Below are 144,179 nucleotides of genomic sequence, written 5' to 3' on the forward strand. Positions count from 1 at the left end.
ACAAACACTGGAGTACTGCAGAACCTCTGCACCTTGTTCCCATCCCCACCCTGACCCACTGAGCCAACCAGAGGGTTTGGTTGAAGTGCTGCCCCTTGCTACTTATAGAGTCAGAAAAACACACAGGGTGTTCTTCATTACAATGACAGTGTTGATTAAAGGGTGCTGGTCAAATTCCATCTCTACCATTTATTCTGTCCCCTTGAAACAATGCTGACATGCTCTCAAAAATGAGGAAGATTGCTTTGGATTGATGTGCACTGTCTCTTTCACACCACCGGCAAGCAGACTTCAGATGACAGTAATGTAATATTGAATTGAAGTTTATATATCAGCTCGTTTGTAAAAGGGGTTGGAGATGTCCAGGTAAAAAGTATCGTATACTTAAAGAAGTAAAGCTATCTCTGTGCCTACATAACAGAGTAAATACTGGAGGGTGAAAAAGGGGGGGAAAAAAGTCTGTAAATATTTAATCAACTTTCTAAACAAATGTTCCACGTTTTTTGCTCTTTTATGCTTGCTTTTTCTGTCTATTTATGATATCAGGTTTTATTAGCTCAAATGTTTGTAGAAGGTAGAAATACACAATGTTGCATATTGAAGGGGGAAAAAAAAAAGTGCTTTCTCCCCTAATTCTGCAAGAAACAGGGGTATATTACTACACTGGTCAATCACAAAATAGAAGCCACTTCATGAGTCTTAAGTAAACTAAGCTGGTGATGTAAGAACATTCTCAAACGTACTGGAAATATCAGTACATCAAAAGATAGTTATCTTTATAATCTTCAAACAACTTAGAATGACGATTAACCTAATTTAGTTAAAGTTGGGGTTTTGGCCAGTCACAACACTCTTCTGGCTGTTACCAAGATGATAATTTTGCAGAGGGAAGAAGTATCTTCAAAATTATTCTCTTTATGAATGTTTTGTCTTTTAAACCTGTGTGGTTCAGGGACTTCTGAAATTAAAAAGGAATGATTTGACTGCCTGAATAGTTTGTTTCTTGTGTGGGTAGAACTTTGCCTAGTGTATATGCTACATCCAGCAGCCTCGTAGCTACACTCTTGGCAGGGGTTTTTACTTTTTTTTTTTTCTCTTGAATTCCAGTAGCATAAAACTCTTTCTGCCGTGTACAGAACACTTTTGTAAATTTGCACTGCATTTAGCAATTGTTTTGATAACTATTACTGCATTTATAAACTGCATTTAGCAAAACCAAACTCTATTTGCTATGAGTGATTCATTTGTCTGGTTTGTTAGTGTTCACCAAATTTCTCCCCATCTCTGTCTTCCTACCTACTTCTTTCACCTTGGTTAACCTAAATTATGTGGGAGACATCTGCTGCTGAATTACTGCCTGTGGGCTCACCATCATTTCCAAATTATTACTGTACACATCAAACATCGTCCCTAATATAGAAACTTGTCAGACCCTCCCCTTATCCTTTTGCAGTAATGAAAACTGATCACTGATGGAAATTGATCCCTTCCTGGTTTTTCTGTAATAACAACTCTTTGACTTGTCACTGGTGACTACTTAATTTCTTAACAGTTGCTGTCAAAGGTCTTTCAAAGTCTAAATAAATGTTATCAACATATTTTTCTTCATCCTCTGAGCATTTTATTGACACACTCAAAGAATTCCAGCAAGCTTCCCCAGCTCAACTTTCCACTGCAAAGGCCTATTATGGTCTTCTAGATTCATTTTATTTCACTGATCTAGTTTTTTGCAAGGTCTGAATGTAAGGTTTATGGCTGGAATATTCCTAAATGGTCTCTCAAACGATATAAGAATTCCTATAAAAATGAGAGAAAAATAAAGAAAAATAAAACCTTTTAAAATAAAAGTTTAAAAGGAAAATTTGGGTGAGTTGCCCTAAAAATGTTTATTTTGATTCTGAATTTTAAAATAATCATACTATCTTGTTTTTGTTAAAACAAACTTTTTTGGTATTACTGCTGTTCGTCTTCATCTAGTCTAGTTTTACAGAGACGGATATGAAATTATGGCTGATTACCCCTCTTAAGTAACACGCCTAAAGTAGACATTTTAACTTAAATATAGGCTTGGTATCAAGAAGCCATCAGCACAGAAAATTGAACAGTGGGAACTTTTAAGAAAAGACCCAAATTAGCTACTATTATGCCACTGCGTGTGCTTCTCATGTGCCTGCACCTTGAATACTGTGTGCAGTTTTGTTTCTCTGACCTCAGAAAGGATATATTTGAACTGAGAAAGGTTCAGGAAAAGGTCACAAGGATGATCAAAGGTGTGGGACAGCTTCCCAACTAGGAATCACTAAACAGAATAGGCTGGAAATGAAATGACGGAGTGGGGATATGACAGAGGTCCATAAATCACAGGTGTCACGGAAAGAACAAGTTGGGAACAATGAGAACAGTGTCCCTTCCAGGGCAGGAACCAGGGGCATAACGTGAAATGAGAAGGTGGCAGGTTCAAAACAAGGAAAAGGCAGTGGTTCTGCACACAGCATGCTATTAAGCTCTGGAGTACTTTGCCTTGGGATGTTGTGGATAACAGCAGTTTCAGAAAGCAGCCGGATACATTCACAAAATAAACATTCACCACAGACTTCTGCAATTTACAGATGCAACTTTCAGCTCATGAGATTTTTAAGCCCTGAATTGCTGGCTGGCAGGAAAGCACACCAGGCAAGTACTATGCTTTGAGCAATAAGCTTTGTTCTACTCTTGCCCAGGCAGCCACGGCTCCCTAACATTAGAGACAGCACCCTAGGTTAGGTGGGTGCCCTGTCTGACCAACACAGCTATTCTCATGTTCCTATTTTCTACCTTTAGCTGAAAGCTACTTTTACTGTCAGATTTTTGCTAATACCTCAACCATTTCATATTCAAGTTACTGGCAAACCCTCTTCTTTTGTCAATGGCAGCTTGCTTTAGTCTCTTTTCTGCCAACATTTCTGTCCTTCATCTTTGACTTCCAACCATCATCTTTCAACTTCATCTTCACTTTCAACCACCAATAAGGTGACTTCAACTCATATGGAAGCATGCATGATGACAACAGTTTCTTCTGTTTGCACTGCAGTGTACAGAAGGTGTTTAAAAAGTGGATAAACTAATCCATAGAATACCTGATTCCCCATGTTTTGGGCACTTAATCAGACATGTTGGAGCAGAATGGCCAAAAGATAGGTTGGGCCGTATTAGACTCATAAGTTTGAAGCAAAAAAGAAATGTGTCAATTAATAATAATAATAATAATAATCCCATTCTACTGATGTCCTGTATATATACCCATACGCTAATTCAAGATCTATATTGGATTATCTTGTCCTCCAAGGTAAATAAAAGTAATTAAAAAAAAAAAAACTTCCTGAAGACAAAATTTCAACGGTTATGGAGGAAATGGGGAAATATATTTGATTATCAAGATGAACTACAGTATTTTTTAGCTCATCTGACTGTAACTGCAAATTCAGGGCCTCTGCCTTGAACATTTTGTCTTGGTTACTTACATGCAAACATTCCCCTTTTTATGGTATTTTTATTTATTTATATACACTGAAAGCATAATCACTAATGCAGCAACATCCAACAACAATCCTGGCTGTTTAATTTTGACAGGGTCAAGCTAAAAACCCTTATACTTACTTATTAATATTCAGCCTAAAAAGGGTCAGTTATAAATAATAATTACCCTAGATTCATCCCAAATTTTAAATTTTCATCTTCAAAATACTCACAAAATAGATCTTTTATGCTAGGAAGAGATCTTTCATGAAGAATTGGCTCTGCTTGGAAATGAACAGGGTAATGTGGCCTGCTTGACATGAAGAACTAAATTTTCTGGGTTTCATTCCTGGAACTGTCACCAAACCATTGTATAATTCAGTCAGTGGGATGGTAGGCATTTTTTCAATTAACAAAGGTTTTCTTCTATCAAAAAATGTGAATTTTTTAAACATAGAGTTTTGATGTTTGTGGGTTTTGAACAATCCCAACTGATTTTTTTGTGCATTTATTAAAAGCTTTGACATTTGATACTTTAAAAGCAGGAGAAAACTCACAATCCTCTCTCTGTTATCTTTAAGTTTGTGCTGAAAAGAAAAATGTCATTAAAAAAAAGAAAGCACAATATTTTTGTATTTCTATAAACTCAACAGAGCAAAACTGATGAGAGAACAGAGAGGTCAAATGATGTGTTTGTGTGTTTTTTTTTTTTCCACTTAAATAGGCAAAGGACTGAATGTAAATCTATCTCACTTCACCCACCACACAGCACCTTACAGCAGAAACTCAGACGAGAGCCCTTCCCCTGGCTCTATGCCCATTTCACTGGGACCTGCTCATGGTCCAGCACTGCAGGATCCTATGGAGCACCACATCACCCTGAGCATTCCTTACTAATGATCTTGGTGCTGGTTTAGGCACAGCAGTTGTTTTTGGGGCAAATGAGTTCCCTGCTCCAGGTCACCAGGTGACCAAGCAGCAGTTTGTGCTGGCCAGAAGCTGTGGTCCCTCTTCCAGATGGGAACAAGTATCTGAAAGTCGAAAGTCAAGCCCAGTTCTTTCAGATACTGTTGGTTAAGTCACAGACCCTTTTTCTGGGAAGGCTGAGCTGGGCTTCCTGGCTCCTGCCAGCTTGGTCCTGGCCCCGGGGGTGCCAGCAGCCATGCACAGGGGACCAACAGCCCCCAGCAGGGCTCCCCATGTGAGTGCCTTGCTTTTTTGGGAAACAGGTCTGCAGGTCAGAGGGACTTCCCACCTTCACATCGCTTGCCAGCCTGACTCTAGGCAAAAAAGGCAGTGAGTAAAAGCAAATCCATTTTTCCATGAGAGCACAGTTAATGCTGGCATCTGTAAACGCTTTGTCTGCATGCGCTAGATGTGCTAGCATGCTGTATGTCAGGAACGGTTATGCTATAATCTGATGAAATTATGCATAATGTTACGAGCATCCAGAAAGGAAATAGCAATGTTTACAAATAGAAGAGATGAGGTTTCATCAGAAATAAAATATGTGGGTCTGAGGTCTTACTTCATTCAACATACAAGGTGTGTATATTACACTGCTTGGATGTAATACACTTAATGGAGAAAGGAAATAAAATTCAGCCAAAACTCAATTTAGCTGCCTGATATAGAGGGTACATGCGTGAAAATGCACAGTGTGCCTCATCTTTGCCTGTACATGATAACGCTTGCCTACAAGGTTGTTACAGGAAAGTTTTGATCCAATTTGATTTAATACAATGCATTAGTGACACTTTCCTACAGCTGCAACAGTGAAACGGATGCATAAGTTCATTCCACACACCAGGGCTGTTCACACAGAGCCACGTCCCCCAGACACGGGTATGCATGGCTTCCTGTATGTAGGAGATTATTCAAGAAAATACATGTAAGCACATGGAAGAACGGCGCCTAAACTTTGTATGTGGAATCTAGCCAGTGCATTAGTACTGCTGGACACTGATACTTGTTATTATTTATTGGTTCTCCTTTCTCATTCTTATTCTCTAATAGCCTTATTTACTTTTCACAGTGGTCCACCGTTTCATAGAACAGTGTGTCTTTTCCGAAAGAAATCACGTGTTAAATCTTTTTGTTTCTTTTCAGCATTGTACCACTATCTTTAAAATTTTCAAATAAAAGCATGACTGGAAAAAAAGAAAAAGACAGTTAAATTACATCCACATGGATACTAATAAGTAGTCTCTAAGGTCTTAGCCAGTTGCCTAACCAAAACACAAAGCATATGGGAAAAAAAGGGGGACTAAAATTGAAAAGCAGTGATTCTGTACTTTGATTGTTTAGTCTGCGTGGTTGAAGAGACATGAGTGTAGGGATAAGAGAGCAGGAGTTGGAAGTCTAGTGCAATTACTTGGATGTGTAATGATGTTAAAGGGCCCCCATCTGCACGTGTAAGCAAATACTCTATACATTTAGGTCTTTGCTCTTCTAAAAATATTCATTTTTGTTTTTTCCATATCCACACATCTAGAAGGTACAGGACCTGGTCCACTGGCATTGCACCCAGCACTATGTGTACCAGACTGAACAGCCTTACTCCTAAAAGCTTCACGAAGAGCTTGGAGCTGCTCAGAGCTTATAATCTCTGCAGGGCCCAAGGGTAAGGAGCAGAACGTGGCATGCAAAATGACCTGCATGAAGTGGAAATAGCTTCAAGACTCCTTCTGCCTGATTGAGACAGTTTGCAGTTCTCTTCCAAGCAACATCACGTTTCTTTGCTCTAGGGCAGTTTTTGGTATGTTGATGAAAAGACAACAGCTTTCTCTGTCGTTGTCCCACTCCCAGAATAAGCTTTCAAATCTGAGCTACCTTACCTAAGGGGAAGGAAGCACTGAAAAATTATGGTGTAGCATAAAATGATCTGATTCCCAGAGGACAGACAGACCTCCATGCACTGCACTGCTTCATCTGTACATCGGGCAGCCAGTCCTTACCAACAGCACCGTGAAAGCACGGCAATGACAGTGGTTTGCCCTGGTAGATCATCAAATGATTGCCACAGATGGGTAAATATACCTTCCAGTCAATGAGAAACTTAAATAAACAAAGCTGGTTCTGTCCAAGAAGCAGTGATGTCTTGTAGACCTGTAGATCTGAGATGCTGTGCATCTCAGAGGGTACCAAGACCTACATGTATTTCTAAGACCTGGGAGAAGTTGTTTTGATTATTTTTAAAATGTCCGCTAATTTTGGATGCCTTGGATGGAGTCATCTTTTTTCCATGTAAGTAAAAAAAGTGGTTTGTGTTTTTTTTTCTGATTCCCTGATTCCTTGCTTTAGTCCCAGGCCTCTTCACTAGGTTCATAGAAGGGCATTTTCTGGTAGGTAAGGCAAACCTTTTCTCTTGCCTTTCACAGAAACATAGAGACCTAGCTCAGACAGCTCAAAAAATCACAACCTAGTAAGGGAAAAAAAAAAAAAAAAAAATTACCACAGAGAACACTATGTGAGCTTAACAACTGCAATTCAAGAGAAGCATTTGCTTAAGTACAATACATCTTTCAGCTTCAGTTTCTCAATGTATGTGATGAGATTACTTGAGTTGAAATAATTATAAAAACTTATGTGGGCTAATGTTCACTGAATGCAGACACAGGCTGCAAAAGTTCCTTACAATGCCAGGACCTTTCCAAACAGCTGGTTTATTTTAGTTTTACAAAACCATGATGCTTAATCTTGTGACACAATCTACAGTTTAGACATAAAAGGATTTGGTATATATATGTGTGTGTGTGTGTACGTGTATGTATATTATATATACAAACACATATATGAACAGACACATACTTATGACAATTTAAGCATTTTTACACTAGCATTCATATGCAGGAGAGAAATAGTAACAGAAGAATATAATATACTTGTTATGATAAACTGCACCCCACTCTATTTAGAGTTTCTTCAGCTGCAACTGTTTACCAAGTGTCCTTCATCAGCAGATAAATATTTCTTTGTAAAAAGCTTATAAAACTTTTCTTGTTAGCACATCTCTCTAAGTGTTAACTGTCACCATATCTCCGAGGGTGTTACTTCCCTATATCATTATAATAAAATGGAGTTTGCCTATGAGTGTTTTGAATTGTCTCTGCTCTGCCCAAGTGTCTGAGACTGTTTAGCTGAATCGTGGTTTCTTTGACTTCAGCTGCGAGTGACGGGGCTGTTAATCAAAAGCTTCTGTGATGCAAGGGGTCAGGCCAGAGCAGGGGCTCCTCTGTGCCACGGTCACAGCCCCTCTCTTCGTGAGAGAAGAAGGACCCTAAACTCCTAAAACCTAATGGTGAGGTACAACAGAAGACTGGAGGTATGAAAGCAGAGGACCAGAAGGAGGGCTCCATACACTCCTAAAGTCTGTGTGTTTTAAAATGTAGTCTTTGTCATTTGACTGAAAAAAAAAAAAAAAAAAAAAAAAAAAAAAAAAAAAAGGAAAGAAAAGAAAAGAAAAGAAAAGAAAAAGAAAAAAAAAAGAAAAAAAAAAGCGCACCTTTTTTCATTGTTGTAATAGTGGCAAATTGCCCTGAAAGTTAGACTGTGGAAACATGCCTCCATCCCCACTAATATTATTCAAACCTTCTTGAAGACAAGACACAAAATATACATTAAATCTTAGGCCTTTGAAAATGAACACTTAAAGCCAGTTCTGACCCAAAACAGCTCTTACCCAACATCAAGGTGGCATAAAAGTGGGTTAGAGAACCCCAGCTGTTTACTTAACATAAAGGATTAAAATGCTCATATCTTTTCTTAACAGACGTTTTTCATTCTGTGTCAAATGTGACCCATTTTAAATGCAGCCCACCACAACTTATGCTTAAGCTTGAACCACTGCCACTTCTATAGTTGAAGTGACCGCTCTTTTGAATATGCAAACACCAGTGAAACAAGAGAGAAAGCTGAGAAAGCTTTCTGTTGCAAACAAAACCCCCAAGAATATTTCTTTGCTATTCCATCATAGTAGGCATGATGAAAAATTTCTGCAACAGCCTCAGGGAACATCTCCTCCTTTACTTTCCTTTTAGTGGGAATAAATCTCCTGCTTTACTTGCAAATTATTTTAGAAGCATTTAATTTGTGGTAGTATACATTTTTCATGAGCACACCTTTCAAAGTGAGATTCTGAAAAGTTTTGCAACAAATTTAAGCATGCCTTAAGCCAAGGCCCACAGAAAATTAAATGAGATAACCAGCATAATGCTAGTTTATGGCTGAGCTAGTACTGGAACTTGAGAGTCCTGCTTCTTGAGTTCTCTGATGTTAGATTGTATTGATTTGGAAAGATAGACATCTTGGACTCCCAGAGGAAAGTGCTCCAGACAAAATAAATCACTGTCAGAAGTGGGTGAGATTCCACTGAAGCTACGCCAGGGGTGAGTTGAGCAATTCGTCTTCAAAGAAGTTTGTTGCATCTTATCTCCAGGAAGATATTAATGATATTAATGGCACATTTACGCAATGTAAGTTTCAACATGCAAATTATCTTTATTAAGACATTTCTTTCAGTTGTTTGCACTTGCTTTCAAACAGAACTATAAAGGACTTGTAACTAGCCCTACAACCTATCCCACTTCTGTTGAAACCAAAGGTGAAACTCCCACTGACTACAACAGGAAGCTACAGAACTATAAACCTGGACAAAACCTGGAACTATGGACTTGGTGTGCTTGGAAATCAAATGAGCAAATAAAGCGATAAATATTTTCATTGTGATCATCAGGGTTGGTAAAAAGCAGGCTAATTGCTGTCCTTAATTGAAAGACATCTGTGCAGCTTTGTTCTTGGGATACAAGTTATCCTGCCGATCATGCCGTAAAGCATTCCTGGTGATTGCACCTAGGACATTTCACTAGTGAATAAGGAATATATAGCTCCTCAGAGCAAACTTTTCTACTGTCAAGGTGCCCAAAATCAAGTAGAAGCAAGCAGAAGAAAATCTGGGGATCTCGTAAGTAGCTACAGACTCATGTCAGGCAGGAATGAGATGAGTAATAACAGTTTGGTAATGGTTGACCGTGAAAGCATGTGAACAATCAAATTGCACTTCACCATAGTGTTTGATTTCCCAATCTTGATGTTGAAGAGAAGAGAGAGACAGTGAGCGGCGGAGCATGTTGCAGAGGGCCCTTTACACCCAGCCACCCCCACTTCTCTTCCCTCTACTTCTCGGAGGCGTTAGCTCCTAGGCTACTGTGGCTGGTGGATCCTGTTGTGGTTGCACCCTTAGAAGATTTAGTAGACATGCTGCAGATTATATTCGTAATATACGGGGATAAAAATACAAATACACAATAGCTCCAAAGAGGCACTCTTGTTTTGCACTCTGGGAGTGAGAAGTTAGTGCCTATCCACTGCTTGGGTCTCTCTGTACTCCCCAAGGGAAAATGAAAATCCACGGGGCATATCTGGCACATAGGCCTTAGTTTCACCCAAGAAATTATGGAATTTGTATGAATTTCACCCACTCCTCTTCCTGCCAAACAGCTCCCTTCATTGCAGCCAGTTTGCCCCCATTTCAAACAACTGAGCTCAGAAGAAAATTCTGCTACCCACTCACATATCAATGCAGAGACATTGATATGGCCAACACCCTGATCCCATTAGCTTCCTCCAGCTCTGGAAGAGTAAAAGCAAAAGCGAAAAAGCTGCCTGATCCTGGATTCGTAATGGAGACAATCTACACGAAACACTCCTTTGAAAATATCTCACCAAGTTTACGACATTTGCATTAGGAGCAGAGAGTTTTGTGTGTAGACTTCTTCACTTAAGAAAATTACTACCAAATGTACTTCTTCTTTCTCTAACATGATGGGGAACAGTTCAGTAATTAAAGAGCAGGCTGAAGGGGATATTTTTAGTAACTCGATAGCTTTAAGATCGCTGGAGTGAGCCAGGAGTGAGCCGCACACAAGTGCAGTTACAATTGGAGGATCTGTGATTATTCCCATGGGAAAAACAGTTCCCCAGGTCGCCTGTGCAGGGGGTGTTTATTTGCATGCGTGTGTTTGACAGAGGAAGAACAGTGCGGGGGTCAGCATTCCTCACCTTGTCTGTGGGCCACATCTTTGCTCTGTTTTCCTCCCCGAGCATCACACACATTGCACAGCCCCTTATTGCACAAGGCAACAGAGGTGTGAATATGTCTGTTTTGCCAGGTATTTTCTATAATCCCCCACAGCTGCGTGTTCCTTGATGCTGGGAGGCAAGTGCAAGGGGGATGGGGCTGGGAGGAGGGTTGGAGAAGATGCTGCTGGAGCCCCCCGGGGGTTGCATCCTCCACATGCCAGGACACAGGTGGCATGATTGGGTAGGGAGAGCCAGCCAGAGCACAGCCTGTTTTTTGCCTGTAGGGTGTCCGGGGTGATGCACCAGCTTTCCATGCTGATGACTCAGGGCGCAGGCTGCCACGAGGATCCCCACACTCCCATCCTTCTCTAGGATGCCAAGTCCTTTATCCCTTCTGCACTGCGATTAATTCCTTCCATGGCAGGAACAGAAAGTAACTCAAAGTGCTTTTCTATGCAAGCTAAATGCAACATTGTCCAGACCAAAAAAAGGGCAGGAACAGAGGTAGAAGGCATCCTCCAGACACAGAGACCGTGCAGCTCTTCTGCACAGTTGTCTCTAATATAGAAAAAGTGGGCACAGCAGCTCTCTGTTACTCCAGAGGGTTACTCACTAGCTATTTTCTGGAGCCTAAATAGCTTTGGCCCCAGAAAACAGAGGAATGTTTTACACCACCCCAGCCATTGTCATCGGCTCTTACACTCCCACTTCTGGTACCAAGTACAGAAACGGAAGAGCAAAGAAATCAGCCAGAGACATCAGTCAGTGTCTCTCTTTTCCTTCTTCTCTTCTGTTTTTATTACCTACAACTGTAATTTAGCCGACTGCTCTCCAAGAAGCTGCTGGTAATATTTTCTCGGCAGATAAGCAGTTTTCCTGCAAAATCTGGCAGCTCTTAAGTAGCCCAGAGAACACCTTGCAGCTGCAGACAGGCTTGTGAAAGGAGACTGCCATTTAATTCAGGCAGTCAGCAAGCTGGCTGGCTGCTTACAGACTTGAAGAGCATGCACTTGGATAATGCACTATCCAGATGTTTCAAAGACTTTATATATATATATATAATAGACATTTTAGACATATGTAAGTATTAAATATATTCATATGCCACCCATGCAAGTATGTATATAACATAGCTTTTACATGCGTAAATAGATGGAAATGATAGAAGGAATTCAAAACTTACTGCAGTTGATTGGGAATACCCTGAGAAAATGTATATACCTCACTGAAAGCCATATTAATGCCTTTTTATCTGTGCGTGAACTCCCACTCAAAGTAATACTTCATACTGTATATGCATTGCTTTCAGTCTACGAAGTTATCCTCAGACTTGTACACTTTTTCCATGGCTGGAGAAACGGAGGCCCTGGGAAACCAAACAACTCGCAAGAGCGTTGCACAACCAGCCAGGGCAGAGGCTTGCCCCTGGCATGCCAGCTGCCTAGGCTAGAAATTGTAACTCCCCAAGACTTCTAGTTGCTTACATTTTTTTCCTCCTCCTTATTTTCAAATGACTTGGGAAAACTTGCTTCTGTGTTGGTTTTTTTCAGAGCCAACTGAGCCCTCGGTGGCCACGACGACACCTTGATCAAGTCACAGTCTGACAGTGCATTGAGGTGGTATTCCTTTGCTGCAAGATGCTGCTTAGCCCCACCTCGGGGGAAGCATTTTCAAAACGTGCTTGTGCTTCAACATACAAGCGGTTTTCAGAGCCAAGATCCTGAGGATAAAATTCTGCCTAAAACCTGAACAAAACTCAGCTTTGTAATGAGCAAAGAAAAAACACCTGCACATCTTTGAGATAGCAGCAGAATGTGATACCCGTGATGCGAAATCAAGCTTGAAACTGGCTGCAGTAATACCACACTGAGAAATAAACAGCCTCAGCGTGAGAATAAGACTGGATGCCTCCTGGTCGAAGGGCCACAAGAAAAACCCAGTGGCTGTGTGAAACAGTGTCATACTTGAGACTCATCTTTGGCTGTTTGTGTGTCTAAAACATGTTACAATATACTTATCACTAAACACCAACACTGAATGAAACTGTGAAAGCAAATTTCCCACTTGTTCCCTTAAGGCAACACTCAGGGCCCATGGGACAAGGAGAAGCAGCTGTGGTGGGAAAGAGCATGATGAACCAGCCATCTGATGGCACTCACATGGAGCCAGCACTGCCACGGAGGAGAGCACGCAACAGGGAAGCAAAGACAGAGTTTCCTACTTTCCTTCTCCTTCTGGGATAAACCTTAGTGCCCAGCTGCTAACAGCCTTCTCCTCTCTGAAGAATGGCTCCCTTTGTAACGGGGCTGCTTGGAGCAGGTTCGGGTTCTCACTCCTTCCCTCTCCCATTTGCATTTTCTCTGCTGTGGTTTGTCAAGTGGAAGGAAGGCCACGGGCAGTGCTCTGCAAGGGACAAAAATCACATTTCCCAAAGGATCTTATATTAACCCGAAGAATCAATGGTCCCAAAGGGACTACAGGAAGAATATAAACTAAGAAAGTAACTCCCAGGTGCTTTATAGGAGCTACTTGTTATTTGAGAGTCTCATGTAAGCTTGGCAGGCTGCATTAATCCATTTTTCAGTTTGAAAATAATATCTGCTTCTTTGGGTAGTTTATAAAAAATTGCCAGAACTTCCATTTTCTCTAAGAAATTAATCAAAATCAAAGTCTAATTTTACTCTGAGAAAATATAAGCAGTGTTGAACAACACTCTACTTGTGTTTAAATTTTTCCAGAAGCCTTCTTTTGTCTTCAGAAATGGAAACAGTCGCTGCTCCAATCAATTGCACAACTCTGCAGAGCAAGAAGATATATGGAGAGCGTTTTTGCCCAGACTGTAACAAATTTTCAATGGGTTGGTCTGGCTGTTGCTTTTTTTTTTTTTTTCCTTTTAAGAAACAACATCAGAAAGCCGCTGTGAAAACAATGGAGCACATAAACAATGTGTATGAAGGCATTTTTACCAAGCTGGTTTTCATGGCATTTGAATGCCACAACTGAATGAAATCAGCAGTACTGGGAAGGGTGAGGATGGCTGCTAGCGTGTACACGGGATTAAGAAATATCTTCGCTCCCCCTTTTTCTTGCTTCCAGATTAACACCGCCAGCATACAAGCTTTAGCCGTTGCAGCTGGCACTTCCAGCAGCCTCCTCTAGGGCCTGATCCAGCTCTCATTACAGTCTATGGAAAGACCCCTACTGGGTTCACTGGGAGCTGGAGCTGGCCCCAAAGCTCTGGTTGCAGGAAGAGCCCTACAAAATTGCTCGTGCTCGTAGTGAAGTAATTCTAAACGGAGAAGTTGCGCTTTGGCTTTGAGCAATCCAATCACAAGCACGTTTCAAATGCCAGGAACAAGTGAAGATGTGAAGAGAAGAGCATGTTTTATGGAAAGCCGTTCGCTTTGCTCGGGTGCTTTGCTTTTTTCTTTGATTCTTTTGTCTGACATTGCCTGAGCTCTGCAGGGTCTGCTCTTCCTGTTCTTTTATACCCTTGTTCCCAACTACTTCTCAGACTACTCTAGGAAAACTGAAAAAAATGCCTCAGATAACCACATTTTTGTGCAAACAGTGATCTCTCAACCAAGCCTCTTGTAGCAGATGGGCTCTGTGTGGTGTGCATATGCACGTGTGCATGTCTCTGCATGTATCTGAAAAAAAAAAAAAAAAAGAGAGAGAGAGAGAGAGAGAGAGAGTAAAAAAGCCTGCCTATCTTGACAATGGCCACAAGACCTTTTTTTTTCACTGTTTGTTCTATATTTTCCATGCCTGTTCCTAGGTAGCAGACCTTCAGCATGTGCATTGTGTCTTACAAGACTAAAACAAAAGCATTTCCAAAATACACTTCTCAGAGCAGTTGCCTGCCTAAACAGAGAAGAACAATAGAGGACAGACCTCGGAGGCAACCTGCACCACCTCACAGACCAGTCTCACTCTCAGAACCACGCTTTGCAGGTGAGCATCACCACAGGTACAGGTCTAAGCAACTAAACCAGACTCAGCATCCCTTAAAATAACCATGAAAGTTCCACTGTCCTCAGTGGCTACACTGAAGACGAAGCCTCCATTGGGGGAAGATGAAACACTCTGCACAACTCTGTGAGCCAAACGTCTTGAAAATACTGCCAAAGTCTCTGACAATTCCTTCTGTTAACAAAGAATGAGAAAATAATACTAATAATAATTTTAAAAAGTCTGGTTACAGCTTTTATTCTAACAATATAAAAATGACAGAGGCAGGAACTGAGAAGCTGAAATACCCCACAAACTACAGATTTTTCAGACCAGTGTAAATGGAGAAACAAATTGATTGACATTTGTTTTACACTGTAAAACAATTTAACTTCTCCCTCAAATGGCCAAACCCCAAGCAAGAAGTCATACAATGCGTATTTCTGTGCATCAAACAGGCTCTAAGCTGGTCTCACGGGTTCTAACTTCAGCTGGGCATGTAGCAAAACCACTCTTCAAATCTTCACTTAATTCTTGACGAATTTGACACGGACAATTCACAAATAGAAATCTGACAGACTTTTGATTCCTCATGAATTAGTCACTCCACTCCTTTCCAATAATTCTTTACATCCTACTTCTTTGCCTTATTCAAAAGAACATACTGTTTTTTTAAAAAACACAATTTAGCCATTAGCAAATCACAGTTGTGGCACTGCCAAAGCATTACTGAGGGGAAAGGAACTACCCCATCCCATTCTTCTCCACAGCATAAAGTGCCCCATATGCTCGCGGCCTCCGTTCTTTCCCATCGTGTCTCTGTTTTAAATGTCTTTCACCACAAGACTGGCATTGGCTGCCAGCCAGCAAGCCCGCACCCTAGCTAGACGAGTGCCGTGCTGATACGCCTAGGTCTTTGAAGTGTCACGCAACAAGCCCAACAAGTTAGTTTTCTTCCTATTTTAATACTTTTGCAGAGGGGCCCAGCCACAAAGTACATTTCCCATTAGGTTATTTTTCAGAGCGGCTACTTTCCATGCAAGATTCTGCTGACTTCCTTTTTAAAACACTTTCCCCCCCCTCCATGATATTTTTGAAAACATGGACGAAATGCCTTTGTAAATGATTTTACTTTATATCGACATTAAGCACATACCCTGCCCCAGGAGCCCAAGTTCAGAAAGTCATGGTTGGATTGGTTAATATAATTTTTAATGGGCGTGGATGTGACATGCTGCTTAGATCAAAGTGCGGAGAGCTGTTATTTGTCACCGCTTCCCGTTACAGCAACAGTAAATTCAGAACAGGGGCACAGTAATGAAACAAGTAGGACGAAACTGGGCGTATTTTCAAATAAATATTGTGCATCGGTCTGAAAAATCCCACGTCCTTAAAATAATGCAAAATAAAAAAGGCGAGTAAAAGACAAAGTATAGTCTCTGTTGTTTTTGGAAAGTTCTACCGTGTCTGAGTCCACTGGGTATTGATTTCATTTTATTTCATTACCACATCTGAAGCTGCGCTGATAGTAAATCACAAGCGGAGCCTAATTTACAAAGTTGGCCGGTGAAGCAATAAAGTCATTCCCCTTTCTGCTTATGAAAAGCTGTTAGAGATGCTGCTGATGTGGGGCTCACTTCCCAGGGGACGAGCTGTGCACTTTTGGGATAACTGACTTTTTGCAGACAATTCCCAGTCTTATCCTTTTGCACATAATTTTGTTGTTTGATTCAAAGATGGCAGAGTAGATGGTGTCTACAGGAAAGAAGAAAAAAAAATTCTCCCTTGGGATGTTGCTACTTCCATACAATTACACGTCAAAACTGCTAGTCTTTCATTAGTGTTCCCAGTGACCCCTTACACCTTGGGTCTGCATTTCTGTTATCCCCTGACTCGCTGCTTCCTCAGGAGAGGTTGTAGGTTGGACACGTGGAGGGGGCAACAACAGGAGTATCTGCCAGGCTCTAAAGGGACACACACTCACTAACCAGTAGTAGTGGGTGGGTTACATTAATAGAGCCTTCCTACACACCGTGTCTGTACTCTGGCCAAACAAGAGAGACTCTTCCAGCTGGCTGTGTCTCACCAGGCAGGACCCCCTCGCAGCAGTGTGCTGCTCAGGGCAGCTCACTCAGCTCACTTTCTCACTTGCTTTGTTTTTCACACATCCTTGTATCCCTTAGGGGAGGCAACGTACCTCAAGTAGGTCAGGGGTCCCCAAGACTCATAAACTCTGATGTCCGTACTGTATGTAAGTGAAGGTTGTTTTTTTCCTTGCTCATTTGGCCTATTTCCCCTTACAGAGCCTGCAGGTAAAGAAAACCTACTTCGGTGTCTTTGCTACTGTCAGATTGTTACAGGTGGTGAAATTAAGATTTTTGCCCTAGATTAATCTTGATCCCCTCCTAAAAACAGCCAAGTGGAGTACACAAGTCTTCCCAGACAGCTTTTCTGGGTATACAGCATTGAATCATTGAATCACAGAATATCCTGAGTTGGAAGGGACCCACAAGGATCATCGAGTCCAGCTCCTGGCTCCACAAAGGACCACCCAAAAATCAGACCACATCTAAGCACCTTGTCCAAATGCTTCTTGAACTCCGGCAAGCTTAGTGCTGTACCATGTCCCTGGAGAGCCTGTCCCAGTGCCTGACCACCCTCTGGGTGCAGAACCTTTCCCTAACCCCAGCCTGACCCTCCCCTGTCCCAGCTCCATGCCATTCCCTCGGGTCCTGTTGCTGTCCCCAGAGAGCAGAGCTCAGCGCCTCGTGAGGGAGCTGCAGGCCACCATGAGGCTTCCCCTCAGCCTGCTCTGCCCGGGGCTGAGCACACCAAGGGACCTCAGCTGCTCCTCATACGTCTTCCCCTTCAGACCCTTCACCATCTTTGTAGTCCTCCTTTGGACACTCTCTAGTTGTTTTATGTCCTTCTGACATTGTGTCACCCAAAACTGCACACAGCACTCGAGGTGAGGCAGCACCAGCACAGTGCAGAGCAGGACAGTCCTTTCCCTCAACCAGATAGCAATGCTGTGCCTGATGCACCCTAGGACATGGTCAGCCCTCCTGGCTGCCAGGGCACACTGCTGGCTCATGTTCAGCTTGCTGTCAACCAGAACCCCCAGATCCCTTTCTATGGGGCTGCTCTCCAGCCCCTCATCCCCCTTTTTGTACATCTGTCCAGGGTTGCCCCGTCCCAGGTGCAGAATCCAGCACTTGCTCTTGTTGAACTTCATATTGTTGGTGATTGCCCAGCCTCCAATTTGTTAAGATCTCTCTGCAAGGCCTCTCTGCCCCTGAGTGAGTCAACAGCTCCTCCACATTTAATATCATCTGCAAACTTACTCAGTATACCGTGAAGTCCTACATTGAAGTCATTTATGAAAACATTGAAGAGAACTAAAATGGAGCGCTGTGGAACCCCACTAGAGACTGTCTGCCAGCCTGAAGTAACCCCGTTTACTATAACCCTTTGATTCACCTCCCTCCACACACACAGCTGACAAACATCTCTGTGGCAGCTAGACAAAAGGGTTGAAGCTGAGCAAATAACATTGGGTAAGGGCATTTTTATGGCCGTACCCCATGTTACTTGTTCCTGTTCATGTGCACCTGCTTCTTGAAGGAAGTAGCTCTTTGTGCATCTGTCTCCAGGTCACTGAGAGGATATCCAAATACTACTGGTTTGTAGAGACCGCCACCAAGTGCTCTGGAAACCATTCTTTCTGTCCTGAAAAACACTTGTTTGAAAGAAAAAGTTTAACCCTGAGAATCCAAAGCACCGGAGCTCGAATTCTGACTCACCACTTACTTGTTTCTGTTTCCTCCCTATACAAATGAGGAAGATTAAATTTATTCTTATTTCTCAAGGGAGTTGGAAGGAGCCATTATTGTTTGTATTTCTTTGTAAGCATGCAGTGTGTAAACACTTTAGCTTAAACTGAGTTCAAAACTCTGATCTGTTGATTTTCTCCAATTTGTTACACATTCTTTGCCATGGGACCCTATGGCTGAGCCCACAAGTCCAAAGAAAAGCCAGCAAGCTTGATGTCCCTGAGCAGAGGACGTTATAAAAGAAAGCCCCGTGCTCAAACCCAGTCCCATGAGTCATTCGCGTGTACAACTCTAAGCACACGCATTGAGCGCTTGCACGACCAGGGCCTAAGCTCAGCCTAAAAATCAAAACTAATCAACAACAGACAGGGGGAAAGGCGTGCAGAGGAGCGCAGCACCAAAGAAGGCAACCTAGGCGCCCACCCTTGGCTTTTAACACGGAGCCATGCAGCCACACGAAGGTGCACCCTCACGGTGGGGTGCCCACCAGCAAGGGGCACTGGGGGTGCCGTACCTGCCCGCAGCCTCCCTGGGGTCACCTTGGCACCCCCGGCAGCGACCCACGCACCCTCCCGGCGGAGGATTTGGGGTTTTTAGGAGTGGGGGGGTGTCAGTCCTCCCCTTCCCTCAACGGGAGGACCCCTCCGGGGGGTGCCGGGCGGAGCGGGGCCGCCCCCTGCAGCCCTCCCTGGCCGCGCTGTCCCCACCTCCCGCCCCCTCCTCCTCCTCCTCCTCCTCCTCCTCCTCCTCCTCCTTCTCCTCCTCCTCCTCCTCCTCCTCCCGCTGGAAGGGGAAATATGAAGCGGGGCCGCCGCCGCGCTCCGCGGAGACTTGCCGGCGGCTCGGAGCGGAGCGGAGCGGCTGGGAGCGGAGCGGGAGCCCCCGAGCAGCGGGCAGCGGGGGGCGGCAGCCCCGAGGAGAGGGTCCCGCCGGCCGCCTGCCCCCTAGCGCCGGCCATGGGCTGCCCGCCGCGGCGCTGAGCCGCGGGTCCCGGAGCGGAGCGGAGATGTACGGCAGGCTCATGCGGTGCCTGCTCCCAGCCCTGCTGCTGCACGGTGAGCGCGGGGCATCCCCCTCGGGGAAAGCCGTCGGGGTGGTGCGGGTGGGAGCCGGCGGAAAGCTGCGGGACGGGGCTGCTGCCGGGCATCTCCCGCGGGGATGCTGCGGGGCATCGCCGGGGAGCCGCGGGCTGCAGCAGTTTTGGCACTACCTAGGGTCGTGCCCGAGTGGAAGAGAGCCCGGGTGCCTCTGCGGGCAGTCCTGCTCTGAAACTCTCTCAGCTTAGCCCCGGGGTGAAATTTCTCTGAAGCTGCACAGTAGGCAAAATGTTAGCCCTTGGCATATGGGACTTGACTGTGCTGCGTTCAGCTCGTACGTTCATACCAAGACAACTTTAGGTGACAACGCGTTTGCCCAGAATCCCGGCGTTCTTCAAGAGCAACTTCAATTAGCTGCAACTGTTTAATTAGCTGCTGAGGTATGTCCAACATTTGGCAGCCAGATTTGAAAAGTCCGGGTAGAGATCTTGTTGTCAAAGAGTGACTCAAGCTACTCAGCTACAGCATCGTTTGGAAGCATGTTCCTAATTCAGGAGTGCTTTGCAGCATCCAGCCGCCTTCTGCTAAATTTTGCAGGACCTCAAGCTTACTTGTAAAAAGAGGAATTTAGCTGTTACGATGCAAGCAACCTACATGGATTCAATGTGAGGTCTGTGAGGGGGGGTAGGGGTTTCAAAGCTATTCCTGGGATTGATTTTGTGGAGCAGGGATTGTCTCTCTCCCTGTTTGTACAAGTGCTAAGCACACAGATGGTATTCAATAAATAATAAAGAGCATGGACTTCTGATTGTGTATTTTGTTTTGAGAGACAAAGAGCAAGAGACCTCGTTCCCCAGGAGGGGGTTTTATACCCTTCTCACAGCTCAGCTATGAAATCTAGAGAGTGCATAAACATGTTTAGTTAAGCCAGACCTGCTGGGACACCAAAGGTGTTCCTTAAAACTCTGTGAACTGAGACGTAAAAGTGGAAATGGGAGGTTTGAAGTTAGAGGGTAAGGAGAGGAGGTGTAATTACAGGGTTGGACTCCCTGGCTCATCTGCTTGGAATTACAGAGCAGTGCTGAACCCTGGCTGGAGCGGGAAACAAATCAGGGCCGATGATCAGATCAAAACAGCAGCTGCCAAAAGAGGATGAAGTAGGAAAATTGTCCATTTTTTCCATCTGCAGTTATATTTCACCTAATAACGTATACCTACATTCTTGTAGAACGAAGCAGCTCGGTGTGTAAACATACACACCTCACTAATGTAGCAGTGCACAGCCTGGATCTGAGCTTCCAGCATGGGGAAACTGCTGCCCTCTTAAAAGCTTGAAAACTCACATTATGCATTTGAAGTGCTGCCAGTCAATATGTGTTTACCCTGTTAGCTTTAACTTGGCCTAGAGCTTTTCTCTGTGTGCCACAGAGTCAACAGGAGCATCCTTCGGACAGCGGCTAGCCTGAACTGGTAATACATAAGAATAACCAGCAATCCCAGGGGATCGTAGTGCTAAGCCTCTTCACATCATGTGATGTTGTCTTAAACTCTTCTATTGTACACGGCAAATTAAGGGTTAAAAGTGAGTGAGAGGGTGTGTGTGTATTTAGGGTTTAAAGCTTTATAATGCAAGTTAAAATGTCCAGTAAGACTAAAGCTTATGCCTTCATTATGTTAAGAATTGCCCAATTTAACGTTGCTGAATTACAATTTGGAAAAACTTGTATTCCTTAGTCAAAATAAAACCTGTACAATGTCAAAAGAGGTTTGCAGCTGGAAGTTGTCCATTATCACTGTTTTCTTTGCTTAGACAAAAAGCCACAGAAGTTTCAGATGTCAGATGCTAAGATCGTTCAGCTCCAAAAAACCTGATTAATAAGAGCCACCTCCAAGTGGGTTCAAAACAAATTTGGCTAATTTATTTTGTAAATGTAAACTTTACAAATACAAATGCTAAGAAGAAACTTTAGTGTATTTCTGATTATGTTACCACTGAATTAGAAACCCTAACTAAAACAATTTGTTGATAACGTCATGGAAATAGTCCTAATAAAGATGATGAAGACAGGACTGCTGGGCGTTTCAGAGCAAAACTGTTTACGCTTTTAAAAGTTCTCTGGCAATATTGCTTAAATTAGTTGCAAAGTGCTTAATTTCAGAACCCGTTCAGGAAAACAATAAGTAAATATATAAGGATGTAAATACCCACGTCTGTAAAATGGACAAGAACTGAGCTCCATGCTAAAGGCGTACAAGATCTGTTCCCTCAGTAACGTACTTCAGATGGGAATCTGGAAGACAACGAAGAGGAAAAAAGGGAAAGACACGCCGCTTGCAGTAAGCCTTCTAGAGTTAGCAGGGAGAGCTGGAAAACAGGCAGAGTTTTATTCACAGTTTCATCACTGTAAATTCGATTTCACCCATCTCCGTGGCTTGTCTGTGGGCTTACAGTGGTACGGAGTGGTGGTTGTGAGCAGCAGGGGTGATTTTGGCACTCTGCAGCGTGTCTGGAGGATCCAGGCTGGTAGGTGGTGGAGCCCCAGAGTCGCATACAGCATGCTGAAGGCAAATAGGCTCAGCTCTTTGAAGCAACAGTAGTGTCTTATAATCTATGCAGTGCTTTAGGTAGGGCTGGTGGAGGGTGGGATTACCCATAATAAGCTTGTTTAGCGCTGTCTGTACTCGGACAAAAGTCCCATCGGTGTTGAAGGGAGTCCCACCTGAACAAACACCCGTGCTTTGTACGGAGGATGGAGCCGGGGTGTGCAGCCCGCGCGGCAGAGTGCTGCAGATGTCTGTGATGGAGACCAGATGTCGGCTTCAAAGGGGGCAAGACCAAACTACTGTCGATATTGAATTGCACTTACGGCCCAGAGCTGCACCCGCCGCGCTCCCGCGGCCCCGCGTGGAGGTGGGCTTTAACCCTTGGTGGCTGCAGAAGGAAGCAGTGATCTGAGATAATGGCCAAACCTAAACCTAGCAGAGTTTCTCAGCTCTGCAATTGCTTGGCACTTGGTCCTCTGGTCTCTCCCAAACAGGGCCACGGAGCAAGGACAGGGCTGTAAGATGATGGAGGGTCTAAGCCTGGGCCAGCCAGCCTTGGAGGAGTTTCCTTTTTGCTCTCCCATCTAAAGATACTTTATCTGTCTTTGGGATCTTCCACACTGTGAAATGCTTACTTCCCTCCATAAGGCTACAAGTCTCTTTTGAAGCCATGCCCAAAAACTCTGCACGCACAAGAACGGCAGCAGATACCTGTGAAAGGAAATCATTGTCCCGTCCGCTTTTACGACTATGAAATTCAGGTTTCCTTTCCCGGCCCCTTTGTTCATGGTAGCTAATTTAGGTCCCGATCCTGCGAGGAGTGTTTGAAGTTTCGAGCACAGGGAAAACACTGGTAAACACAGACAGCGGCTTGGTAACGGGACATTGTATTCTCCACTGCAATTACACAAGTTTGCACTGCAGCTGAAGGCCTGTCATGGGCGTTATCTAGCACGCTCCCACATCAAGAAAGAGCGTAATCCAAATGTGTATTTATTTAATTGTGCAGGGCAACTGCCCAGATAAGGAGAGCTATAAACCTAAGCCGGCCAATTATTCATCTGTGGTAAAGTTTTTTAAGTTTCAAGCAAGTTCAAACTTGAGCAGGGCTTGCTGCAGAAACGCGGCACAAATGTTCAGATGTCTCCGTCGGAGGTGAAGCCATCACGTATTGCGAACTTGGACTGCCACTCAAGATTGTTTTAGTTTATAACAAAATGGTATTCTTCTGGATCTACGTTGCTGTAAATGGAAGAAAAAGCGGTTCCTATTAAGCAATCCCAAGCTAAATCCAGTTCTGAGTCCTACTTTCTGGTAACTTTTATTCTCCTGTTCAGCCAAGGGTGAACCTGCCAAAAGCCTAGGAGCTTTGAGCCTGCATTTTGCAGCACTACATTTGACCACATTTGAAGCCATGGTTTAGATTCTGGTAGAGGTGTTTGTTAATTAAACTGATTAAATCTAACCAGTTTAACATTTAAGATTATTCGAGTTATACTTTTGCAACCAGGAATAGCTAAGAGAATTGGCCGGGGTGTTTAGGTATGAATTAAAAGATGAGAATTTGTGTTCAAGCACAACAGTACTTATCATTATCTGTGCTGCAATTGTTCATTATTTGCATACTATTTTTCAGAAAACCGAGCAATTTAGTGTAGCAGCTCACAGTTTATTTTCAGAAATGTTGGCGGGGAGCTCTTACAGAGCTACTTTTGAAACACATTTGGGTAACGGGCTGCCAGCAGATTGCCCTTTTAAGATTCATATTTCACTCGCAGCTATGTGCAGAAATCTTTGAAGAACTTGAAAGTAACCTATCTTCCCTTGCAATTATTTTTATCTAGAGTGGTTGTTCCCACATCAGATAGAGGTTTATGGGTGAACCCCGGAGCCTGAACCCTCTTCCTTATCAGCACCTGGTACAGTGCGTGCTGCCAGCTGTGCCTTACTGGCCTGGCAGCTGAGCACAGCTCCGCTTTCCCATTCAGATGGATGTTGGGTCTGCCCTCTAACGCATGATTTGTGAGGCCCTGGAAGGGGATTCCCAGCTAGAATACGGAGCTGTAGCACCTCCTGTGCTGTCTTCCATGAAAACTTTGATGCTAAAGCTGTATTGTGATCTACACTACTTGGGCTTGATTATGAAATGAAGACAGATATCGATGCATCAAAAATGTGTTTGTTTTTCTTTGTTTTGTTTTTCTGGCTGGTATTTTTGACAAGTTCTGGAATTTTCCTTTTCCTTTTGGGCTCACTCCTTTGACTAAACAGCCATCATGGGGAGGGAGATAAAATCTTATGGCCTATGGTCATAGTGTAGTTAAGTTGGTGTTAACCAGAGGCTTCACAGAAGTACTGCTATTAGCCTTATGCAAAGAATGTTTTTTGTTTGAAGGTTGTCAAGCTTTTGAGTGATAACATGATGGATTTTTTTTTATCAAATGTGTAAGATTCCTTCATATCGCAAACACAAAAAATAGATAAATAAAGCAAGTCAGACCTTGAGTCTGAAATACATGGCTTGTCCTGGAGGTGCTGGTGCCTACCATCTGTCTGTGCAGTAGAGAATAGCAGAGCTGGATCCCTTTGAATGAAAGCAGTGGCTCCAAGTATGTTGCAACTGTGTCTAGGCTCCGATGTGGGCTTTTAAGAGCCATGAAATTCTTTTGCCAGTTCTGTGAAAGCACGTTTTAACCTTGAGCCTTCCAGCAGCATCCCACTTAACATCGCCAAATGGACCTTTTAAAATGAGTGCCATCAGCCCCCTGAGAGCCTGGTTTTGCAGAACACTTCACTGTGCACAGCCAAAGGGGGGCAGGGGACACTGTGCTGCTTCGGATTACCTGCTCTGTGGAAAAGCACAGGGAGATGGTGTTCAGCTTAATGCCCCATGTAGGAAGCACATCGCCAGTCTTTGCAGGGGATCTTCAGGTGATTCAAGGGAAGTTATGGCACCTCTGTATGGCAGCCATGTATGCAGGCATATGTAGGTGCATACAAAAATGTTGAAATGATTATTCAGTGAGGGTGGAGACTGTGCTAAATTAAGTATTTCCTTGCTCTTGCAACACAAACATTGTGAAGTGTAGTGAGCAAGGTAAGGGTCCCATCAATGCCTTTTAATCATACACCATAATTCCCATCCTGATAGTCATGTCCAATCTATGTGATGCTGCCTAGCACGCATCTTCTACATCTCTTCCTCAGTCTCTGACGTGTTCCTTGTGTCCTTGTGCCTGTCTTGATCACCTAAATTTGTTCCTGTCCTCATTTGTCGCAGTTTGATGGATGGAGTCCTGTGCAAATACTCTCTCTTCAGGTACAAATCTCGGTGGCTGATGATGCAAATCTTCCTTGCATCTGCTGGGTACAGTTTGTTGCTTGCAAGTTGCAAAACAGAACTACATCCACTTGTACATCCAGGGAGAGTTGGGACCCAACTGGCTTTTAAGCAATATCAAAAAGATGCTGTATAATGTCACATAAAGTTTGTCTCCTTTTCAAAAACCCCTTCTTTTCATTATTTCCTCCAGGGAATAATCGGCAATGTATAACATAGTTACTGCATTTTCTCCTTTGATATGCACACATAAAAGATGGTATCCTCCTATAAAAGGATTTTTGCTTGGAGAAATTAAATGTTCAATTATGTTAAAAGGGATAAATCGTTCATTTTCAAGTGCATCTGTATTCATGAGTCATATGACATGAATTAGGAAAAACAACTGCCCAAAAGCAAATTGCATAACAAATATGCCTTGGAAATAGTTACTTGAACCATTTCAAAACCTTCTCTTGATGGCAGATTTCAAGTGCTTAACAAATCAAGTCAGAAATGTAAATCTTCAAAGGTTTTTTCAGGGTGAGATAATTTCTTTGCAGGAGACATCCTGACAGCTGTGTTTCTGTTGAAACAGTTAGTACTGATGGCTCCAGCATTGAGCGGGTACCTTGCAGGAAGCGTCCCTGCTGACACAAAAGAGGCTCAGCACCCATGAAGAGGAGCTTCCACTTCATTTCAGAGTGACGTGCTGAAGTAACGTGGGCTTTTTGAGTGTGTGGAGCTGTAGAGGTGGAGAAGGGTATTGGAAGGGCAGGTCTCTGTCACTAGCTGTGATTCATAACAACAAAAATAAGTCTACTCGTAAGTTCACACGGACCTGGCTGAACTTGCTCTTCTGGCAGTGTAAGGGCCTGTGACATCAACCCCATAGCCACGAGGTTTCAGATAAACCCGATAAGCCCGAGCTTTTGAGGGAGCCGAGTACTGTTCCAGGTGAGCTGGGCTGCAGACCAGGCATAGCAGAGGGCTGTGCAGAGATGCTGGCTTAAGGCCAGGAGGCGATGTGCATGAAGGACCGAACCGGTCTAGCAAATCCTGCCTCTCAAAAGATCGTTAGCTCCAGCAGAGCATCGCCCTGGCATGGCCATACCACCTCTGAAATGGCACTGCTGTTTCTGGCTGCAGAACAACGGTTGTTTGGTGCTCACCTAAGTGAGACTGATCAGCAATGCAGAAACACCTGAGAAGACTGACTTTCAGCAAGGGAGAGGTATTGACCCTCTGAAAGTCAGGCTCCTTTAAGGGCATCTCCGACGGCATGCTCAAATATCAAAGCATCTCTCATGTTTATTACCCTTTAGAAAGTAAGGCCATAAATTCTCATTTGGATGGAAGAACTGTTTGTAACCTGCAACAAAGCTACCAGTTTTTCTAGTAGACTTTGTGAGGCTGTATTCATTACTCTCATTAAACCTTGAGATCATTCAGTGATGAGTACCGTTTACATTCGCGTATTTATAGTATTGTTTCTGGTCATTCTTTATCTACTGGATAACTTCTTGCCTTTGTTTAGCTTAGGAATTGCTCTTTGAAAACAGTTGACATGTATGTATATTTTTGGCAATGGCGTTTTCCCAGGTATTACCCCAAGTTTCTTCCAGCAGATGTAGGACCTACTGAACATAATGAGTCATTGACGTTGTTTTCTTTTAGCAGTAGGAAATGGCAAAGGTTTGAAATGGTGTCTATCTAAAAATGAATAATGCTGATTTTCCTACAAGTTCTTTAGCAATACCACGCACTGTTGGACTGATCCACAGCCACAAGACTACCCTGAACAACAGACCTCGCATTTAGAGGCTGCTCTTGATGCTTAATCTTTAGATGTCTGGCCTGGGGAACACAGAGTAGGGTCTGCCTTAGGTGGCTGTGGCGCTGCATAGGGTGTGCAAGCAGAGGTTGTGCCACACACAACCAGAAGCAACCCGTTCCTGAGCCAAACCAGGGAAGAGAGCGACAAAAAAGAGGGGGCAGATCCTAGCCCCTGTCCCTGGGAGCACGTGTTACCAAGTTTTCCCTCTCCCAAAATGAAAAACCGGGTTTCCAGGGCACACAACCAGCCCCTCCAGTCCATCCCGTACTCTTTTTCTAGCCCAGCGGTTCTTAAATTCCTTTTGGCAAAGTAATACGGTTTTCAACGTGTTATGTAAGGTTCATGTTTTTCACCTCTTAACCTCTAGATGTGTGTTTTTCTTTTGATCCGTGTTTTCCAACATATCTAAGAGCACTCGATGCCTAAAAGAGTAAAGGCACATTCCTTCTGAAGCTACATATTCATTTTGTCCAATTAATATTGTGTAGAAAGATCGTTGGTGGGTTTTGTATGTATACATTACTAGAAACCAAAATTACTGTGTGCTGGAGATAAAATTAGCTTTTGAAATTCCTTTTCCCTTTTCAAATAAAAATAGCAGGATCTGCCTTTAATTGACCACCTCAGTCATCACAGAGGCTTCCTGTGTGCAGAGGCTTTGCTTTTAGTATCTGTTTTCCCTTGGCTTTAAAGAGCAGTCTTTATTTGCAAGTTTATTATAGAAGCATTCAAATTAGAGGTGGGCTGAAACCGCAAAGTTGACGTCCGGATCTGGATGCAACCTTCTGAAAGCTACAAGGCCCAGGTTTTTGATTGTCCTGACCAGAGGCTAAAGAGGTGTCTGTAAAAGTCAGGTTCGGTCACGTCTCTGGGTCTAGAAATGCAATACTTTGGCTCAAGCCCTTTTCTCCAGTATGTTTCATAAAGCTAGACTACTTAGTTGATTGTTCATGGACTGATATGAAGGAAGAGCATCCCATATTTAGTTATTTTCCAGATGAGACAAGGAATGTAAACAGTGCTTTCCTAGGCACAAAACGGTGTGAACAAGTGTCTTTCAATGCAAGATGTTCATAACCTCCTTTATGATGTTGGAAGAGATCTCACCAGGGTCTCTTGATGATTTTTATTTTTCTATTGCAGGGCTGGGAGAAGGTTCTGCTCTTCTTCATCCGGACAGCAGGTCCCACCCTCGGTCCTTGGAGAAGAGTGCATGGAGGGCTTTCAAGGAGTCACAGTGTCACCACATGCTGAAACACCTGCACAATGGAGCCCGGATCACTGTGCAAATGCCTCCCAATATTGAGGGACATTGGGTATCCACTGGGTAAGGAAAGATCAAACAAGATGCTTGAGTGATGTATGTGGAAGAGAAAAGGGGAAGGAAGCAGAGAGGAAGTATGAATGTTCCCACTTCAACCAGCAGGGGAAATACTTCCCTTAATATGGTGATGCTCCAAATTCCAGATGCTTTATATATGTTTATGCATAAAAGGAGAAGGAGCTGCGTTATGTACATAGGAATAGCATGCTATAAAGCTGTCTTGATGAATCAATTTGTGGTCTGGATTTTAAACAGCATGCTGTGAAGTATCTTTAAATCTCTTTTCAAATAAGAAAGAGACCATTGAGTTGCCAAAATGGATGCTTATTCAAACATAGCATTATACTATCTTTGACTACATGCATTAGATCCATCAAATGGATCCTTGTTTTCAGAGCATTTGTCTAGCACAAGTTTTATTAGCAAAGAAATTAAGAAACTGTATTTCACCACTTCTGTTCTTCTCTATACATGATGACTTTTAATTCAGAGTGCTATTTTTCTTTCCATGTCTCAGCAGGCAATATTCACCCACTAATTTGAAGTGACTTATAGTAGGAAAGTCTGGGGATTTTTAACAGGAAGAAGTGTATTTATGTTAAACAGTGTGGATGACAAAGAAGGGGGACAAGTCTGAAGGTATAAAAGGATTTTCTAGAGGAAGTGGAATTTAGCTTCTATTTACACCTTCAGGAAAAAAAATAAAGTAAAAACACTCCATTAAGCAACCTCAATACTACATGGTCCATATTGAAGCCAAGTAGAAGTTTTGCATTAACTGCCACCCCTGTTGAAACTTTGAGTGCAAAAGCTGAGGACAAGATCCTGCAGGTCCTTTGCAGACCAGAGCTGGCGGTGCACCACTGAGAAGCCTGTACAGCAGCTGTAGAAACCTGTTCTTTGCACTGTTCTGTGGATATTTGGCATTTTGCTTTCTGATGTTATCAGCCCTTTTGCTAAATCTACCATGCAAAAGAGAAGAATAGATGTTTAATATGCTGCTACTTTTTTCAGAGAATTGAGTCATGCGGCAGTACTTAGACAAAAAAAGAAAAGCAAAATATGACTCAAGGTATTTAAACCAACAGAGCCCTTAGGTAGATACAATCTCCATGAAGAAATATATTGATAATAGCATAATAGTAGAGGGAATGGTTGGCAAATTGGCAGGTGTATATACCTGGTTCCGATTTCCCTCCCATTCATGCCAGAGTTACATGAGCACCCAGGTATCTCTGTAGACCCATGCAGTGTTGCTCACTCTTGTTACCTGAAGTGTACATGATGTGCAGCCTTGTTAAAATTTTGTTTCCATCACTCTCTATCTTCCCACAGCTGCGAAGTTAGAGCAGGCCCCGAGTTCATCACAAGATCATACAGATTCTACCACAATAACACATTTAAAGCCTATCAGTTCTATTATGGTGGCAATCGCTGCACAAACCCTATCTACACGTTAGTTATACGTGGCAAAATTCGACTTCGCCAAGCATCCTGGATCATCCGGGGGGGTACCGAGGCTGACTATCAGCTACGCAACATACAGATCATATGCCACAATGAAGCAATAGCCAAAAAATTAAGTGAGTTGGTGAACCACACGTGTCCTGGATTTATACCAGAAGATAGTCCCTGGGAGCAGGATGTGAGCTATGATTTGCTGAGAGAAGAGAACGGTTGTGAATGCACCAAAGCTCTGAATTTTGCCATGCATGAACTCCAGCTGATCCGTGTGGAGAAGCAATATCTGCATCACAACTTAGATCACCTTGTGGAGGAGCTATTTCTCGGAGACATTCATACCGATGCTACCCAGAGGAGGTACTACCGACCCTCTAGTTACCAACCTCCTCTTCAAAATGCCAAGGTACGTGTGTGTATAAATGCCATCTTTTTAAGATACCAGTGACAAAGCCTGCATTATTCAGCTCTTCTGAATCAGAGTACTAGTGTAATCTAAAATGCAGATGTGGTTCTAAAATAAGAGATGGATGGTGGCCTTACAGGTGATGTAGTCAATTATAAAAAGATCACAGAACATATATCATGTGAATAGAAACTCTTCTGTGCTTCATGAGACTGCATCAAATGTGTGAAAAGTAGTCTGATGAGCTAAGTTCAACAAAGGCCACTCTGAGTCTGGAGAAGGAATCAAAGACATGTATGCAGAGGTGAGAGTTGTTGGCTGGGACTATTGTTGTGGGCTAGCAGCAGAGAAGAAAGAAAGTTTGATACAGCACTGAAAAAAGGCAAGAGAAAGAGGCATCAGTGGATGCTTGTTTAGTTGCAGGAGCGTCAGGGAGAGAGGAAGTCAAATTGTATCAACATCTGGAAGTTAGGTGATCCATAACCTGGAGAGAAAAAGAGGAAATTGGAAGGTAGAGACATGAAAGGGACAGCGTGAAGGGAAAAAAAACCTGACAGATTTTGCAGGTCATGAATCCAGAAGCACGCACACACGTTAATGAAATGAAAAACAGGTGCATTTTGAATGGGTCTCTAATTTCATTGATAATTCAGTTTTCAAAGGGGCCTCAGAGTGCCCTTAGCTTCACTGAGAACTGATCAACCCATAGTAAGTCAAATAAAAATCAAGCAGGAAGAGTAGACATTGATGGCCAGAAGCAGGAGGTCTGTCTGTACATCTTTACAGGTGATGTTTCAAAGGAATGCAGCAATTGGAACCACATTGCAGGCTGCAGTTGCTATCAGTATGTTCCAGCTAGGTACTGCTGCAGGATCACTTCCAGCTAATGGGTTATCAGAATTTTTTATCATCTCACTGCAACTGATTCAAACATCAGGCACAGCTTATCAGCAGTAGCAGGAAACATAACAGGGGAAGTGAGAGTTTAGATGAGAAAACCTTGGCTTTCCCTTTCATTCAAAACTGCTCTGTCTGCCCTGTGTTGTGTCTTCCTCCTCTGAACTTCAGTAGTTCAGGACTTTACTTGAAACATTTTAATATCCTGGTCTGGTGATAATTTTAATCTGCAGTATGCATATCTATGCATATCTATGGATATCTGCATATCTATGCCTCTATACAAACGCTGCTGTCATTTCTGTTATTCTTACGCTCTTTTCAAGTGACCGGGGACAAGTGTGTTTCTTCTTTATAAACATACATCTTCCCAAACTGGAGGGTTTCAGCAGCAGTAGACGAACCACAGCACATTCCTCATCAAAAATGTTGGATTTGGCAGTTTACATTTTATTTAATTAATTCAAACAAGTGCATCTACTTTCTCTTTGCTCATTTGGGAGAGAAGGTTCTTTACTAAATCTCTTCCTTGAAAGAAATCTGTAGGGTCAAATTATCTGACACCAGCTGTGTGAACTAATATGTTATATTAGTTCAACAAATACGGGAGATCTTTTTCTGACCACCTGTACAGAGACCACATGTATAGAGACAAAACTACTGATTTAATCCATCCCAGCTGATTATATTTTCAGGTCTATTTGGTCAAGTCTAGTTATCTTATTATGGGCTGATAGATGACATAGTAAATGCCTAATGTATTTAATGCCAAATGCGTTTCCACCTGGTAGTAATTTCATTACAGTCAGAATGATCAGGTGTGCTGTTGACCAGCTTTCTGAAAATAAGACTTTTGCCCAAGTCCGATGTAATTTTAGGACAGGCTAGTCACAATTTTCCTGCCTGTCTCTTGTACTACTATAGCATCACTTTTTTGCCTCTCAAATATAATGCCTCTGAAATGTAATGCTCCAATTAAAAGGATTAAATCTTGCATAAAGAGGTTTCTTTCTCGAGCCAGGTTAAAAAACAAAAAACAAAACTTAAAGACCTTACAGTTATCTGAGAGCAGTGAAACTCTCACTTAAAATTACAAAGCCCGTTATCTTAGGCATAATATGATGTAGCTTGTATTCTGATGTATCATCCAGCTGTGGCACCATGGAGGGCACCTGTCTGAGCCACCCTGTATGCATTTAGCCCACAGTCCCACGTGGCATGGTGGGCAGGTCCTGTCCTGAGCTATGCATGCTCTGAAATGAGTGAAAACCTACAATGTGGATCTCATACTGTATGTTTACAAGAACTGGGGGAGTAGGAAGGCAGACAAGCCAATAAGTTATCCATTGGTATTCATGAAGTACAGTGCTTCCAAATAATACTTTTGGTAGCCAGATCTTGGCAGAGGCTGAATCTTGAGGCTGAATTTCTGTCACTGGAATGCCATTCACACGAGTACTATTGGCTACAGAAAGTGCTGTTACTATAGAAAGCACAAGTTAACTCTGAGTACACCAAAATACATACAAATTCCAGCTCTCCGTGATGAAACCCCTGTAGCCTCACAAATGGAGCTGCCAGGTCGTAACTTTCAGACCAGTGCTCGACACCCATTTTGTCCAGTTACGAGTTCTGGCAAGTTACTTTACCTCTGTTTCTCCTCAAATGTTTGCCTGCACAGCCTTTTTGGCTCCTACAATGTATGCATGTGTACATACAGTGTCTGGTTTACAGGGACACCAATTCTCAGCTGGAGCCCTCAACTGCAGAAGATGGGAAGGTAGAACTCAAATTTTAAGTGTGCGGCAGCCTAGGTTCTCTTCGTATTTTTGGTGAATTAATCTTGTTCAGATTTGATGTGAGATTTGTTTTATCTTGAGAGAAGTTGGGCTTGCTGATAGAAGTTTTCAGCGTAGCACAATTAATAGTACCCCTGAAAAATGAACCTTAGCGTTAGCTCCCTTGAAAGACTTTGTGGGTTTTGATTTGTTCTTAGCCATGAAGTTCTGTCTGCTAACAGGTTCTCAACCTGGCTGTATGACTTGGTGTTTGCTGAATGGAGGAAGAATAGTAACAGAGATGCATTTTTTTTCAAGCTCAGGCAAACATACCACTGAAAGGTTATAACCCTTCTTCTTTGAACTCCTTTCCTTCTCTAATTGTTGCTCCACTGGGACCCAGCTGAAAATGAGTTTAAATGCTAAATTGAGTTTAAAACTACAAGTCACAGACTCCTCTGGAAACTGGACACCATGAATAAATAGAAACGTTAAATCAACTTGTTTTTTTAAGGTTTCTACAGTCATACCAAGAGGCTGGGGAGGCCAGGAAATTGCTTCTGAAGTGAATCAGGTGTATTGTGTGGAATCTTTCATTTAAGGCTTTTTTCATTTCCTTTTTATTTATTTTTATTTTATACTTATAAAGGCCTGCCTAAAATAAGTTAAGAGGATTCAGATTTTGAGTTAAATTTATAGTTAAGCCGTATATAGAAGAAAGTTCCACCCAGCTCAAGAGTTTACACAGCCTGTAAGTTGGATGTGGTAGCCACGTTCATTACTTATGTGGTTGAAATGAATGGTAATTAAAAGCAAATGATTGCTGGATATGCTAGGAATGCCAAAGCCACATGATCAGGACTTTAAACAAATAGAATTGGACCTTCTCCAAACTCCTGCAGTGATTTCACCACAGGATGGTAAATCAAAAGGGCTGTCCAAAAACCAGACAGCTTTATACCGAGCTACAAATCTGAATAATTTCACAGATTACCATATCTCAAGTGTTCATATAAAACCAGGGAGCTTTTAAAAATATCTCATATGTCATCTCTTAAAGCTTTACAAATGTTCGTAGATAAGAGCATACCTTAAACAAATTCCTCTTGTAAAATACATGGAAGTTCTTAAGTGCAGCTGTTTAACAGGTCACTGTATAGATTTATCTTAGCAGTCCTCTAGCTTTGCTCAAGGTATGAATTAGGACTTGCTGATGATGTGGGTTGAATGTGTCTTTGATGTGTCTTGATGTAGAGAGTTTAGAAAGGGATTCAAGCTAGTGCATGTTGAACTTCTTTACCCAGCGGGAAAGAGCATGCTGATGGAAAGGGCAGGATGGTGGAATTGCTTGGACGGCATCATCTGTATTGTACAAAAAATACTGATTAGGACAATACCAAGGAGCCTGGCTGACCAGTCATAAAAACACACCTGATTTGCAAATCTATAGGGGAACTTGCAGCATGAAGGAAGGCTTGAATGCAGTATTCGCTCGCTGTGCATAAGGACAGAAGATGTTTTCCGAGACATCTGCTCTGTCTAAAAACACAGGAAATGTTTACAACAGCAATACTAGGACACTGGTTTCACATCTAATTGCCTCAGAAATACCATTTTGTAAACAAAGAACTCCTTGTGCTATTTTATCATCTGACTGAGTAACAGGAAAGATCAGTCCACAGCTGTGATGACAGGTCATTCAAGTTAGATCTTTTATTAGGAATAAGGCTGGAGTGATCTGGAACATCACAAGAATCCTAAAACATGCTAGAGTAACTTTCCTTTTGTCTTTGCCATGTTCAAACGTTTGCTGGCCACACATTTTCATTAAAATTTTCCCAGGGAAAAGCAATCCCAAATTGTCAATCCTCTCTGACAAGTTTATTCACCGTTGGAAGCTGACTTTCAGCACCACTCGGTGTTTGCAGCTGGAGCTGATTCCACGTATGGAGGCTGGTGCTTGGGTTTTGGTTTAGCCAGGAGGTAAAAGAACAAAGTGCACAAGGTTTTCTAAGCTTTTGAAAATGTGGGTGTTCATCTCTTTGAAACTCAGTTACTTCATCTGTAGGGGGAATGCTGAGTACTGGAGGTGCTCACAAGGAAATGCAAGCAGAAGTTAATAAATAGATCTTAAACATGTGAAGTGCCTCAGAGAAATACGCAAAATATTATCTCAATCAAAAAGCATAATTTTGGAGGACAAAACTCCTCTGTTTGCCAGAGCAGTGCTACTAGACTTCCAGATTAAGCCAACACATGAAGGGTTTCTTTTGTTCATTATTACTGGCAAAAGACTCTTGATTAGGGAAATTATGAGGGCAGCAAAGAAAGAAGATTGAGAAGACTGTTCAAACAGGTTAATTCCAGGTTTATGAACAACAACAATGTGTATGATGCACTTCAAAGATAAGAGAAGCAAACAGCTCCTAGCCAAACCTTCAAAAGCTGTGTTGGTTTTAAAACCATATTCATCTTCACTGATCACCATTTCTTCTGCAATTACAGTAAAAGTCTGCTCCAACACAAATACAGTACCCCAGATCAGAGTTAACTATTTAGTTTAGCAAAATAAAAGAAGGGTCTTCAGATCAATGCAGCAAATATATCTAAACTACTGACACCTTCCTTCTCATTGGCATCGAACCACAATTACTTCATCTTTTGTAAGCGGGAATGGAGGACTCATTGCCAATATTGCTATGCAGTAGCATAGTAGGAGTATAAGTAGGCTTACATAGGTTGCTTTTTAAAGGCATTATAGAGACATAAGGCAGCTTTATTTTTTAATATTCTGCTCCTGAAGATGGACCATCAAACTGTTGCTTCATATTTTCCAGGATTTTTTTTTTACTTACCAAAATATTCATGTCACTATAAATGTAGTATCATTTTAGTTGGATAGAGGACATGCAAGTAAATTCATCTGAGAAAAAGGCCATGATTTATCTATGTTCCCATCTTTGGTGCAGGCTAAAGGAGTTTGTATGATAAGGGAACAAGCAGAAGACTCTTGTATTTCATTTCGGTCCTGTTTATTTCAGTTTTATGCAGGGTTGTGCAATGGAATCGACGTGATAGATCAGACAGTTGTGTAATGGTAGTGCCTTCAGATTCCTTCGCTATCTTTCTCTTCCTGGGAGTAGTTAATAAAAACCATTCCTCAATATCTTAAAATATATGGTACATATTTGTAGATAAATCTGAACGTACCTCCACCCTCCTTACTGCGTGCAGCTCCTCTGTTCTCCACCAAAAGAAATCCCAAACTGACAACCCTGCAAAGGAGTTACCGCTCTCCCCAGCATTTCATTTGCTTCAAGATTTTTTAATTAAAGTTCTAAATCTTTGTTATTCTTCATTCCCTTTGGCAAGCTGAATTACAACTCTGTCAACCATGCTTTTCAACTCCCCAGAGCCAGCCTAATGCATGTTAGCCAACTTAGCTTCATATGAGGTCATGGAAAGCCTGCAAATTATCACTTTTGTGGTAGAGGGAGATTGTAGCCGTTTGTTAAAGTGTTGTCTTGGTCTGCAGTTATCTGGAGCAGTGGAAGAGTGGAGCTTGATACTACCCTGAGCAATTCATAAAAGTGTTCTTTGGGTGGACTCGGTCCTTGGCAGCGTGAGGCAAAGCATCTAACATTTTCTGTTTACTTGGATGCATTTCCTTGAGCTGACACCTTCTCCCAGCTGATGTTCTCCAGAGGTTTGCCTTTGTACTTGTCCTGGGAGCATGCAGTTATTGATACCAAAACCTGGCACCTGGCTTCTTGGGCGGTGAGGCTGAAGGCACTCTGACCATGCAGGCCTCGTCCTGGGCCTATCTAGCCCAGCCCATGACACACACAGCGTTCAGGTGGGAGTTGGGGGTCACTGCTAAGCATGTCTTTTCTTTCCCCTCTTCCTCAATGCTTTCTCTCTTGGTCAGAATCTGCCCTAAGAGGGGAGTCCCCGACACAAGAGCAAGACAAACTTGTGAATAACCAGAGCCTGGGCTGCTTCGTGTTGCTTAGGAGCATCTTCCCTTGGTGGCAGGTCTTCTGCTAGCCCTTGCCACGCACAATACAGTACAGATGCAATCTGTCCTCCTCTTTCAGCCATGAATAATACCCACTTCTTGCCATGAAACCAATGCAAATCAATGCTAGCCAAAGGTGGGTTTATGCCAGCTGAGAACCTGGTTCTTCCAAACAGGCTTTCCATGTTACACCTGCAGAGGCGCAGGTAAAACAGACGTAACAGCTTAAGAATGTTGTAGAAATATTTTTAATGTCAGTATACGACTTGATAAGGCAAGATATTGCTACAAAAATGTGAAATATGTGACTTCACTGGGTATTGTAACGGAGCAGTGGTGACAGCAGCCCAGGAGGAGGGAACAGACCCAGCTGGCAATAATATTGGGAAAGGGAGGGATGGGTGTACTTAAAGTAGCCACATGGAATATCTGAGTTTGAATAAAAACTGAAAGTTGAAAGGCCTGAGCCCCAAGAGAGAGATTACAGAAAGAAGCAACTGCTCTGCCAGGAGTTTAAGGGTTGGGTTTTCGTTTGATACTGGCATTACTGGGAGGAAAGAGGAGAGCGAGGAGGGAGTCCAAAGGCAGCAGAGCTGACTGCAAAGAGCATGCACTTTTCTGTGTTTCTGAGTCAGAGCTGATGCTTGAATTTCCTAACCAGCTTATGGGATAGGAAGGATGTGCAGCAGCTCCAGATAAAAAGAGAAGGTGAGATGATTTCCCAAATTACTCTGGGAAAATAATGTGTAATTTCATGTCAGTTTCAAGACCTTGCAGATATGAAACAAACTGCTGCTGAGAAAACTCCTAAGAAAGCCCCTAAAATGCTTTTCTGCTAGGAATGCATGGCATCTCTCAGACTCTTAAGTAGTCACCATCCCTGGGGGTGTTTAAGGAAAGATTGGACGTGGTGCTTGGGGACATGGTTTAGTGGGTGGCATTGGTGGTAGGGGGATGGTTGGACGAGATGATCTTGGTGGTCTTTTCCATCCTTAACGATTCAATGATAGCAAAATATCAGAAACAGTCTTCTACGGGGGAAAACTTGGGAAAAGCTGATCAGCTGGCTCTGCTTCAGGCAAATACCATTTATCTTTTTTAATTGAGATACAGACTCATTTTCAGCATATAAAAATGGATAGAGTAAATAGTTTTGAGCAGTATTTTCAAAGTATCTGTATTTTCAACCTCCTCTTTACTAATTGTGCTTGTTTGTTTTGTCCCTAAATACAACTTGCAGTATATCCTGCAGGTCCTCTCTTTGATATTAAGCAATGATTTCAGCTTCTGGTTTAACCATAAGGAAAGAGTAGATTTCCTATACATTTTGGAAAGGGTTTGGCCCATAGATTTCTTGGGCAACAACAGCAACAAACTACAAAGTTGTTCAAAGAAAACTAGAACACCTTCCAAAAAGATCTTTCTACGTGTTATTCTAAGCCCATTTTACCATTGCTGAGAGAACATCCCAGTTGCGCGATAGTTTTTTTGTCCTGGGCCATAACAAACACTATGAATTGATTAGAGGAGAATTAGCTCTAGGCAGCCACAGAATCCAATAGAACTTAAGCACAAAAATAAAATGTGCTGAGACGATTTGTGTTTCCGACTATCCACAGCAATTGGGAAGAAGATCAAGCAACCTCATCCTTGTTTGCTTTTTTATTAGAAACCTCTCTGCTTGGCTTCCAGAGCAGTCTGGCCCTGTTACCATTTCAGCTGAGGCAGCAGGAGGGAGGGAAAAGGAAAAATGTTCATGGAAATTTTCAGATCACAAACTATTTTCTCCCCAAGTATACAAGAACTGTTTCCAGCCAGAGATTCAGGCTTATTGCAACCCTTGTGGCCTCATGGATTAATTCACAAGTTGGCTTCAGAGAAGCACCCAGGAGGGTGAGGAGCTGGGCCAGCACGGATTCAGCATTGCAGAGCTTCAACAAGGCTCCCTTCCCCTCATCTCCATGGGAAGGGATCTTGCAGACACCGAGCAGAGGCCATCCCTGGGGCTGTTCCTTTCCACAAGACCCCCGTATTAAAAATACTGCACTGTACACCTAAAATATTTGAAACATGAAACAGATGTGCATCCTGTCCACTGATCATTTTATTGCTTTTTAGTTTATGTCACGCTCAAATTAGCTTTTTATTAGAGAGTACTTAATTGTGTTTGGACTCAAATGTCTTCTGCCTCTGTTCTGTATTTTCTTTGAATGTCTGTTTTTAGAAAATAATCTTTCCTAAGACAAATGGAAAGGGAGTGATTTGCAAGGCCTTAGCCAGTGCAATTAAGAACCAAAAGCAGCTGACCTGAAAAAGCAACAGTGAAAAATACATTCAGTTGTTAAACATGAATTACTCCATAATTAAGTCCAATTGACTCACAATAAAACTAGATCTTTCTCATGTACATTACTTGAACAAAAATTGTACTGACGGGTTTTACATGTGGCACATTCTTCCACTAAAGAGTTCATAACTCTGTGAAAGATAATATCAGAGTGAAAAGTGTAGGCTTAAATTCAAGCACTAATCTAAGAGAAGCAATGCATTCAGGGTATGGCATTAAGAGATGCCTGAGCCACTTTGGTATCTCACTGCTTTGAAAGGGATACTCCTGCTTCCCTCATAACTTCCCCAGCTTCTCCCTGTCCTACTTCCTTTTTATTGCAGCAAGTGCCCATTCACCACAGCCACTTCATCCAGGTGTTAGGCAGCTGTAACACTTGTCTGCCCCATGGCAGGACAGCGATACTGGAGAAACAGGTATTTATTTCATGGACACCTGGCCTGGTTCACTGTCCATGCAAGGACAACAGCAGATTTTGTGGTTATGTGAAACCAAACCCTTTCCAAAGAAAAAGACTGATATCCTCTAAAGAGAGCTAGAGGTTCAACAGACCCCCTTCATTAGTCCCAAACAAGCTTGCAGATGATGAGCATTTATTGTAGACAAGAGGAAGGAAGACACTGGACTTCTGTCAGATTGTGCATGAAAGTTTGCTCAATGAATAGAGCTACGTGCAAATATATTTATTTATCAATCTATCATATACAGGCCCATTACATTTCTGTCTGTTTTCCGACAGCTCACAGTCTTTATTTAACCTTCTACCAGTCGTGCATCAAACAGAAAAGCTGTAATTGTCTGTTTCTGTGAACTGAGATTAAGTCCATGGGAAGGTCACACAAGAAGCCTGTAGCAAAATAGAAAGACAGGCCGGATCTTGACTTCTCTCTTGACCATAAGAAAGCCCAAATTGAAACTCGCAGTCTCAGAAAACACCCCATTTTTACAGTCCTTGTGTATTATCTGTGCTTTCGGTGTTCAGGGGAACTACATATTTTGCACCAGTCTCTGCTGTTAGTTACAATGGCACAAATCTGCTAACTTCACCAGTCTCAGTTTATTTACTCAATTAAAAATACTTTGTATTTTCATTAACATACCAATGGCCCTTGTACTTGCTTGCAGATGCTGGAAAATGAATTTTAAAAATAGTCAACAAGCTCCACAATGGGAAAGAATGACATCTTCTTCTGTAGTATGCTGACACACGGTCCCCAGAAGACCATTTGGTTTTGGGTGGAAAGCCCCTCTGGAGGTCAGCAGGTCTCACCTCCTCCTCAGAGCAGCTCTGTTGGCCAACACTGGTTCAGGTCACCCTGGGCTATATCATTTATAGTTATTTTGCAGACAGACCATTACTCTACAGCCTGGTGAAGCTGGCAGCGGACTCATTGGTTTCACTGACTTTTGATGTCAATGTGATCTGTAGGGGAGGGAAATATAAACCCTATTCAATATGTGTAAAAGGGATGCATTGCCTGAGGTGTGTTGGTTCTCAGAAGCTACCTATGGTTGTAATAGCAGACAGACTGAGGGCACAGATGAAGAATGTGTAAATGTGCTTCCTAAAGAGTGCCCTGAGCTGAAGATAGCAAATAGAGAAATGATGACTCTGTAGTAGCACATGTGGGCTTTAAAATATTAGTGATGAATTTGAGAATTTATGTAATGGGATGAGCTCAGAGACATCACAGAGAAGAGGACTGGAAAGGGGCATGAAGGAAAAGCGTTCATGCTATATAAATTCCTCTCCCCAGTGGCTGTGTGGGAGTTTCAGCTCTTAGCTCAGTTCACTCTGAAACTCCTCACAGCTTGAACAAAGTAGGTGACACAAGGAACCCACCCTGTTCATCCCCCTGTCTCCAGGAGGGATCAGGTATCCTCAACAGATGATGGAAAAGGCTGGCTTTGGAGTCTTTGCCTCTTGCAGAAGTGATTAGCACATGGTGGGCAGCACATGGTGGGCAGCTCCATCCATGCATCACAAAATGGCCTCACCCCTCAGGGACATGGCTGGAAGCTGGGCCATGTGGATCCCAGAGGTTTGGTGCTCAACAAAGTGGTTCTTCTGTGGGCCTTCATCAGGCCTGACAGACACCACAGACCTCATTCCTGGTGGAAAGAGCCATAAAGCTTTCATTGTGTTCAGTGACAGTAGGCCGTGTCTGCTGCCTGGAGCACCTCGGGCTCTGTGCAAGCTCACTTACGTCCCCATATCCATGGTGCTGTCAGCAGAGCTGTGTGCCTGACGCAGAGAAGAAAATTGGCAGAGGCTACAGTTAAGACTCCTCTAGATACACAAAGGGTACGCTTCATGACCTTGTGTTAAGGCTCAGGAAAGCTGAAAAGGTGTAAAATAGCAGGTTGCTGTTCTCCCAGGCCACTGCCCAAAGAAATGAGGGTTTCTCTTTGCCTCCTTGCAGAACCACGACCGCACGTGCATCGCGTGCAGGATCATCTACCGCTCGGACGAGCACCACCCTCCCATCCTGCCCCCCAAGGCGGACCTGACCATCGGGCTGCACGGCGAGTGGGTGAGCCAGCGCTGCGAGGTGCGGCCGGAGGTGCTCTTCCTCACGCGGCACTTCATCTTCCACGACAACAACAACACCTGGGAAGGCCACTACTACCACTACTCCGACCCCATCTGCAAACACCCCACCTTCACCATCTACGCCAAGGGACGCTACAGCCGAGGAGTGCACTCGTCCAAAGTGATGGGCGGAACGGAGTTTGTGTTCAAAGGTAGGGTTGCTCAAGGTGGTTTGATTGCTAACGAGTTCATTTCATCATTTGCAGAATTTACTCCTTTCTTGGGTGGTTTTAGGCCTTCTGTGATTGCCCAGGCAATGCATGATGTTTTACACCACTGAAGCAATGCTCATTTGAAGCAAAATAGAGAGATCTTCAGTGCAACACAAGAAAATAAGTCTTCACATCGCTAAGTCTTGGAGCCTAGTGGACAGACTTCAAACATCTAAGCAAAGTGCCCAAGATTAGATCCATGTCCTAAGGCTCCTCCGGCATAGAGGGGAAAAAAAAAAAAAAAAAAAAAAAAAAGTGACTTCAGAAGGCATTTCAGGTCATAAGTGGTATAAATCATTTTTTGGCAAAGACAGATACAGTAGCATATGTCTTTTCATCAGCTTCCAAGGGGGCCTAGAGCAAGTAGTGATGTCCCTGAAGACAGCTCTGATTAATCCCACCGCAGTGAATACTGGATGTATCTAACAGCCCCCTCGAGTACACCAGGAAGCAGCGCTCAGCGGTGACGCTACCCAGGTCCCTGTGGCTGAAAAGCCTTTTCATACAAACAGCCCCACAGCAGCCTACTTAGAAAGAGCTCGGTGGTTTTAACCACTCGCACAAACAAACATCTCCAAAACACGACGTCCCTCCACGGCGCCAGCCCCAGCGGAGCCTGTGGAAACCCCGAGCATACTGTAGGCTCTTACCCTCCTAATTTCAGTTGCCATATGAAAAGCATATAGCTTCTTGTACATCTCCAATTTAGGAAAATATCTAACTATGAGAAATGTTTTACTAATCTAGGATTTTCATAGGAGGCAGGAGATATCCCTGCCTGTCAGAGCTCTTGTTCTTTCTAGCTGTATGCAGCATGTTCCAGCTTAGCTCCTAGGATAAAATCCAGTTTTTGCTTGAATTTCTGTTTGATAACCTGCCAATTTACCTCACAGAGCAAGGTCACTAATTTTGTTCTTTTAAAACTTTTCGGTTCACTCTCTATAGATTACTTTTTATACCAACTAGAGCAAATAACAAGAGCTGTTGAGCTTTTGAGTCAAATATCTGCTTGTAAAACTTCAGAATAAATATTTGAGTATAAAGTATAAAAATCTAAGTATAAAAAGACACATACATTATTAACATCCTGTGCAAGAATTTGTGAGTTTGGTGTGTTGGGAGGCATGAGGGTTTGTAATTTACTTGTGTTTTGGTCAGCACCAATCTATTCTGAAACCCTTTTCTTGATATACAGTACCAAAAGCACACCAAGAACTATCTCTATTCAGCTTCCACAGGCTCTTTCAATTTGGCTTTTCTCAACTTTTTAAACTCATCTGAAAAATAAAACTCTACATGCTCTAAACCCTTATGAAAAGTAGCATACCTACAAAAGGTATAGAGGTAATTTTGAAGTGAAGAAGTTGCAACATTTTTTGTGTTTGATACTGCAAGCCGCAGTCACCATTTAGATAACAAGAAGTCTCTCTAGTTCAGAAATACTTAATACAAAATACTACAGGCAATATATAAAGATTGTAGTATTTTACAAATTTTACAATTGGAAATTATTATTTCACTAGCTTTATGAGGCAGCATATGTTTTAAAATGATAAAAATAGGTTCTAAATAGCCCTACTTATGGATAAATATGGATGTTAATAAAATATGAGCAGAGTTTTATTGTTTCCTCTTTTATGTATCTCAACCAGGCTTTATCTGGAAAGGATTGCCTGGAATTTATGTAAAGCTCTGCTCAGTCTCTGACTGAGATATGCGGCCATCAGGTTTTCTTCAACTGAATGTGTGTGTGTGTGTGTGTGTTCAGTACCCGAAGCAGTTATATCAAAAGTGTAAAATGATGCAAATAGATTTCCTGGCCACACCTACAGTATAAGAAAATTGATTTAAGAAAGAACAAAGAGATTCAGAGCTGCTGTAATTCCCATTGGTTAGATCAAAAGACATCCTTAAGCAAATTCAGGAAGCATCAGCACCTACACAAGGGACGTATTTAAAATAACCTTGTCCCCATAGCCGCTAAACCCATTTGGCAACATGCCTCGCTTGAACCTTTGTGACATTGCTAGCAGCAGAGATAAGATACAGAAGTAAAAGAGTCAGTTTCAAAAGCATTTTCCAATTTTCTTCCCTCACTGATATTACTGTGCGTTTTTCATCAAATGCTATGGTCCTGCCTGCAAAGGACATGGTGCTGCCCCATATGGGCAGATTGAAGGCTGAACCCCTATTTCAGTGATGATTTCTTGGGTATACCCCAAGCAGCATGTCGCCTTTGCCCCTCTGCTAATACCCCCTCTTCCTCGCTTGCAGTAAACCACATGAAGGTGACACCCATGGACGTATCCACAGCCTCTCTGCTCAACGTCTTCAACGGGAACGAGTGTGGGGCGCAGGGCTCCTGGCAAGTTGGGGTCCAGCAAGACGTCACCCACACCAATGGCTGCATCGCGCTCGGCATCCGCCTGCCGCACACCGAGTACGAAATCTTCAAGATGGAACAGGACGCCAGGGGCAGGTACTTGCTCTACAACGGTCAGAGGCCCAGCGACGGGTCCAGCCCTGATCGACCAGAAAAGAGAGCCACGTCCTACCAGATGCCTTTAATTCAGTGCGCTTCGTCCGTGCCCAGATCTGAGGAGTCACCAGAGGAAAATAAAATACGTCTGTATAGCAGCAGGGCACTGGCAAAACATCCCAGCGCCCCAGCTCTTGCTTTGGTGTTGTTTATTTGTACTGTGACATATTGGGACATTCTCAGCTAGAAGTGAAAAAAAAAGAACTATTTTTCATGACTACAAAGCCAGGATTCCATAAGACTGAGGGTTGTTTTTCTTCAGAAAGAAAGGGACGTTTATTTTCTTGATGCACTTGAATGCCTGAGAACTGTTGTTCTTTTCCTTTTTTCCCCCCCTCCTCGAATCACAAACAGCACTCGTTTGATGTTTCTTGTGCTTTGAACTTCATCCAGTCTGATCCCTGGCCTGACATGACTGCACAAAAGTAATTGCACTTTAGGACTGCAGACTTCTGGGGGGGGAGGGATAGGGTCTCCTTTTTATTATTATTTTTTTTTAAACTGCTAGGGTGAACATTACAATCCTGCTTCAGTCGTCTCCGCCGTTTTACCATTGTGGTACTTTCTCAGCCCAACACTCAGTTTCTCATCAGAATTTAACTCTGGGGAACAACTCGGTGTAGTGTTAATACTGTGACAGTGGCTTCCCCCTCTGACTTCAGGACTCGGGTGTAGATATGTATATAAGAAGAAAACCTACAAGGATTTATCTAGCCCTTATCTCACAGCTCAACAGAAACAGCAGATCAACAGCCCTCCATTGAGACAGTGGTAAATGGTTGATATCTTCAAGTAAAAAAAAAATATTCCAAATAATTTAAACTATTTTTACAACTACTAAGTTGTAATTCCTTTTACAACTTTTTTTTTTTTACAACTATTTTACAACTTCCTTTTACAACTATTAAGTTGTAAAACTAACCAGTGGCTTAACATTTTCTCATTGATTTCGTTAGCTATGTAGTTGCTTCAGGACCTCCCTCTAAATCGAGTAAATAGTTACAACCAAGCCCCCCTAAAGCCAGACAGAAAAAAGCATTTTTTTTCTGTCAGATACACAAAGCCCAGGTAAATTGCTGATGGAAGCCTGAAATGGCTTGTTCTGTTCCCGTGTTCATGAGGCCTCGTGTACTCCACGTGCAGTAGTTATAGCTTGGATGTTGTAACACTGCCGCCTCCTCCCTTTTCTCCTTGCTGGAGGATCCAAACACACAGCGTGGTTTCACCAAGGTTGCACCCACACTGGTATGGGGAGACACTGCTGGGAAAGTGGGAGAGGCAGAGCCCTCAGAGAGCTTCCCTCAACAACACCTGCTCTGGAAACCCTCGGATTTTCTCCCTCTGGCAAATACCTTCTTGTGTACACACTGACATGGATGGAAGCAGAGAGAGCAGGGGAGATATTTAAGGCCAGCAAGGAGGTACAGCTCATGGATGAACCATGCTCCCAAGTTTTAATGGGGAGGAAGCTGAGGGCACAGCTCAGCCTTGAGGCCTTTACTGATATACACACGTGCTCTGGCTCACATGGGGAACCTGTGAGAGCAACACAAGGAGTAAGGTCACTGTGTTTCATCAGCAGTAGCTTCTAGCTGCCCCGTCCCGTGCTACAGGAGGAAGAACCCTCCAATGTGTCATTTCTAGCATCATAGGAAAAGCCCATCTTGAATACAGCTCTTTCAGCTTTGCACAGGTGAGCGCCCATACCGTGTGCTACAGCAAAAGCATGCTTTGAAATAACAGCGATAGCATGGACCTTCCTAGCAAAGCAAGCAGGAAAAAGCCATCCAAGTAGCAAATGGCTGTACTCAGGCTCCCTACCTCCTCAACGTTTGTGCCTTCTTGACAGCTTGCTCCAAGCTGGTTTCAGCCTTTGACAGGAATTCCCTGAGTGATAAAGAAATCAGTTCACCTGTTTTCGAGACAGCCAGAGGAAGAGGGGGAAGGAACAACCACAGGCTCTCACTACCACATCACACCTTTCACATTTTTTCCCCAGACATGAAATGTCACAGAAAACCCGTAAATAGCTCAAGAGGCAGAACAGAGCTCAGGGTGACTCAGTAGCCAGCAGACAAAGCACTCATCCATTCACCTGGTACCAGATCCTCCTTCAGCTCACTGGGAGGAGCTGAAAGCCAGCTCACCATGACAAACCAAGCCCTGAGAACAACAGCTGCTCTGCTCAGCATTTCTTAATAGTTTCCTGCTCCACACCATCAAACCTTGAAGAGTTCTGGATGGTTGTTAGCATAGAGGCATCAGGAGCACAGCTTTAACCAGAAGGTCCAGAAAGGGATGTGAAGTCTCTGAAAGAGAACCTCAAAACCAGATAGGAGTTTGATTTTCTCCAGCTAGACCTCAAGTTTTCTATTCAGCAAATGTACACCAGCATGTTTCCAAATAAGTTGTTGAGGTATTACAGGATTTCAGACAAGTTCCTTCAAATAGTAGCTTAGTCTCCAACTTCTGTTTAAGACATAGGTGCATGAGTGAGCCCGTGTTAGTTTCTATTTATAAGGATGTGTATGGTGTGATGTCCCTTAGACCACAGAAGACAAGCTTCTTTCACCACATTAGGTGATCTCATCTCCGGAAAAATATAGATGGCTGGGAGCTGTTAGACCCTCACACCCCTCCCTACGCAAGGCCCACACAAACACGAGTCCCAGCTGAAATCTGCCCGTCCTTGAAACGCAGGACTGAACCCAACAGCAAGAGCCACTCCGCAGCACGATGCTCCACATTCACCAGGGCAAGGAGCCGCAATTTATGACTGTGTTGTGGCTCCTCCGTAAACTGCTTAACGTCAGAAGTATTACAACAGTTTCAAGAGAAAGACCTGTCCAGTTCTTACCTCAAAAAAGCACATCCAAACCTAAACCTCCAGTTAAATCCTTATTATGAATCACTGACTTGCACCAACCTAGCTTTGCCAAGACATAGGGCTACACTAAATGCAAACGTGACACAACATAAAAACCAAACAAGTGCCTTTTCTTCCCTATCACCCAGAGATGGTTATAAAGGAAGTGCTAGAAAGAGACCTTTGTGATGCATTACCCCCCCCCCAAAAAAAAAAAAAAAAAAAAAAAATCTGCTTCTGGTTTATTTTGGCTCTGGTATATTATGGTTCTTCTGGTTTATTTGTATTGTTGACTTGAAACATAATTTTATGATTTTATGATCTGGGTTTTTAGCATATGCTGCAGCACCAGCTTCCCTCCTTGTGCCTACATATTTTCCCTTTATTTTCCTATTAGCCACTAGAAGCCAAGTTGGACACAGATAAGTCAGCCTTTGGAGTGCATGTGTTATTTGTCAACCCACGTGCCCTGCAAGGGTTCTCCTACGTTACAGGCCCAGGATTAGGAGCTGGGCTCCCTTGATCTCTTCATCTCATCAGGCGCTAAGTTTACTGTTGCGTGGCCCCACACACATCTGTGACAATATACTCCATTCATTTTGTTTCTCCTGCCTGACCTCGTGTGCTGGCAGCCCTGACTGCTGAAGGAGCTAAGCCACAAGTGGCTTAGCAGTGGAAGACCTACAAGCTGAGCTGTTTGTCCCATACCAAAGCTCAGAAGCATTAATGAGGGAAACAATTAATTTGGGCATCTTCAGTAACTGCCAGGGTTGCCAAAACAGGTGAAAGGTTTCCACTTGTCACCCCTGTAATATTCTGGTGGAGGAGCCACCTGCCAGAAGAAATGGTAATCTGAGGAATCTCTTGGGCAACTTTGCTTTTTAATACATGCTGTCAAAAAAAAAAAAAAAAAAAAAAAAAAAAGGATCAGAAAGCTGTAACAGTTGTTCCTGCTCTGTTTCTATACCGTTTACATACTGTGCCTGCTGCCCTGGGTTAGAATGTCATTTGTAAGACCAGAGGTCCATGTTTTAAGATGCAGTGTCTGTCTTGCTTGAGTTGGAGTGTGCTTGCTTAAAGTGCAGGATTTAAAAAGAAAGAAAAGAAAATCTCTTTATTTTTGTAAAGCTATTGAAGATATTTTTCTTCTCAACTAGATGTTCCAGATTAAACTGCCGGGGAAGTTTAAGCACTTGTTGAACTATTGATTAAAATAAAAAAAACTATCTAAAAAAAAAAAAAAAAAAAAAAGAATTTCTTTGCACCCTACACATTAGTTTCCTGTTGACTCACCACCTGTATAGAGTGATGCACGTCTCAAAGTGATAACCAAAATCCCTGTTGAGGGACTTGTTCACAGAAAAGCTCGTTTCTTACCACCTGTAAGAAAATATCATTTACTTGGGAACACATCGCTAGAAAAAGCTCTGCTGAATGCAGCAGGGGTGATTTGGGCTTCGCAGCACATCTTTAGGTTCTCTGAAGAAAACGAGCCGCAACGCAGGCTGGAAGCACACCACAAGCAACGCTGGTGTTGGCTTGCAAGGTTAGCACGGTCGGAGCAGCTGCGTGTCAGTACAAAGGGTGTGGTTTCCACAGAAAGAAAATATTTTTTCATAAATGAACTGTAATCAGATGAAACGGCATTGCTATTCTGCTATTGCATCTCACTTGCTCTAAGGGTACAGCCTGGGGGAGGGAGCAGGGAGCAGAAAGGACGCTTTTCTTACAGAAACCCAAAATGAACTGAGAATGCAAAGCAAGCCACAGGGTAACAAAAGCATCTTTCTTCAATGCTGTGCAGTTTCATTACTCCCTCGCTCGCACAAAGAGAAGAGGCGAAATGAAGTCAATGAGACTTCCACCACCAGCTTCAAAAGCTTTGCATTAGATCGATTTCTGAGTTTTCAGAAGTGACTCAGGATTTTTGGAAACGTGACAGCAGATCTCTGCAAGATGAGCTTGATTTTCAGGAAGCATGCCCTAAATTACAAGGCACTCCAAATGCAGTAGCCACAGTCTGAAAGAAGTGGCCACCCTTTCCACACAAAGCTGTGGGCATGGATGAATTCAGGCATAAGTATATTCTACGTGGCATAATTCACCCCTCCTGACACAAAAAGGAAGGCTAGGTAATAAAAACCAGCACCACTAACTCTGAATTTTATTGTTAAATTTTCCTTTTTATTCCTCTTAGAAGGATTTTCCAAGATGTTTTTCATGCTAATCTTCTCTCTAGCACTATCAGTGTTGATTTTTCTAATTATTATTTCCTGCCACCAATAAATAATAGTAAGGAAATGAAAAAAATCTCTACTCAGAAATGAATACGGTTGTGAGGAATCAAACCACGTGTGCCTTCAGCAGCTAAAGCAGCAGTGCTGTTGGCCTGAGCAATTATCCAAACTCCTTCTCCCCAGCCTTTGGTCTTTGCAAGTCTGCTCCAGACCAGTCCCTCAGATGGACTCCAGCTATGGAGGTACCAAGCCAAGCCAATAATGAATTAATTTGCTCTACCAGCGACGGGAACTGCCTGTGCTCACCGCCTCAGAGCAGGCAGACGCTGCTCCTACCAACCCTTTCCCAATGGAAATGCATTGGTACTTTCCAAGACAGTCCATTGGAAAATGAGAAATGGAACTGCCCAAGATTGTACTGCCTTCACATGAAGAAAAAGGTTGCACTTGGAGTTGTTAGGATTGAGATCTGGTCAAACTGTGCTGCTAACTCTGCAACTCCATCCACAGAAAAAGCACGGGCTCAGGCCATCTTCTGGCCAGGGGACAGAAGCTGCCTAGACAGACAGCCACCTGATGGATTTCCTTAATTAAATGTCCAACTACCAGCTCACATTTCTCTTAGCACCCTACAGAAGACTGAAGATCCTGAATATGATGAAGACAACAAACACATTACCTGTATTAACTGTAAGACACTGCTGCAAACAACCACACCACACGACACTGGTGTGCCAGGGGCTTTAGGGACGATCATGAAGGAGGCAGCCTCCACTTTTTTCAGGAGTAGCTAGGGATAAGAAAACATTGCCATCTGGTGGCAGCAACTTGCTGAGCATTCATTCTGCCAATTTTCCCGAAAAAAACGACCCGCCCACTGCAGAGACCTTAGCAGCGGCACGCCGTGATTGATGGGCGAGGAGGCAGAGAAGCAGTTAAACGAAAATAATTGCAAGGTGTCAAAATACTCGAGGGCAGTCACTTTTAAAGCACAGTCACGTAAGGCTGGCACTGGAGTGGCACCAGCCTTCATGGGATCTCGGAAGTTAAACTTTCAAGAGTTACAGAGTGCCAAAATGAAGCTTTGCCCCTGCAACCGTCCGCGTGCCTGGTGCTATATGATCAGGGCAAGAAACTCATTGAACCTACATGACACAAAGTAAAGGAAACCCTTCTCTGCAATCCATATGGGACAGCGGGGAAATGCTTGCATGTTTTAAGCTGCACCAACCATTTCTGCACGTTTTGTTTTAAATAAATGCTAAGAGGAAAATACCATCACTAAATTGCAAATACTGCCTCAACGTATCCCCATCTATCCAAAAATGTATATAAGACAACTGTAAAATGAATGTGTATATATATACATATATATATACACACACACAATTCACATGTACATTACTCCTGGAATTACCAAAAATTTTAATGACTAATATCACACACTCACTAGAACTACTTTAAGAGCTACATAAACTCACAAATACACTATATATGCTAAAAAATTACACTGAATTTTAACAGATGCTCCATTTGAAACCTTAAACTATTATTGGCCTACCCAATTTATTATAAAAGCAAGTGCTTTAATGTCCGTGATTCCAAGCAGGGCAAGGAGATAGCCATGACTGTAACAAATGCATAGCTACGTGAAGGGGAACATAGAGGAGACTGCAAAACTGGGAGAATTTCCCAGAGAATAAGAACAGCTTTTGCATTGACAATTGATATCTCAGCCTTCCACAAAACCATTAGCAAACACTTCTGGATGTTCGAAGTCCACCTTGCTCATCCTCTCATGTAAGCCTCCCGTTTCTCCTTGTAGGTCTCAAAGTGCATTTGGGAAGGGGACAAAGTAGCTCCCATTTGGCAAGAAGGAAGTGTTTCCCCACCCAGCTGCCCTTAAAACTAATAATTGTGAATTAGCTCAAAAAAATTAGAAACTGTTAAAAGAAGGAAAATGCATCCATAGCAATAACTGAGGCAGCTACAAAGCTGGTACAATGACAGAGTCCCACAGCGACCCAGACTGCTGTAACCACCAGTTTGCACAGTAGCAAGCAGGCATCCTGAAAGGTGTGTGTACACCTATGTAAACACGTCCACAAACACGCACCAGGGTATTGAATAACCACAATACCCATGCTAACAGGTTAACACAGCGTGCTAACACAGTTAATGTTGTGTGGGACTCACCTAACACGCTGCACATGCGCAGCACCCGGAGAGCTCAGCTCGCCACCGCGCTCATCGCAGGAGCCAAGGAGCTGGAGAGGTCCCTGTGTGTACACTGTGAGCTGTGTTGTGAAAAATTGTTACCTGGGATTAGCTGCTTCATTTCTATTCTCTTGTTCCACAAATGCAACTCCTGCATAGCTCTAGAAGTGGACTCTCAAACACTCTCTCTTGCAGTACACTCCTCTCCCACCCACACTGCTCCCAAGTGCTGGGCTGCAGCCGCCGAGGATCTGTGCCTGTGCTGACAGCCTGGCAAGCACACAAGCACTAACTGGCTTTTCAGCTCACTGTGCAGGCTTGCCCTTGATGGGAGCACCAAACTCAAGGTCTTTCACCTCAGCTCTAATTGCCCTGTAATCAGAGATCGCTGGTATCTGTGCAACATCAAGCTATCCAACGCATCTTGAATTAGATTTCAGGTTCGCGCAGGAAGCAGCAGCCCAAAGATGCTTCAATCACATAAACTTTGTCTCTTTAAGGAACAAGTTTCTCCGCAAATGCTCTGACCTTCCTTTGCCATTGTAATCTGGTTCCTGTGGAGGCAGGATGAGGAGATAATTTTCCCTTATCAGAAAAGCAATCTGTTCTGATTTTCTCAAAGCTGGGACGTGAAATAAAGAGGCCATAAGGCTGAAGTATTTCAAGGTATTATGGAAGAAACTGAAGTCTGAAAGCAGTGCCATCAAGCTGAAGCAATCCCAGGCATGAATACAATAAGAATCTCTCTCCTAGAGTTCTCCTGTTTACAAGACTCATCGCTGCTTTAGGCTTAACAGCCTTAGGATGGCAAGAAATCCCTGGAGATCACTGATCCTGAAGAACACCACAGGAGTTTCCAGCAAATGTTTGGGGGGAACATTAGCTGCTGTATGAGCTTTCACCTTCTACAAACCACTAACTTAATCAAAGCTGCACTCTAGCAGCTCAGATTAGATCTCCAGAGAGCTTACTTGACCTAGGGTTCAAGATTTTTCTATGGACTTCCCTCCTGAGCCTTTCCAAAGCACTGTTCTGTAACTAAACTGTCCCATATGATGATTTAAAGCAACATCTCTCAAGCATCAAGAAACAAAGCATCATATTTATAAATCAAGGCAATCACTAGATTATCGACATCGCTACTCTTTAAACCAGCCTTCTGAGGAAGTGCCTCCAAAACCCATGGTTGCACAGTTTGGGCTATCAACATGGCAATGGAGAAATGTTTTGTCACTCCCCTGGGTAGGTAGAGCAACACATACCACCACCACCGTGGTTGTTGTATAGGTTTAGGAGTGTTTGTTTTCTTTTCCTTGGAAAGTACAAACAGTTCTAGCTCCACAAATACCTGTTCTACACAAACACTTCCATGTTCTAATGCTGCCAACACAATGTGCCCAAGTGATTTGGGTGTTTTCGTTGGTGACAGTGTTTTTTCTGTTGTTTTGGGGTTTGCTTTGGTGGTTTTTGGATTGTTGTTTTTTCCTGACTAACGCCTTTTCGTAGAGTTTGGGCTGTAATTCGGGTGAACACAACCCACTGGTTAACACCTAACAACCACTCTCTAAGCAATGTAAAACAGCATTTTGGAAACCCAGGGGAAAAAAAAAAATAGTACAAGAACCAAGATGGAGAGGATGCTAGAGAACAGCGGCTGCACCCAAATTGTCTCTTCCCAGTCATTTGTCCCAATGCTTGTGCCTCGGTTTCCCAATTCCTCCACCCAGGATAAGCCATCCTTACAAGGCAGACAGAGACTCATGAAGGCTGCTGTTACCAACAACTCTGAGAACTGGAAAGGCACTGATCACCAGTGAGTATCTCTGAATTCACCTAAGCACTTAAACCTGCATGAACATCAGTAGAAAGATACATTTTAAAGAACATCCTGAAAGTTATTTCAAGACTATAACTTTTTTTTTCTTTTTGGAAAACCTGGATGATATTCAGGCTAAGAAAAAAAAAAAAGCAGTGTGACGTTTATTATACACAAGTTTAGAAGGTAAGAATTAATGACTATTTCTGTCACCTTTCAATTAATTTTTCGTTTATTTCAAGTGTCTGAGCTCAGCCTTCTTAGCTATAATCATAGCTGTCTGTCTCATGCTGCTGTGCCTGGATACTGTAACACCCTTTAAAACTTTTCTGAAGGGAAGGGAGGGGATGAACAGCATTCCACTGCTGCCAGCAACAGAAGTAGCTACTGTATAAACAGGGATTCAATACCTAATGGTAGCGTTATCAGCGTTACATAAACTGGTACGAAGCTTTAGATAAAACAGCACTCTAACGTGGTGGGAGATGCTTATACAATTGAAATGAAACACCATTTGCCCAAGATGAAAAATCTGATTTCATCCAAATCACTTCCCAAATCTGGTTTACTGCACAAACACACAAACCCCCATCACAGCAAGAGAGGAAGAAGTACTTGTATCTAGCAGCACTGAGAAAGTAGATAAAAGACAAAAGTCATGTTGCTTTTGTACAAGACCTCATTTCTACTTCGCCATTTGTCATTTAAAGGCAAAAAAAAAAAAAAATGAAACAACAACACTATCGCTGCCTATGCAAATCTCTTAGCAAATTTTCTTAAACACGCACACCCTGCACCCAAGACCAAAAGCACAGCAGACCAACTCCAGTGATATGCTTGGTTACACTACTTGAGAGCCCTGGAAAAGAAGTTCAGACAGGAAAGAAAGAGATCAGTCTCGTTTGTCATTAGTTTCAACCCTTCCAACAGGAGCCCAATCCCTTGAAAAGACAGACTTCTGTACTGAACACCCCATCTCGGCCAACATTTAAGCATGCCACCAGAGTAACGCTGCCAGTCTCTGGGGGCAGCAGCCATCTGTGCTACCAAGGAGCTTCCAGCACACGGCCCCGTAAAGGCACTCACCAGGAACCAGCACAGAAAGCAAAGCAGTGAAGTACAACGTTCACAGAAACATGGCTAAAAAGGCAAAGTGCAGAAGTTTATCCCACCTGTAAACACGAAGAGCAGGACATTTTAATATTAGTGTTTATCAGGGCTGCTCTGTAACACAGAGGTCTCATTCCATCTTTTGCCAGAGTTTGCCCTGGAAAGTCTGTTCAACCATAAACGTTTGGGACTCCAGACTGGAAAAGAAAAACTCTTTGACATGATTATTGTAAATGTGACAGGTCATCAGCATCCCCAGTGCTGGGTGGATTCAAGCACCTGCTCTTCTCTCCAGCAGCAAATCTTCATCCAAGCCAGCTCCCTGCTACTTACTAGCAGTACCAAGCAGCAGGGCAGTTACACAACCTTCAGGGACCTAGATACACCTATTCAGCATCCTGAAGTCTACAGAACATAAATATTTGGGAGAAGTTTCAAAATTTAAAAAAAAAAAAAAGGACACTATTACATTTTCAATGGTTTATTAACACTTCAGCTTTTAATATCTTTGAGGAAGGCCTGAAAAATAAGCTTCACTTATTGACTTTGTCTTTTCCCCCTTTGGCAAGATGTCATCTTCCACCTCCTCCCTCCACCCCTTCTCCTCCCGAGAGGATAATGAACTTTCAAGCTAGTGTTTGGTTGCTTCTCATATATAAATCGGTTTCAATCATAGCAGCAGAGACATGCAAGCCTGGACAACAGTTTGTCAACAGCTTTTCAAGAATGAGTAGAACAGCACAAATAAATTGTGCGTTGATGCAAATAACTTTTTAAAATGAACTTCATATACATATATGGATTTTTAAATGTGGGTTAAATTTGGTGTCCAGAATTACTACAGAAGCTATATTTTCTATTTAACAAGGCTTTTTTTTTTTTTTTCTCACCTGAACCATCACACTACCCTTTTGTAAAGTGATATATTCAGAAAAACTTTTAAAGTAACGCTTTGATACTGTATACTTGTTCCATCTTGTCCTTTTGAGAAAGCAAAATGGGACTTGTGATGCATATTTAACTGAAGTTACACATGTAGCCTCACATGACTTCATGGGCATTGCCATCTGATCTTATCACTAGGAGCAGCGGAGGCTGTATTTCCCCATGCTTACATACACAAGTAAGCAGGCAGACAAAGCAAGAAGTTCTAACCATTTCAGGAACAAAGACAAACAATTTAATCCATATTACATAATTCACTGAATACAGTTGATCTCATCCAAAGTGACTCCTGAGAGCAAAAAAGTTGTAGCATTACATTTTATATACAGCTATGAAGGGATTACTGGAAACCAAGACAGTCTCCTTATACCATTAGTAAGCACACTGCTGCACACTTTCACTTTGAAGACATCACTCAAACCATGACCAATTTTTACAACCACCCATTCAGTATTTATGGAGAGAATTTATTTCAATCCAATTTTATCTGATTTTTTTCCTTTTCACTGCGGCCAGACATCAAAACCTGAGTCGGCCACATTGAGCAATTACTCCTTTTTCTATCTTCAAGTCCTGAAAGTGCTAGCTACCCTTGAAAGCCTCTGTACAATATGCTGTAAACATTTTAAGATCTTCCAGGGGATTTTTTTTCCTTCAGTGCAGGATTAACTGCTCTGTCTCAAGCAAACTACATCCTGCACACTTATTGCCTTCATTATTTTCCACGTAATCACTTTGGAACAGGCTATGGAAGTTTGATGCATTAATGTTCTGTTCGAGAAAAAATTGGGAGAATTACACCATTCTGAACCAGCGGAACCAAAATAATCAAGACCTTAACAGAACGTTTCCAGTCACTGGGATGGAAGGCAACTTGAATGCAGACACTGGAACAAGTAATTGGAAACACCTGTGCTCGCATGCTTAAGTGAAAATAAGCAGTTTTTTGTATTTTCTTCATCTTCCTTGCACATATGCAAAATTTTATAAAAAGTTTATCACAGAGAACAATAACAGAACATGATGTAATTATAGTTTTCTTAAAAAAAAAATCACTAGAAATCAAAGGCAACCAAGATAATGTACATCTTCTCTAGAACATTTTTCTCATCTACACAACGTGTGCATATACCAAGGTCTAACACACTTAGCTGCACCACATCAAGTCAAGCTGTCCAAAAGCATACACAATTTCGCTTACAGGAGTATATCCCTTCCATAATTTTTCAGTTTACAAGTAATTCCCTGTATTGGATTAAGCTTAGTCAAAAGTACAGATAATATTTTGTTCCATTACTACTGTTTGTTTTTATGATATTCAGAGATGAGGCAAGACATGAGATTAAGTGCAGGGAAGCATTTTAGACCCCCAAAAACGCATTCATTGAAACTTAGCTATATATATGGTTAACACAGGTAGGTCTGCCAAGAGTTGCATAAAAATGACTTTCATTTTCAACACGTGAGCAACTAAGACTCACTCAGCAAATATCAACTCTTCCGCATCATGGAATTCATTATGGGTGTCTCAATCATCCAAATCACTTTTTGAGCATCGGCTAAAATGGAACTACAAACCATAATTTGGTATATGTGAATTAAGTACCTTTATGGAAATCAAAGGAGAAAAATGTTGACTCTTGGAAGACACCCAAAAGATCCAACGATGGAACAAAAGGTTGATTATTACACTTCCGCACAATGCAAGCTAATTCTTAATATATCGAAAACATTCAAGTCTGGTATTTGTACCTGCTGGATATCCAAATTATTCTGTCCCAAAACGAGTTTGACAATTATCCCCTCTATAGCTGAAAGCAGCCAGAAAACAGTTCATTTTTTTTAAACAAACAGAATGGAACCCCCTTTTTTTTTTTTTTCCTCCAAGCTTCAATAACAACAGTCTAAGCCAGAGACTTATGCAAATAAACTTCAAAATAGCCATTTGTTACAAGCAGCAAATTGCCATGAACAATGAACTTGTTAGGAATCCCTTCTAAAAGTACGACACACACAAACAGGCTACCCAGCAGAAAATCTGTTAACAATTTTATTTCTTTTGTAATGTTAAATATTATGGGACAGGATTGTAAGGATGAAGAACTCTCAACAATGCCTCATGAGGGATAAGAAAGAAATTCTGCCATGATATTAGCAAAGTAATGTAAGGAGAAAATTTACACAGTAAGAGGCACCATTTCCCCCAGAATACCTCTTGTCATATTCCTGAATGAGTGGGATTAGCAATCTAATAAATCATTTTTTCAAGAGGTAACAGCAACAGATAAAATTTTTAAGGATTATTAAAATAACATTTACAAGACTCTGAACAATTTTTGAACTCTTATTAAAACCACAGAAAGAAAGAACAATTCTTTATTTATGAATTTTCATAAAGGACTGACTGTGCAACTGACACTTGCTATTGATGACTTAATGTACAATTTTGTCCAGTAGCCGAACAGTTTGTCTTTTTAGATTGTGTTTTCTAACCGTGCGAGATCATTAAAGGCAAAGCCTGTTATGATGCTGTACACAAAAATGGTCACTTGGGCCATACTACCAATGAAGTGGTAGGTAAACAAATCTTTTTTTTCTGGCCAAGAAAAAAAAAAAAAAGAAGCTGCATTTTGCATGCATGCTTCTCTCACTCATTCTTTCTACAAGATGAATTTCCCTAGAAAGAATCCAATGAAAATGGCTGCAATTACAACAAGAAGTGATGGAAGAGAATTAGAGCCATTATCTCTGAGAGCCAAAGCTGTGGGTGATCCAGATTTATCCGAGTGTGCTACCTTTCTGAGCCTCAAGCCTTCATCCTGAAAGGGGGAGAAAAACAAAAACACAGATGGAAGAAAATTATGAAGACATCTTCTTTACAATTACATAAAACCTAACTCAAAAGCCAAATCTACTGGTGAACATTTCTATAAAGAAAATAATTTGAAAAATAATATTACATCATACCAAAAGCCAGGATCTGAACACAGCAAACCAGAACATTTTGAATAAGGATAGGCAATCCAGTGCTTTGCTTAAGATTCTGAAATTCTTGCTAGTCACACTGAAGAATCCATCTTTTGCTTACTATGTAAGAATTAAACAGCAGTAATTCCTTATTGTTAAGGAGAATCATCTTCTCTTTGTCTTATTTTTCCAAATAGTCCCATATCAGCAGAGTTACAGGTGTAGAAACATCATTATTTATGAGTCCTTTAAAAGGCTACTGCTGCCAATGAATTTTTTAGATACCCAAAAGCAAACAGACAGAATAGTCATGTAAGAACCACTTATCAATTAGTTACAGATTATTGAAAGGGCACCTTTCCATAAAGGTACTAGAAAGTATTGTTTGCTTACCTCCTCTGGCCAACCAATTGTCCTTGTTCACTAACAATGTGCAACAGAGTTACCATTTTGGATCTCATTTACTCATTCTTAAGAATGAATAATAATATGCTTTTATTTAAAACTCATTATTAAATCTAAATTAAGAGATACAGAAAGTTAACTTAAAACCACCTTCAATGGGCCTATATTTACTGCATTTCTTTGAAGAAAATGGTGTAGCTTCCGTATCTCATCCATGACAATCCCAAAGACCCAACGACTGAGAAGTATAAAATACACAGTGAACAGGACAGTAAAATTACATTGCGAATCAATCTTGACATCCCAACAATTGCAGCTACTTTCTGCAACATGCATTTCTAAGCCTAATCACAAGCCAGACTTTTCATTCAAGAAGAGCGAAGCCACTTCAATGCAAACATGGAAGCAGAACTTACTCTCAGGTGCCGATTTTCTTCCGACAGCTTCATAACCTCTGCTTGAAGTCGTTTGCACTCCTCCACTAGCTTCCTTGTTTCAGTATCGTTAAGTGAAACACTATGTGGTTTTGGCATCGGTCCATCCTGCTTAGATGCATTCTGTACTGGAGCGGGTTTGCTTGCATCTATATCATTCTACAAATATTAAGAACGACTTGAGAATTTTACTTATCTAGAGAAAAATTACCCACAGCTTAAAATTGGAACAACCCAGCTATTAATATAGTTCTATTGAGTTTATACTTAAAATGATCTGAATAAAAGACTTCTTTTACTGGTTCAATTCCAGTTAGCACAAGTATTGGAAAGCAAGACGAGACTGAACTTTTTACATCTGGTACTAAATGCCACTGGGACAAAAACATATACTTCAGCTGCTTCACACCGACCCAGTAAGCATGCAAAAGATGGCGTAGGATACATCACGCAGCATTTGAACTTGACAGAAAAAAAATAAGCAGAAAAGGACATGCAGGAACAGCACAAAGCTGCACTGAGGTTCAGATTACACACTGGGAAAAACTTCTTTACTGTGAAGGTGGTCAAACACTGACACAGGCTTGTTATCAACGTGGTTGATGCCCTGTGCCTGTCAGTGATCAAGAGCCATGTGGACAATGCCCTCAGTAATATGCTTTAACTTTTGGTTAGTCCTAAGTGCTCAAGCAGTTGGCCTACATGATGCTTGAAGAATTAGTCCAGTTGGAAGGACCTATCTTATTCAAAAAGGAAACAATTAAAGCTGCAATAGTAAGAAGCAGAACAAAGTAGAAAGAAAACAGGTTGTATTACAACTAACATAATGTATGGCTGAGATATTTTGCATTTTGAGAGCCTCTTACTAGAGAGAAATTCAAGTTTTGTGCAAACATGGGATCAAAGTTTCAGAGCATCTCTGCAATACGCAATACTAATTTTGGACACAAGTAAAGAGTAGCACAAAAAGCTGCCAGAAAGCCATAAATAAACATAAAAATATAGTTCCCACTGCTCTGCTCAAGGCAGACAGTGATCTTCAGTAGTCAGTAACAATTGAATGGATTCAACTGTATAGCTCAGGTTACCATTCACAAAAAAAAACTACCATTCCCATGGCAGTACATTCAAGCTTCTCTATTTTCACTTGATTGGCTATACAGCTACATCACTTAGAGCACCACTGCACTGCATGTGGAGCAGCCCACTCTGAATATAACAGAAAACCTATTAAAAAGTAACATATCTATGTACAAACAAAACAACTTTAAAAAAAATCTGATTTCCAAGATTCTCTTTAGTTCCTATACAAACAGCAATTATTCGGGCTACAGCATCTACTTTCATTTTACACCTTTTGCAATGCAAAATGCCAAATCGTGCTATTCTACACAGGTAATCCTAACTAGATTTAGAAAGACCAGCATACTTGTATCATGAGTAAACAGAGAAAGATGTATCGCTTTCTTCTCTGGCTCACTAGCTAAACTGAACTCCTTTAGTAGTACTGAAACATCAATAGAGACCTAAGACTTATCTCCCTGGAGCAAACCTCCTTTGCTGCCTGACCTCAGTGACTGGTTCCTTCATGTCTATCTTCTGGCTATGACTCGTAGGCATCTGAAGAAAGAGGTTGCTGACTGAAGTACTTGCATCCTGAGGTGGTATGTGAGCCTTGCCCTCAGGTCTTGGCACATTTCTCATTGCAAGACTTAACTGAGTGACTAAATCAACTCCTTAAGCATTAGGTTTTGCAACCCCATGCTGCTACTCAGAAAAATATAAAGATTAGGTACAGTCAACACTATAAATGCATTAAAGAAAAATATAAAAGGGAGTTAGCTCTGTAAGAACGCATTACATTTCTCTCACATTTATTGTAAAACTAAAAGCAAGTGTGATTTTCTTATATCTAGAATGTAATTTAGTAAGAGGGTAAGAAACACAGAAGGTAGCCAGCTAAGTACCTTGATAATTAATGCTTAAAATTTACAGTTTTAGCATTTCACATACACAGGCAGCTTACAGCTGAATAAAAGCCTGCATCTCAAATTAATCTTTACCAAAAAAAAAGACCATTATACTGACCATACTACCCTCACATTACACTCCAAAAACTGTATTAGAAGAATGGTTGCAAAGACAACTATTAGCCAGCCAGCAGACTTCATGAAGATCCTTTATGCATACAAATTATGAGATTTTACATGCATGGATTCATGCTACTTCCACCCAACACACCTTACAGACTGCACAGTTAAAACAGAAAAGCCAAAGCCACAAATTGAATAAGGTTGTTTATAGACATCCTGCATTAGCACTCTAATTCACAATGCTAAAAGCAGCACCAAAAAAAAATAAAAGGTAAATAAGGAAGAATGTACAGTATTAAGATTCAGTAATCAGAAGAATGAGGGTAAAATGTGTAACGTGTAAGAATTTCAGCCATATTCCACAAAGCTTCAGGACAACAGACAGTTAACTATTATTCCAAACACCAGGCAGCATAAAAACAGACATCTTCAGTCCATATACAATGAAATTGTCATCTCCTACACAAATGGAATTGATTTTGTTTGAAGTCAGAAGCATGAAAGAGCTAATGGGATTTTTTAATTTTTTGGTCTGATTACCTGTCTGTACCACTACCTTAAAAGATGCATTTAGGATTCCCAGCACATGTATTAATTTCTAATCAGTACTTCCTTTTCTCATTCAGCTGAATTAGAAAGAGAATTTTTAAAACTGAAAAGCACTTCATACTTTAAAAAGCAAATGATCCAATTTGCTTTTCCCTGTATGTGGTACTGAAGACTCTGCTTTTATCTGACAGCATTATAATGCTAAAGCAAATCAGTAATATGAATAATGAAAGGACAATATTTTTTGGCAATGGTTCAAACTATTTGAAATGAAGCTAGCATGGCAATTATAAGGTAAAGGACAACGCTGACTTGTTTGTGCTGCAACACAGAAGCCATGCATACTGCATATCAGTATTCATACTGAACTAAAATATAAATCACCCCATACAGCATTATGCATATCGACAACAGTGTAATTTGGAGTTGTTTCTCTCCATAATCTCCAAACTAGTAGTAGAAGCAGTAAATAAAAACTGTGTATTAAAAATAATTTTGTCAAATGTTTAAATCTGCCTTCTACTTGAAGATTCATCTCAGCTGATTCTCAGACACCAGAGTTTAGACTTACCTCAACTTACTTCAGCCTTCTAGATAACCTGTACCTAAAACTAGTTTCCGTAAAAGGCAGAAAGACAGGGAAGGCAAACCTAGAGGTACAAATTCTAAGCATGTACCTTTGCCATGTGCTAGAAGTAGGGAGCTCAGCTGCATGAACTGATAGCATAGCACATATGAATGGCTACAAGAGGCAGCCATTACACAATGTTTTCATGTGAATATCAGGGCCCCGTGAAAACACGTGCCTGAGAAGTTATATACCAAACACCTCTCCCATCCATTTAACCAAGTTTAAACTCTAAACATCCACTTAACCATCAAATCAAATAGATTTTAAAAAGTTCAAAACAAATTTCTGTAAGATCATAAGTCAGTGTATGACAGTTTCTTACTCTTTTCTTACTTACCAGTTTATCATTTTCGTTGGGCATTTCAAACACACATCTCAATTTGGAGTCCATTAGCTCATCGGGCTTTGCTTCTTTCCACTAAAACAATTAATATAGTTACTTAATGAGCCAGTCGTGCAAAGATACAAATAGTTCAAAACCTTGTTCTTAGAACTTCCCTATAGCCCTACAAAGCTGAATGCTGTTCTTGCCCTAGCTGCAATTTTCAGACTTGCAACTTTCAACTTTCAGACAGAACAACAGTTCTGTCCACTTTAGATTACTCTGTAAGTAACGAGAGGCAGAGATGGTTTAACTTAAGTCTGGAAATGGAATCGAGTGAACTGAATGCCAGGATGGATCCAGAAGTTTGTAGGGCACAACAGGTGGGACAGCAGAGTGGTTTCCTTAACACAATCAGGAAAAAAAAAGTACCACCTGAGTTGGCCTAAGAACAAAGCCATACCGCTGCTTGGTAAATGTTCTCATGTCCTATTTCAGAAGCATCAATTTTAAACAAAAGAATGAAAGACACATTTATTGATTCTATACTTAACTCCAGAGTAAATTCCTTTTTATTTTTTTTTCCTCCAGTGGCTATAATTGTGCAGTAACTTGTAACTACAATTACTGATTTTCTGCAAGATTTGTTTCTCAGTATTCTATACTTTTAACAACCAAGAAAGCTGTTATTTTCAAGGTATTTCTAAAGTGGATTTTTATATCCTCCCCAAATAGTTACGCTTCACTTACCACACATAACCAAGAGCTACCAGCACATATTAAGTAAACCAGACCAACAAGAGAGATGTTATCTTTGTAGCTACACATCTCAAAAGCTTAACAAAAATTTTTCCGTTTCCAGTGGAAAGAGATGCCATAATAATCTTTGCCTTCACATGTAAGGGAAGAGAGCCTAAGCTGTCGGAGGTCTAGTGAATTTCAGTAATTTATAAAATATGGATAAAAAGTTTTGTTTGCCCTCCTCTACCTTGAGTGAACACTGAACCACATGATTAACCATATGAACTTGGGGGTCCTTAGAACAGTTTCTAGAGACAGAAGCCCTGCATCATACCCCTGGACCCTAATAAAAATGCTAATAGGAACCCACGTATACCCTGAAGGGCATGTTCTGACTGAAGACTTCTCTTCCTTGTAATGTCAGAGAAAGGTGTCCTTATTTCTGAACTACAATGCACAAACTTAATTCTCTTCTTCCTGGATCTTTTGTCAGACCAGTCCAACCCAAGAATTGAACCTACAACCTGTTCTATTAAAAAATAAAATCTATCGTTTGTGCTGTGTTTAGCCACTTGGTATCTCATAGAGAGACAGTGTAGTCTTGCAAATGTTTCAATTTTTTAGGATACTATTCAACTTTTTAGACCTAATGTGTCTATTTCATACAACTTCAGGCTTGCTGCTTCCATATACTGGATTCCCTCATATAAAACCTGTTTCTTCAGTTCCAATAAACTGCTTATCACATACAACATGACCATGCTTTAGCACTGACGTGACTTTAGCTTTGATATAGTACTACTTCTATTCAATCAGTAACTAGACAGGTTCCAAGAACTGAGCTTGTATTTAATATTAAAAACCCTGAATCACTTACGGAAGACGTTTCTCCAAAAAAATAATTTAAAAAACGTGATTCACTTAAGACTAAATTTTTAAATAAATAAGCAAATGCAAACTACAACAGTTATTCTACCCCTGTTTTACTTACCACTGCCTCCATATCTGAAATATTTGATGGTGCGTAGATCGTTTGTACCATAAACTTGTGTTTACTCTTCTCATTTGGGTCATAGTCAAAAGGTTGCAGCATTACTATACAAAAGAATAAAAAAGAAATCCGTGATCCTCCAGCTAATCACTGTAATAAACATGCCATATGCTTTCGGTTCGTTTCTCAGTGAACAGACACTGAAAGTTAAAACATGAAGGCAATGTTGAAAATAGTGCAGATGTAAGATGTTTCCTTTCATTACTTGCTACGGTGTACAACCATTAAAAACCTTAAGTTTTTCAGAGTCTAGAATAGCTTAAAAAATTACTTCTGCAATTACTATAACTAGAAGACATTTAATATACAAGTGAGAACAAACATATCCTGACTCTTCTGTGGAATAGATAAATTTTGTGATTAAGTAAATGCAAACATAGAAGAACGATGGTATACATTGTGACATTTACTCAGGGGAAAGGAAAAAAAAAAAAAAAAAAAACTTACATTAGACAGACCACCAGTAGGGCAAGCTCAACTGACTAAATCGTATTAATCTAAGCTGGGAGCAAGACTACTAAAATACTTAACTCAAACCACAATTACTACAGGAGGTAAAGCTGCCTAGGGCTTTAATAATGCATCATTAGAACACTTTCAAATTCAGCTCTTGTAAGATTTATAGTGATTACTTACGGAATAACTACGTAACATATTTTATTCAGGTTTTGACATTGTTAAACTTAAGTCCAGCCTAACAGCTAATGTTTGCCCAAAAGCACTCCAAAATCCAGCTATGGATTTGAATTCTACAGCAGGTTTTGTTCCTCCACTACATTTTATGAGTGGACAAAGAGGGATGGGATTCAAAATCATGTTTGATGTAAAAGCAGTTTTAAGTGACACATTAAATACATAATACCCTCTTTGTATTTTATCTGATGCGTTTTATCCCCGCACTGTCAGCCTTCAACATACTCTAATGCAGATTTTAAAAAACTTCCTGAATGAAACCAGATGCTTCTGACACAATATAGTTTGTGCTACAAGTACCAGAACTAGAATATGCAAGCAGTAGAGGGTACTTTTGTGATAAGACAGTTTCTGAATGAGAAGTCTTTTTACTGCACTCTTAGCTTTCCAAATTTGATAATTCAACCGGTCAAGTTGAACTCATGTTTTCAAAGTTATTATTTTGAAGTGTACATAAATTGGAAAAATGAATTACATCAGTAACAGTTCTCATTATCTCCATTATTACTACAACACTACAATATTTTTAAAAGAACACTTCAATTACAGAAGCACAGCACCTTCATCCATCCAAACTGTATAAAGCCATCAGGAGGTTGAGGTGTTTGTTGTTGTTGCTGTTTTAAAAACAGCCCAGAGTGGTTGTCAGCTCATTCTAGCATCATTATTTTGTGTGTGATTTCTTTAGTTCGAAGTGACTGAAAAGAAAACACCTATAATACCGTCCAGGAGAGTAAAGCAGGGGCATAGTATAAGGATTTGCAGAAATACCTGAATACACAAGGGTTGATAATAGTAGTGCTGGAGGACTAACTGAAATAGACAGAAGGATACATAACCAGCAGAGTCTACCTCCATCCTACTTCCATGGAATAGACCGTAAAACAAAGGGTCACTTTAGCCTCCTTGCTCACATTTCATCCTGGAGACAATTAGTTGACTCACTCCTGATGGGAGTCCCGGATAACAGAAGTTATATACACGCATACACACGTGTACACACTTGCAACTCTATCAGAGAACAAGGACTCAGAGTAAACTGTAGAGATAAATTATTTGACTTGTCTCCCACAGGAAGTGGATTCCACTTTAGAGCATCATTATATAAAAAGAAAAGAGAAACTTGAGCAATTTCAGATAAAGATTAAAAATGTGAATTACATTTATGGAGTCCTATCACCAGGAATCTGTACAGCCACCTATTTTACAGCAATGAAGAAACTAAAGCAGAAATATTTATTTAGCTAGGAAAACACACTGTACGCTCTGAATGAGTTTCCCATGTAATTCTAAAAAAGTTCCGTCTGTAGACTTCAATATTTTTTTTACAATGCCCAACAATTCAGTTTTATTTTCCTCAATTCGGAATCTTCACTGGATGTATAGCTCAACATCCCCGCTTTCACACAGTGCAAGTTCTTCACAATAGAACTGAACTGCATTAGCTTATAAACTGGTAAGTACAGTATCAAAATGATTAACTCGGCCTCTCCAAATTCACTGGTACTTATGAAAAAGTTACTACTAAATTTAATTATACTGCAACCTAATTCTAGAGCTTATATACTAGTTACATGTTGCAGATGTTTGCTGCAGAATAGTTATCCAATGTTTTTCCTCCTCTAATGCTGCATACGGTATAATCAAATGATAATTAAATAATCTAGCATTCTATCTAGCAATCTGAATCAGATACATTCCACAAATAAAGCCCATATAGGAACTGCAGTATTTAACATGCTTTCAAACGATCCCACTTGCAAAGGCTTTGAAGTCAGGTTTCTTTAATCGTTGGCCTCACTTAGGTCCAGAATATAAATGATCTAACTAAAGGCTTCTTCCAAACATGGATGCTACAGCAATTTATCTCTAAGAATTGTTCCACCAACAGACCACAGAAAGAATGCAGTACTTTAGTTTCCCTACGCCAAGAGAACAGATGGAATAGCTTGAAAGACAGCAGAACCAGCTTTCCATCATCTGAGATCTTCCTCCTGTGCTGGCAGAATCCTTGGGTAACTAGTTAAATAACTTGGTGTTCTTTGACTACTAGGTAACAGCTGAAAATTTGATTGAATTGAAAAGCAGCAGAGAAAAAGATCAATGAATTCAAAGAGACATTCAAGCTATGTTAGGCTTTAAGTAATCATGGCAAACTCCATGAATATATGAAGCCACTGTTTTCAGCATATTCTCAGAACCCACGAGCTGTCGACATTATCAATTCTAAGAGTATTGCAAACAGGTATGAAAGCAAGACTCTTGTTAGTAAGCCTAAGTTTTCTACACAGAAGGGCTTGATCTCCACAAAAACGATCTTAAATGGGTCTGAAACTCAGAAGGAAGAACAGTAACACGTAACAGTAACAGTTGCAAAGAAAGAAAAATAACATTCTATAGTCTGGAAAGAAAAACCACCAGCAAACAATTAATATAGATGACACAGAAATAAATAGTTAATTTAGGTCACCAAGGTGAAGGGAAAGACATCCAAATCAACAGTAAAAAAGAGGTTCTACCAAATCCGTATTTTTGAAAAAAATATATAATGTGGTTAAAAAATAGTACCTTCTGTTTCACAATAGGATGATATACAAAATGTCTGTGGACTTCCTTAAAATGTCTATTAAATCACATCTCCAATAATGTACTTTAAAACTCCCTTGACCCTGAATTATCTGATGCATTATCTGGACTAGAGGCAGCTAACACTGTCAACATTCAGTTCTGAACAGAGTTTCAGCCATGGTATCCTACATTGATTTCCCTCTGCACAACAATGTGAGAGAAATCTATTTTTAATGATATGAACAATGAGTCAGCACTGAAAACATTCAGTAGAGAGATACAAGAGATAACAAAGTGGGTCAATAGAAAAAGTATCTGCGTACTTGGCTTACCAAGTAATTCAAAAGGAATTATATGCCCAAAACCAACAATTTGGGGAAGAAAACTTAAATTCTGAAAAGCATCTGTAATGACACATCTACATCTTGGAGTCTCTGTAGCTGAAAAACCGCATGAGATTCCATTAACACAGAAAAAACACTAACAAAGAGCCACTGTGGATGCAAAGTGGAAAATCACCCAGCTTTGATACTCTAATACATAGTTAACACAAATGTCTGTGAGTCAATGTTGAAAAGGAAAATAAGCTAAGCTTTTGATTACAGGAATCTCTAAACAATTATCTCAATAAAATGATCTTTTGTCCACAAGACTCTGAACTGTCCCTGGCAAGCAATACTGGAGTTTTAAAAGGTCACATTCTACAGATCATATTGGATTAGAAAACTGGTGTCTCTCCTAAAAGGAAAGTTACTCTAAGGTTTTAATCCATCAACTTTGAAGTTTTCCTGAGTTATTTCTTGCAGCTTTTGAACATATCACCTAAAGCTAGTTCTTCAAATTCTTTTAAACTTCCCAGAGGGCTTAAGGGTATGAATATGAAAAGCTCTGAAGATTGCTCCTTGTTTCCCTTTGCTTTGCTATAGCTTTTCAGGGCTACTATGAGAATCATCAGCTTTCTAGGCTTAGAAGCTTATGGCTGTGTCACCCTTGATCTCTACAACCTATGAGACTACATCCATGTTGGGAAATATGATGGTTCCACAGAAAAGTAAGAGTTTCTCTCCTCTTACAGTCATAGGTTTGAGAATTCCCTTATTCAGATGATTCTTAACTCAAAAAGATTAGGAGAACAACCTACCAAAATAATTTACCAAGTCAGAAGAACAATACCTACTCTTTTCCCACTTTCTTGAGAATGTCTACTCCCATCATTCCTGACATCTGGTCTTTTTGCCACAGTACTGTCCAGTATAGGATTAGATTATTATATATCCAGCTCTCAAAATTCTGTTGATTGTCAGAATGAAGTATGTAAGCCAAACCTAGACGGAGTTTCACGGGGGGTGGAAATATTGTGTGGCTTCAAGGCTCACACTGCTGAGCATTAAAGATCCTTTTTTAATCCACATCCCAAAAACAGATTAAGAAGTGTCTCTAGAGTGAAACGTGATAGATTTGTCAAACCTAAGGGCTACAAAAGCTCTATCTAATATAACAGAAAATTTCCTTAAAAGAATTGATGGATTTCCACTTAGCACGTAGTACTTAACACACTCATAACTCTTCTATTACGACGAGTTATGACACAATAGAGTTCAGACAATAGGGACCTGTACTATTGCAAACAACTATTCCACGGTTGTGGATGGATTTATTTTTTTTAAACGCAATGAACTGTCAAATGTTGAACTTTAAACACATCAGAGCAGCCAAGCAATGTCCCACTTCACAATGGGAACATGAATACAGTTGTCTGAAGGTACTGTTAATGTCACTGCCCATTTCCAACTTTCCTTCCTCTTTAACACAGCAATAGCTGCAGGTAAACATGATAAACGACAAACAAATATTTTTGTACAGAGGTTTTTCATGCTTTAAAACATATAACCTACAACGATGTATATCTGCTTTTACCTGAAACAATTACAGATGATCCTGGGTCAATAATTCCACTGTTTGGCCTCACACAGTATCGACGAGGCGCTGTGGTCTTCACTTTGAAGCATACTTTTCTATCTGATGGATTTCGTAGCTTAAGATTTGTAGTTACTACGTCTGTAAAGGGACCTGGAAAAAAAAAAGTCATTTTTGTTGTAAATATTCGTGTATCTCTGGAAGACAAGCCTGTTTATACAGTACAAATTACTCTTAAAATATAATTTAATGGCAACAGGCAGGTTAAATCATACATCTGCTAAGCACATATACCGTTACGTGCAAAGCATATTCCATCACCTTAGTTATAACAATATACATTAACGCAATGAACAAGTAAGTAGTATGACATATTCAAGCTGCTGGCGCAAGGAGTTCATATATACATATAAAGAGAGAGGCATTTTTACGACTTAAACACAGACGTCATTATGCTAATTTTACCAAAGCTTTCCTAACACTGCACGTAACCAGTGGGTAATGATCAGATGTGCAAGTAAATCTTGCTGGATTTTTCTCTAGGAATAGAAGCAATATGTACTTTGGAATTCTTTCAAGTGTTTATTACAGAAAGGAAACACTGTGATAATGAAATATATGAACTGCTCTTGAGATTTCAGCTTATGTTGGGCTTTGAGGTCCTACAGCCTTGACAGAAACATCACCCTCATCTTTTAAATTCAAAACAGGCAGAGAAGATGATACTCTGTTTATGTATATATTCCAACTCATCCACCAAAAAGAAACTTCAGTTGCCATATTCACCTATCTAATGCAGTATATTCTCTAAACTGTGCCTATGTTAAACCATCAAGATAGAAACTGACTCTAGGGCTGGATTGGACGACAGAGGCTTAATTTCAATGTCAAGCTGTAAAAGCTCTTCTTCCAGAAGAGATCACCTCCAAGTGATATCATACGGTAACAGCAAAAAAGGTTCACAGCGTTCTCAGCTATGTTAATCTCCTTTATGTCATCTGAAAGCCAGAACACACAGGCTCTATAAGAATGAACTTAGAAAATGGAACTGCATATGAACATGAAGTTAATTCAATAATACTTCATGTGTACATGAATTTTAAAGAAGCCTATTTTTCTTTAGACATTACAAATCAAATTACTACAAAATGCTTTTCACCATTATTGGAATAGCAACAACTACTTTTCCATTTAAAAAAGAAAGAGAGCAAACTTTAGATTATACAGGGTTGAAAACATACACGACCTGAGCAGGAAGGTAGGAATCCACCAACTGCGTAAGATAAAGGAAGTCAGAAAGTCAGGTCTCTTCTGGGACTTCTGTGGAATAATGTCTCCAGGACTCCTCTGAAGCCAACGGCACTATCACTAGCATGTTATTACACTAGAGGGCTCACTATCTGAGCAATGTCTTGATTTCTGTAACCCTCTTTCAGCCTGAATCCTTGATGTTGAGAGAGTGCTGAACACAGCCTTGACTTGAAACAATGAAATACAAATCGATAGAGGACAAACTGGGATTACTGAGAACAAGAATAGTCAGGTGGAGGTGAAGACACGTGTGAGCCAGTTTAAATTCAACAAGACTTCATTGGTGAGAAAATAGGAACTGGTACTACTTGTCTGAAAATGTCATTTCTAATCTGGCTTTATACGGTAGAGGAAGGTAATCAGCCTTTTAATCCACTGAAACTTGGCACAGGTCCCATGAGGAAGATTTACAAAACTACTTCAAAGTTTCCTGCCACTTGTCCCTTGTCGGCTCTTGCAGGATCCAGTTGCATTTACTTAGAGAGTTCAACCTAAAAATAACTCCCATAACCCACACCAGAAGCTGAACTAAAATCAGGTATCTGAATAACCCTCTAAGTCTGAGGCTGCTGATACACTCAGAAAAAAGACTGAACGCTTATTTTTTGAGCCATACAAACATTTTTAATAACTTAATTCCCGGTATTTTACTTAGAGCCACCTAGGCAGTGCCTCTGCAGTGCCCAGCAGCATAGGAAACCTTGAATTGGGCTTTCAGTCTTTTTTTTTCCCCTTTTGTTTTTGTTTGTCTATAATTGCAACTCTAGACAACCTGAGGTGCTCTGCTGTGCAATCTCCTCAACCACTGCTACAAGAAAAAATCAGGTCTAAGAAAAAAAGGCTCAGTTCAGAGGCTCATTTTGAAAGACACAGTCACCAAGTGGAGGAGGTCTACTACTCAAATAGCTTATCTCGAGACACAGAAACAGAGAATTTAGGAACTCGAGATCAACTTGTTTAAACTTATAAAAAAAATAAAAGATGTTCCAAGACATGAAAGGCCCCCTCACGCCTTCCTTCTCAGAGCCTGCATAATAAAGGCAAGATAGGAGTCAAAGCATTGTTAGGATTATTCTAATACTTCCTGGCAGTTCTAACACCACGGATGAAAAAAAGCCTGCTTTTGTTCTCCAGGTACAGACATGTAATGACCTCCTCTGCATTTCCCCAGCACTTCCCAAAAAGCAGCCTTCATCTCAGGAAGGTTTTTCAGCATCAGACACTTCTTCCAGAGTGGACTGAGATCTTTTCTCAAAGCCTTGGGCACCCTTTTGGCAGCCTTACCTTTCACCTGCTTTCCAAAAGCTTGAAAGGTGGCAAGCTGCACAAAACCTCTCCAGACTCCCAACCATCAGAATTAATAAATAGCTCCCAACAAACTGGTGTACAGAGGGACAACAAAAGGAAAATAAGACTGAATGGCACTGGTCCGGCAGTGCCCAGCTGTTCTGGTAGTTCAGTGACAGCACTGATCTTGAGCACGGGTAGGCAGGCATAGACTTTTCTGACACAAGGACAGGAAATCAGGGAAGAAAAGAAAATGATTAGCATTGTGAGGAGAAGCATGTTCTAAATTAGAATGACATATCCTTAAAAAAAAAAAAAAAAAAAAAAAAAAAGGCATGCAAGAGCAGAAAGGGATTCTGAAGTTCCCATTCACAGAGACATACGTGACCCCCCTACCCTTGAAAGAGTGGGGAAATAAAAGTCTAGCTGGCACCTACAGCCTGAGCACAAAATCTTAAATCATCAAATTTCCTTGAGAAAAACTAGAAGAGTGGGGCAAGAAAAAAACAGGAGTGAGAAACACTGGGCCATACCACACAGACTACATCTGAAGAAGCTGTAGAAAAGAACACAGAGGCTAAGGTAGGAGGTAGGTACAGACATTGGGGGCATGCACTGAAATGGACAAGAGCACGCCAACTTCATCTCAGGAAACACAGGTACATTACCATATTATTACACACAAAAAAGTATCTCACTCGCCACTTGTGACACCCAGTCTAAACCTGGGTTGGTTTTATTTAAGCACTTAAACCTGTAACAAACTCACATAACTGCCCCCAGCACACAAAAACACCTTGTGAGTACTCATCTACTGTCTTTTGCCCAATTTCCATTGGAAACTATCTTTTTTTAATCTTAGATTTGTACAACTGAAGGCCATGGACTTTTGGATCTGCAACGAGGGTTTCCAGAAGCTGTGGTAATTTAACCATTAAAATCCTCAAGGTACACTGAATTAGCTGTGATGTATATATATCGATGTAACGGTGATGTGCATCGACAAGAGATCATTGCTTTTTAAACCTGTGATTCCAATCTAACAACTCCAGAGAGGCAGAGCTGTTTTAAAGGGGACTGGGAGTTCAGAAATCTGTTTAGCAGCATCGAGCCGAGACACCAACTCCAGCATCTTTCTAGAAGAAAAGCCGTGGAAGTGCCAGATAATTCCCACTGTTTTGAAAGGCACAGTGACAACCCACGCCAAGATCTCTCCTGTCTTTTTGACTTACGGCAGCCTTAGGAAGGAAGGACAGCCACCTGCCTCATCACATCGCAGAAACTCTAGAGCTCCAAAAAACACAAATGCGCTGCATCTCTCTTCCAGCAATCCTCCTGTGCAGCCACCACGAGATTAATGCCGGGGTTGCCTCTGGCAACCACGTATCTTGGACTAGAGCAGCTAGCAAGCAGGAGGAAGTGACACAGATTCTGCAGAGCCAGCTCCCACTGCTGAAATGCGGTCCCAAATTGCCTGGCTTGCCACATCCCGGCCTCGTACACTGCAGTAAATCCAAGCCACTATGTTACAGGACAGGTAGGGTCTGCACAAAGATCTTTTGGGATGAATATTGTCATGTTTTCTCTTCAAATTCAGGTCTCCGGGTTCTGAGCACCAAGGCACCCTACTCCTGCCTAGAAAGGTCGAATATCAAGGGAAAAGGGTGATATGAATGTGCCTTGCTAGAGTGGGAAGGATGAGCTGAGAGGAGTCTCCTCAGTCTGTGGCACCCACGGGGGAGATCTGAGATTACAGCCAGTAATCTGCTCATTAACAGTACAGCACAAATGAACTGGAAGAATTTCTGGGAGGGGACAGGCTTGGTTCTTAGATGAGCCATTCAGAATTAGAACAGCTAGCAGAACGTATACAGAGACCCTGTTACAGAGCATCTCCCCTGCCTAGAATTAGGTAACAATTTATCATTGTATAAAATTACAGCAGCTTGTACAAAAATAAGCACGTTTATTTAAAAAAACAAACAAAAAAAAAAAAAAAACACTGAACAGCAGTTTCCATGAAACAGCTTAAATGTAAGTATGTTCTTCTCTTTAAGACACTGAACTGTAACTGTTATAGAAAGCTAAATACCTAAGCTGACTGCCAAAGGCACTCCATTTCACGCAGAGAACTGAAGATTATTTAAGCTGTAAACTGGCACATTAAAGTATTCAGCCATATCCAAAAAAAAAAAAATAAATACAAGTATACATAAGGAAGCACACAAACAAGCAAAAAGACTACCAACTTCTAAAAAAGCATGAGTTGCAGCATTAACTTCAAGAATTATTTGTTCAAGCTCTAAGTGCGATGCTGTTTTTTCCTCACCTTCCCAATTCTGGGAGCACTCAATCTATACGGAAGGCTTCAAGGTACCTTCCCCCAAATGTACTCAGGCAGGGTAGTTTTTGTCCAGCACACGATAGAGTCAAGTTGGGCAGTCTGGTCTCCTCCACCAGACCAGCCACTTCATCCTAGCAGCTTACCAAGTTGGTCGAGCACGACTTCCCCTTGGTGAAGCCACACTGACTACTCCTGATGACTTAACTTTCTTGCCCTTCACATGCCTGGAAATGCTTTCCAGGGTGAGCTGTTCCGTCACCTTCCCAGGAATTCAGGCGTAGCTGACCAGCCTGTAGTGCCTTGGGAACTCCTTCTTGCCCTTCTGAAAGATGGCAGTGAAATTTGCTTTCCTCCAGCCTCCTGGCACTTCTCCTTACCAGCAGATTGATGAAGTTTACAAGAGTGGCCCCACAATGACATCTGCCAGCTCCCTCGGCACCCCTGGGTGCATCCCATCAGTTTGCCTAAGTATTTCCTGACCTGATCTTCTTCCACCACAGGTAGGTCTTCCTTGCTCCAGATTTTCTCCCTGGTCTCTGGGATTCCTGAAGTGTGACTTCTGGTAATGAAGACTGAGGCAAAGAAAGTGTTAAGTACACAGCCTCTTACATGTCCTGTGTAACCAGGTCCCACATCTCCTTCAGCAGTAGGCACACATTTCCCTTTGTCACCGATGTATTTACAGAAGCCCTTCTTGTCATCCTTGACATTCCTGGCCAGGCTCAATTCCACTTGGGCTTAAGCCTTCTTAACCTAATGCCTGCATGTTAGGACAACCACTCTGTGCTCCTTCCAGGTCACCCAGCCTTTGCTTCTACCTTCTGTAAGCTCCCTTTTTGCACGTGAGTTTGGCCAGGAACACCTCATTCATCCACACAGGTCCCTGTGCATTTTACCTGACTGCCTATCTGTTGGGATGGACTGCCCTTGAGCTAGGAGATGCTCTGGAAATACTAAGGAGCTCACAAAACGATCAGTGACTATGTTCTCCTGCATCTGGGACAAGCATCATAAACAGAAGTATTTCCAGAGACTCGCTGTGCTTTTAAAAAGGAGTTGCACCAGAACAACAAAAAAGCTCTGTTATAAGAACGGGCTGGACAGATGCTCAGTGATGTCCAACCCACAACGCACTGACACTGTGTGCAATGCACCAGGAGATATCAAGGGCTTTATGTATTAAGGTGTTTCTCTTTTGGTTTTAAATCGATTGAAATAGCCTTTGTGATATGTGCCTACCGTCTTCAAATATATGAATACTGATTGCAGTAAATTAAAAATAAGAATTATTTCACAAAGGACTTGGAGATGGCAGCTCATTCTGCTTTGCCTACAGTCTGATACTCCAGCTTTCTTTCCCTGTACAAAGAACACTCCTGCCCTCTTCACCTCCAGATTTTTCCTCTTAAGTTTATCCAATTATTTTAGAAGCCCCGAGAAACATTTCTATTTCAGGTTCTACTACAGAAGCGTATTTATTTTAAAAGATATAATGAGAAGGAAAAGAAAAAAGGTGAATTGCCAAAATTAAGCTGAAAATTGCGTATTACTGGCAAACAAAAATCAATAGTGAAAGAAATGAAGGCAAGATGTCTAAAAATGAAAGACCAGCATCCAGTAGCGATTTGAACTACCTGACTGTCAGACAAGCACACTTAAAATATAAACAATGCATTTGATTGCTTCAAATGGGATTTCATAGTTCTGAAAAAAAGCATATGTGAAAGAGCTGGCATAAAAAAAATAAGAGCAAGTAAATATTGTTTCTCTCCATAAACGACTTCTAAGCAATTAATATTCAAATCTTTGCGAAAACAATCTAAAAAGAATCCATAACAGTTATTTTCAAGGAACATCATTCCTTTTTCTCTTGAAATACCAAAAACACGATCATTCAAATATCCTATAAACTCAGCTGGAAGAAAAATTCCTACTCTAACAAATCACCGGTGTTAAATTTATTCATGGTCTACAAAGCGTAATAGCTCAGGTTTCATGAATTAATACTTCAGCATTATAACTCTGAACGATGAGGAATAATCAGTGGATGAAGTTGCAAGATTACTAGTATCTACAAATAGTCACTGCTCTCAGGTACATATCCATATATCAGAGCAAAAATACAGGATCTCTCTCTTCTTATGCTACCCTGGTGCTTCAGAAATAACTCTTAATTTTATCATCAATCTGTACATAAATAACACAATCAAAAAAACCAAACAAACAAAAAAAAACACTTTATAAGAAAGCTGACAGGCCTCAACATCCACAGCCCCCCAGCAGGCTGATTCCAGGCTAGCACTATTCATCATGGGGTAACAACAGATATTATCTGTGCTCCTCACACCAGCACACTGATGGTAGAGATCTGTCAAAGATTTTTTCTTCGGAAAAAAAAAATGCTCAGACAATGCCCATTTTTAATCCTAAAAGAGCTTGTATTCCTCTGTCAAAGCGGCGAGGAGAGCATATATAAGGCTATACAGCTTGCTAGAGGTGCTTGTACTGATGCTAACATACATGCTCTCACCGGGGGCTGGTGGAAGGGAAATGGGAATTGAGATCTGTTGCCTGCCTTTCTGACAGAAAAAAGACAGAAACACAATACAACGGCATTTCAAACCAGACAAAACAAACATTCTTTCTCCTTGTATTCTCTTCCTGGATCAGAATTTCACATTCACCCCAGATTGTTCCTGATATGCTGTTAGTGGCCAAAAAAAAAAAACCCCATGGTAAAAACACAATGAGCATCTATCTCAAGGGTAAAGTGCAGCCATAGATGGCTATCATGAATTCTGGTAAACAGAACATTATCTGCTTTACAGAATGGCAAGAATACAGGCTAAAAGGAGATGGTAAATATGGACAAAGGTTTCCTTAGACTCAACAGCACTACCAATAACGCGACGTAACATGGAATAACTTCGTCCAAAGACATTAATGCCCGTGTTTAGTTTAAGCTTTAAAACCTAGCAGACCTAGGTTTTAAGTCTGTTTATGTCTGTTCTTGATATTTTTCCTAGTGAAAGAGTCCCATTATCGAATAAATGCCATGTTACCAGTGTCAAAGGCAATCTTGCTACTTCAACTTAACCTCCAGGTTATTGTGAATTCCCGACTTGCAATTTAGCTCCATTTGGTTGGTTGTGCTGTTGTTCTTACACAAGACACGCTAAGCATACTAAAACCGGTAGCTCATAACTCTACTAGGATAAAGTCTTAAGAATCTAGCAATAAAGCATTATTCACCCCAAAGCATTCTCTGTTGAAAAAAAAACAAAAGCAGTAGAAATATTTTACTACTGATAAATATGAACACTTAGAACAGCAAATGATGCTTAAAGTCCTGAAACAACTGGTAATACGTACAAGCAATCTAGTTCAGTAAGGGCTGGGTTATAAACCCTTCCTGCTGGAGCAACTCTTTACTTGAATGAGGCAAGATAACTAATGAATTTGATAATTACGAAGGCTCTTAGATTTCAAAGAACACTAGCCCATTTGAACAACAGAGCTGGATACACAAGTAACTGTCCCCTTTCTTCCTTTGAACTTTCTTTGTATTTTAACCTGCTATAGCTTACAGAAGCTTTCAGGGATGCTGAAACAGCCAGATCTGCTGCTTAAAATTTCCAAGCATACAGCAGCTCAACTACCCAACCTCCAATTGGATACACCTGTCTGATCTGAATCGCAATATTCAAGACACACTTCAAACCATCCAGCGGTAATCAGAATATGTGTAATTATCTCAGCTGACAGCTGCAATGGCACACAGTATGCTGCAGCAAGGCTGATTTCCTTGCAGGCTTGACCAAAAGCTGTGTGCTCAAAGAACTGGACATCAGAAGCTGGACTCAAACATGCTGCAAGAACACCAAAACCCTCCTGCTTTTCACCAGTTTCCCTGAAGGTAGTATCCAAACAGCACAACGGAGTGATTTTGATAAATAAATGTAGCACAAATAGCATCCAGCCTCACAGAAGAGGCACACCCAGCTAAACGGGCTCACGTATCAGGCATTAAAATGCTCAGCGTGCAGATGCAGCTAGTGCTGGGCCACCTCCCAAAGGCGTGAGCAGCCCACTCCAATCTCAGGGTGACCTCTCATTCTCCAGAAGCAGAGCCCAGGCCTCTGACATCTCACCTCTCTGGAAGCCAAGTTCACCAGACCCTACCGTTAACTCAGGAAACAAACATCTGCTTTCAGCTGGACATGGTGATGACCCCCTCGCTCTGACAAGATCCCCATTCTCTCCCTGTCTTCCCATCACAGCATCATGCTGAGAGACACAGCCCCACTGCAGGACCAGGCAGCTCACTTCCACAGCAGCAGCAAGAGCCCCAACATGGAAGTGAAACAACGTCTTGCATGTGTCCAAAACAAAACCCTAATAACTTTTAGTTTTGCTCTAGTAGACTTAGCGGCCTTATTAAATTAACATCACACTCCTGCGCATTCTAATTACTAAGTTTACTTCACATATGGAGCACTAACTCCTATGTTATATGACTTATTTTTATGATCATCCCTTCTTACAAATAAAAAAACCTTTGAATGCTATCCAGCCCTGCACATCTCTGTCGAGCTTTTCTAATGCCTTGGAACGTAAGATAGCACACCAGCTTCTAGGTGAAGCGTGCCACAAAGTACCACCACAGTCCTACCAAACTTTTAGGAATGCTGTAACCTCATGACCTAGTAGAAGCTTTCTAAAGCCCAGGAGAAACAAATCGTTTTGTAAGATGGTATCTGATGAAGTGAAAACGAGTTGAGGGGTATTTCTGCCTGCAATTCCTTTTAGAAAGTTGGTTCCGATTGCCATGATCCAGGTTTGAAATTCAAGTGGTTTCTACTGACCTAAACACACTCATAGCCACTCGATGCCAACTCGTTTTTTTACCAATCCTACCCTTCCACCTGTATAGCTTGTCTTTTCCCCACTGCCTACCTCTTCTGATATATTTATGACAGCGATCAGATCCCCTTGCAGTCTTCACCTTGCTGAGGCAAACAAACCACGCTACTCTGCTTCGTCTGTCAGTAACTCTGCCTTTGCACCATTCCCACTTGGGTGTGCTCTCTCCAACAGGCTGCTGCCAGGGATGTACTCAGATAAAGCCTCATCAACTCCATGCACCACGACATTACAGCTTCCCTCATAACTGTACTGCAGCCTCATATTTGCCCTTTTTCGTGCCTCATCACACTCACACAAGCCTGTGACTAAGTACTGGTCTCTAGTCTTACTCGCTCATCACTCCCAACAGAAGCGATCAAGCAGCAGGTCTATCCCTAGCACACACCAAACACACACTTTTTTTTTTTACCATTCCTCACGTCTCTTACTTTGCATCCCCAGGGAGCTCCACCAACACAACCCCACACATACCAAGGCCTTTAAAGAAGTCACCGAGCCAAGTTCGAACACGACACTGGGCCACCCTTTGGAAATGGCTTTATTAAGCCTCCAGTAGGCCAACAGCTATGCTGCAGTTCATTTTACAGCTTGCTCCTTCTCCATCTTAAGCTTACCTGCAACTTAATTATGACCTCTGCAGACACCTCTGTACCAAATAACCTAATGCCATCCATAAAACCCAAGTGTTTGGGCAGCGGGAGCACACAAAAAAGCTGAAAGGAGAGGCACAGAGCAGGAAGCAGCTCTCAGACCAGACTGGCACACGCTACCCAGGACGCCCATGCTGCATTTTATTCCATGTTCCGTTTACCCGTGTCTTCAATTATTCTTTCCTCCGAGGCTTTGCATACAATTTAGGTCAGATCTAGTCAAGCACTGAAGTGTCAAATTGAACGTTACAACAAGCCAGAGCACACCCTGAGAAACGGGAGGGAAAAAGCTGATGTGACTATCTTTTAAAAATTCAGGAAACTATTTCTCTTTTCCTTTTCTTCCTTCCTCACATTATTTCACAAGCAAACACCTGAAGTCCTATGCCAGGGTAACCTTTAGCAAAGTATCTGAGCTATCGGGTCCACACCTACGTTACCCAATAATTTCCAATGCAACGAAATAACTTTATTATTCAACAACACGCTGAAAGGAAAGAGAAGCTGAAGAGGTCAAGATGATTATGCATCAGATAAAGTCTCACCACAGTAAGGAAAATAAAGTTACTGAAATTCTAACTGGCGTTTCTGTTTTCAACAATACCACATCAGAAATTACCGTATTACGGCAATTTTGCTGATTATTTTTTTAAGCAATTAGCTGATATATATTTACTTGTCAAATTGCAAGGCTTTTACTGTCAGATGAGACAACTTCCACACTGAGAAATGTAACACTTATCTAATTATTCAGTGATTTATTCCTTTTTTCCACTCCACACATAGTAAATTCTCCCCAGCAGTCTTTTCCAACTCAAATTTACGGCTTGCAAGCCGAGTGCGTAATAACCCTTTAATGACTGATGTTTGCAAAGGTCCCGTTAACAAACCTCTCCCAAAGACACACGGTGAGAAAGGACAGCACACTCACAAACCACACCGAGACAAAGCAGGAACAATTTACAGCACCAGAGCGAACAGCCAGTGCACTAAATATTTGGCCCTATTAACTGATGCATAAAACAACTCCTCCTGTTCACAGCGAGTTCTGCTTCTCGACTTGGCCTTAAGCAGTGGTACAACATTTGCATGCGATGCATTATTTTTATATTATGATGTATTGTAGTGATCTAGAACACTGGCTTCAGCTGTCAACAAGCAGAAGGAGTAGGCACTTCATCCTGATTACAACATAAAGGGGAAGCTTTCATACTGATGAGAAGCACAAGGTTGGGAGTGCTTTGGGGAGTGTTTCTCAGTTTACTGAAGGTGCAACGCTAGGTCCTATGAACTGAAGGGAAAGGGACGAAACATCCAAATCCATTCTGCTGTCATCTTCTTTAATCACAGAAAAAAAAAAATCCATTATTGAATTTTATCTAGCACCTACAATGCCTCACAGCCCAACACAGACCCTGTTCATCAGTCAGTTTTAAACGTGGCCTGACACTGTGGTAGAAACCTAAGTATTAACACACTGCCAGCTCATGAGCAATAAATTGTGTAATACAGAAAAAAGTTTTCTTCGTTTCCCTCAACACATTCCCACTAAGCATTTTGTGTCATATGTTTCATTAATACTTATCATAAAATGAAGAGGCAAAGACCACTTGTTGAATGCTAAATCATTCTATGGGATATTCCATCTTTGTCACTATATGATAATCATCCAGAAAAAAATGTATTAAATTAAATGGAATCATCTCAAAGCATCAAAAAGTCACAACTGTGCTAGTGCTCAGTTACAGCCACTTCGTCCCCTCTGCAGGCTCCCTGTTCAGTTCCAAAAACGTTCTAGAATGCAGATCCCACAGAACTGACATCCCAATCACCTTTGTGTTTTGTTTCTTAACCTATCCTAGAAAGCTGGGACATCACGAATTTACTGGTACTTTGAATCAAGTGAGTTTGTGTGTTCTTGGTATGGTCAAGACCCACACAAACAAGGCAGTGAGATCACATTTGAGGAGTCCAAACCCGGCCTACACGAAAGGTGTCCTGGGCCAATTCTGGCAACAGATCTTGAGGGCTGGGGATAGATTTAACATTGAGCTATTTTTACCTTTAAATTCCACCTTCTCGATTTGCAGCAACACACACCCCATGGCTTTCACTGTTACCAAAAGCAGTGTAATGAGTATAAAATAATCCACAGCAATATTTTTGTATGATTTAAAAGGTCACAGAAATCCGCGCATCAGAATGAGCTGTCTAAGTAAGGTGCTGCCTGCCTTACCTGGATAGAGCTGTTCGAACCTATACCAGCTGAAAGATGATTTTAATACACTAACAGTCCTAGAGCATGAATCAGATTAATAATCAGAAGTGAAATATCAAGTTCTACCTCTTCCAGTGACTCAAACCACAAAAGTGAACTTTTATTGTACACTAACATTCACAAAATTTGATCTCAGGCTGCTTACTTGCTGACTGACTCCTAACCTCAATAAATTAAAACAGAAATGGAAAAGCGTGCCTCTATTTTGAGACCTTTACAAAGGCAGCAAAACAATTTCATACACTTGTAAGCAAGAACTTCAATAAAGGATATCAAGTTAGAATACCCATACCTTTTTGTAACAGCTGATATGATTGCTAGTCAGGCACCTCTGAAGCACGTGAGATGCAAACTCTGAATGCTGTCTGCTGATCCTCCAAGGCTCATCAAATCAACTAGTGTTGATTTTCAATTAGATGTTGCAAAAGCGTATCTTATGACTGATGTAAAGATTTGGAGAATGTTTTTCGAAAAAGGACCACCATCCAAGACCAACTTAAATACAAGTTACTCACAGATGCAAAATTGACTTCTTTGATTTAAGGAAGACCAACTGAGTTTCCATAACAATGCTAGAAAGCTTTGAATTGAAAATTTCAAGTGCTGCTACTTCACTACACAACTGTAAAGTACCTTTTTTAAAAAGGCATTTACTCACAAGGAACCAATTCCAAATTACCATAGTCTCCACTAAACTAAGGCTACAGACGATTATGTGCACAAGTCAGGAGAACAGACCCTAACAAGAGGCAGAAGATGTGCCACCTTCCACAGTAGCTGCTTTTAATTGTCTCATGTTGCAATTCTTCCTGTCTGGTCCCAGACAAATCCAAATAGCTCCAGATTTGGAAAGCTAAACAAAATACATCAGATTAGGAAATACAGAAGGAAAAAAAACTCCAGGATTAATGTGGCTGAAGACCACCAGACAAGAACCACGAGTCAAATTCTCAGTGCTCTCTGAGTCTCTGAAAGCATTATCGTGTAGCTTATCTACTGCCTCTTAGTCTCATACCTTTTAAGAACAGTTTTACTTTTAAGAACAGTTTTTCCCTTGCTACATTTGTACGACACTCTGAAACTTCCTTGTTTTGTGATTCTCCTTCGGTATTCCTGATGGTTCCACAACCATGAGAAACCCCAAGTACCACAGAGGCAGAAGAAACCACTCATCACTCCAAAATGCTATCAATGGCTGAAGCATCTAGGAATGCAAGGTACTAGAAAAACAGGATCCTAATCTGCCAGTCACCAAGGGAAATACACAATGCGTTAACCACCATGGGATACGCTTTTTCAGACTCCCTCCTAACTGTGTGGAATAAAATTCAGCAGAGAGGCATTATAGCCCTTATTTTTGCTGATTGAGTCGAGTAGTTTAAAAAATAATAATAACCAACCAAGAAGAGTTTCATCAGACACTGATGAATTCTAAACCTTGACAAGAGCTCCTTACAGTAAGTCCTACCTACTTTTTTAATTTAAGTCACTGTTTGCATAAAGGCATACTACCATGTTTTGCTGCTACCCTAAAGGTCAGCAAATTCATTACGAGCCACACTGTGAGGCAAGAAAACCTGCAGAACTATTTGTTCTGTTCAGATGTTTAGACTTAAACTGGATCTCTGTTACACATACATCAACAGTAGTAGGACAATAATAATAATAATGGGTAATAATTATTCTCCCAGTAAGATAACTTTGAATAACCAGCTACATTGAAAAAAACCACACACTTTTTTTTTTTTTAAACCAAGGTCATATGATTTTCCTACACTTACGATTAAGTTACAGTTATTGAGTCATACACCCTCTTAGTAACCAATTATTTTTAAAAGATAATACTCGGAATTCCCTTCTACCACTACTGCACTCCTCGATGCAACACCACTTCAGAACTGAATTACTCCTTGTGGCCTACAGACCTTTTTGCCCACCTCAGAACAACAAGCAGCTGGAAAATATTGACTGAGAAAGCACTCGATGCTCTTTTAATAGGCATCCCTTTCTATAAGGTATTGAGGTAATGATATACTAAGAGAGTGTTTTCCATGGTATATTAAGACTGCAGTCTCATTATGCTTCAGATTTTGGTTTTGCTTCGTCTGCTCTACAGAAATTGTCCTAATTATATGCATTAGCCTGAAAGCAAAGTTTATGCTTAAAGAATAGGCATTTTGCACTCTAAATACCTGAACACACAGCACAATCAGGATTACTGATCGACAACGGCTTCCTATTGACAATTTGTAAATCTAGTATTTACTCTGTGTTCCCTGTAACCAGCAGTTCCGTATCACATAAACACAGCCTGCTTCCAGCTTGAAGACAACTCAATGTTTGCAAGCTCCAAATTAGACGCAGTAGCTAAAAAAAAAAAAAAAAAAGGCATTTTCCTCTGACCTGTTCTCTCAAGAATAACGCAGTGTATTGAAATTTGAGTGCAGACCTGGCAGCATTTTAACAACACGAGTGAAAAAAAATAAAATAACTTCCCGCTACGGTGTTGGCTGTATCGATGAATGTGCAATTTATAAATTGAAGCTATCAAGAAATTAAGGTGTGCAATCCAACAGAATTTGGGTTTTAATGGATTTGATGGACTGATAAAACGGGTACAGCTTGTTAAAAATCCCTTTGATGCACCAGGCTTGAGTTTTATTTCTAAAAGCCAGGGCAGCCAAAGGTATTTTGGGGAAACACAGCGTTTGGATTGAACATGGACATAACCTTGTTCTTGCCCACTTAAAGATTTTTGCATCATAAACTCTGCTCGGGGAGGGGGGGGGGATGATGAAAAACGAGCCTGCATGAAAACAGAGCGTGAAATAGAGACGGGGGATTATGCAAGTAGGCGCGCTGACACCGGGCGCAGAACCTCAAGCCCTGGTCACACTGACAGGTTTGAGAAGGGGGGAAAAAAATAAAAAATAGGTAAAAATCGAACATCGCCGGTTGTAAAACCGGAGCCTTCCCTGAGTATAACAAATAAACTGAGGGGATAGTGTTTATAATGGGGGGGGGGGGGGGCGGTACATGACACCACAAACTTGAAGCAGGCAGGCAGGCACCCCTTCCCTTCCCTTCCCTTCCCTTCCCTTCCCTTCCCCTCCCTTCCCTTCCCTTCCCCTCCCCTTCCCCAGCGCCCAGGCCCGGCAGAGGGCAGCCGGGGCCCCGTCCCCGCGGCGCCACGCCGCAAGATGGCCCCTGCGCGGCCGCGGGCTGCCCCCCGCCGGGACACCCCCACGGCGGGGCCGCGCCGCGCCGGGCTCGCAAGATGGCGCCGGCCGGGCCCGTTGGACGCCTCAGCGGCGCCCCCCGGCCCTCCCCCACCCCCCCCTTCCCCTCCCTTCCCTTCCCCTTCCCCTCCCCGGGGGCTCCCGGCGGAGCGGAGCGGGACGCCCCGAGAGCTGGAGCCGGGCTGGGTTGTGCTGGGCTGGGCTGGCTGCCCCCGTCCGCCCCTCACCTTTGAATTTGAGGTCGGTGGGCGGATCGAGCACCAGGATCTGCTCGTGCTTCGCCACAGCCCCGGCGGCCGCCATCTCGCTCGCTCGCTGCGGCGGGGGGAGGAGGAGGAGGAGGAGGAGGAGGAGGAGGAGGAGGGCGAGGAGGAGGAGGAGCGGTGGCAGCGACAGCAGCAGGAGGAGGAGGAGGAGGAGGAGAAGCGGCGGCGGCGCCGCTCGCTGTGGGGGGCTCCGGGCGCTGCGCAGCCCCAGCAGCCGCTCGCCGCCCTCCCGGCGCAACGGCACGAGGGCGACGGCGGCGGAGGCGGCGGGGCCGCTGCGCGCATGCGCCCGGCCGCTCCTTCGCCTCCCTCGCCGCCCGCCCACTGACAGCTGCGGGCCCGTTGGAGGGACGCTGGGGGGGGGAAGGGGACTACAGCTCCCGGCGTGCCGCGCGGGGGGAGGGGGTGGCGGGGCATGCTGGGGGGTGTAGTCTTTTCAGAGAGCCCCGTTCTTCAAATGGGAGAAACCAAAAAAAAACCACTTTGGTTCCCTTTGGAAAAGAGGGGTGGGCGAATTGGGCAGAAGGTCTGAAAATCTGGTGGGTCTGGGCTCTTCACGCTCACTCCTGGTCCCAGCCTCAGGATCACTGCTGGCCAGCACCAGGGTGGCTCCACCACGCTGGGAGTCCCCTTTAGCGCTGGCAACACCTAGCCCAGGACGTTGCCAAAATCTACCATAAAGCAGGAACACTGTCTTTGGCTGAAAGACATCGTCTTGAAGGCTTGGGGATATCAATATGGGCTCTATGGCAAGAGACATTGAGCTCATGGAACAAGGGATTTTTAACCATCCTCCTTGCCCTTTTTGTCAGGCACCGTTTTCACCATAGGTCTTTTCATTAATACCGTATTTCCAAGTGGATGTCATATACTCGGGTATTTGAATACACCAGTGACAAAGAAAAAAAAAAAAAAAAAAAAAAAAAACACATCCAAATCCATCCTAAACTTGATGATTCTTACCCCTACATCTAACTTCAGAAAAATCTGGCCCTAAGATATGTAATTAAGCTTGTATTCGTGCAAGGTTGGAGTACAGGTGATGGAAATGAAGTCAGAAGGAGTAACACGTTTATTTTTCTTCTCTTGCAATCTGGTGGAGGTGTGCTACGAACACATATGGGGCCATAAAAGCCCGTTTGATAAATATGCCCCAATAGTAAATAAATCAAAATGACTGGAGTGCTTTACTTGCAAAACCAGCTCACCACAGTATGAGTTATGGATCACATCATGTCCTTGGTGAATAACTCTACCACATCTACGAGCACAGAATGGTTTTGAGGCCATTAAGTAGGGGAGGTCCCTGAGTAATTTAGGTTCGGGTTCTGCCTTGGCCCCAGCAGGGCCTTCACCCTCCATTTCAGCCGTCTGCCTGTGCTCCAGGCTTGCCACTGCCAGGCCTGCCGCCTTAATTCCTTCTGCGCTTTCCTCCGTATCCCTCTTGCCAAGAGCAAATACCAATGTGAGTTTTAATACCATCACCCTCTGAAGAAGAAATAAGTGAGACGTGCTGGAGAAAAGCACTTCAGAGTACTTTTACGTAACTGGAATTGGCTTCAGTAGGTGGAGTTATGTGGCATATACATGTAAACGTTGCTAGAGGTCTGCAACTGCAGTTTTCCAGCTACATGCTTATTTTATGACACCCATAAAACAACATCTTCAACTGTGTCCTTTCCTTTATTTACAATGGATTATTTAGAGTTATTGTCTGATGCTCTGTTGGGCTTGGTTATCAAAACTAATGTTCCTTCTGTTTATACATTCTTACCTTGGGATCCGGAAGATAAACTGGGAAACGGAGGGGTTTTTAATATATCATAGTATATTTTCCTTCTTCTGTTAATGTGGGCACTTACTGTATTACCTCCACTCTTTCTTCATTTCTCTTCATGAATCCACCAAAGATTAAGCCACGGCATACATTCTCAGAAGTGATAATTCAGCTCCAGGATCACTTGATAACTATATACAAGAATTTCTGGGTCTCAGCTTTCAAAGAATGAAGACATGAGGAACTGCTGTGAAACTCCAAATGCCACCAAAGGTTCTGTCCTCTCTCCTTCTAATGGACTATAAAAAATAACAGTAAGAAGCACAAATTCAAGAGAAGCTTCATCTACCCAGATTTAGAAGGCAGTTGTTTTTCTATTTTTTTTTTATACGTTCCTTATATAAGAGCATATGAGGATTATCAGAAGTTTAAATCTCTTTCAAATATGACAGCAGGTCTTACAGGTTATCCCATGCATGGTATCTACTGCAAACACCTTCTTACACATTGCTGCATATTAGATATACCTGAACATCAATGGATGTGTGCAAGCTGGGGGAGGACTGGGTTAATCCTCATCACCAGCATATTGAGAGGCAGTGAATGAATGAATGATAGCCCATGGCCTCAAGTATGTTATTGCTCACAGAGGGAGCATCACAGCACCATTGAGGCTGGAAGGGACCCCAGGAGGGCTGTAGTTCAATTTCCTGCTCCAAGCAGGGTTGAAACTGAATTCAGGCCAGGTTGCTCAGGGCTTTGTCCTGTGGAGTCATTAAAACCACCAAGGACAGAGATTTCACAGCCTCCCTGGCAGCCTGGCTCAGTGCTTAAATCTGGTTAGTTCGTGTTATAGCAATGGCCAACTTAGTACATGAACACAGAATGGGTGCGTTAATGGTAATTATCTATGAACATGTATTTTTAATTTTGTTGTTGCATGAGCACATTTACAACCCTAATAATGCATTCATCTGCTTTGTTGCATTTAATATCAATTCTGATCTAATGTTTTTATTTCACCTAAAAGGATGTTAATTTTTATATTAAACAAAACCTGTGCTGTTGATTAGCAGTATCTGGCAACTTTCTCCAACACGTGATTCATTTTATTTTAACACCTCATAGCAGAGTTCAGGAATGAAATTTTGGAGCTATTGCAGTCAACAGCAAAGCTTCACCGATTTCAGTGAGATCACGATGTTATTCCAGAAATACCTCTAGTATCTTCATCAGTGCTTGCCAAAGGCTAACATTTGCTTAATCTAAGGTTAACATTTGTCCTGTGTATTTGTAGATCTTACTGTTTGGGTGTGTGTTTTTTTTTTCACACTGTGAATTCAGTATTATTGTTACAATATCTCAGTTCAATGATGGCTTGACATTTTTCAAAACTGTTTGCTTTTAAATATAAAATGAGCTCTCTCTATACCCAAGAAGTATCAATGTAGACTTGGTTTCATAATACAGTTTTCCACTGTTTATTATTCGGCTAGCTTATTCAGTCCCTTCCCCCCCCCCCCAACTTGGAACTTGCACTTGTCTTGCAGTAAAGCAATATCACGACTTTCTTTGCAATTCCTTGGTGTTATTAAGACTGTCAGGAAGAGCAACCAAGTGCCACATTACTTGTCATGTTAATGGAAAAACTCTCCATCTCACTCACTGGGCTAACATATGTATCCTGCCCTGTCAAGTCAGTGAATATTGCAAAGCCAAACTATAAAGGTAAGAATGTGTTTGAATTTCTCTTTAAGGAAATACCTGGCCTCTTGGTGCTGCAATTTATCTTCTGAAATACAAAACTATTCATAGCATACCCATAGATTACAGCAGGCTTTAGTCATAATTTACTTGACTGCTAATGAGTTCCATATATAATTTTAGGCCCGCTCACTTGTTATATTGTAAATCAAAGGTAAAATCACAGTCCCTGCCTTTTTGAAGATTTATGGCATTATTCAAATGTTACCACAGGCTAGAAAAGTAGATCTTAGCTGAGTATCACCAACTTTCTTCAACTAAAGTGTATTTCTCTTCCTAGTGACATTATTAGAAAAATGTACGATGCATGTTGAATATACAAGTAGAGAAAAACTAATAACTTACAACCACCTTCTGATAGCTGTAGTGGGAAAAAAAAAAAAAAAAAAGGCATATGTTTCATATTTTGGACCTGCTTCTGTTCTCCTGAACACAAAAATCCTTAGACCATTTACTTATGTAGGAACAAGACAAAAATGGTATTTTGTTCTTCTGGTTTAAAGTAGCATTTAAAGAACTGAATGAGTCCCGAGCCAATTTGAAATGTGCTAAGAGCCATTAGCCCTTTGATAAAAGACAAAGCTGTTGAGGAAATGGATTCCTGAATACTGTTTTCAATAATTGGTTCTTACAGTCCACATATATTCACGAGGGATGTAATGAGACTATTGAATATACAAAATATAGAATGTGTAATGTGTTGGTGGTTGTTTGCTGGTGTTGCATTTCTAAAAATGTACAAGCTATGCTGAAAAGCAGCCAAAAATAAAATATGCATAGATAAGCATACAAATACAAGTACATAGTTGAAACTCCCTTCTTTTTTACCAAGAGTAAAACTGTATTAAATAACAGTTTTAGCCTGAGAAGAAATCCATCAGAAACAGTGTGATGGTGTCCTACAGTCATTACATCTCTCTTCCAGTTTGATATTCATGCCAACAAAGTCATGGGCTTTCTCAGTCTCTGTTTGGGGAACTCGTGTGGCAACTGGGACTCAAATTTCACCTTTCCTTTGTTCTGCTAACATGCACAGAAGCTCTGTGATGCTAATTCTGCCCTCCGTGTCTCCTGAGAGATCCAAGGCAGCCCTCAAGTTTCATCTTTGTACCCTCCATCAATTGTACCTAGGTTCGTTTTTAATGGGTCACGAGGTAATAAAGCTGTATCAAAGTGCAAAAGACAAGCATTGTACTGAGACTGTGCATGACACATGCTTTCCCTTTACTAAACACTGATGAGACCTGCATTGAAGTGCTGTGTCCAGTTCTGGGCACTGTCCTTCAGGAAAGATGTGGGATGATTGAAGGAGTCCAGAAGAGAGCACCGGTAGTGACTAAGGTCCAGAACACAGACAGATTTAACCACAAAAACAGATTGAAAAACAGAAGTTGTTTAGGCTAAGAAAAACAAGATTGAGTCACGTATGATAATACTTTTCAAATACATCAAAAGCTTTACATTGCACAGAGAAAGAAATAGTCTGCTCTTACTTACTTTGGCTAGGACAGGAAGTAATGGGAATAGATTGAAGCAAGAGCTGACTTAGAACAGATACGAAGAACTTCTTAACAGTGAGGATAATTAATGAAAAAGATTGCCTGGAGGGGCAATCCGTGGAGTCCCAGTCAATGACCTTCAAGAACAGGTTAGGCATCTGTTGGGAGATACAAATTCAGCTGATCCTGCCTTGAGATGTGACCTCTGCAGTCTTATCCAGCCCTATGATTCCTTCCTTGTATACATTCCAGCATGCTCAAAGATTAAGCCAATCATCTGCAGTGGAAATGTGCATTCCCTAAGGTCTGAACTACAGTCCATTAAAATCAGGGAATTTTTCCATAGCCTTTAATAAGTGTTGGATCAGGCCCTAACCGAGCGTGTAATTTGGAGCCGAGGATGGAATTTGGTCGACAATTCTGTTAATGGTATTTGCAAATGAGAAGAATCCAACTCATTTTCCCAGAGTACTTTAGTTTGCAGTGGTTACAAGAGAAAGTAAACACACGCTGAACAACCAGTGCCATACTCTTCATACAAAATTGAGTAGAGCTGACTGAAGACAGAGACAAGGAGAAGATCCCAGGAGACAAATTAGCAAGTTTTTTCAAGGAAGAACATTTTAGACAGCTATTTTTTACATCGATTGAGACAGAAGGAGACAGTAAAAAGCTGTGTTAACAACACTTTAAAAATAAGTAGGTATCCTGAATGTGAGCACAAAATGTTTGTTTGTGTCTGCTGAAAGATCAAATTAGCAGAGAGCCTGAAAATGGGCAGTGGAAAAGAAGGGGAGACATGGGGAAATTCAGGCTGTCAGTGGATTTGGTTGGGTGCATAGTGACTGATGAGGAGAGATCTGTTCCCCTGTAGTCTCTTACCAAAGAGCATGAAGATGTTCCTCAGCTCTGAATGATCAACTAAACTACAAGCACTTATGCCAGCAAAAGCTCTGCTTCTGCAATTGCATATGATTCGATCCACTGAAATCCAGAGGAATTCTCAGATGCATAAAGATTTACAGATTTGCAAAATGACAAATTTGCAATTTTACAGATTTGCAAAATCACAGCTTGTGTGGGCATCAGCAGCCACTCCACGCTGGAGGGCTGCACCCAGTTCCTGGAAATTATTCCTCTTGCCCTTTCAGTTTGGGGCAGGAGACAGTCAAGTGCTCACGGTGATCTTCAAACAGATGCCAGAAGCTAAGGTTACCAGTACATGGTTAACACACAAATGAAAGACCTTTGCTCTTGATTAATTCATTGCATCTAGGAGTAAAGACGCAAGGTTTCTAGAGTCACCTCCCTATTCCAGCTTGTTGCAAACGTGCTCTGTGTCTGCGCATAAGCTTTGGGCATTCTACCTGAGTGATCATTTATGAAATATTCATTTACTTTACGTTAGGGGACGGCAGGGATGGAGAGGGAGGGGGAAGGATGGAAGTCTGCATAATATTATTGATGGCATCTTTGACTGCCAAATACTGAATTATTTATAGTTTAATTGTGCAAATGATACCCACGAGAAGCCGTTAGGTTACAATATGCAGTTGATACGCTGCGCACAAACAGGGACGCGCCTTTCAGACTTTGTTCTGGTGCTTTGATGGGTCACTTGAAAACAGGTATGAACGCTTTGCAGAGACAAGGCTGGAATACATACAGCATTTTGCAATGTCCTTCAAGACCACATTTTGTAAATAGCTGAGGATAAAAAAAGCCTGCAGAAATCCCCATGTAGCAAAAGATGCTCTGAGTCAGATTCTCCCCATGTGGGACCTTTCCGTCCCCAAATGACCCACAGCCATCGGCCAGCGATCTGTCACTGTGCTGACCCCTGATGCTCCCCTTCCCTGTGAGCAGCCCAGCTCCTTCTGCCCCTCAGCAGATCCTGCCTGCACTGTGGGCACAGCAACTGCGTGTACCGCTCACCACCCCCCACCATGAATATTCACCATTTCCCCCCGCCCTGACACCAGTTAGGGGAGTGTCCCCGTTCCCTCACCATTTTCATTCTGTGCCTACAATCTGATTGCAGAGAACCACATAAATAAATGTTTCACTGTTAAATTCATAAAGTCATGCTTGCATATGTTTTGTGAGCATGCCTTTTTATACAGGCTTTAATAGCAATCGCTATTTTATTCAGGTTTCCTGGATTCAATTCTGCTTTTCAGAGGGAGACACAGTGGATTGAGATCCTTCTGCTCCCACTCCATCTCCCCAAACCTACTTCTGTCCTATTTTGCTGCTTTTCTCCCCTTTCCTTCTCCCAGTCCCCATTGCTCCTGCCCCTTTCTTCCAGCTGGCTGGCAGACAGACAGGCGTGCAGGCTTCTCCTCCCATCCCTTCACCTTCAAATGAGGCAGGTGCTTTTTCTCCTCCTTTGTCCTCAGTACAAGAAGAAGCAATTTAATAGAAATCACTACCAATTTAATAGAAAAACAGTCCTCCACAGCAAACCTAGAATAATTTTTTTCCTGTACTGGGCCAATTCCTTGCCCTTTTTTTTTTTTTTTTCCCTTTCCCGAGAAAGGCGAAATGGGAGTCTATAGTGGATCAGAGAGTATTGTCTATTCATCTGCCAGCATCCCTTCCTGGGCCAGCACCTGAGGCTTCAGAAAGGTACAAGTCCCACCACCAGCAGATAGGGGATAGTATCTCTTCCACATTGAAATTCATCCTATTTTTAAATATTGACTTAAGGCTTTAAATACCGACCTGAAGATCTGAAGCAGATGTTAAATACCCTTATGCTGTTTTGTTCCCTTCATTGTTTCCTTTCCATTTCCAGCAATTTTTGTGTCATTTGCAGAGTTACCAGCAACGATTTTATGTTTCCTTCCAGATCACTGATAAAGACATTGAACTTCATTGGCTCCTTTGAAGCTGTTAATAACCCATTAGAAGGGAGTAGAAACATGCTGATATGGCTGCTAATTGGTTCTCAGAGAATTTGATGCAGGTAAATTGATTTTGCATAGTTCTGGTTTCTTTACTAGATTGTCATGCAGGGCTACATCAAATGACTTAAAATAATCCATGTCTTCAGTCAATACCTCTACCTTAAGCAACTGTATTTTAGTCTCATCTCTTGTGGTTTGAATGCACCTATTTTCTGTTTAAAAATATATTGATTAACATTACAGATGTTACCGTCTATGAATTAATTCCTAGTTGCTTCCCGTGCCTGTCTTTATAGTATTTTGGCCAAGGTTTAACCCATGCTTGTAATTATCCAAGCCTATCATGTTTATTCTTTACAGTGCACCACATTCATTTTTTACCAGTCATCTGCAATTTCCCTTGTGCACCAATATTTGTTCAGAATGAATATGAATGGCTCAAAGAGCATCTCCACCAATTTTCATAATGCTCTTGGGAGCATTCAGCCCTGAAGATTTAAATGTGTTTTGCTTTCACCAGTAAACATTCTTTCACACATACAATTTAAGAGAAAAAAATTCATATCACTTCATTATTGCAATAGAAAAAAATCCACTTTTCAAAATGGCTTAGTAAAAACTGCTTTCTTCTCCAGAAACCATTCCTGGGGTGTAGTTCTAAGTTTCACTCACTCAGAGGAAATAAATAAATAAATAAAATTACTGCATTTTGCTCTTGTTAGCTATTCAGGGATAATACGATAGTGACAAAAAGAGCTGAGCTGGATTTCAGCTTATGCATCAGTAATGAAACTTTTAACCAAGTTAAGATATTGAATGTTCAATCTTAGAGCAGGCTAAGTCAGAAAGATGACTTTTTGGGGGCAATTTTCACATTCTAAGCTGAGTTTCCAAGTCTGGCATGTAATCTTCAGCAAATCTTAGGAGGCTTGATCTTGATGATTTTGATGTACAGTAAAACAAGGAATTGCATCATTACATTTTTACAAATTCACATTTTAAATCTGAGAATTAGGCTCTTTCCTAAAAACTGTAGGTCACGAGTTTGGGAAACCTTGCAATCTTCGCAATTTTTGTCTTTGTATTTATTTGAAAGTGAAATGAAGTTTTAAATCTTCCATTTTCTGTCTTTTAGAGGGTGAAGTGGATGTAGAATTCTGAGTAAGTCCTTTGGGCCACTAGCTTAATTCAAACAGATTTTAGCAACATCTTGTTATAAAAAACTAGACAGGATTGTGGGCTTTGGGCCACATTGCAGCTGACTAGACTTCAGATCTGTTTCAGCCTGCGTAACATAGATGGTTTCATTCTTAAACACGAGCAGAAGTATTTCACGTGATGGGATGAACGTAACAATATCCAGCCATTATCCGACTACTTTTCTAGAAAGTGGTAGAGCCACAGAGTTTACACAAGATGAGTTTAAATAGACATTTGCTCATTTTCAGTTTTTATTGTCTTTGTTACCTTCAAGCACATTGGGCGGCTAGTAAAATGCAACACTTTCCTTCAACTGTGCCATCAGCAGCTACCACATAACATCACCAGGAAGTGAAATATCTGCAGTTGCCTCACAGGAAAACTTCGAGATGCACAAAAACACCCATGAGGCCTACTCTTGGTATGAGGCAACACTGAGGCCACTTGTGACACGAGTGATGGAGTTGCCATGGAGGCCTGACAGTGTGCTAAATAAGAAAATTTTTGCGTCATCTCATCACATGCTTTCTATGGCATGGTTGTGTATGAAATCAGATGGGCCACTTCGCTTGGAACACCTTGCTTACATTTCTAGCATGATCTGATTTCTACTTTCTTGCCTGGGGCTGGCTGGCTTAAAATACACATCAGAATTATCTAACACCCAAGATTTAGTTATGCCTTGGAGCACTTGCTAAAAGGAATGAAAATATCCGAGGCTGGGTAGAATGGCAGGAAGAAAAATGTCTTTCCTCAAGCACCTTGGAGAATGGGGATCTCTTGTGGAAATTGTGGCACTGCTTCACAAAAAAAGCACAAGCATTCTTCAAAAGCAGACGTGTCAGAAGGCATTCTCAGTAACTTCAGGCTCTCCTGCACTTCCAGAGACAAGGGCTGAGTCATCTTGCCAAATTGCCAAGTAACCACTTTCACGGAGCTTTGAAACCTGTAGCTCCCAGACTTCCTCATCTCACTGTCACCGATGTGATGCGAAACAGGCTTCTCAGACGGAGACTCTCTTGCTAATCTGGTAGTTGCTTCAGGCCCCGTAATTTTTCTAACTGTATCTATCACCCAAGAAAGGGTGCAATTTTCTGCCGTGGCATGCATCTTTCACTGGTGTGTGATTTGTAGTGAGATGAGGCGAGGTGTCTGAAAGACATGCCTGCTGACAGTGATAACTTGATGATTCAAGTCTTGTGGATTTTATAAGGCATCAATTTCCTCCTGGGAAAAAATAAAATTTAAAAAAAAAAATCCTCCATTTTATCTTCCAGTGATGGATGTTTTGTTATTGTAAAGCCTTTATACTCCCAGCAGCAAGTACTTAAGTACATACTACATGCTGTGGTTAAATAAGTCGATGTAAATCTACTTGGATGAATTTGTCACTGTCTTATTCTTTCTTCCTTAGCCTCCTCTGGAACAATTTGCCCTTTTCATGTAAAACAACACATCATGCCAAAACATCTTTTAGCTAGAATCAAGCTTCATGAAAAGCTAAACCATGCAGGCAGCAAGGCTACATAAGTGCACTGGGATGCATTAGCCAGTCATTAGTCCGAGGCTTCTGCTTGCTGACCTGTGTGTCATGGACTACGCGGGTGGCTGTCATCTTTTATTCAATGGCCTTTGTACTATGTAAATTCAGGCATAGCCACAGGTAAATATATAGTATCATTTTTTTACAGGTGGAGCCTTTAGCCACCTGATGCACTCTTAATCTTTACCAAGGTTCCTAAGCAACAATGGTGTTAATGTGGTTGTGTCATGAAATGCGTGTATATGCACTTTGACCATTTATAATGTGACAGCCCTTCACCTGAAACCCAAATTTTCTGTTTCAGAGATCTCTTTCTTTCCATCTCTATCACCTCAGTGGGGCTGTGACCAACCTCAAAGAGTATCTTCTAGGGTAGGACATCATCACTTTGTTCCTTCTTTCTTCTTCAAATTTTTATAGTCAATGTGCCATTCTGGCCTTGCACTCTTTTCAAGGAAACTATTTACTCTCCAGAAATTTCAGCTTCTAAAAAGTAAAAAATAAGAAAAATAAGAAAAAAATACTATGGTAAAAAAAAAAATCCAAAAACTATGAGATTCTTTTTCAGCTATCTCTGTCATGAGGAAACAAGTTTATCTGTTTAGAGCTTAAATCATTAGTTCATATTTCCAGCATCTCTCCAAAGTCTTCTTTGTAATCAAAACCGCCAAGAAACAGAGTCACTGCCATTAGAAACTAGTGTTAATAAGGCTTCTGTCCCTCCTTCCTGTGACTACGGGGAGAACTATTTTAGCGTTAAAGGTTGTGTCGTAGGAGGAGAGCTGGTTAGGTGCCAATGGGCGGTTCAGATTGCCACCTTGAAAGCAAATTTTCCCTGAGAACAGAGAATGAGTGTGGTAAATCTCAGAGGACAAATAGTATTTCTAAAGGGAGTGGTGCCAGGAAAGCTTTTTCATTCTTATTTTGATTCCTGAATGTCTTAAGAAATGGCACAGAAAACCTAAGTATTTATTTTGAATGTCTTTCTTTTTGAGTGCTCTTGTTAGATTCCTACTACACACACTTCATGCTTTTTAGGTAAAGATTTACAGGGCAGAAACGTGACCATACGATGAGTGATGAACACAGACAGGATCTTGGATAGTTGGTAGTAATTCTAGGTTTGCTGATCACTTGATTTTTTGTGGAGCTAGCATATTGAAAAGGGATTTTAAAATCACTGTGTCATCCAGGTTGCATCCATTGCTCTTTAACGCTAAACTGCTCTGAAATCTCCTGACATGTATTTATCAGCAAAGCAGCCAGGTTCTTTTAAGATGACAAGAAGCAGGGATTTCTTTTATAATGTGCTTAACCTACATTTCAACCCTATTAAACAAGCAAAGAGAAACCGGAACTATCCTCATTCATTTTTTATTTATTTGCAAAGTCAGTAACGGCAATGCTATCACTTGCCCCCAAATCATGTTATATTGCCAAACAGGAAGAAATGTGATGTTCGTTTTCCCCAGGAGCGTCTCTTAGACTTGTAATCTGACTTCCTTATTGATTGGCATTTGTCAATACACAATCAGAAGCCTAGTGATTGCCTCTCTCTTAGTCTGTAACAGGTCATTTCCTTAGAGTACTCTACTCACTGTAGGGGAATACAAATTTAGTTGTTAGGTATTTATCTTTTTATTTAAACATGTATTTTACTGCAGTGAAGGGAGCAGGAATGGCATTGACTACGTAAAATAAATGTGGATGAAATGGACTTCAGTGGAAATGTATTTTTGTTTTCTAAAATACCTGGAGAGTGGGAATTAGAAAGGTTAAGGTTCTCATCATCAATTAGGTGTGTCTTAAAGAAATTTTCAAAGATGGTCAGAAAGATAAGGTTTGGGCTCTCAGGGAGGCTTTGGAAAAACAAGGTCAGCACTTTTCAAAGAAAGCATATTCGTATGAAATACTTCAGGGTGTCTCAGGGATAAAAATGATTTCTGACTGGAGTAATCTAAGAGCCAGAAAAAAATAAATCCTTCCCAAGCTGATAAATTTTTAATACCTAAGCAGAAGCCTCAAAATTCTTTTCCGCTCTAGTGCAGGACTTTTATGCACTGATTAATGACATCTTATTAAAAACTTGTTAATTGCTATGACACTAAATGCAAGTCAGTACAGGTTTATTGCACTTCAAGTTCTGCCAGTGTGTTATCTTTGAGCTTTCACAATAGCTGTGTTGCAAAACAATTTGAATAACACTTCGGCACTTTATCTATTGAAAACACATGATTGCGAATCCTAATATAATGAGCATGTCTTCATATTCCTACAAAATTCATAGCGGTGATAAGTGACAATGCAAACTAATCTGTATCAGGACACACTTGGTAATATCAGAAGCATAAAAATACAGACATTTTGCAATGAGGACTTTTTTTGCAGAGCTTAATCCAGAGAGAAGAAACCCATCTGAAATTGATTTTTCAGACAAGCTGTATTATGCTACGTTATGCTATTACTTATTCCTTCTCATTTTAACCTGCTAAATGTGGTCAACCATTGATTTTACAGTTTCTAGTCAGGAGTTATTTTTGAACAGTGAAAAAAAAAGCAATTATTTTATATCAAACAATGAAATTAGCACTGCTCCAGCTGCTAAATAGATCTAATCAAAAGCAGATCTTATTAACGGTCAAGAACACCATTAGACATGAATGCATCCTATTGTTGTAGCTGGGTCCTTAGGGAGTAACCTGCACCAATTAATGGAGGGGTTGGCACAAATACTTTCAGCCACTCTGTCCTCCCGTGAGTGTTTTAACGCTTTTAAGAAAATTACTCTGTAGCCCTGTGTAAAACAACATCAAGGAGGGAAAGAAAAATCTCACAGCCTCCTGTTTTCCTTTCAGGGAAAAGAGGTATTTCACAAATCTGATAGTAGCCTAAACACTTTTGCAGATTAGGTGAGGGGGTGGAAGTATGAAGTAGATACACAGACTATTTCATCAGACTTACTGTCCTCGTTTCAGAAGAGCGCTTGAGAGATCACAGCAGGGTGTCCTATGATGCTCTCTGTAGAAAGACTGAAGCTGCATTAGGGGAGTTTTTGAAGCCTGTAACATCAAATACTTTTTCTTATGTACCCTGAGACACAACCTTCAGTTTTCAAAAGGAAAGCAGAGAGGGTTTATTTCCCAGCCATCTGTACAGTTCCCCCCTCATTGCAAAATAAAACTGCAAACTAACCTAAAGCACTACGAGAACATGCTCCCAAGCCACGTGAAACCTCCCACTGACAATGCAAGGACTTGTTGTCAGAGGGCACAGCTCCCCACATCGGAAGGAAAAACAGCATTCACTTCTGATTTTCCAACACACTGACAGCAGTTACAGGCAGCTTACTTAGGCTTTCTTTGAATTATGTACAGAACACCAACACAGCTGAGGCTGTCAGGGCCCTCTGGAGGCCCCTTGCCCCAGCCCCCTGCCCCAGCAGGGCCGCCCAGAGCAGGGTGCCCAGCACCACGGCCAGGCGGCTTCTGAAGGTCTCCATGAGGAGACCCCACGGCCTCTCTGGGCAGCCTGAGCCAGTGCTCGGCCACCCGCACAGCACACAAGGGTGGCCTGGGGCCCAGAGCCTGTGCCCGCTGCCTCCTATCCAGGTGCTGGGCACCACTGAACAGAGCAGTTCATGGTTATGTACCTGGGTGCATTTTTATTTTTGAATAGCTGGAAAGAGATATGTAATTTTTCAATGTGATTATGAATGCTTTAGCATGGGGAACAGATCTTGCTGGGTATCTTCAAGTGGGATGTAAACTCACAGCCTACATAATCCCCTCTGAAATACTGGTTTCTCCTTGCATAGACAAATGGTGGCTTTAGTCACCTGTTACTTCTTAGTCACCATGGTCTTGTAAGTCAACATATTGATTAAGATTTCTTACTGTGCTTCTCGTTTATTGGTGTGCATTGAATTTATCATGGTAGTTAGAAAAGCTTTACTCCAAAATCCTATTTTCCCTTAAAAAATAAGACCTTTATTCATGATCCTCATCACTGTGTTAGTAACCTTAAATCTCTGAATCAGACAGTGCAACAAATTCAGGTGAGTTTAAAGGCCTCTTGAAACAGTAGCACTAAGAAGTATGAAATACTGCGTACTTCTTACGGGAGTGTTAATTCCTAAAGACACACTCAAGGGGCATCAATAAAAAGTAAAAGAAATGTGCCACCAAATATAAAATGTACAAAAGAGTTACGTGTCATATGAGCCATACTAGTCACCTTTACTATTCCAAGCGAGTGGTAACCACAAGCCCACTTTTTCCTGATAGCCACTCGTCTAAATTTCCATGCTGGTACTGGCCACTCAGGTACCTCTCTTCTAAGGGGTAAGTCAAACAACTTTTGGCAAAGGAATCTTCAGGTGCTCTTTTCCTGTTTTTTGAAAGCCCGGCTGAGCTCCAGGATCCTCCCAGAATGCGTTCAGCTTCTGCTAGAAGGGCAGTCCACTCACACACAGTTTCAAGCAGCATTTTAAATACCCATTAAATAATCTGCAGATAGCCCTTTTTCAAGAGCAAATAATGTGAAAAGCAGGACATATTTTGTTCTGCTTTATTGAAACCAGACATCCCCAAATCAAAGGTATTTAAAACATTTATTAGCATTAATCACTGTAGGTTAAATAAAACACAAAAACTACGTTTTAGGGCAAAAATATTATTAGGTATGATACAATTAATATGTAAAACAGAAAGTATTAACAGATTGCAGCATCCTATACATGAAGCGAGTGGGTCCAGCCCAATCAAAGCCCTTATATAAACAAAACAGAGAAAAAGTACTTAGTAAGTGATTTTAAACTGACAATTTATCACTGAATGTGGTTTAAATAATTAAGGGTAGGATACTAAAATACATCATCACTTTACTGAAAAGGTCTGATTATAGTCAGAGTGCTCTCATTATATCTAGTCATGCTTATCATCACATGCCATGAAGGATTAGTGAGAAGACAAGGGATGATAGATAACTTTTCTAGTTGTTAACGTATACCCATGTTATATTGTAACACTTCAGATAGACCTGCTGTACCCTGAACAAAAATAATTGGACTTTTTTTATTTTTTTCTTTTTTTTTTTTCCCTTTTTTTTTTTTAGTGCAACTTCAATACTTCTGAGTCTCAATTCTTTGATAATAATGGTGTTTTGTAGATTTCTCAGTCTGCAAGACCAACTTTTTCTATAATATGCCATTTTCATGCATAAGAATGGCAAGTCAACAATTGTACCTATGTGTATCTTCATCTTCTTGCTAACCTTCAGCCTGTAGCTTTTAGTTCCTAAAGATGAAATGATCATTAAAAAAAAATGTACTTACAGAATACAATGTGCAGTATATGAGAACCAGACATAGTGAAAACACTACATGTCAGTATAGCAATATAAAACTGTACTTATATACACACAGATATGCAAAGCATATATGAAAACTAGTTCCTTTTTTCTTTTTTTTTTTAAACTAGTTCATGACTAGCTGGAAAAGCAAGTCACCCACAACTGGACGGTCACAGCCTTGAATCATGGTGCAAACAGACTCCACCAAGCATACTTGGCACTGCAGCTCGTGTTTCAGTCCTGCTGACAGCTCTCCTGGGGAAACCAATCTTCAACAAGTCCAGCACCAGCTGGTCAGTGAAGAACTGCAGCACTATTATTATTATTGCTATTATTATTATTATTATTATTAGAGCAGGTCAGCTACAGATTTAAGTGTTCCTATACAGTAATTTAGCTTTCAACCAGCCATTAACTACTAAGGAATTACGGTTGCTGCTGAAACTTTTGACTCAGAGTTTTTTTTGTATGTCATTTTTCTGGCTGTTTAAGAATGGTGGTGGTACTTTCTGAACAAAGAAGGCAACAGAAGAAAGCAGAAATCATAAATTTTACATTTGAAAATCACAATTTTTGAAACCAACCATTCCCCTGTTTGAAGAGGCAGGTTAAAGCTGCATTTCAGCTTTGACAAACAGCAGATAGACAACACCATCATTGAATGCTGGCCCTGTCTTCAAAGAATATGCAAGAAACTATACAATACAGTTGCTTTATATTTTCACCTGTGACTTCAGAGCTGTCCACTGAAGCTTACCGTAACCCAAATTTCAAGAACTTATTTGATCAAAATCCTTATTCATTTAAGATTTCCTTGACTAAAAGCAGAATAAAGTAATTTAGATTTGGCCCACCAAATGCAAAAATACCTTTGAGCCTACTTCGCTAGCATTTGAATATTAAAATCTGCCAGAGATCCATTGTAACAATTTCCAGTTCTACACTACTTAAAGATGTAACTCACAAACCTGCAGTGATTCACAAACAGCTCAATGGCAGCTGTGAGAGCTGCTTGTTCAAGACAGTATCTATTCCACACAGACCAACACTAATTGCCAGTTCCAGCAGAAATTCAGACTATACCAGGTACTTATAGAGTTGTCTTACAAAGTTTTCAGACATCTCAAGTGGGGTTTAATGCATTCTGAGATGTCACGTTACAAAAAGGAAGATGCCATACAGATTGATGAGAAGTTAACAAGTCAGTTATGCATAACTACTATACATTGAACTAAAATTCCTAACTTCTTCTAAAATGTGGGCTAAATCTTATCATGTTTTCTTGGTAACGGGTCTAGCCTTTGACTGGGTTTTACTTGAGAATCACCAGATCTCTTGCAGTGTGAGGTCACAGATCCCATCGACTACCTGAATCTGTGTTGTTGATCAGTTTGATATTTCTTTAGCACTGCAGGCCTGGTTAACCTCCCCTGCTTTCCCGTAGCTGTGTGGGCTTCCTCAACAGCTCAGGGAAAGAGCCAAGCACCCTGTGCAGATGTGCTTACACTGGGATGGGATAGGAGGGTCCCTAAAGGAGCCTGTCTCCCTCCCCATATCCTCATTAAATTTTCATGTGAATGACGCTGGATTATCTGTAAAATACTTGCTGCAACTAAGCAGTGGCACAGGTCTTATATCAACACAGGTGACATAACAAAGTTTACCCTAAATATCCTTTCTCTTGGTAGCTCTTGTGTCTACATGCATTATCCAAGGACAAATTTTCAAGTACAAGTTCTTTCAAAGGAATCCAAAATACCTGAAACATGGAGCATAGGTGAAAAAAACAATGCAGTTTAGATTATTTGATAACAGCAGGTGGGGAACACCCCACCTGATGTTAACTATTTCAGCCCTCTGAAGAAAAGGAAATAATCCTGTTCAGTATATCCAGCTCTGGTTCAAGTGCTAACACTTACTGCTTTTTATCAAAGCAATCTCACAACCTAGCAATAAAGTCTGTTTTTATGCATAAACACAGAAGCCCAGCTCTAGCCTGTCTGTTTATGATTTATAGCAGGAAGTTATTTTTCTCTTTTGATTGCTTTTCATAAGGCCCCCAACAATGTGCGCTGAGGTTAACTTTCCTAGTAAGAGAACAAATGAATGCTGAGAAATGCGGCTGGGACTCTGCTTTTGAAGCCTGTTTTTTTTACCCTAGTTCAGATTTCAATTTGAATTGATGAAGAAGAGAGCGCCATGATTTATCATCTCAATCACACACATTCATAAAAGATGAAAGTGGAGAGCACATACAGTTTTACAATATTCCCAGTACGTAGCCATCTACTGGATTTATTTTTCTACACTGTGTTTTTTCAAGTGCATTAAGCTTCAAAGGTATCAAGCAATGGGTCTTCCAAACTGCATCCCCGTGTTGGTGAAGAGACTATTCCACAAATGAACAAAATTGCATTTGTAAGGAAACATTCTACTTTGTTTTATTATATTCCAGCCTTTAAGCCCAAATTATATGGTGCTTTCTTAAACCATTTTTCTACAGAATTGCCATTCTTCAAACAGCCGCAGTGAGACCTCTTGGGGTGCTGAGGTGAGACAACCAAGGAGTCCTCCCAACTCACTGGGGCAGCGTGGTGCTCTTTTAGAAATAAAGAAGTGGAATCTTTTAGCAGAGACAACTTCAGTCTGGGACACAGAATTGGAGGAAACATGGTAAGTAACAGAGGTTAAACCGGCATTTGTGTTCTCTACAATTGCAGTGATTAATAAAGCCTGTGCCCTGGAGAAGAAATGATTTCAGGCAAAGCGTAGTGGCTGCAAGTTCCATTCTTTCTGGAGCAGTGAGAACTGCATGGGGTCCAGCAGTCTCCTTCATGACGATTCCTTCTTTCACATACACAGCAACCTCATGACACAGATTTTGACTTGTAGCCTGTAAAAATTGCACTCACTCATCCTTTGTTTCCATTTTTCTAATTAGCAAATTCAGTCCAGTTCTTGCTGGCATTTACCAAACGCAGAAGTTGAAGCTACAGATTTAGAAAAATATGGAAGCAGAGTCCAGCTAGCAAGATGGCAGAGAAACTGTAAGCCAAAACTCAGTTTTTATGTGTTTTTGCACCCTATTATTACACAGAAAGCTCTAAAGACATGCCAAGTCCACTTTGCAATGTAAGAAGAGAAGTTTTTGTAGCAAATGTACAATTTATAATATAAAAGGTTCTTTTTATTAAAAAAAAAAAAAAAAAAAGTCAGTGGCTTAAACAGAGAATCAGAATTCTTAAGACGTTGTAATTTTGAGAGGATTTTCCAAGTAAGTTTTGCAAAATCACTTTGAAGTAAAGCTTTCCACTTCTGGTCCTTGCATTATTACTCACGGGAAGTATTGAAATTACTGCTTTCAAGATAAGGAGCCACATCACCGAGATCATGAAGTCCTTTCTCAGTGAAAAAGCAAACGGTGTTGTTTTTCAAGTAAATCTCAGAAGATCAAGTTGGGTCAGCAGCACCGCCTACCCGTCTGTGAAGTCTGCTTTCCAAGTTTGATTGCTCCATTGTTACCATTTTCATGAGGATCTAAGGGTGGAATTTGCCGACCTGAAATACATGAGGAGACACAGCGAATTCAATTTTCCCAATGTACTAACAACGCATGCAGATAATTGGATGATTTAGCTTCCATAAGAATTACATCTGTAAAGTTTCACCAGAAAAGAACCATCTTCTTTGTACCTTGAATCTTTTCCCCTTGCATTTGCTTATGAAAGGAGGATGTTTTAACATTTAAAAAAGACATATGAAATACGGCTATCAAAGAAAGCCCTAAGTACACTGAAGTTGTTACACATGGATTTAAAAAAGTTATCTTACTTAGAAATTCACAACTAAGATGCAGAAAATTCTTGACTTTCTCCTAATTCCACTTAAACATGAATGGTTCTAGTTTAACAAGATCTTGACACTCCTAAATCTGCATGTCATTTAGTCCTTGTACACTAGAGCTTTACAAAGTACTGTAATTAAACACATACTGCCTATACTTGGAAAAGAAAAACAAATCTGTTCTTATTGAATCCCTCTGTCCTTCAAGGGGTACCTATGTCTCCGGGGATGACAGCTTTTATTAATTAACAACACCCATCCCCAGCTCTCCTGACTTCTTAATAATCTTAAGGGGTGATTATTTTAAGCATCTGCAAGAAGTTCAGCCATCACAGAAGATGTAGACATCTCCCCCAGGGCATAAAGCACTGATCCACGTCTCTACCCTGTGTCTCGTTAGTACTGCTGCATCTTTGGTCTAACTGGCTTACCTACTCATGGACAACATACCATAATATGCTCAATTATCAGAATTGTAAGAGGAAAAACAAGATCTTCCCAAGTCCAACCCTGGTCTCTGTCTTTGGTCAGGCCTGGCTTTTCCATTACACCTACTGTGTCATCTCTCTTTCAGTATCTCAGAGGTTACAGTCACGATAACTTACTTTCTCGCTACCTTGTGGATTTGCTGGAAATTTTTTTTCTGAAGCTGAATCTAGATTCTGTGAATTACTCCTGTTTTTATTCCTACCTATGTTAAATAACAAGAGTCAAAATATTTAATTGTTGTTATACGACACTTCGAGAACATAAAGGCTCGGTGAACAGCTGATCATGATTCAGGTGGGTCTTAAGAGTTCAGATTTCCCCATCCTCTGCTGTATTTATTCACAGCTCTATCTTTCCAAATATTCCATGAATTATTTATATATGTTGAAGCCTGAGTCCTGCAAATTACCTGAGGGTGGTGGCAATGAATTAAAACCGTTCAGGTAAAATCCAATCCCAATGAAATCAAACAGCAATATTTCATTGGTCAAACTTGTCCCTAAATTACCTTTGGTCAAATCCATCAAAATTTCATCTATCTTGTTCAATCATGTCTGAACAGGTGTATTGTACAGCAAAAGTGAGACTTTTGGAGCAGACAATCTTATGTATTTCTACAACTGAATGAGAGGACAAAAATTCGTCATATTACTAAGGTAAAAATACTGTATCTGGTCCAACATAGTAGGAAACAAGTATCTTGAGGGCTTAAGCACGTATAAGCACTGTCATTACAGCTCTGCACTCTACTTTAGGTTAGTAAAATATCAGCTTTACACCCTGCATACAAGCAAGAAATCTAGTCATAATCTAAGTGCCCTTTGGAGGTAAAATAAAAAGCAGAATAGGTGGTCAGAGATGTTAGGATGTCATCAGTTCTATCAGCTTTGTTTGGGGACTGTCTCCACTAATTCGTGAAAGCTTTAGAAATTATGAAGAACATATTATCTGTAAGAGGCTTTCGAAGAAGATAATGTTGTCATTTTAGAGACATACCTACCATTTCCAGGTAAAATAAAAACCTGCCCATTTGTCCCACAGCACAATGTAGCTAAAAACAGTTGGAATCTATGGACATGGTTTCCATAAGATACCATTAAGCAAACAAGCCCTAAACATTTGTTTCTTCTAACAGTAAGTTGGGAAGAGGAGAGCTCTTACAGGCAAACTAGCTTAACTTTTGTTTTAGAAGTCCGCATTAAACACTTATTATCTCTGTTTCTCATTCAGTATTTCATAGTTCTTATAAGTTTCAAATCTTTTCTGTAGCACTTTGATGGTATGCAAACAAGCAGGCAAGCTTATCTTTGGAGCAAAAACATTGTAAGCTTCAAGGTCAGCAAACACTTTGGCCAGTTCACGGCAGGACACCATACACATGGTTAAGAATCACCTTGGTTTGTTTCATTTCTCATAATGATTTTTTTTCTAAAAAGTAGATAACAGATACCAAGCATAAAGAGAAAAATCTCTGGGCATAATATTTGCTGATTAATTATTCTGGGCTTTGATCTTAAGTACTGTTTGTCATTAACCACTCATGTTTTCTGTTGTTTTGATATCCCCCTTGAATTCAACGCAAGGAAATAAAGTTTTAAACAGATTAAAAGTTTACAAGTTTGAGTTTTTTTGTTTGGTTGTTTGTTTGGTTGGTTGGTTGTTTTTTTGTAGGTGAGTTTATTATTTCTCCTATCATTATTTCTCCTATTACAACATTTGTTAAGCCACTGAGTTAAATCATTTTAATTTTAGTAACCAGACTTATCCCTGCTCAAGGAACTTTTACCATCTGATGAGGAGCTGACAGGAGTAACTCTGCTGGAGCATGAAGCTCAGTCTAATAACTAACTGGGAACCGGCTCCACAGCAAACGATATGGTGATTCTTCACTAAGGGTCGTGGGAAATGGTATTAATTTTAGAAAGCATGCTTTCATTACAGAGCAATGGATCTAGGTAATAGGAAAATAACCAGCCAGAAAGTTGTGTGGCTGATAGTCTCCCCCTGGGCCTTCTTAGCAGCCAGTCTCACAACCACACTGTAACAGGGAAAGGTTTACGTTGCAAAAGAACATGAAGGATTAGCAGAGAAACGCCGAGCCTTCATCTGCATTTGGTGCTTCTGAAACAGCTCAACTGCTATTGCTACCTAAAAGGATCGTCATCATCTCATGTTGTAATTCAGCTATTGATAAACATAGCGCTAATATTGCTGACACCAACACAGTCCAGCTGGCCCTGAGTCAGGATCACTAGAGGTTATAAACTGAATTAATTTTTTAAAAAGTATACACTAATTTAAAAGTATTTTTCACTGGCATACATAACTTCTGTTCCAGAGAAAATTAAAAAAAAAAAAAATGCTCATCTACCTCTACCTTTTATAACCTACAGCACTGCTAACGTATGCTATTTTCTTCATGCAGTAGACATCAGATAGGAGCAGTAGTGCCCCAACATTTGGCTCAACAATTCTCTGCTCAAGAAATAAATAGATTAAGACAGTTCCACCTCAGACCAAATATTGCTCTGTCAAGATTGAGTTAGCTCAAAAGTTCTATGGGATACAGAACTTTACTTCTGTTGTTTAACTGAACAAACTAGACCATAAATTAAATACCTTTTCCACATTTTACAGAGCAGGACACAGCCAGCCAGCTTACCATTTGACAAAAGAATACCAAGCACATGCTTTAGGATTCCAGATGAAATAGGTGATTAGAGAAAAATAGATGTGCATACATTTATCTAAGAACTGGTAAAAGGGGGAACTTCAAGATTCATTATTAAATCATTCTGCTAGAGGCAATATAAAGCTCCATATGGTTCCCATCACTGACACTTACATGGAGTCAAGTCTATTGACTGTGATTTAAATTAGATTTTGCACCTGCATTAATTATGTAATTACATATTTTGATTTAATTTTGCTAATGTTTAGGGCATGTTTCATAGATTATTTCACGCAATGAAATTGTTGGCAAACATTCGCCTCTATGCAGAGGCCTTGGGGTCCTCCATGATCTCATTCCAATAAGCACATAATCATGTATAAAATAATAATCATCACAACAGACTGCTCAAGGTAGGATTACGGAAATATCAAGGTTCTGAAGTGAACTTCCCAGGTTAACAGGTGGGAAGCACTAAATCAGCTATATCCCCCTTTCTGGCATGTCTGAAGGTCAGGGTCTGCTCCAATGCCCGGCTGAGTTCCAACTCCTGCTTTTGAATCTGAGATTTGTAATGCAAAGAGATTAATTGGCACTCTGGGAATTGTGGTTCTGAGAGTGCCAGAGGCAAAGGAAGGGAGGGAGGGACAAGAGGTAAAGAAAATAAGAGGGAAGAAAAAAGAAAACTGGAGCAGGAAGCAAGAGAGGCAACAGGGACTGGATGACAGCTCTGCAAGAAGATCTTGAAGAAAGGCAGACGGGGATTGCTCTGCTGCAGCTGGAAGCATGACGCATCATCACAGTAATAAAATCTGCTCTCTTTGTTCCTTTTTGAATGTGATGCTCCAGTTGTAAGCGCTGAACAGATAGTCAATTAGTGTGTGTAGGAGAAAGGAAAATTAATGTCTGTTTTCTCTCAGCTTTCTGACAACGTGCTTGCTGTGGCTCACCTGAGAAAAGCTGGGCTGCCCCAAGTACAATGGTTAGACAGTGGCCAGAAACTCCTCCTAAAACTGCTAGCTGAATCAGAGCAAGGTGAACCCCTGCAAAGTACAGCTTTCTGTAAACCATATTAGCAAAGCCAGCCATCCGTGAATGCACGGCAGAATGCAGCAGGCACATCTTACCCAACAGTTTTGGCATTTGCATATGTGACCCTTTGTGCTTGTAGGACTTATGGCAGTCACACCTCTTATCTCCCCAAATCCCTTCATCCTTTGAAACCAGTTTCACTGGTATGTTAGAATTTCCCAGTGTCTCTGATGTGGGTTATAAAGTTTGGCCCAGTAGTCAGTCTCTATTTTCCTCTTCTCACCCATACTGCAGTGAAGCAGAATTTTCCCAATTTATGGAGCTGACAGCTGTTTACTTCACGCAGTAAATTTTCATGCAAGGTAGCACACATTTACAATAAAGGACATTGCATAAGTAAACATAGTTAGGTTGCAATTATTTTAATACTTCTAATAGCATATCTAATAGCATCTCCAAGATTGTTTTTTTTTTTCCAAGCAAAAGGATAAAATTGTGACATTCAAGTTCTTGCAAGGGGATGTGACAATACTGTTCATGTAATCAAAATCACCAGAAAAAAAAAAAATCTTATATGCATCAAAGTAAATAACAGAAAGCCTTTAATTAATAAAAAAGAAAGACTTTAATTAATAAGAGCTCCAATCTTGAGTTGAGGTCATGCTGTAATTAATTTGGGTCTGTTTCAGTTTACTGATTTGGTTATGTTGAAAAGCTCACCTATGGTTGGAGAGAATTCCGTGACCTTACAAGTTTAAGACTAGTCCAAAGGCCAGTAAATTTTGCCTCACTAATCAAAATTTTGAAAGCAAGAGGAGAAATAATCCTATAACACAGGGACCATAAACTGTAAAAAATATAATCTCAAATCTTCTTCCATCTTTAACAGTATTGTGAATGCCCCCCACAAAAATTCAGTTATGAGCTTGGGCTATAGCAAATCACATGCCAAAAGTGGCATGAATTTCACTGTAGCATAAAAGTACTTGATTTGCTTAAAATGTCTTTCACAGACCTCTCCACAGTAGTTCACAGATCTCTACCTATCAGAAGGTAACAGGATGAAAACCACACAAAGCTCTGCAGTTGCCCACCTACAACTCCATTCATGTAAGGCCATTTTATACATTCCTCTGCAGTCTGTCAAGTACATGAGTAGTTAAACTATAAACTCTAGAGGGTCTTTGTTGTTGTTGTTGTTGTTGTTGTTTTTGAATCTCCCAGTATTTCTAGGAAACAAGTATTTGGGTTACATTAAATATTCAATATATGAGCTGCTGGCAAGGCATCAGAAAATCAATAGCTTCATATGTGTATAACTGAGCATTTACCACATGAAAGGTTGTATCCAGAGACAGAAACTCTCTGCTCTAATTAGCAAGCCTACTCTAGGAAGAACTTTCTTCAATGGATTGTTAAACATAAGCCTGTCTTGTGCTCTTAGTACTACCATCAGTAAGACTGGAGTGTGATAACAGCTCTTTACAAGCCTTCTGCAGCGAAACCCCGATAATCCTATTCCTCATTTCACAGAGGATGCTGAAATGCTCCAACCTTGGTTCCTTTGGTAGCACACCAGCCCCTATATTTGCCAGACTTGAAGAAATAATGCACACCCAGAGTTTATTTGTCGCTTAAGCACATGGCTATTTCCTATTTCATTTGGCTAGGTATTCTTCAGCAGCTTACTTGTCCCACTGCCTGTTTACCTTTGGACCTGCGGAGGCGGAGGGCTGTTAACCTGGGAGGTACATCTCAGCTGGCATTTGCAGGGGTGGCTTTTATGTAATCTTCTCTTTCGTATCTGGGGCACCTCCATGCTCAGATAACAGGCAGTATACACACACACACACACTGAAGAGAAACAGCTGGGTGTGTACTAGATTTGAATAATGTAACGAAGGCTTGTTTTACTTGTTAAATGAGCGGGTGTTTGAAAATTACAAGGGTGTGATTGCTTGGGAAAGCTTGTTTAGTCATTTAAAACCTGATGGGTAAGCTGCCTTCACAGGCACAATCAGCGGTCAGTGTACTGCAGTGTACCCATAAACAAGAAGGGACATACAGACGTGGTGTGACCCAACACACATCCACAACTTTTACCACTATTTTTAAATACATTCCTGGCATTTTTGCCGTTGCTGAAGTCTATACAAGTGGTGAGTTCCCAGCATCTCCTAGGGCTGTGATTCTTCTAAGGCTGGGAATCAAAACTTAATTAGCAATCACTTGCATAGACGCTTATCTTTTAAACAAAACAAGAAACCCTAACAAACATAAACAACACAACCACTGGAACACATGAAATAAATACATTATATATAATCATAATATATAATCTTATATATATATAAAAATCTGAAACCCTTTTGATGCCAAAAACCTTTCAAGAAAGTCATCTGGAAAAATTTAATCCAAGCAGGGAATATATGACTGTACTAATGACATTCTTTTCTTGTTTACAGAGAAATAAGCAGCCACGTGATGTTTCACAATCACAGCAAGCCTTCAGTCAGGCGCTGCTAAATGTAATCAGGCTAAGTTGACTGGCTTGCCATCTGAAATCACAGAGGTACAAGAGACAGCCAGGAGCTGCATTTGATTACGCAGCTCGGTGAAAACTCTCCAGCACAGAGGACACCTGACTTTGCTGACTCTTTTGCTAAATCTGCATCCCCAACTTTATTAGCCTAAGTATACTGCCTGCAGAGTCCCTGTCCCACCAGAGTTGCCCCACTGTCAAAAAATCAAAAGTTTTTGCAGATTCTAGTCTTTCACATCTTGTACTTTCATGTGAAGAATTAAGGATAACATATTTGTTTTGAGGCTCTGCAACTAAGACATACCTCAAAGCAGTCAAATACTCGAATCCTGAGACTTATCAGAAAAAAAAAAAAAAAAAAACTTTTAAAAACAATGCAATATAATAACTTTATGGAGGTTACAGACAGATGACTCCATTTATAATTTTGTCAAGATTTATCTGGTTGTTAGCAAAACAATCCAGTTTCCCTTTTATTTTCCACTTTCTCTTTATCATTACATGGAGTAATTTTTTCCCATTATACTATTTCACTCCATTCACAGTATTTCCCCTGCAAAAGAGACAGCTGTCATCCACTTTAGAAAGCTGAAATGGTTATGCTCAAACAGCCTTGGAAATATAATATGTAAGCCAGCAGAAGGTAACTTTTCAGATAAATTAAAATGTAGTCTACCCTTTCTGTTTGCCGCATCTATTTTGGGAAGGCTTTTAATGGAGAAATTCTCCACACGTGTTGGAATCTCCTCTTCAATGCAGACTGCAAAGCAGACAATACATTAAGGTAGTATACCTACAAGAGCCACTGTACACAGTAGCTGCTGCCTCTGCTCTGGGGCTGGGGAGCTGCACCATGCCCTTCTACAGAAGCACAGTGAGAAGGGCACAATCTCTCAGGCAGCATGAAAGCAAACCCAAAGCAGCAGCAAGACCTACAGGACACCACATGAATGAAACTGTCAACAGGGTTGGAGCCCCACAGAGGGGCTTCAAACACAGAAAAGGCAGAAATGTTGCCATGCAACTTGGTCCAAAGATAGGCTATTTTTGAAGTCGCAGCCTGCTCACTGGAGCCCTAAATACAAAGACTGAAGTGGTATAACACATCGGAAAGATATCCCTTTACTCTGTCATAATCATGCTAATTCATTTCTCCTGCTGGCTAAGCGTTTTTCACTTGGTTTTCACTGTATTTCTGTGAACACATACTACCAAATCTCTCCTTTCTCTCCTCTGAGTACTTGATAAAGTCACGAGTACATCCACTGAGACCTAATATTTCTATATATAGAAATAATTGCCTGTGGTATTAAGTGCACTTGCCTGCTTATCTAGTTCATACGAAATTCAATTTAGCTGATTTTCCTCATCTAATATACCCATTATTAGGGGCAGTTCATGCTGCCAGCTGCAGCGCTGCCTATCAAAAATGGAAACTAATTATCTAATTACGTGGCAAGGATGAGTTCCTCCGCTAGAACATTCACAACCATCAGAGACAGGCAAGGAATAAACTATCACAAGGAAGAACCGGTTCCTCCAGACAGCCATGTTACACATTCGCCCTTTTTCAAAGGACATAACAGAAAGGTAGACGTATTCTAGGAAAATCAGTTCTCATTGACAATTTCAAATACAACCCATGCAAGCCCAGCAATACTTGAACAGACAAAACATAATAGATAATACCAGCTGATTTATGAATACATGAAGGGAAATAAAATAAAGACCTTAGAGAAACAAAGGTGAGGTTGAGCTGGCCTCCTATTGACTAGTCTCCTAGGCCTCTGCACCCCCAAAAACAGGATTCAGGGAGAGGAGGAACCACTAGTGATGAAAGAGGATCAAGTCATGGAGCTTTTAAGAACTCTCAACCCCTACAGGCCTGAGGGTGCACAGGGAAAGAGACCCAATGTCACTGCAAAGCTGATCTTTATGATCTCTATCATATCTGAAAGGTTTGAGACATTGAGGGAGGTCCCCTATGACTGAAGAAAGGCAAATATTACATCTGTCTTCCAAAAGGGCAAGAATAATAAGACTGGGGTCTACAGGCTGGTCGGCCTCACTCTGCTTCCTGGAAAAAACATGGAACAAATCCTCTTAGAAGCTGCTTCCGAGCACATGAAAGTAAAGGACATGAACATAAACATGAACAGGACCGCTCAGCATGGACTTAACAAGGGTAAATCATACCTGACAAGCCTTATTGCCCTAAACGACGAAATCTTGCTGGATCTGTGATGAGGGGAGAGAACTAGATGTCACCCTACCTTGACTTCAGCAAGACTTTCAACATTTTCTCCTACAGCATCCTGATATACCCAAGTCAGGCTTTTATTGTCTAGATAGGTAGACTATTAGCTGTGTGAAAATTTGGCTGGATCATCAGACTTAAAGGCCACTGGTTAACAGCATGCATCTACCTGTAAGCCAGCTACAAGTGGAGTGCTTCAGGTACCTTGCTTAACATCTTTTATTGGTGACCTGAAGGAGAAAAAATACACACCTACTCCAAGCCTCAAATTCAAAGGTGCAGTCAATATACTAGAGGGCAGGGCTGCTGTTCAGAAGGCATTAGGCTAGAAGGAGGAGTGAGACAACAGGAGCATTATGTGATTCAGAAAGGACAAATGCCAAGTCCTTCATGGGGAAAGGAAGAGCCCCTGGCTACAAGACAGCCTGGGGACTGGCAGCCCAGGGAGAAGCTCTGCCACAAAGGACCTGTGGGCAGCAAGTTGAGCACAAGCCAGCAGTGCTCCCTGGCAGCAAAGGTGGCCAACAGCATCCAGAGTCATACCAACAACACTTAAGCCAGTAGGATCAAGTGAAGTGTTTAGCTCCCCCTAGATAGTGTAACGCCTGCTGAGTAATGCTTCCAGTTTGGGGCACCACAACCTAAGAAAAATGTTGGCAAACTGGTGTGGCAGTGGCCAAGAATTGAACCAGGGGAGGTTCTGACTTGATATGGGGTGTGGTGGACGGAGAGGGCCATGCCACTGTGAAGACTATTTAAGTACTGAATTTGGCTGCCCAGACAGGTTGTGGGACATCTACCCTTGGGCCCAGCTGGAAAAAGGCCTGAGCAACCTGGTCTGAACTCACTAGCAAGTCTGTTTTGAGGGACAAGTTGGACTGAAGGTCTCCTGAGGCCTCTTTCAGCCCACAGGGTCCTGCAATTCCCCCCACTCTTAGCCAGAGACTCAAAGTGGAATTTGTAGGACACAAACTGAACCAGACATTTTTTCTGATCCTTGTAAGGAACGTCAACTTCATCTTGTTAAAAGACTTAGAGAGATTATTTATTTATTTGTTTGTTTGTTTGTTTGTTTTAATGGATTCCACTGCAATGACTGTTTTCTACTTGTTGTAGCCCTCCAGGCATATTTCTCAACATTTATGTTTTTATCAACATGATGATAAGATCAGCAGTGTCTCCTCTACAACAGACTTGGTCTGAAACATAAGATATGACCCAGTTTGGGATTTAGACACAGATTTAGAAGGAATAGGCCTACCCTGTATCTACTATGTTTTGCTCTAGCACATTCAAAGTCACTCTTAGCTTACATCTGCATAAAAAGCAGCCACACTACTGGCCTAATGAATTTCTTGATGTCCTTGGGAAAGAAGACTTTAGACCCGAAGCAGACAACCATTTCCAGAAGCCCTCTAAACAATCACCATTTAAAATAAATAAGTAAAATCTTGTTTATAATATAATTTACTTACTTATTCCTTGAAAGAGTTCTTCAATGTTAACAGCATTCTTTGCACTGGTTTCAACAACAATTGCACCTATAGATTCTGCGTATTCTTTGGCATCCTTGATAGGAACCTCCCTATAAGAAAATTGACAAATAAATGAAAGCAGTTTTTCAAAAAAGAATTTAGTTTAAAAAATAGCTTCTTTGTTGTAATTGCTCAAATCTTTATCTCAGAATGATTAATATGTGTTGATAAACCATGTGATTCCTGCTTCCACCCTGGCCCACATGGATACAGCAGAGTAACTCAGGAAAGACTGATCCAAGATACAAAAGACCATTGTGGACTTCACAAAATAATTTGTATCAAAAGGCCCTGGGTTTTGCTTGTTTTTTGAATGTGTCACGTAGTAATATTTGGAAGGTAACCAGATCTAGAACATACATGTTTATTCAAATTAACCCTTTTGATCACGTACTCGATTTCCTTCAAGAAGAACTCCTTTCAGTGAGTTCTTAAAAACAAGATAATCACAACAGTACTGTGGGTTAAAGTGTACCAAATATCTCCAGGGACAGCTACTGCCCATCATCCTCTGAAATAGCTTCATTTTCATGTTCTTTTTTCTTCTTTCTCAAACACATAAAATGACATGATTGCGATACACGTTTCAGGTGGTCATAGATGCCTGCCTTGACAGAAATATACTTAAAAACAACGTTGCAGCTAAATACTGTCAGTTCAGTACAACCACACACATTAAATAAATCTGAAGCTTCCTGCAGCGCAACACTGGAACATTAAACACAGCCTAATCAGAAAAGCATTAGTATGCTCGTCCTCCCTGCAAAAGAAGTCATCTTTTTCTTTTGTCATTTAGTCACACTCAACATACCCGTATTTCACCAATGACCGATTTACAGATTTGTTGACCTGCTGTTGAATGCATGCCTTGAAAGAAGTGAGATAAATTAAATGACAACCCCATTTATTTGTCTTTTAAATGTGACCTTAGTAAGAAAAGCATTAAAACACTAGCAAAAGACCTACAGCTCTGCTGATGCAGCCAGCAGCAGTACTGTCCTTACCATGTATTCAGACAACATAGCGTATGACTACTGTGGAAGAAAACAATAAGAGCATCGCATATCTAAGAGTTTGCAATGTGAAGGAAAGTAAGGCAGGCTCTGAAAAGAAATATGAAAGCCATTGACTCCAAGCTCATTGGCAAGAACAAATCTGAGAGTACCAGATTCGCTGGGGGCATAAAACCAATCTGTGCCATGTCACCAAAGTGATGCCATCCTAAAATCACATGTCCTCATTTCGTAGCCAGGGCTTCATGTGTGAAACATTGGTAAATGCAGTTCACAACATGCAAAATAACTGCTTCAGACACAAAGCAAATCCCACGCTGATGTTGCATCTGCCTGAGCCAGGTGGCTACGCTGATCCCGGCTGTGCCTGCCATTATCTGTAACCCCTGCTCTTCCTGAATTTGAGCAACATCTCAGAAAGAGAAACTGAATGCTAACATGTGAACACATGCTGAAGTACCAAGCCACCAATGTTACTTTTATTTCCAGTTGTTCAGTATTTCAACTGCTGTGTTTTGTATGGCTTTACTGTTGCATGTTGCACAGAATTTGCTTCAACACCTTCACCCCACAGCTGTGAAGTACTAATCCAGAGATTCCTCGTACAATTTCTTCCTATTACCAGTGTCTCGGACTTTAACAGGAGGTATCTCAGTGGGAGCACAACAGTGTAATTTCCCAGTTAGTTTATGGAGGTATATTATTTTAAATAATTCAGGTCTGCTGCTCATGGGAAAAATCTAAAGAGGCAGAATAGTTTCCTGATTTATTACAAATGGTTTCCAAAAAATTAGACTGCAATTACAGTATCTGGAGCTTGCTTCCACTACTTGCTTCTTTTTATTACATGTCTTTCTAATGAAGAAGGCACTGTGAAAGCAGCTTTCCCCTTGCTAACTGTGAAACTGCACCTTGGCCTTTATCATGAAAGGTATTGCCATCTGTGGATGGCCATGGAGATTAAAAAAAAAAAAAAAAAAAAAAAAAGTAAAAAAGAAAATTAACTACATAACATAATATTCAAACCACAGTAAAGCAGACATTTCAGAGCATAGGGTTATGTAATGCAGGCTTGCTGTAACTTAGATAAGAAAGCAAACTTCAGCATTCCAGGAAAAGATAAAACAGCAGCACATGAGAATATTCCAAGGAAGCATCTCAAAACTTCTGAGCCCTCTCTGATGACATTTCTAAAGGAAGCCTATAAACTCCCACAGCACATGGCAGTAAATATCTCCCTCCAGTGCTGCTGGAACTGAAAACTCCACTTGATGTACATGTGCATAGCCTGAATGTCAGTCCAAAAGAAAAAGCAGAAATGATCAAACTCTAAGCCAATAAGTGAATAAACATTAAGATGGGTGAAGAACCACCATCATAGTGTTGAGAAAGCTGAGAAAGTTCCAGGCCTACAGGGAAAGTTAGAAGAATACCCATTTTGAAATTTATCAATTATTTCATTTTATGCTTTCCAAAGCGTTCTGTTGATTCAATCCCCATTGAGATTTTCTGAATAGTTACTGAAATAAATAAGTATTCTAGATGGATAGGGGAAAGACCTGAGCAGGAAATTTTGATGGATTCTCTAACCAAGGACCTGGCACTTTCCAGTGAACATGATATGTTAAGAAGGTGCACCATATTTTCAGAGAAGTAATCACTACTCAGTTGCTGTTATGACTATTACTTCTTTATTGCTCATATATATATATATATATATATATATATATATATATATATATATATAGGACATTTACAACTTTTTCATATTTATATCTCAGCTTCTGCCTTTGAAACTACTTTTTAATGACCTGTCAGAAGGACAGGACACATATCAGTAGGAAAAGGTTATTACTTAAAAATATGCCAAACATTCAGCAGTATTATAGTCAACAGCATTATAACAAAGATGGGGATTTATACTAAATAAAACTGCCTGTCTAGCAGTAGAAAATCCTTCAAAGTGAAGAAGAAATTTACTTCCACAAAGCACCAAGAACTGCTGATAGCCTATTAACAACACTGTGAAAAGCAGCATGACTACTGTGTGTCCCAAATCCATCTGGCAGATCAAACACAGTTTTTAGATACTAAATGAGGAGGGTAACATGGCCAATGATTATGAAAAATAGTGCCAGCCTTTTGCCAGAGGAAAAGAATCAGTTCCTACTGCTTCCATTCATACCTCCTTATATTGCCTCCTACTTTCATAGAGATGGCAGAATGAAATCAACTGGGACCTGGTCAGCCAGTCCTCTATTGCTTCCATTCATGTAGGTTTTTAAAGCAGCTGTCTCTCTAATTCCCAACAAAATATCTGCCAGAAGTTCTACAAAACCAAACAGAGATGCCAAAAAAGCATACAAACAGCAGCTTGCTTTTGTGTGCTCACATTGTTTTACTTTTAAATTCTCCGTGCCCAAACACATATGCATTTCTACTCATTGAAGACAGTGTGATAAATTGGTGACACATTCCACCTATAATCATTTTTACTGAAGACACTTTTAAGACATAAAGCAGACAGAGAATACATACAGATACATGTGTTGCAGAAACAATCAGATTTCTGGAAAAACTGAGAAAATAAAGTGTATGATACAGTCTGCTCTCTATTTGTCCACCAAAAATCTCTTTAAATTCACATTGCTGGATGACTTTACAAAGAGAAAAGGCTGAGGGGATGCAGAAAGAATAATTGAAGAGGAAAAAAATTCTCAAAACTTTTCATAATTATGTGGGGGAGGGCAACAAAATGACTAAGACACATTAGTTCATTGAAGACAATGAGCACCATGCAAACACTGGGATATTTTGTGCATGGAAGAGCTGCACTGGCCAAACAGGAGCAAGAAATGGATGATCAGCAATCAGTAGACGTAACGTCTGAGTAAACGTGGTGGGTAACGTGGCAGGAAAAGCACAGTCACTCACTGAGGAACCACGGTATTCTCACAACACGTCTATAGTGCAAGCTTTTCTTCATGTCCCTACATTAACACGTCTCCAGTAGAACACATTTGAAAGCTTGCAGCCACAGCAAATGCTACCAGAAGGGAGGGGGAGGAGAGGCTATAGATTCATTTGCAATTAGTGCCATTTTTGACAATCTCCAAATTTATTATCCTTGATTTAATCGGGCAAATGTATTGCTCAGAACATTTAAGCAATAAATTTGAAGTGACTCTCAGGGCAACTGAAAGCTCAGATTCCTGCCAGCTGATTTTAGCTTATATTTTTTCTGAACATCCTTTCCTCTTGTTTCTGCTTCAAATTTGGAGACCTTTAATATTTCATAGTACAGGACTCAGTTTCACCATGCTGACAAACATATCACTTCATCATGTAGGAGATACCAACGTATTGTGTCCCCCATTCTTAGAAAACCAGGAGTCTCCAGTGTCAGGGCTTGTTCAGGTTTTACAGAAAGCTGTGACTCAGTTTTGTTTTGGTTTAGGACTGACTGAGGAGCGAGGAAAAAAAAATTACACAGGCTCAACCCTTATATATTCCTTGAGTCATTAAACACTGCATCACTTACTTCAAGACACACATGTGCTTCAGAGTTCTAGTGAACCTGGGTCAAAATAATGACTATAAAACAATGGGGATGTATCTGAACAACTGTGACAGTCTTTGACATCCGTAAAAGAGAGCCAAATATAGCCATGGAGCTGAAGCAAGAAATAACAGTCATGGACTGACACAAAGGTTTCACTGTTGTGCAACAGAATGTGCTTCCACTCCCCAAAAGGATAAATGCAAACCCAAAATACAGCTAACAAGCAAAAGAGTGAATCTAGCTTCGCTCTCATCCCAAACAACATAATCTCAGCAGATTCTGCCTTCCCCTCACTCTCCCAAGACGTTCTTGCTCCGCACAGGTGACAAGTCTTACCTGAAGGTCACGCTCGAAGAAAAATACACACACACAAAAAAAAACACACACTTTCTACATCCCATATGAGACAGCTTCAGTCATTGCAAAGCATAAAGCACAAGTTCTCAAAATTACTCTGAATAAAGTTACTCTACCTCAGGCCCATCCTTCTAGCTGAGTTTTTCATTGCTGGGTTTGCTCATACCATAACACATTCCGCATTTTTAACATGATTGGAAGACAAAAGTAAAGCAAATTGGTTACTAGAAGGAAGAAAATGCAATCAAAGTCACTGCAATCAAAGCAACAGGAAAAATGGATGCATTACCTGATATCAGAAAGATCACATTTGTTTCCAGCGATGGCCATTACAATGTTTTCAGGACCATGTTCTTTTAGTTCTTTCACCCATTTCTTCAAAGTATGAAATGAATCCTAAATCAGAGAGATGATAAATAAGCTAAAAGCGTAGTTGCCATTGATGTTTCTATTTGATTTTTTTTGTTTTTGTTTTTTTTTTCAAGTCAGAGGAGCACAGCTTTGACAGTACTAATGTAATAGTTTCATAGACCTCAAGTCCAAAAGAAGATTGATGGATCTATGCAATCCGCTTTCCAAACTACATCATAAGACTGCCCCAAATTTTCACTATTGTGAAACTTGTTCACTATTTTTAAATTTCTTTATTTTCAAGCATAGAATCATAGAATCATAGAATATCCTGAGTCGGAAGGGACCCTTAAGGATCATCAAGTCCAACTCTTGACACCGCACAGGTATACCCAAAAGTTCAGACCATGTGACTAAGTGCACAGTCCAATCTCTTCTTAAATTCAGACAGCAGCACTGAATGTTTCTCTTAAATATTCACTGACGAAGAAACTGCCACAGCTCTTCTTTTAAGTTTATTTAGCAACTGATTTCCTTCATTTTTCACATGAGCTTCATTTGTCTCATTTCAGCTTTTGCCTAAGGGATTATCTCAGTCACTCTCATATTTTCAGCAATGTCCAGAAGAGTTTTCAATGACCCCTCTCTCTCCTTCTCACACACACAGCCACACTCCTGTATTTCCAAATTTGTGACCTGGTAAACCTCAGTTTACTCATTAGTAAATGAAAGAGACAGGTGACAATTCATCTGGCTTTTCCCCTCCAAGTACAAAATTCAAATACTTTTTGATGATACCTATCTTTTAATAGCAAATTTTCTACTTGTGCACACTACTGAATTAATAGGATTAAAATCACTTTTATTCCTAGAAAAATTCATTTTACTACATTAACTTTAATATCTCCAAAGAGGGAGCACTGTCAGTCATTTGGGAAAAAACACCCATTCTACTCTAATGGTCAACTCTGTGAATTTTAGGCATCAAAAAGTGAAACACACATCTCCTACTTTCCCCTCTATTTTGTGAGTTGTTCCACATCAGTTTGGAAAAAGGATGGCAAAACCAAGTTCTATTCTTACAACTCATTGCAAGATCAACTAACAGACATTTAAATTACAAATAACCATCAGTTCAGTATAATTCACTCATTCTCATCTTTTCTTGGCAAATTAGCAAAGGAGAATAGCACCACTGTGCTATAGTGGCCACCATCTGCTGCCATAGATCGTTACACTAATGCACTGGAGAACCAACTCAGCCTTGTCAACTTAGCAATAAATAATTCAATTTGCAAGATAGGAATAAAATGCAAGTGAACTGTTATGTCCATCCATCCATTAATGTCTCCTCTAACTTGGCTTTATCAGTAGGGGGCTTCTTTCAAAAACAGGAGAAAGGAATTCAGCTAGAGCCTCCAACCTCCTCTGGCTAAGAAATGAGGAAGAGCAGTTCAGCATCTGAAAATACAATTTTCATTCCAAATGAATAATGTTGAGCCAAAGGTCAGAGACTTATTTCACTACTGGTTTCAAAGTTAAGCAGCTATGGAAGACTTCAGTCCTTCAATGCAAACACGAGATTATATGCTTACTTAAAAATAATTGGTAACATGTAAACGACAGAATTTCTGTCCAGTTGACGAAGCAGCTAGCTGTTGGTTGTTTTTTTTTTTTTTGCAGTAAAATTCATTTCCACCGGCTCTGGGTGTCCCTGCTGAGCAGGGGGATCAGACCAGATGACCTCCAGAGGTGCTGCAAACCTCAGCCCCGCTGAAGCTGTAGGTTTTGCATCAAACCTGGGCCCAAGCAGAGCACTTACCATAGGCAGAAAGCATGCAGAAAGCCTTACCTGCTTGGTGATATCATAAACTATCACAGCTGCTGCTGACCCTCTGTAGTACATCGGAGCCAAGGAGTGAAACTGTTAAAACACAATGCCACACCAAAAAATAAATAAATCGTGAATAAAACATCATTTGTCCCCTAGAGACCAGGCCTCGGTGGTGGTTGTGGGCCTCCAAATTTCCTTAAATCCCCATGAAACAATGAAAATGGAGTCCTCCCTCTTTTCTCCTGCTGCTCTTCATCCTGCTGGACATAGTGGTCTGCACTATGGGCTCTCTGCAGCTTTTGCATTACAGTGCAAGGACTCCGAGGAGTTCTGACATGAAATTCCCTGACATTTGGAAGCCTCACCTGACAACATATATACCCCTTACACTGGCAAGCACCAAGGTTTTGCTCTGTAGTTTTTAACAGACTGAATTCAGCTTGGGGTTGAGGTCTGTAATAACACTGCAAATCACTCTAAATTATCTTGTCAGAAAACCATGAACACCTGTCATGTTTAGTTATCCTATCCTGTAACAGTTTGAAAAACACGGGTTCTTGCCATTTAAGTTACTCTTCAGCTCGTTTCAAGTCAAACATCCTTTTAAGAAAAAACAACACAATAAATATGTTCAATATAACAACAGCTTGCCAATGAGCAGCACAGTTTTCACAATTTACCACGACTAAGCACCTGATTTAGAATTGCATCTTATAATTACACAGAGAGAGGAAGTCGAGAAGCCTTTTTGCTGATTCACCTAAAGCTATTCTTAAGCAAACCAAAAATAATCTGCCTTGGAAAATACGCTTAGCCTCACTGCACTCATGGAGCCATTTTGCAGATTTTCACGCGTGAAGAAAGTCACCTGTAAAAGCTTTGTACAAAACTGCAGCTAATAGCTGAAGATGGGTCCTGAACCAACTGTGTTATTAGGGCAGGGCATGAATTTCAATGCCTGGTGAAACCTTTGTAGAGGCCCATGTGTCACACCGCAAGCCCCTGCAGTCTCATGGGACACATCTTTGCCTGGAAACTGTACGTCCAGGCAAAGCATTTACACCTAGGCAGCCCAGGAGTGTCATTTCCTATGCAACACAGAAAGTGAGTTATTCATAAGAATACGAGGCCATGTGCCAGTCTGTAAGCTGTTCATCCAGTTCAAGGTCGGTGCTTGCCGGTACCAACGGGGAGGATGCACACGCAGTAAGCGTGACAGATGGCCAAGAGCTGAAGTGCTTTGGGGAGGGATGCAGGTGGAACAGCTCATTAATAGGAGAAAACAGCAGGAAGGGGGATGAGGGAAGGAGAGAGGAATCAGCCGAGCAGCCAGGTCTGCAGAAAAGGGATCAGCCAAGATCCTGAGGGAGTCAGGTAGATGCATGTCTGCCAGGCTTTTAGATGGCGGCCTTATTGCATGTTTAATGCTGTAAATGCTTTTCAGCATTTTTAGCCCTCCAGATCACTACAGAAACCTCCAGTGTGTTGTGTTAAAGTACCCTGAAAATCAGGGAGCTTAAGTGAGGAGGGCAGTCTGACCTTTCACCGTGGATATGCACCCCTCCCAGTCTGTAAACTTCTGAGGAAAAAAATTACATATCCCCTACACATACCGGTTTGGTTTTAATCTAGATGACAAGGCATTCATGAATTTACAAAAAGCTCCCAGATAACAGTAATCACACTTCACAGGAGCCATGCAGTTAAGCTCACATGCTTTGGATTCCTCCAGCACTGGCCCAGAAAGCACACTGGAAAGCTGTGCCACTTCTTGCGAATGGCAGCCCTTTTTCTTTCGACCAGGTGATGAGAACACTTACTGCAATAACCTTTCCCTGAACAACACTGCCAGTGTTAATGCCAAAATTAAAAACTGTGCAGAAAAGTAGGCATTTTCCACTGGATCCTGGACAAGTACGTTTTAATGAAACCAGGAGGCAACCTACCAATATTTTGGTAGGATTAATTTTGAGCTGGGTTCCCAAACCAGCTTGTTGTGCATTGGGTAAACCACAAGCTCAGCCAAAAGGAAGGAGTGGGAAAGCATGGTGGAGAAAAATGAGGAAGGGCAGGACCACTAGATGCCAGATTGATAGTGGTTGTTCAGACTACACTCAGGTAGCTATATACTTGCAAAATTACTTTGTGCACATCTCTCTGCAGGTACAGCCTAGTTCTGCAATCACTTTAATTTTTTTCCTTTTATTTTTTTTTCCCCTTTATAATGAAAGCCATAATCATTATAAATCAGTGAAGGTAAAATGCAAAAACAAAGAAACCCTCTTTCAAAACATTTTGGAGATTAATTAATCACTTCAACAGCATGTCACATTCCATTAACAGCAACACCAGACTCAGCCAGCTGACCCTGTCCTTGTGTCAGGAAACACAAAGTGGCACACAGAGGCGCAGCACGCAGGAGGAATGCGGTTCCTCTGCTGTTTAAGACAAAGTAATCCTTTCAAATATTCCAGTTCCTTGCAAGCTTGTGAAGAGGGAGGGCAAGACCACAGCAAGGGAGACTCAGAAAGGCAACTGCCTTTGAAAGGCACTGAGCTTCAGTATAGATGTTGATAACATGTAAGTGTGACCTTCCTGCCCTGTAGTGCTGAAAATCTATTTACTCGCTCAGCTGACGGGACAGTTATTTCCCCTTCCATTATTTTACTGTAATATCTTGGCTATAAGGCATTTTAAGAAAACATTTCATTCACATTTGAGCATTTTGAGCATGCAACTTCGACTTCTTTTTTTTTTTTTTTAATATCGTGATAGATTTCATCCAGCGCGTACATTTAATGACCAAAATGGGATTACAGTGCATCTTAATGCAATTTCCTAAGGTCTGTAAGGAAAGAAATACTGTAAAAATTTTTAACAACAAAAAGTGCACTAGTAATAACTACCATCAATTATCACAGCACAGAATACTTATCAAATAAAACCAAAATTAAATCCCCTTTTTCATCTCTTTCATATAATCCAATAACAAACATCATGATATACTAAGTCCCAGTCATAAGAAATCATTGTTGTCCATGAGAAAACAGAAAAATAATCTTTGTAGCACCAAATAAATCAATGGGCATCAAAAAATTGTAACTCAAAATAATTTTAATAAAGTAATAATAGACTCTCTTAACAAATGTGTTTTATCAGCGTGGATTTTCACAGGCCACAAACAAACCAGTAGAAATATACAAATAACTACATTTATTAAATGCCTTCTCCCCCTCCCCCTTTTCTTTCTCTTTTTTTAATTCCACTGCCCAAAAGCAAAGCTGCCTTGAATATTTTTCTGGCCTAATTACCTGGAAAAAAAGAGTCATGCAAAATTAAAGGGATATATAATGCTAATGTGCATATTTTTCACCTGCCAAGGACCAAATGTGGGACAGAAACCCAAAACAAGTATCACACAGAAAAGCAGCTCACCGAGTTAAATCTCATGGGATTACCTTCTGTATTAGAAAAGTACAGTGTCTATAACCTCGATTTTATAGCTCAGTATTTCTGTATCCAGAAATTCCCAAGAAGATTAGGAGAAACAGGAGCAGTTCAAGATTTGGCATGAGGACAGCTCTGCTTCTTAAGAAGGGCTTCCTGAAGGCTGGGTAGGCAGCCACAGCTCTGCCCTATGCATCTTCCCCTTTGATAGCCCATTCCCCCTTCACTGCCACCCCAGACTTAACAAGGAGTCAGCCCCTATGTAACCTACAAACAAGAGCAGCCAAACAGTGAGAGAATCACAGAATCATTAAGGTTGGAAGAGACCTTCAAGACCATCTGGTCCAACCATCACTCTGTTACCAATGTCACCCACTAAACCATGTCCCCAAGCACCACGTCCAACCTTTCCTTGAACATCCCCGGAGACGGTGACTCCACCACCTCCCTGGGCAACCCGTCCCAGTACCTGACTGCTCTTTCTGAGGAGAAATGGCTCCTCATTTCCAACCTGAACCTCCCCTGGCACAACTTGAAGCCCTTCCCTCTTGTCCTATCAGTAGTTACCTGTGAGATGAGGCTGACGCCCAGCTCCCCACACCTTCCCTTCAGGTAGCTGTAGAGAGCAATGAGGTCTCCCCTGAGCCTTCTCTTCCCCAGACTAAACCACCACAGTTCCTTCAGCCGCTTCTTACAGGACTTGTGCTCCAGACCACTCACCAGCTTAATAGCCCTTCTCTGGACACACTCCAGCACCTCGGTGTCCTTCTTGTACTGAGGGGCCCAAAGCTGAACACAGCACTTGAGTTGCGGCCTCACCAGAGCAGAGTACAGGGGGACGATCACCTCCTGGTCCTGATACAGGCCAGGATCTACCAGCTCCCCCTGTCAGAAATAACCACATCACTTAACCTCTTTCAAAAGTTGACCAAGATCCAACATAAAGTCATTCACTGTTTTTCCACGCTGCTCCTACAAGGATGATATCATTTTGGCAATTACCAGAATTCTGACTTCCTAGCTTGAATAACCAAAATTTAAGCATCAGTGCTTGTCTTTAGCTGAAAGATCGATACAGAACAGTCTGTTAGCTTTTGCTTTGCCAGTCTGGCAAACCAGGCTCTTTTGGTCAGAAGATAAGGTAAGGGCAAGAAGGCAGGATCTAACAGCCTGCCACCTGGTGTCCCTTCTGGGCACTGAGAATACCTTCTGTCTGTGTAACGTGTAAAGCATCATGAGCAGCTCACCCAGTACGGAAATTCAGAAGTCCTGTACCTCTCATGCAGCAGCCACAAAAACCATGCCGTTTTGTGCAGAGCCTTAAGGTAGCAGGCAGGGAATACCAACCCATGTCCACCATTAGCCTGCTTTGCTTTTGTAGGGTTTGGTTTCAACCTGTAAGGCTGAGGCCACCACCCCATCCAACGCAACAGTTAAGTTTCAGGGGCATACCACCTTTCATTTAAACAGCTACATCCAGGCTAAAAGGGCCATTCAAAATATAAACAAGGAACATATTTTACCATACCAAAGAACAAAACTAATGACCTGCGTAGCTTCATGCAGTCTCAATGACTCTTTCACACAAATGTTTGAAAACTGGCTTCAGAGCACACTCCTCTACCCACGTGTTCCCTTCGCACTTGTGGCTTGCCATTGCTGCCTCTAAGGAAGAGGTTGTGAGGCCACACGTGACTTATGAAATTTCCTTTCCCGTTTTTCTCTCAGAATCTGACTAAAGACAGCACAACCCTCTCAGCTGTACAGCCCCGTGCCACTGAGGACAAATCCACTCTTAAGTGGTGCAAATGCAAGTTCAGCATAACCCAGAGCTGCTCTGGTTGATTCCAGGAGCATTTGGGGATTTTGCAAGCCATCTGCCATCTTAGATCTGGCCATCTCGATGAAGTCAACAGAAGCTTCACCCATGCAAAGGGCAGAAAAATAGAAACAATCAGCTATTAAGGAATTTGCCATTTATTTAGAAGCTCATCAACTTTTTTTGTGGAAGTTCCTTTGCTTTCCATTTCCCATGTATCCTGTCACTGAAGGGTATCCTTGGTTTTAGGTAACACCTTTTACATGTCCTCTGTACTAACTGCACAGAATGGGGAAGAAGAAAACCACACAAAATAGCCATATCAGAATAATTAGAAGAGATAAACAAATTCAAGGGAGCACAACATAAATCACACCCAAGTTGTGGTAGTGAAAGTCTCTCAACCATGTCTTGTGTAATATTAGTTCAGAAAGCAAAAGAGAGGCCAAATTAATATAAAAATAAGAACTGCCACTCCTGCCTACTTATAAAGAGGCTAACAAATCCTGCTGAAGACAGCTTGGGTTCATTCAGTCTGCCAGGCACACCAGGGAACACTAATTCATGTCTGCAGCTCTTTGCACCATCCTGCAGTGCTACACCCCAGCACTGGCTCTCTGCCACACCAGCCTGTCTCCTCCAAACTCTATAGCCAAAAAGAAAAAAATAATTAAAAAAAAAAAAAATAGAAAACACCCACAACCCCTCAATTGGATTGTTGTTACCATACTGGACTGTAAAGAGCATCACTTGTTCTTGCTGCTGAAGCATTACAATTTTGCCTACACTCATATCCAGGAAGGGTAAGGATGCACAGCACAAGCAGAAGCAGAGCAGTACTCAGAGAGTACTGCACACCTCCTCACATCAAGCACTGAATTCAAAGAGTATTTTCCACATGGTGCCTTTTCAAGCACCTGCAGGTGCATATCAGCACAAGACTTGCTTCCTGACTGGTGCAGTCATTTAGCTAGATTTCATTCTCATTTCTGAGAAGCTGCTCTCAGACTACTTACATAGCCTCTCAGTGGCCAAGACCAAACCCCTCAGCTGCTCTTGAGGTGCATAGCACGAGCTCATTGCAGAGGTCTGTGTGCCATTAACAGCACATATACCACAGCCTGGGAGCCTCTACTTGCCCAAGTCTAGGCATTTCATGCCTCTTTTTATCATCTTCAAGGCATGGCAGCCCCCCCAAAAAATAAATAATAATAATACAGGGTGTGGAGAGAAGCAAAGGCAATAAACCAGAAGTGTCAAACAGATTATCCCGAAACATAAGCTTCTCACACAAGCAGCAGCCAAGGAAGGGACAAAAAATTCCTGACATTCTCAGCTGGCAAAGAGTGAATGGAAAAATGTTATGCATGAATGCCACTATCAGATACGATTTAGCATTTTATAACCTTGAATAGTGTTTGCTGCCATGATTCAAGACTGTGATTCTAGTTCTAAGGAAGCTTTAAAATGTATGCGTTTTCTTATATCAGTGTTTCATGAAGGTCAGAAGAAAAAAAAAAAAAAAAAAAAGGAAAGAACAGTCAAATATCACTCCTGTAAGGATATATAGGAAATCTCAGAATTTGCAAGCTTATTAAATCAGGGAAGATCTGTCTCTGATCTATATGTATTTTTGCTAGTTCAATTGATGATGATTTACATAAGAGAATGAGCATTCTTCTCAAAGATGTAAGAATTCCTGAAGCGAGGAGGGAAAAATGCCAACATTTTAAGGTTATCTATTTGAAAATATTTTAAATAAGCAAAAAATAAACCTTTGCAACATCACAAAAGTGACCTGTGCTGAGCCTTTCCACAGTTTCCAGTCACTAAACACACATGTAAAAGACACCACGCCTAAACCAGGGCTCAAACTACACATGCTGCAAGTTCATTGAAGCTTAAGAAACATGTTAGCATACAATGACTTACCTTGTTTAATGCTCACCCTAAAAACAGGAAAATAAACATATTCACTCACTAGGTCCAATGCCACTTGTGCCCCCATGAACACGCGCTACCAAATCACCCGTTGACCTTCATAGCACACTGGTAGTAGCTCACTGTGGGGATGTCCTTTCATCATGTGTAGGAAAGGACCTCACAACATAGCTGTAGGCTACCATCACAATCACCTAAGTACAACTGTAGAGCAAAATTCAGACGTCTTCACTGCAGAAGCAGCTCGAGCCATTGACACATGCTGTTACCTCCTCTCAGGGCAGTAGGATTTTAGTGGGAATTTAGAAAAAGCTTGGTAATTATGTTGGCAAGGCATGATGTGCTAGTAACCATTGACCTGTTCTCATTTGAGACTGAGTCCACACAGACTGGACAGCTCCAGCACCATGCTGAGTCACAAGGTTTTGTTTCTGGAAAGAAGTCATCTTAGGTTGCAGCCAGATTTTACATTTGAACCAGTTTCTCATGGTTTTGTGGTACCAACATTAAGGTACCCTGCCTCCTCTACCCATTAAAGAGCAGAAATTCACTACTTCTGTTTAGCTCCAACATCTAGGATCCAGCTTAGGATAAATGAGGCAAAAAAGCCCTCCCATCAAGGAACATTTACACACCTTGTCTTCGAATCACCAGAACAACTACTGTCACCCAGAAAAGAGATGACTATGAAATGCTACAGATATCTTTGCCAATCTTTTCCTGGGAAATCATAAAATAATTAATGCTAGAAAAGACCTCCAAGATCATCTGGTCCAACTACTGCCCAACCACCAATAAATTATGTCCCTAAGTACCACATCAATGAACAGTTAAAGGGAAAAAAAAAAGAGTAAACTTAAAAAGGACAAAGATAAATTTTTCTGCCCTAGAAACATGGCCCTCAGGCTCCCTAAGTATTTGCTACAATATTCCTCAGCTGGCAAAATGGAAAGCTGGCAGCCACCCAAGGTATTCAGACAAAGCATTGTAATTAGAAGCTACTTAGGGCATCATGAACCAAAATATATGCTAATAAAAACATCATTAGCTAACTTGTGAAGAGATTGTTCTTAGGGAAGGGAGTCTTTGCTAACAATAACATAATTGCCATGAATTTAAGTCCTGAAGTCCACAGCAACAATTTAAAGCTGATGGGGAAAAAAAATGTAAGATGGGCAGAAAGGGAGATTTGGAAAACAGGCTGGGTGGAGGGAAGGTGACAGTCTGAAAAACAGAATAAAGTGAGCTCATCTGAAAACAAACCAACATCGCACAACTGGGTCTGCAGAGACACAGAAAAGCAGAGGGATTTTGTTAAGCATGCTGCCAGTTTAACGCTTTGCCTACCCAAGAAAGGCAAAAGAAGAAACAAGATAAAAGGATTAACAAGCTTTCTCCTTTTGTCATCAACTACAACATATGTTCTCCACAGCAAACACTGCTGGAAAGCCACGTCCCTCTCCCCAGCTCTCCTCCAAGAAGCGTGCTGAGCATCCTCTGCCACCAACACTGCGATAGAAAAGCTTTTCATCTCCATTTTCTGGTGCATTGTTGTCATTGTGCAGAAGTGACAGCTGCTTATTATCTCCCATGAAATGGCAATTTTAGTTACTTCTTGGCTCTGCCTACAATTCCAAGTCTCCTGACACAAAAGAAATGAAAATAGTATATCTAATATCCACACCAATCAGAAGTTATCTGCTCTCCACAACCAAGCTCTGGCTGGCTGGTCTGTATACTCAGTTTCTTCAATAACACCTAAGCATTACTACAAGCTTTCAAAACCAGTAGTGACCAATGTTTCCAAAGGCTTGAAAAGCTACAAATGGGTATCTGAAAGTTGATTTAATGCCTCAAGGGGGTGCTGAGTGCCTCCAGCTTGCTTCTCTCTCTCCTTTGCTTCCTCACCATCCTGTGTGTGACTCTTCAGAAAAAGTCCCATGAATTTCCAGGTTCTCTTAGCTTGCTGAGGGGGACCAGGAGGCACACAGCATGCAGACACAGCAATAGCTGGCACAGCTGGGGAAGTACATGGTCCCCCAGCTCCAGAATAAGCACATGCATGTCCTGTGCCTGGCCTGGCATTTAGAAGAACAAAGCCAAATTAACCCAATGCTGAAAGAGCAGGAAGTCCTAAACGGAGTTATCAGCAGTATTGACAGTAGAAGCACTGACAAAACTCCCAGACTTTATCACTGGAACATAAAGACTCAACAAAACCAAAGAGAACAAGGAAAGGACAACAGTTGTTAGTCTGCTTACAAACGTATTCTAAGTTGTATTTCTCAAAGCAGAAACAGCATTTAGAATGCATTCATTAACACACTACAAAAACAGCAGCAGGCCCAGAGTTTGGGGTAGGTTGCAAGCTTTGGGTCATCGCTGTTGTTCAGAGGATAGATAGCATGAAGTCATGCTTTCTTGAATAGCATGATCAGAAGGAGCAACATGATGAAGACAACGTAATGACAGTCCCAAATAGAAATTAAAATCAATAAGCTACTGAGAGGCACAATGCGTTTACCCATAAAATGGGGATGTTCCAGGGCAGAGAACCACCTGGAACAACATCAACCTCATCTTGAGAAACTCAGCTGACTTGGTAGACAGTGTTCAACAATCATCAACATCATTTATCACCCCAGATTACAAGAGTCCAAAGGACTGGAAATGCATTGTGGAAATACAGAAGAAAAAGATCCCTAGGCTCCCTTTAGGACCCCGGCCTAGGGATGTTATAATTCATTATTACACATGAAAACCATTAACATAACTTATATGTATCATATTCTGAATAATTTAGCCATATTTGTGGTTGCCACTGCTCATCACTGCTAGAAAAAGGAAAGGAAAGCAGATGTTTGGAAAATGATGAGCTTAAAAGGGGAGGGAGGGGGGCATAAAGGACAGATTTTGTATCCAAGAGTCAAAGCTCAGTCACAGATTTCCTGCCTCAAATGAGTTATCATTCAGCTTCCTAAATAATGCTTATTAATACTCACCTACTTTACAAAACTAATACTCCTAACATGCTTTGAGAGTCTTAAGATTATGCAGGAAAATAGATTCACATTTATACCTACATCTCAGAGACAGAGTTCTATATAAAGTACATAACATGATGGGTGAACAATTAGATGATGGGCTGAGCTCAAAGGGTGATGGTAAATGGGGTGACATTAGGCTGGTGGCCAGTCACTAATGGGGTTCCACAGGGCTCCATTTTAGGGCCAGTTCTCTTTGATGTTTTTTATAAATGATCTGGATGCAGGACTCAAGTACATTCTAAGTTTGCAAATGACACTAAGTTAGGAGGAGTGGTTGACTCCCTCTGGGGCAGAGAGGCCTTGCAGAGATGCAAAATAGAAGCTGGGCAATCACCGACAATATGAAGTTCAACAAGAACAAGTGCTGGATTCTGCACCTGGGATGGGGCAACCTTGGCTGTGTGTACAGACTCTAGAGAGCAGCCACAAAGAAAGGGATCTGGGGGTTTTGATCGACAGCAAGCTGAACACAAGCCAGCAGCATGCCCTGGCAGCCAGGAGGGCCAACCATGTCCTGGGGTGCATCAGGAATAGCATTGCTAACAGATTTAGGGAAGGGACTGTCCTGCTCTACTTTGTCTGAGTGCAGCTTCCCTTCAAGTGCTGTGTGCAGTTTCGGGCACCACAACATAAAAAGGACATAAAAATGTTAGAGTGTCCAAAGGAGGGCTACAAAGATGGTGAAAGGTCTGGAGGGGAAAATGTATGAGGAGATGTCCTTTGGTTTGTTCAGCCCCGAGCAGAGCAGGCTGAGGGGAGGCCTCATGGTGGCCTGCAGCTCCCTCACGAGGGGAGCGGAGGGGCAGGCGCTGAGCTCTGCTCTCTGGGGACAGCGACAGGACCCGAGGGAACGGCATGGGGCTGGGACAGGGGAGGGTCAGGATGGGTGTTAGGGAAAGGGTCTGCACCCAGAGGGTGCTCAGGCACTGGGACAGGCTCCTCAGAGTAGTGGTGATAGCACTGAGCCTGCCAGAGTTCAAGAAGCATTTGGACAACACTCTCAGACATATGATTTAGTTTTTCGTTAGTCTTGTGTGTAGTCAGGAGTTGGATGATGATCCATGTGTGTCCTTTCCAACTTAGGATATTCTGTGATTCTATGATTATGTGCCAAAAAGCTACAAAGGAGGAAAAAAAAAAAAAAGGCGGAGTAGGGCAGTGGAGAGAGGAAGGGGAAAGAATAAGCAAGGAGAAGCAAACCATGGGAAAGCAAATGAACCTTTGCTATCTCTGACCAACTGAAACCCCACACACAGTCTTCTTCAGCTCCAGGCCATTCAGAAATGGAACAAAAAAGGTTCAAGGGAAGGGATTATGCTGTATTTCATGAACGTTTTAAAATATCTCTGTTCCCATCATAAATAACATGCCAAATTGCTAAGAGTCAACAGATTTCAGCAGGCCCGCTTTACGTTATGCTGCACATTGTAAAGAAAAGCATGAGTATTTCCTGCACTTAACAGCAACATTCTTTATTGTCTGCAATTCACACGCGAGGTTTGGAGAACGCAGCAGGATGCAGCAGGACAGACAGTGCAGTCTGTATAAGCATCTAATTTTGCCCCACCCTACCATGAGCGTAGCTGCTTTTTTCTAAGAACAGGAGCAGTGTAATTTAACAGCAAGTTTTAAAGATGCTTTAAAACATGTGCATGGATTTTTCCTTTTTTTTTTTTTTTTTTTTTTAAAATATATTTCTCAACATATTTCTCAACATAAATGTAGGCATAGATTAAGAGAACTCTACAGTCAGCCTGTTGCAGAACACCACTGCCATTAAACCTCTTAAAAGAAACAAATGACCAAACAGGCGTGTATACAATCAATATGAACGATTGCCCGTGATTTCCATTATGGCTTTTTTGAAAAGCCAAAGGAAAAGCTATTTAATTTGAGCAGTTCACTTAACCCACTTGGGGAAAATTAAGAAAAAATAAATAAAATCAAGAAACAAACCCTACATGGTTCAGTTTGCCAGTACTAATTTCAAAACCAACACCAGCAGACACAGCTTGTGCCTACATTCAATGTCCCAGCTCCGGACAGTCTTGAAGTCACCACCAGCTTAGCCAAGTTGCTTTCCAGTGTAAATGAAAGCTGCCACACATAACCCTGGGGAAACAACAGGAGAATTGCCCAGCCTTCAGGCACAGCCCAAGCTGTGGCAAAGAAAGTGGCCAATAACTTACACAGCTGCCCTTAATGATCACGGTGTGGGCACAGGTAACATCTGCAAGCTAAGGCACAGCTCCATTGTGAAACTAGAGCTGAAATCCACGGCCAGCTTTTCTTTTAGGTCAGTTGTACTGTCAGCCTGCTTCTGCATTTTCCCCAGCTGAGAAATGGGAACCTGTTTAACAGTGACTGCCAACCACCCACTTCACAGAGCCTTACAAAAAATTCAGCAGATTTACACTTGCAAAGTCTTCTTAAGATGAAAAACGTTGTGTGTTTTTTTTGTTTGTTTGTTTTTGTTTTTAAGTGAGCAAATGCATTGTAAGAGACCAAGATGTACTGCACAGTTAATACTCACCCGCTCCTGACCAGCTGTATCCCAGATCAGAAATTTATGAAGCTCATTCCCACAAGGCACAGTTTTAGTCATGAAGGATGCTCTGAAAAGAAGAGTAGGGGGATCTCATTTATGGTTAAAAGAAGGAAGCAGCATAAATTCTTTACATGAGTGACATTGATTTAAAAAAAAAAAAAAAAAAAAAAGGAAACTACAGATCCTAGCCAGTTCTGCTGGGATAGACTACATATAGGGAACCACCAAAACCTGGATAAAATGCCTACAAAAAGTAAAAAACCTCTGCAGCTCAAAGGGCTCATGTGCACAGGCACAGGAACACAAACGCTCCTGCCACTCATGCTCAGATGCTGCTACCACCTGTCTCCATCTTCTTGGTGATACAGACCTGAGAATATGTCAGTCAGCATCATACCAGGCAACAAATACATGGATTTTCAATTAAATCTAGGAGGATGGTCACTTTGATCAGTAGGGAACAGACAAGTCACCTGCTGAAATGCACAGAGTAAATAAATTGAAATAAAGTTCTTCCCCCTGTCAACACAGATGAAGAAAACTTTGTCACTTCTTTTATTTTTTTGTAGGAAATGTGATTTGCCTATGGTTTCATAGTGTAACTTCTATTCGGAAATAACTTTTTAGGCTTTTTCTACATTAGAGCATTTGAACTGAAAACTGGCTAGGAGAAACTGCCAAACTCTGGTAGATTTTTTTCCCTTATGCTATCTGGACACTGCTGAGCAATTTCTGTTGTGAAAACTTTTTTTTTTTTCCCAGCTCATAAAGATGCATTTGATACAATGCACTGTCATAACAAAAGCACCAAATTATATCAAGGACATATGACTGATCAAAACATCTGAGAATGATGTACAAGAGTTCTTCTCTACAGCCATCTGCAAACTGCATGAATCTAACAATGCTGCATTGCATACAAAAATATTAAGTAAGGCAAGCAAACAAATAATAAGCAAAAATAATAAGCAAACAAATAAACAAAAAGCAGCATTTTCTTTGGTTATTTTCAGGGTGGGTGCTTTCAGCTTAATGCATCTACTTGAAGCATTAAGCAACACTTCACTGTTCCAAAAACAGGAACTTCAGAGCCTCAGCAGCTACTGTAGATTTCAAGGACTGTATATTTAAAACTAGATTAATTCTGAAAAAATAATGACAACAAAAGACTTATTGACATAGTCATCCTACACAGACAAGTACTATCATCTGCATGCAAACTAGCCTTCACAATTTAATCCTCAAATAGAAAAATATTTTTCCTCTGTTATCACAATTATGAAAATTAAAGGATTTTTTCCCCATTTGAGCAGAAGACATTTACTTGGCAACAACAACTACTTGGGAAAAACGCTGATGATGACACAGAAGCGAAGAACCACTCAAGTTTCCATCAATTTCTTCACTGCCAACAAGTGTCCTTCAGTCAGTAATGTTACTCATTATGTGCTTGCTTGGTTCCCTTCTCTCTGCCTATTTTTCTCTATTCATTACAAGTGGGAGTCCAATATTGCCCTGGAACTTCAAAAAGTTCCTCTGCATTCAAACACAGAGGTTTGAAAGAAATCTTGCAGCCCTCCGAACAGCACTCAAAAAAATTACCCATCTTTCAGAGCAGATTTAAAACAGCTGTAACACACAAGAAAGGTCAGCCTTTCCACCCAAGTTACTCCTTTGTGAACATCATATATTCAATTCCTCTCCCCATAAAAGTTCAAGAATTTTCAATTTTTTTCCAGGCACTGCTGGATTTGGCAGATTTGTCCCTAGAATATTAAAAGAAAAAGAAAAAAAAAAAAGGAATTAAAATCAGCTACAGGACTAGTATGCTTTTGATGGTCTGAAATGAAGAAGCCTGTCAGTTTTTCTAAAGAGCAGGCGTTAATTATACTTTGTTTAAATTGCATTATCCTGTCTTTTTCAAAACAAGGACAATCCTAAACTTAGATGAAAGCACATCCACACCTGGGAACAGGCACTGTCAATATCATGGTCTAGCCTGACAGCATGGACAACTTAGGAACATTAAGGGTTTGCCATCATTCTTCTGTCACCACTCAGCCATAGGATGTCCTGGTCATTGTGCAGATCATAGCCTGTTTGGGTTGTTAAACTCCAAGGATTAAATTTGATACCTCATTGACCACTTGGAACTAAAGTAATTTTAATCCTAAACTCCTGTGATCAAAGCATCATCTCCCATGGGAAATTCTTGATGAGTAAGAGACCTAAGATGGGTGTAAGACAGGGGAAGAAAAATGTGATGAATTAGAAAGGGAGCAGTAAAAAAAAAAAAATAATTCATGGGATTATTTAGGTGTTATGGGCTCACTAGGAACTTGCAGGGGAAAAAAAAAATAAATTACGAGGTTCTTTTTCTGTTCCTTTGTGTTCATGGAAATCTGAAGTATCTACATGTTTACACAAACACAAAAAATACCAGATTTTAGCCTCAAGTCTTCTTTCTGTGAAAACCAAAGCAACAAGCCTTTACTTACAGGTTTCCCAATTGTTCTGCTGCATGGAAAGTAAACAATAAAACATGTGGCATTCACCCATTGTCAGCTCATATACATATAGGTTCTCTCTCTATATTAATATATATAGAGAGAGAGACATATGTGTTTAACATGTATTATACCATACACTGGCCTGTGCAAAGGGTGAAAGGAACACAAGACCTGGAAGCCATGGCCATGCACAACACAGGTTGGTAGAGGTCCTGGGCAGCTCCAGCAAAGAGGTGATTTCAAGAGACATCACTCACATGAGAAACAAGGCACAGCTCTGACAGCCTCTCCATCAGAGAATGCATGGCCATGAAGTAAATTGGAGCCCACGTTGGGTTCCCAGAACAGGGAGAGCAGAGCAGAGCTGGTTTGGGCAGCCCCAGGCTCTCTAAGCAGGTAACATGAGACTAAAGGGTTCAATGAGGTTGGCAAAGTAGAGAAAAAAAAAATATATGCAGTGTTCAGAGCCTTGAAAGTAAGGAGAAGAGAAAGTAGCTCAGCTGAGGGCAGTGTCTGTATAAGAAAAATGATATTATGCAGGGTACTTACCCAATAGTAGGACTAATATTGTGATCAAAGTGGTCCTGGACGAATCGACAAACAATGCTTGATTTCCCAACCCCGGTATCCTGAAATTAAGGAAAAGCATGACAGTGAATTCAGGAGACCCTAGGTATCTGTGTTTCACCTGAAGAAATTTTCCATGACATTTTTTTTTTCCTATTGGCAAGGGGGGCAGGTGAAATAGTTCAACAGAAAAGAAAGCACAGGGATTATTACTTTTTTAATGTCAGAATTATGAAAAGTTCTCCCTGTTCCTCATCCCAAGACTTCCTTCTCTTGAAGTCTTGTATTTTTGGGGTGCATTTATAATCCTGTTGGAAGGGGTGCAGCACTTCAAGCACAACCATTAACTTGTTAAAAAAAAAAAAGACGCATTTTCAAACACGGTGTTTGAAACCCAGCAAAACCATGGGCCAGAGAATAATTCATTCAGGCCTGTTCAGATATTCAGGTATTTTTTAAAAAGCAGGAATCCAAAGGGTCAAATCCCCTGAGACGTGTTTTGCTGGACAAGGGTGGAGCAGCACTGCTTTAAACACGACACAACTTGCTCTCCACACTGCGATGCAGAAGGCTGCTTCGATTTGCACTTATTTCCCCACCACAATCAATAAGGAAAGATAAGAGCAGTGCAATACTGAAACCAAATGCAGAATCCCTTCCAGACAAGGGGTAGGATGGGGAGAAGAGGAAGGGAAGAAAGCTTGACATTACTCAGAATGACTATTTTAGGCATTTAAGATATGAGCAACTTCCCCCCAAAGCAGCATTTTTCATCTTCCCTCTGTTATCCTGAGAAGCTTTGCATGTTAGGTAGCAGAATATAAACACAGAGAATTATAAAGCAAGAGGAACAGCAATATCACTGTGTCTCCCAGAGAAATGCAAAGAGCCTCCTTAGAGACTAAGAGGATGCCAGGAAATCGATCCTGACCTTTCTGAGGCATCACCAATGACTGCCCAGGGCCCCATCCAAGTCATTAAAAAGTCTGTGGAAAGCTTTCTATTAATTTCATTGGAACCGATTGCAGAAACTCACCTAACATCCATTTGTATCTTGCATTTTAAGGCATTTGAGTAACTTACACAAATTTATCTGAAATTGCCAAGACAAGACAGCAGTTTGACAGCACTAAATAACTATATTTAAAAAGAAAAAAGCCTTTGCCTCTCCCATAATCAATTTTGTAATTTTTATATTCTTTTCAAATATGAAAGAAAAAGAATGTCAGTATTTAATTTCCTTCCCCTGTGTTTAAATGAAACTATAACACCACTGCAAAGTCTTGATACACTGCACTTATTAGAAAACCATCATTTCAACTCTCATATTTAATTCAAAGCTGTCCTTAGTCAGCTTAAAAGCCACAATAAATGCTCATGCTACACAGACAGTTGTTTATCTACTGTGTTCAATCGATAGGAAAAAAAAAGATCAAAGAGAGTAAGTGTTTAAAACCAGCCCTGTAGCCTTTGATCAATAGCAGCAACACATCCTATTGCTTTTCCCAAATTTTGCCTTCATTATCAATTCCAGCTGACATTTCTGTATAATTACTAGACCAGGAGAGCACAACACATTTTAAAAGAGACAATCCTCTGTGCTGAAACTGAGAATCTAATTATTATGCTGGATTTAAAATGCCGTGGGGGAAAAAAACTACCAACCTACCACCCATTCAATGTGGAGAATTATGTTTCCTTCTTGTGGGGACGTAGTTTCTGCCACTGCATTCGAAACTAGATATTGCTTCGTGTGACCTGATGATACTTTAGTTTCGTGTACTTTATTTCTGCTCCCTTGATGGGTCACTAAGAAGGGCAACTGCAATTACATCTCTTAAGCAAGAGGAACCCAGTCACCAGCAGGGACGTGACATCCACACGCACGGATTAGAGCCCAGCTCATTTAATGGAAACTCCTGCGTCTTTGACTTCCAGTTCATGACTCCTGCTAGCGTTTCATGCTAACGTTAACCAAACTTCAGAAGTTTCTGTTTCCCTCACGTCTCTCGCAATGAGCACAGCTAAAGCCAAGCACGTGCCAGCCTTGTAAGCCCTCAAATACCTACAGGCATCCTTAGACTTTGCTGCTGTGGTTGCTTTGACTACAATTTACCCATGGTTTAACTCCAGTAAAACCAATGGACTTGGACCACCAGTGAAGCCAGCCTACACTCTCCAGGAGCAGTCAGTTTATGGCACAAAGGGGTTCAGCCGAAAAAAAAGCCCTCCCATCTCATTGCCTCAAGGGTCTGAATGGCCAGCTACCTCAGCATCATTACAGCCCAGAGGGGAAGGGAATGAAACAGAAAAACCTTCCTACGTTAGGCAGTTCTACTAATGTCATTCTACTGCTGAATTCAAAGCTGCGCAGACAACTTTCAGTTCACAGCACCATGCTCACAGGCATCAGGTAAAACACCCACCTGCCCAAAAGCAAAGCAAAGCATGGCATGTGGACGTTTTGCAACAACTTGAAAACTTCATAGAAATCTTGTACTGCTAATCAGACCTCATATTTTGCTGACAAGAGGGAATGACTTTCCAAGTAGCTCTTACAAAAACAAAAGCAAGCATGGCTGCTTCAAAGAAGTAGAAATGTCATTCACTTCTCAGCAACGTGTTCAGTTTTACCTCCACACTACAATATGCAAAGCATTCCTGCTACCACCTGCTTTGTTCTTTGCTACATGGTCTTTCCCTACATACATTCATTTTTCTAAACTGCGATGAGGATGATCATCCTGGTTTTGTTTCTTTTTCTTCAAAGGATAACAGACTTGTCAAGCCACATGCCTTGGTAACACTCATGCTTGTGGATGATTTATTTTTTCAGTTCTCAAAAGTTCTGCTGCTCTCCAGCTTTTTTCATCCTTTAATCTAGTTCTTTTATTTCAGTCCACTGGTATACATGTAACATCAAACACATACCAGGGAATAAAATTTTGGCCTATATAAAAGGTCACAGCAGTAGTGAGCTGAGTGGATTTGACAAGCTTCAGAAACTGGGAATATGTCCTGAGGAGTTGTGTCACGCTTTGAGGAACAGATCCTTGTAATTCTTCTGAAGAATCCTGATCCACATGAAATCCAAAGGTTTCAACACTATATAATGCACACGTCATGATCGGGAGCATACCACCCCATGGAAGGAGCAGCAAGCAAGGAATGTGTCTGTAATGACGACTCTGAGTCAAGAGTCCTGTTCCTGATGCACTAGCAGCGACTGAGGCAGGCATACGCAGTCATTTGCATCGTCAGAAGAACAGTTGGATGAGTCACTCACGGGACCAACCGCACGTTTGCTTTTCTCCTTTCTTCTTCACAAGCCTCGTAGCACATTTTCAAAGTTTCAGTTACAAAATGCATTGCGCTGAGATGAGCAAAAGGGGTGGGGAGGAAGGAAAGGAGTAGAAAAGTAATCCACAGTAAGGAAACCACTGTTAGTTTACCAGAAGCAGCCACAACTTCAGAATCTCCCCCAGTCTGCAAAATGGATGTGAAAATCTGAAGCAGTATCAGATGGTTCTGATAAATACAAGGAACCAACGCAAGCATGATGGATTCTTGATTTTTTTCCCTCCATAACCCTGAAAACACATTCTCTACTCCTCTGAAATCCTTTAACCACAGATTGAGGCAGGAGGATTTTAAGAGCTCCGGAGCAGAGAGCAGCATGCCACAAAGCTCAGTGCTTCCACCCACACTCCTGCTCGCAGAGAACCACCCCATTTGGCTCTTCTCTGCTCCCATTACTGTAAGGAAGAAGAGGCTACATTTCAAGCCAGCAGAATTACAGGATGCTGGCAACTAATCCGCAGGCAAACAACAACCAAGATGCTGATTTCTGCTGGCTGATCCACAGCAGCACAGGAAGATTTAAAAGTGTAAAATACGAGCCATATATATTAGGAAAAGAGAAAAGCATTTTCCCATTACAGATAGGCAGTGGGTATATTCCTCTATCCACTGTTCCAGATGTGCGCGTTCTGGCAGGGGAGAAAAAAACAAAAAGAAAAAAAAAAAAAAATTAGCTCTTTATTTAAATATGGATGTCTTTTTTATACCTTTGCACCACCGTAGGACTGAGTGCTTGAAGCACTTTTCCACGTGGAATGGAGCTATATGACTCCACAAACACATCCCTGATTAGGGCCTTATTCTTTAGCCCAGATATGTAACAGCTTTTAATATATTCAGATGGGTCAAGCCTCATCGTGCTGAGCAAACTAAATTCTT

At 41.2% G+C, this 144,179-nt stretch overlaps 3 protein-coding genes across 4 annotated transcripts in view; 1 reads left to right on the forward strand and 2 right to left on the reverse strand.

The window, feature by feature from the left end:
- Positions 1–19,179: 19,179 nt before the first annotated feature.
- APCDD1 (APC down-regulated 1) lies at positions 19,180–48,842 on the forward strand. Of its 2 annotated transcripts, XR_014316935.1 has the most exons (6): positions 19,180–19,414; positions 28,240–28,423; positions 29,756–30,287; positions 41,751–42,072; positions 44,407–45,442; positions 47,935–48,842. XR_014316935.1 is itself a non-coding variant. In XM_082753605.1 (5 exons), exons 1-5 carry the CDS (start codon positions 19,366–19,368, stop codon positions 44,856–44,858), a joined length of 1,539 nt encoding a protein of 512 aa, XP_082609731.1. In that variant the 5' UTR covers positions 19,180–19,365; the 3' UTR covers positions 44,859–48,842. The 2 variants fall into 2 exon arrangements, 1 of the variants encoding a protein (XP_082609731.1); XM_082753605.1 differs by having other exon boundaries at positions 44,407–48,842.
- A 9,057-nt stretch (positions 48,843–57,899) lies between these two features.
- On the reverse strand, positions 57,900–86,817 carry VAPA (VAMP associated protein A). The gene is made up of 6 exons (XM_082753938.1): positions 86,496–86,817; positions 70,234–70,386; positions 64,996–65,099; positions 63,279–63,359; positions 59,651–59,827; positions 57,900–58,681 (listed from the first exon to the last, which is right to left on the reverse strand). The coding sequence occupies exons 1-6, from the start codon at positions 86,569–86,571 to the stop codon at positions 58,523–58,525; spliced, it is 750 nt and encodes a 249-aa protein (XP_082610064.1). The 5' UTR covers positions 86,572–86,817; the 3' UTR covers positions 57,900–58,522.
- An 18,958-nt stretch (positions 86,818–105,775) lies between these two features.
- Positions 105,776–144,179, reverse strand: part of RAB31 (RAB31, member RAS oncogene family) — a 59,213-nt gene continuing 20,809 nt past the window's right edge. Inside the window, exons 2-7 of the mRNA XM_082752646.1 lie at positions 139,923–140,002; positions 136,849–136,930; positions 124,080–124,151; positions 122,166–122,272; positions 116,885–116,994; positions 105,776–106,133 (exon numbers count right to left, since the gene is read on the reverse strand). Of these exons, the coding sequence (XP_082608772.1) occupies positions 106,036–106,133; positions 116,885–116,994; positions 122,166–122,272; positions 124,080–124,151; positions 136,849–136,930; positions 139,923–140,002 (549 nt within the window). The 3' untranslated portion in view covers positions 105,776–106,035. The remainder of the gene's footprint in view (positions 106,134–116,884; positions 116,995–122,165; positions 122,273–124,079; positions 124,152–136,848; positions 136,931–139,922; positions 140,003–144,179) is intronic.

Source organism: Aythya marila, assembly GCF_965140915.1.
Source record: "Aythya marila genome assembly, chromosome: 2".
In the NCBI taxonomy this organism is placed as follows: domain Eukaryota; kingdom Metazoa; phylum Chordata; class Aves; order Anseriformes; family Anatidae; genus Aythya; species Aythya marila.

Bases quoted from the DNA above. Each gene is read 5' to 3' on its own strand.
- APCDD1 (XM_082753605.1), top strand. From the start codon at position 19,366: ATGTACGGCAGGCTCATGCGGTGCCTGCTCCCAGCCCTGCTGCTGCAC. The intron at 28,424-29,755 runs GTAAGGAAAGAT...ATCTTCCCACAG, and splicing joins GGACATTGGGTATCCACTGG to CTGCGAAGTTAGAGCAGGCC. The intron at 42,073-44,406 runs GTAGGGTTGCTC...CCTCGCTTGCAG, and splicing joins AACGGAGTTTGTGTTCAAAG to TAAACCACATGAAGGTGACA.
- VAPA (XM_082753938.1), bottom strand. From the start codon at position 86,571: ATGGCGGCCGCCGGGGCTGTGGCGAAGCACGAGCAGATCCTGGTGCTC. The intron at 63,360-64,995 runs GTAAGTAAAACA...TAATTGTTTTAG, and splicing joins TTTCAGATATGGAGGCAGTG to TGGAAAGAAGCAAAGCCCGA. The intron at 59,828-63,278 runs GTAAGTAAGAAA...TAATATTTGTAG, and splicing joins CCAACGAAAATGATAAACTG to AATGATATAGATGCAAGCAA.